The 144,179-nt window shown below is 39.1% G+C and overlaps 4 protein-coding genes and 1 long non-coding RNA gene across 12 annotated transcripts; 3 read left to right on the top strand and 2 right to left on the bottom strand.

The window, feature by feature from the left end:
* Positions 1-27,317: 27,317 nt before the first annotated feature.
* On the bottom strand, positions 27,318-38,267 carry LOC121884853 (SEC14-like protein 1). Its single transcript, XM_042393900.1, has 16 exons — positions 38,111-38,267; positions 37,673-37,761; positions 35,004-35,153; positions 34,583-34,714; positions 33,663-33,791; positions 33,259-33,478; positions 32,614-32,723; positions 32,147-32,336; positions 31,626-31,714; positions 31,458-31,528; positions 31,177-31,348; positions 30,438-30,572; positions 29,949-30,083; positions 28,670-28,921; positions 28,336-28,514; positions 27,318-28,065 (listed from the first exon to the last, which is right to left on the bottom strand). The coding sequence occupies exons 2-16, from the start codon at positions 37,733-37,735 to the stop codon at positions 27,960-27,962; spliced, it is 2,133 nt and encodes a 710-aa protein (XP_042249834.1). The 5' UTR covers positions 37,736-37,761; positions 38,111-38,267; the 3' UTR covers positions 27,318-27,959.
* Positions 38,268-38,292: 25 nt separating this feature from the next.
* Positions 38,293-41,697, top strand: LOC121884854. Its single transcript, XR_006092415.1, has 3 exons — positions 38,293-38,354; positions 39,554-39,649; positions 40,953-41,697. It is a non-coding gene; the product is annotated as an uncharacterized LOC121884854 (long non-coding RNA).
* A 23,538-nt stretch (positions 41,698-65,235) lies between these two features.
* LOC121884998 (alpha-1,6-mannosylglycoprotein 6-beta-N-acetylglucosaminyltransferase B) lies at positions 65,236-129,118 on the bottom strand. Of its 3 annotated transcripts, XM_042394155.1 has the most exons (19): positions 129,030-129,118; positions 128,133-128,440; positions 126,634-126,746; positions 111,839-111,983; positions 107,828-107,937; positions 106,277-106,350; positions 105,415-105,582; positions 102,269-102,433; positions 97,942-98,111; positions 86,746-86,877; positions 84,816-84,949; positions 83,566-83,696; positions 82,809-82,814; positions 75,787-75,942; positions 75,540-75,686; positions 74,517-74,633; positions 71,809-71,883; positions 66,580-66,851; positions 65,236-65,928 (listed from the first exon to the last, which is right to left on the bottom strand). In XM_042394155.1, exons 2-19 carry the CDS (start codon positions 128,198-128,200, stop codon positions 65,730-65,732), a joined length of 2,382 nt encoding a protein of 793 aa, XP_042250089.1. In that variant the 5' UTR covers positions 128,201-128,440; positions 129,030-129,118; the 3' UTR covers positions 65,236-65,729. The 3 variants fall into 3 exon arrangements, with proteins under 3 accessions (XP_042250089.1, XP_042250088.1, XP_042250090.1); XM_042394154.1 differs by having other exon boundaries at positions 128,133-129,091; XM_042394156.1 differs by lacking the exons at positions 126,634-126,746; positions 128,133-128,440; positions 129,030-129,118 and adding an exon at positions 117,971-118,056.
* Positions 79,173-81,133, top strand: LOC121885000 (protein CROWDED NUCLEI 4-like). Of its 2 annotated transcripts, none has more exons than XM_042394158.1 (2): positions 79,173-79,286; positions 79,783-81,133. In XM_042394158.1, the coding sequence occupies exons 1-2, from the start codon at positions 79,245-79,247 to the stop codon at positions 80,533-80,535; spliced, it is 795 nt and encodes a 264-aa protein (XP_042250092.1). In that variant the 5' UTR covers positions 79,173-79,244; the 3' UTR covers positions 80,536-81,133. The 2 variants fall into 2 exon arrangements, with proteins under 2 accessions (XP_042250092.1, XP_042250091.1); XM_042394157.1 differs by having other exon boundaries at positions 79,683-81,133.
* Positions 129,119-137,124: 8,006 nt separating the features above from the next.
* On the top strand, positions 137,125-143,249 carry LOC121884273. 5 transcript variants are annotated; one of them, XM_042392989.1, is made up of 5 exons: positions 137,125-138,014; positions 138,343-140,909; positions 140,991-141,081; positions 141,630-141,947; positions 142,026-143,249. In XM_042392989.1, exons 2-5 carry the CDS (start codon positions 140,889-140,891, stop codon positions 142,397-142,399), a joined length of 804 nt encoding a protein of 267 aa, XP_042248923.1. In that variant the 5' UTR covers positions 137,125-138,014; positions 138,343-140,888; the 3' UTR covers positions 142,400-143,249. The 5 variants fall into 5 exon arrangements, 4 of the variants coding, with proteins under 4 accessions (XP_042248923.1, XP_042248924.1, XP_042248921.1 ...); XM_042392990.1 differs by having other exon boundaries at positions 137,125-138,450; positions 140,810-140,909; XM_042392987.1 differs by having other exon boundaries at positions 137,125-138,450; positions 139,740-140,909.
* Positions 143,250-144,179: the final 930 nt, after the last annotated feature.

Raw genomic sequence — 144,179 nt, 5'->3', positions numbered from 1 at the left:
AACACAAACATAAAGAGAATCTTAAAGTACATTGTATGTGGATATAAATGCAGAGCTTGTAAAAAAAAAACAAAAAAAAAAAAAAACTAAAACCACATTTTATTCCTGCAGAAAAAGCTGAGGAGATGGAGGGAAAGCCACACGGAGAATTACGTTATAAACTGTAGCAGCAAAATTATACTTATTTCTACATTACATACTCCTTAATGACAATGTTTCACAGTTTTTGATATTAAGTCAAAGTTAGAAACAACCCACATTCCTATAATCTGCAACATGTTCAGAAAGTAAAACTAAGAATAATGTCTACTATATAGTATGTCAGCTATTAGTGTACTGTACCATGGCTTTTTCATACAAACAATAACAGCATTGAGTTTCATTGCATTGTCTGTTCTCAGAAAGAGATCCAAAGGAGGCTTCACATGTAAACCTTCATCATCCCTTTTTCCCCTCAAACAGCAACACATTTAAACCATGTTAATGAGAACACGCTGTTGCTTTTAGTTCAGCTTTGATATGTATGTAGTGCAAAATGCTAACAAGATTGGACCCCACTAACCACTGCTTCCTCTCGGCTTATTCGATACTAAATTGCTCTGTGGCTGATTAAATTTTTCAAAGTACCACATATTTATGAACAAACATGTCAGTGACAAACATACAATGTAAAGGGACAGTGCCTGGCAGTGTGATTAGAACTTACTAAAACAAGAGCCAAAGTAGTACAATACATCCATTATGGAATGTAAATTTATTTTCCTGCTAACCCATTGCTGGTATTAAACAGCTCCTTTTGCAAATTTTCCCCTCACTAGTCACAATTTTAGAGTTACTGTAGATGTTGTGTAGATGGTCTAAACAGTTGCTGACCTTGTGCTTGGCTAAAACTATGCATGAGTAAAATATGTGTGAGTGAACAAGTATGTGAAATTTTACTCAGAAAACCTAATGGATATAAACTGCACAACCTACTGCTACATACTACATACTATAATCCAGAAATAATGTAATCCTTGAAGCATTTTCACATGGATACAGTACATATTTTAGCTCATAGCGGTCTCATGTGATTTAACAGACTTTTGTTTTAGATTACACAACTGATGGACAAAAATCAGCAATAGTGTGTGCAAGTTAAGAAGGCCATAATGGCTAGGCTGAGTCTACTGCCTGCGGTAATCTCTGCTGACTCCCTCAATAACGTTGTTATAGTCCTGAGCAACCTCAAAAAACCAAGATTAATACATCAGCAAATGGATATGTATTTTTTTTAAATTATCTCTGCCTATATTCACAACTCACAGTACTTTACATCCTGTATTGAAGTTATGACATACTCTCTGCCTCCAGAGGGCAGCTCATAAAAAAGCTGGTTTGTATGGTGATGAGTATGAAGACAAAAGCAGAAAATGCAATGATTTCTAGCAATCCCAGATAATAGACCTTTACAAATGTGAATGGCATGAGCAAATTGCTGAGGTTAGATCCTATCTTCCAGAAAAAAAATTCTCAGGAATAATGGAAACCCTCTTCTGTAATATGAACCTCACAACTCTAAAAAACAAAAGAGGGCCATACACTTCACACGTGGACAAATGGTATCACAGTTCTAGGTTGCATGTGTATAAAACAGCTGTATTAATAAACACTTCATTGGGCCCTTCATCAATTCAGACCATCTGAAGTTGTGTTCCTTTATACTCTCTCTCCAAATGACAAATGGGTACTAGGCTTTAACAAATTAATCTAGTCTGCCTATGAGAGGGAGTTGGTACGTAATGAATCACATTGCCACCCACAAAGCAGACTCACACAAACGTGCGCACACAGACACACACGATTTTAGAAACACACACACATAAAAAGAGCAATGGGGTGTCCTTGGGGAGAGGGCTGACATGGTTTTTGTGGCTCTCATTCAATGGATGACTCAGTCCTCATGAAAACACAGCCAAATATATTTATTTGTTTCCCAACAACTAAATAGATTGTTATTTCCCCCTCTAATACAAAGTTCATCACTGTTGTACAAATGGCTGGGGTTTAGATGAGTTAGGTAGCATTGTCTCTGATGTCAGCCCGGGGTTTGGTTGAGAATGCGGATACATGAAATTGTATTAGATGAGTCTGTCTCTTGAGGATAATCTAGGTGTGGGCATATGAGTGAGTGTTCATTGACATTGGTGACAATGCATCTTCCTGATGATGCCAGCCTTTTAGCATTTTGAGTGATAGACCTGATGACAAAGGCTGTCAGGCTTAAACTTGTCAAGAGTTTGTAACCAGCATCACTGACTGCAAGAGTGTGGTGGAAATTCATCCAAAAGATGTGAATATTGTTAGTGAGTGAGTGAGTCTGGGAAACAAGACTGTCAATTGAAGAAATCAATCTGGTGTCCTTCTTTCTGAACTGAATATTGTCTGCCCCACGTAAACCCCATATTGTAGCAAAGAGGACACATAAAACACATGTGCATCATAAATGTGTATCCACTTGGGTTACAAAGCAAAGCTACTTGGTTTTGTCTGTATTCTGTAAGTGGTACTTCTATACCTTCTGCCTTTGTTTTGTGTTGTTACAACTGTAATCACTGGTTTCTCCAACAAATACACAGACTGATTTCATTTGCTCCAGTACTTCATTAGAAATACTGTAAATAAGTGTTGTAAATAATGTAATCTCTTAAAGACCTTTCCTACTCTTTTTAAATTTAACTTAATTGATTATAAATATATTCATATTAACATTTGTTAATTTGCACTAAAAACAAAATATAGTAAAGGCTGATGGGAATGTAATTAATCTAGCAAGTGTTTAGTCATAAAAATCACTGTAGGTAGTACAAGTTTGCTTGTACTACCTAGAGCAGTACATCATGGGGAAGCCAACACAATTGGTCAGAAGCTGCTATCATATGCCAGGTAATCAAGGCTACACAAGAGCAAAACATTTACTGAGGGAACACTGGCAATGAAATGAAGATTGGAGCAGCTTATATGGGAAAGACCTTAAGTTGGCAAACAATAAAGTCAGAGGATGTTGACTTTCTTACTGTTCTTGAGAGGGTGCTTTAATATGATGGGGAATCTACAGTACATGGAAGAGATGAATGTACTATCAAACTTTAAACATTTAAACATAAACATTAATTTAATTAATTAAACTTCCATACAAGTCCAGAGAAAGATGGAGAGCAGCTGTTTTTGACTTACAGGAGAGACATGGATGTAGGGTTTTGTTACCTGATTTGGAAAACTTTCTTGAGCAAAAGTCAAGATTCTCTCTGGCCCTATTTTTGGAAACACATAGGACATGCAGACTGCTACCTCTAAAGGAAAAGTTTTCTCAAAATCTTTGACCAAAACAAAAATATTGCGACTGTGGCAGCTGTCAATACCTCAGTGGATATAAAATCTACAGAATTGCACATGTGTCCTGCTTCTGCTTTATCAAAAGGCAAGACTGTATCATGTTGCATATGCAAAGGTCATCACTCAATAGAGAATTGTGTACAATTTAAGAACATTACTCATCATAAGAGACTTGATCTGTTAAGGCAGAGCTGTACAGCTTTGGCTGGTCATGTCAGTAAGAGTTGCAAAGGTCGTGTAACATGTAATGTATGCAAATCAAAACATCCAACAATACTTTATATTATGGCTAAGCTCAAAGCATCTGAAGAACAGCCAACAAGAGATGCTGTTGTCCCTCAGCAGACCTGTGCTTGTACTGGGGCCGGTAGATAAGAATGTGTTCTCTTAGCTGTGCGGTGCAAATAAAGGCTAAGACTGGGAATACAATTTTCACACTTTCTTGGATCCAGAAAGTTCAGCCACCTTTTGTACAGAACACCTGAGGAGACAGCTACAGCACTAAAGCACACATTTTTCTGTGAACTATGGGACAAGCAAATACTGTGAAGACTGATTGAATTGGAAGTGTCTGGTTATGATGAAAACAGGTTTCTGGACTTCTACCTGAGGTTTATATTCAGAAAACCATGCCAGTTACTAGAGACAACATTATCACCCAAAGGATCTCAGAAAGTGGCCCTATCTACAAAGGATTAGAGTTCCCAAGCTTGATGCAGAGGTGGATTTGTTGATTGGCACAAATGCCTCAAAGCTTTTAAAACCTTGGGGAATTATCAACAGCCATGTCAATGGACCCTACTCTGTCAGAACCCTATTGGGATGGGGTGTGAATGGTCCACAGAGTAGGTGGAAGTGACACAGGGAGGAGTGGCTGACCTACTGTTACTATCAATAGCATTTCCATTGATAAAGTGGAACAGCCGTTGATTGCACAGTACAACCAAGATTTAATGAAAAGTTATGTGAGGAAACTAAAGTCAAGGGAAGATATGAGGTTTCTACAGATCATGGAAGAAACAACTCATCTGAAAACAACCACTACTGTGTTGACTTACCTTTTAAGGTTGACAATGTCATCATAGCAAACAATCGGATTGCTGAACAACACATCATGAGCTTGAAAAAAAAAGTTTCACAAGAACAAAGGATATCATCAGGAGTACGTACACTTTATTACTGATGTCATTAAAAATGGCTATGCTGAACAGGTGCCTCAGCAACAACTGAATGGCACTGATGGCAAAGTCTGGTACATTCCACACCATGGGGTGTATCCCTAAAAATAAAACACAGAGTTGTGTTTGATTCTGGAGCAAGTTTCAAAGGCACCTCCCTGAACTGCCAGTTGTTACAGGGTCCTGATCTCACTAATTCCCTACTTGGTGTTCTTATGAGGTTTAGACAGGAACCAGATGCCTTAATGGCTGACATACAAGCCAAGTTCCATCAAGTGAAAGTTCCACAGAAACATGTTGACTTCCTTTGCTTCCTGTGGTGGCCAAAAGGAGATGTGGCGCAACCTCTGGTGGACTACAGAATGAGGGTTCATATCTTTGGAGCAAAAATGTCACCAAATTTTGCTAGTTATGCTTTAAAGAGAGTTGCTGATGGCAACAAGACAAGGTGTTACACACCATCCAGCAGAACTTCTACATGGACAACTGTTTAAAGTCTGTCCTAAGAATCAGAAGCTTTGATGATGGTAAAAGGCCTCACTGCAGCATGTGCATAAGGGGGCTTTTGGCTCTCAAAGTGGATGAGCAGAAGTCATGCACTCCTAGCAAGCATCACTGAAGAAGATCATTCTAAAGCATACAAAGAGCTCAATTTGGATTAAGCCAATTTACCTGTGGAGAGAGCTCTTGGTTTGGACTGGTGTGTAGAATCAGATATGTTCATGTTCAAAATTACACTTGAAAATCACATATGTAACTCCATCTGTGACCCTCTTAGATTTTTGTCACCATTCACACTGTCTCACAAGCTAATGCTACAAGAAATGTGCAAAAGAAAGGTTGGTTGGGATAACAAGATATCACAAATTTTTTTGACAGGAATGGTCACAGCGACTGACAAATTTGCATAAACTGTTACTGCTAAAAGTGGAACAATGTATTAAGCCAAAGGGCTTCTGACAATTAAACCAAGCACAGCTGCATAATTTTTCAGATGCTGGTGAACACAGGTATGTGTATCTTATCTGAGATTGTAACACAGCTCTAAAGAAGTAAACATTGCTTTCATGGTTGGACAGTCCAGAGTTACTCCAGTGAAGCAAACAACAACACCCAGACTTGAACTTACAGCTGTTGTATTTGCTGTTTGAGTGGACAAGATGATCAAGAAGGAGCTTCAACTAGAATTGGACCAGTCAGTTTTCTGGACAGACAGAGAGATTCCATACGTTTGTAGCAAACAGAGTGGCTATTGTACATGGGGCTATGTATATTGCCCAGTGGAGACTCTTAGGAACAAAACAGAAACCTGCAGATGAGGCCTCGAGAGGATTATAAACTGATGATTCTCTAAAATGTGAGTGATTGCTCTAAGGACTAAAGTTTCTGCTGAATGATGCAAATATTGGCCAAAACCTGATGTAGAAAGAAGCTTGTAATCTCTTTGGATGATCCTGAAGTCAAACAAGACATCATGGTCAATGCTTGTGTTGTTGAGGATGTGTCGAATGCTATAAACAAGCTTCTCAGCTATTTTTCAGATTGGGAAAAACTTAAAAAAAAAAATTTAAAAAAAATCAGTTGCTTGGTTTTTGAAGTTTAAAAGAGCTAAGAAGACAAACTAAATCAACTCAGGGGCATTCATGCAACAAGAACAAGATGCAACAGAACCACAAATCAAAAGTAAAGATTCAACCACTGACTCGAGATGATTTATACAAGGCAGAAATGGCTATTATTTGCTACTGTCAGCAATAAAGATTTCAAAAGGAGATTACCTATTGGATTACCAGTGCGAACTCAGCCTGCAGAAAAATCATTGCTGACTGTGTTATCTGCCACCATTTAAGGTGATAGGCTTTAGGGTTTGTGTTATCTGCCACAGGTTGGAGAACAAAAATGGCTGGCCTGCCAGTTGAAAGAATATTGCCAGACTTGCCACCATTTACTAATGTGGGAGTAGATTATTTTGGACCAATTGAAGTTAAGAGAGGTCACAATCTAGTCAACAGATATGGAGTGGTCTAGCATGCTTGGCTAGCCAAACAGTGCATCTTGAGGTAGTCTACTCACTAAATACTGATTCATGCATAAATGCTATTCAATGGTTTATGTGTCGATGTGGACAAGTCTCCAACCTCAGGTCAGACAATTGGACAGATTTCATTGGAGCTCTCAGAAACCTGGATCAGAACAAAATACAAAGTGCTTTGTCGCAGAAAGGAATAGGATGGACATTCAACCCCCTGCTGTATCTCATCATGGTGGAACATGGAAAAGGATGATTTGCCCCATAAGGAAAGTATTTTTCGCCATCCTCAGACAGCAGACTTTAGATGATGAGAGTTTTTGTTCCATTCTCTGTGAGGTTGAAGCTATCCTTAATAGCTGTCCCATCACAAAACTTTCTGATGACCGTTATGACCTGGAGGCACTCACTCCAAATCACATTCTACTGTTGAAATCCAAACCACTTCTTTCTCCAAGACTTTTTGAGGAAAATGATTTGTACATTAGATGGAGATGGGAACAGGTCCAGTATTTTTCAGATCTGTTCTGGAAGCTTTGGGTAAAGGAATACATTTCACTGCTCCAAGAGAGATGAAGATGGACAAACCCACATAGGAACTTCTCTGTTAATGATTTTGTCATCATGGACCCCTCTGCTCCACATAGTTCCTCACTGATGGGCAAAAGCGACCAAAACCTTTCCGGATAGGAAAGGTGCAGTCTGATCAGTTCAACTTAAAACCAAGACAGACTTTCTTGAAAGACCTGTCACAAAGCTCTGCATGTAGCATGTAGTTAAGGACTGGTGGTAAAGACCAGATTCCAACATTGGCTACACGCTAGCAACCTCTGGCCAAGAAAGAAGATTTACACACACACTTTTTTGGCTCCTTTTGATAAATTATAAATAAATTGTAAGTGCACACCAATACAATTGTGGGGCTGGTGTGTAGGAGCCATTTGAATATTAAAAGCGTCTGTATATAGCTCACTCTGACAACAAGGGAGTAGAATAGGTTCTGTTCACATGGTGATAGGCAGCACAGCAACTGGTGTTTTAAGGGAACATGAAATCAGTATGAGCTGTAGGTGGTGGGGAGCACATGGCTCTTGCTGTAATCTGTCTTTGTCTCAAACCCAGCATCAAACAAGACTTCATAGTGGTAAAGTACTGCTTTTGTAAATATTCAACTGTTGCAATAAATGGGGACATTACCCAAAGAAGAACAGTTTTTGACATTGTTTATTTTAAGTGGATACACTTGAAGAACACTCCTTAAACACCTACATTAAGTGACTAATTAAATTTGTTTTTTGGATAGTCACTGCATTCATCACTTGATGATGTATATCCATGCCTCACCTACACATCACCCACTATTATGGTAAATAAACACTAAGATGAGTCATTATCTTACATAAACTTGAATTTTTATGAATATTGTCAAGGTAGAGTTCAAATTCACCCTCTTTCCTTGTTTCCAGTTGTCACTTCATCTAAAGTCTATTCAGGCTCAACCATTGTTCTTTTGTCACAAAAGGCTCTGATGCAATATTATTCTCAAGGCTCCCTGAATGGAGAGGGTGGCGCTGACAGCTTTCATCTGTAAAATCACTCGGAGGCTCAGTTCTTCTTACGTACAAGAGCTGAACACATCAGTGCTTCGTGCTCTCGATTTTGGTGGGAAACATCAAATATACACAAATGGGAAAAAGAAAGAAAAAAAAAAACATTACTGACAACACCCCGTCTCATTTAGGCTTTGATCAGGAGCAAACAGCAACTTCGCTTCAGTCTCTTGCAAACGCTACAGCACAATATGTGGAAAATCACATCCAGGCACAAACATGTACAAATCCATCAGGAAATGAAGTATGCACAGAATAAATCCATCACTGCTAGACAAGGCACTCACTGTTTATCAAGTTATGAGCATAATGTTGATATCTTTTTCTCAACCTGATGTCAGGTGTATGAAAATACATCTTTATTTCCCTCTGGTCTACTGAATTTTTAATTACTAGTGTTGTCTGGTCACAGAAAATTCATGAGTCATTTTAGTCATGTAAATTAAAAAACTTGAAGGCATGATTACTATACAGGTAGCTAGAACTGCAACAATTATTTTCATTATCAATTAACCTAGTGATTATTTTGTTGCTTAATTAATAATTTTGTCTATAGCATGTCAGAAAACATTGAAAATTACCCTTATAATATCTCAAATCTTCAAATGTTTTTTTTGTCCAGCCAATAGTCCAAAACGCAAAGATCAGTTTGCTATCATGAATGACAAAGAAAAGCATTACATCATCACATCTGACAAGCTGAAACCAGGAATATTTGCATAAAAAATGACTGGAAGGATTATTCAATTATCATAATAGTTGCTGATTAATTTTCTGTTGACTGACTAATCAATGAATAGACTAATTGTAGCAGCTTTACAAGTAGCATACATATAGAAACTAAACTGAGATTGGTAATGAATCCCACAGCCTGTGTGGTCATCATATCCACATATATAGGTTCTCCAAGACACTATTGCAGCCACAGGAACACTTCAAGTATGGAAATCAAACTTCAGGTCGAGAATTTTACCTCTTACTCACACTATTTGGCTTTTTAGCTACCAAATTTAGAGCTAGCATTGAACAATGATAACCTTTATGCAGGTTCCCTGAAAAAACAAATTATTCTGTCTAATTGCTTGTGCTCAGTTTATTCCATGACATTTCATTCAACAGACCCTCACAAAAAAAGCTTAAAACAAGACTAGAAGTTATAAGAATGTGTTCTATAAATTAGACACTTTTTTCTTACTTGATCCTCTCTATGCTATCAACTGTCCCTGTTGTCCATGTATCTACACAAACATCAATATCACTAATTACACTGGCAATCAGAGCATCCTGCCTTAATACCATTAGCACATCTGAGATCAAGCAGACAAAGCAGATGCCACAGGAGAGCAGGATCAGTAGCACAGTCAGAATCTGGGATTCAACAGTAACTCTCTTCTCTCCTTCGCTTGGCTTTAAATCTTTATCCATTCCTCAAAACCTGTCATCCTCCACTGCATTCCTGCACCGCAGCCTCTTTTCATAACCATCCTCTTCATCTTTGTCTCATGTTTTTCCCTGCTGCCGCTATACTGCATACGTGACTCACCTCTAATGATACCTGCAATGTATGGATATAATACCTACAATACTTGTGTATTGTATCTGGAGCAATTATCTGAGTTAACTGGATGAGAATCTGTTTTCCCATTAAAAGGATGGCTGCAGCTATTTTCCCCACAAAGTTAGCGATACTATTGATTAGTGAAATAGCACACTGATAGATAGGCACAGGGATTCTCTACATGGGCCCACTGGTGGACAGTTTGACAGGCTTAAGGCTAAGTTAATTGAGCAAACAACAGCTTGAATTTTTATGAACAAGTTCATAGGAAATCGGTAGAGTGATGAAAATGGGGCGCTAAAACTACACTGAGCAATTAACTAACCAAACAAATAATAAACCAAACCAGACAGACCTTAAACACATGGGAACCAGATAATGACATGGAAATGAAAAACAGGATCAAGCATAATATATGACAGGCCTGACTGACAGTGTTAAGGCAATGCAATTCGCAGCACATTTAACAGGTGAAGGTTGAAGTCTAGGTGGTCAATCAATGTTACAGTGACTGCGTCATTTCCCCCCTCTATGGCAGCTCTCATGTTAATCAACACTGCAGTGCCAACCATTCAAAGAACTGTGCTTCCCTCTGCCTCCTGTCCCAGCCTTGCCCTTCTGACCCTCATTATAACAGTGCCCACGACCACCACTGTGCATAATTGAACCCTGGTCGGGCTAATTTGTGCCGCAGGAGTGAAAACCCATAAATAACCTTTGCTCTGTTCTTTGTCTCTCAAAGTTCAACCTACTGGCTCAGAGGCACAAGTCAGTCTTCAGGCCGCAGAGGACATTAGAGAGGGAAGAAAAAAAAACAGTGAATTTGTACAACAAGACTAGGTCAAAACCTAGTATATGGGTGGACTGTGTATGAATCTGTTTGTTTAAATCTAATATAAGATGGTAACATCTTCAAGAATTTCATTTTATGAATGTACAATTTGACTAAAATAATGAGCAAATTAATGACATATTGTTAATTGCTGGAGAAATTAAGATTTTTGAATATTAATAACAAATTATGTTCTTTAAGTAAAATTCCTTAATGAAATATATTTTAAGATCCAACTGAAAATCAGCCCAAAACATTGTCACATGTACACACTGAATAAACAAATGTTCTAGTGTTTCCACCATATAATTACAAAAAGAGCATTTGTATTCTATATTAGGATATACGTGATAAGCAAAGTGATGAGTATATAATACCAGTTGACAGTGCATTAATCACAGTACTATGCTCACTCTGGGAGACAGGAACACTGTATTTCTCTATAAAATTTTCATATGAACACAGAAGCCCTTCACAGTTAAATAGATGTTTTATAAGCAAAATGTTGTTGTTAAACCAATTTTAAAAAAATAATGGTTTGTCTCTGTATGTGATTTAGTTTACCAGTTTACCAACAGCATAAGAGCACATTAATAAAAAATTAAGACCATCTACTTTTTTTTTTTTTTAAACAGAAAGTTTGGGAAAATATTCCACATGTTTTCTGGATCTTTTAGAAATCTTTTAATCCAGTTAATTTTGACAATATGTTTGAATGAGGAAAAGTCCAAAACGTTAAGACCTCCCTTTGTTAGAGACATTATTTCCTCTTTTACCCAGTGGCCAGTCTGACTCTGCCCCAGGATGATGACAGACATTGACCAGTCATCTCAGACTTCTGGGAGCTGAGATGACCAGCTGGCACCCAGCCAGCAGCTCCTGACATCTCCAAAAATATCAGAGCAAATTTCCAAATAGGCGTTATTTGGATAAACTGGCCACGTATTAGGAATGGAAATGGTTACTTTCTCACCTGAAAAAATATTAAAACTTAATAAAGTGACATATTAACAGTCCTTCAGCGAAATTTACAACAGCTTTTGGCCTGGCTCACAATTTTTGCCATTGTTGCCATTTGGTGGGAAATGCATTCTGGGATACTTGGCTCTCCCAAGCTTTGGCCAACCAATGGTGTAACTTCATCACTCAGTCAGTCAGTCAGCGATGGACAAACCTATACGTTCGCAGGGCTGTTCCCACTGTTGCAGTCCAGCCAAATAAGTTCTTCAATTAGTTCAGTAGTTGTTAAGTTGTATTATTAAATGGTTTAGAGAAAAAAACATTGTGATCTTAAAGACTGTTACACTTCTACAGGCAATCACAGCATTAGTCATTTGCCTTACTTACTTGCAGCTATTCTGTTTTACAGGATACTTATGATGGGAAAAACTTCCTGGAAGGCACCAAAGCAGAGACTGCCTTATATTATAGAGTACAAAATTACCTTTCAGTTCAAATTAGAAATGAGCAGAGCTAGAGGCCAAATTATCCATGAAAAATCAAAAGCAACATTTTGTCGAGTCGACTTTGTTGTAGTAAATGGCAATCTGCTTGCGTAATCACTAGAAGAAGCCATATCTTGTTACAAATGCTTGCATTGCCGTTTTTCTGTAATGTGCAAACGTGTTTGAATCACACAGCCTGAGAATCTCTCGCTGATGTCTCCTTCACAACAGAACATGACAGTGGCACCGTGTACTGTAATTGATTCAGTGAGGAGTAGACACGTGTACTGCAGAAGTCCTGTGTTCCAGTTAACAACAAACAACAGTTATGAAAGTGATATTTTTATATCTGACTGCAGCGATCTGAACAGGCTCAGTGTCACAGCAATATGCGGCTTGTGATTATCAAACATGGCAGGTACACAAAATACTGCGGTGCAACCCAACAGAACAAAACCAAAAGATGATGAAGGAACACAGCCTGACTCACATGTAACACTACAGTCAAATCTTCCCAGCATAAGGCAAGACCTCACAGGCCTCTGAATACTATTCAAACTGAAATTACGTTTTAGTGGTGCAGCCCCCGGGAATGTGAGAATGAAATTCTGCACATATCGAGCTCTCACCTAAGGCGAAATACTGCAGTTAATTTTTATTGCTGCACAGGAAATGAGTGCTGAATTGAGAGAAGATCCCAGCAGTTAAAAACCTAATGGATAATTTTCAAATGTGTCATAGAAGTAGGAAAGGTGAAAGAGGGGTAGTCCAGCTTAAATGATCACAGGATGGTAGGATCATGAGAGGATCACAACCATCAAACTGCAGATGCAACAGGGCTGCCCCCGTCAAGTGATGCAACTTTGCAAACAATTAAATGATCGGTACAAGTCTATTATGTGGAATGACCTTCTGCAGGTATTCATTTAATGAGAAATTGCATTTTAACATTATAAGGTCTTCCTCTGGGTCTCTAATCAGTCTGGGAGAGAAAATCCCTGTCTTGGCTTAGGTTCAAGGCCTCCAATTCTTTAGTTACAGCTTCCCCTGCTGAATAACCCCATCTCAGCCTCAAACCTTTGATCCATAAGCAGACAGGTAATCTAAATTCAGATGTAAGAAAGTGTTTGATCGGGACATGGTGACTTCTTGACTGCAGCTGACACAACGATCTATCTGATCACATAGAGGCACGGGGTGGAACAAAGAACCATCATCTTATGACACTGTATGATAACAGTCACTTTACAAGATATTGTACAATTTATGGGCTACCCATGAATGTTACAAAGAGCCGAGAGCTCGATCTAAAATACAATTATCATTTTAACGGCATGTCATCAGAGTTTACAGGGGTCGTGTCCTAGTCAAGCAGTACTACAAAGTGAACAGACAGGACTGAAGTCATCCTCTCATGCTCTCGCTCCCTGTCTTTCTCTCTTTTGCATGTGCTTTAAATAAGACAGTATAGTATAATTTTGCAGTTCAAATTAAGGTATTCCACTTATATTGTTCTTATTCTAAGAAATGTTTGACCTGTAAGACACACTGCCAGTTTCCATTACTTCTAAAGCTTCAATATGTGATGTTTTGTGATTAGTGTAGCATTCTTATATCTAGTCTGTATGTTAGCATGTGGTAAAACCTTTAAAATGGCATTGCTGCATAACTCCAGTAAGGAATGTTGATTGGGTTTTTGGATCACACCTGTCTTAGTTGACAAAGCCAGTCACGTAAAGCTACTTTAACAGTTACCTGATTAGACATTGGCATTTTTTGCTATACTATATCTGGATTCCAACAATGGCAAGGTGAAACGACTTAACAAGCACACCAGATGCTCCTCAGTCTTTGCGGTAATTCAAGGGTGACAATTTGTAGGAAGTTGTAATCCAGATTTACATCACATTAAGAAGGAATACACAAAATAGTGTGAAAATCCACTACTCCAGCACCAAATCTCCTCAAAAAACGAAAAATGACAAGAAAAATAGATTGTACAATGTTTATAAAATTAACTTTTCAGATGCTGCTTGCATGTCAGTACAAATTGTAAGAACGATATTTAAAATCTTAGGAGGCTGATTTATAGCGCCTCACCTCTCCTCACAGCCTTACGGTCATCAGTAATATTTAAACATAAACACATTTGCAAGCCCAAACTCATAAAACGCTTCTTGGCTTTACATACAAATATGATGCATCCAAAGAATTTAGCCAACAGCTATTTCCATGTCATATTAACTTCCTAACATGATACTTTTACTGTTCAGATTGCACAAACACAAACAACAACAGATGCAAAACTCTGCAGGATTCCTTGTTCAATCACATGAAATGGGTCCAACTTTACAAACAACAGCACCTCCTCTACATATGGTGATTGCCACACACACACATACACAAACACACACTCGCACACTCACACAAAACAGTGGAGTCAAGGCAGATATAGATTGATAAAGTATATGTACCTCGACTCCTGTAAACATTTTCCGCACGTTATATACATATTTACTGCAGGGCCTTAACAATATAGGTTTTCAGAGAATATATTAATCAACCAGTTCATTTTCTTGTCTGTTTGTTCATGTCGGTGTTGTCATGGGAACAGGACAAGAGCAGCCTAAAGCATGCTTTTTTCACAACAACTTTCTAAGGCTCTGAGCCTCCAAAAGGAGATGTGGCCATGAGGTATCCTTGCTAACTCTCCAAACTAACTCAGCTGGTTGTACAGAAGCAATGTGGAGCATCTCTCCTTTTTGTCCAATCCAAGGACACCATTGTGACGCTAGAGAGATGTCATGGCACTCAACAGTATCCAGAGCTTTTAGGTTTTGTTGTGAAGAGAAAGAGCAGGTACACCAGGTATCACAAAATGTAGCCTATATCATTTCTGAAACTTGTATTTTTTTTACAAGGTCACTGCTCGCTGCTCTTTGAAACATGTAAATTTACAAGTCAGCTCACTGGGTTTTAATGCACTTGTAACCCCGTGGGTGCTCGCTAACATGACTTCATTGGGAGAAAAAGTTAAATTGATACACTGTCAGTTTCTTTACTAGATACTGGATATGGCCTGTATGTTCAACTGCGACTTCCCAACATGAACAGGCCATAAATCTTGCGGATATATGAGGTAATAACGGGTTCCTTTAATGAACATCAGGTTTAGGATTTTTCAGGATATTTTTAATGTTGTCAGGATCTCTTTACCTTGAGAGACACATTCATTAGTCATTGAATATCATCTAAACCGACAAGCATATCAGTCATCGGGGAAGCTGTCTAGGGTGGGTTTTCTGCCAAGTTTCTGCCAGCAGGCTACTGTCTGAAACTGTCCAAACATATATTTGTCATCGCATTTTTTCGCATGGATCAGTCATCAGGCCTGTGTTTCCTTCCAGCTCTGCTCCCTGAATCATATACTGGTCTGCCGCTATCCATTGGATTGAGTGTGGATGATGGAGATACTGTTTAAAAATAATGTCATATGAAAAAGTCCAAGAAATCCTAAGTTTTATGTACATATGAAATCAAAACGAAAGCTGGCACTGAAAGGAAAAATTCATCCTCTGAGACAACTAAATTTCCATCCATCTGGTCGCCTTATCCTGCCCAGTAAGACCGTTTACACAGCCAGCTGATTTTGACAATCAAAGACCTCTGAATTTATTCCATTGTCTACTCTTTTTTGAAGTGCTAATGATCCACAGAACAAAAGACTTGCACTATATTTCAGCACAGACGGGATGTGGTGATGCCAAAGCAAGTGGCACAAATTGGCTCTCACACTCAGGCTTTCATCCACACAGGATTGTGTGTCTTCACGCAACAAGTATGTAATAGGCTTAACAGATCACAGCTGAAAGATGCTTGGTCTAGAGCCTAAGCCAGTCTTGAAGGCAATTACAACCACAATGCTTTCACACCACACGGAGGGAGGATGGACAGAGAGAGGATGAGCCAGGGAGTGGGAGTGTGGGGGGCGAGGGGGGCCTTCATCGCTGTCACACATTCCCTGTGACTCTCTGCCACTGGGGGGGAGATTGTTCATTTCAATAGCCAAACAAAGAATTGAAAAGCAACAAACATGGTTAAAACACCAGCCTAAAGTTATTTTATCCCTGACAGGTGATGGGTTTCCCTCAGGCACATACAATAGGCAGACCTGTCAAGGTTCATATCTCATCTCTGCTGCCTGTCGTAGCCATTTTCCCCCAAGTATGGGCAGGACAGTCAAAACATTTTCTTCATCTGCATCTAGAACAAACCTGTCCCTATAGTTTATGAAATGACATACAGTATTTTAACTTGTAGCTGCGTAGTATATCAGGAGACAATAAAAAGTTGGAGCAATAAGGGTTTGAGTCATCATTTTACAGGATAGGTTTATAACTTTTCAAGTCTGTCTAAAAGCAACAGTTTTATCTGCCACATCTAAAGTCTTTTTAGCATCAAATTACCTCTTTGTGTTTCCTCGGACAGTGTTTCCCTGTTGAGCTGCGGTGGAAGTATAATAACAAAAAGAGGGACTTTAACAACAAAAAGAAAGACTTTGAAAGATATTGACTTGATTTGACTAACGTGGACGGCTGAAGCTTCATATAAGCTTCAGATAAACTTCTAAATACATTTTGGCACAGAAAGAGGACTGTGGATTGGCCCCCATCATTTACAATGTAAGTGTATTATGAAGGGATCGTTTAATGGTCAGTATGAACAGGAGGAATGATCATGGCAAGAAAATCTATTTCAGTGTTCATTTGGGTGCCTTACTGTTGTTTTAAGAAAGACTTGAAAAATTGTGAACCTGTTCTTTAACCTGCATTGTTTTTCTGGCCACTTGGGGGCAGAACTCAACACTGTCATATCATCCCCTTTTAAAAGGTGCATAGAGCCCGCTATGTCTCTACAATAGCCACTAAATGCCACTAAATCCTACACACTGGTCTTTTAAATTAATATGGTGATCTTGTTAGCAAACAGTTGTTTATTTCCACATCCAGCAGTAACGGAGCAACATTATCATTCACTTGGATTCATGTTTTTCTCCACCTGATGAATGTAAGTCCAGTATTCTCTCTCTTTTAGCTCTGTTTCTGGTCTCTATCAACTCCTGAGGGAAATATCTGGCTCTTTACCTGTTAAATCCTTCATTATGTTCACCAGCTAGTTGCTAACTGTCTGTTTGCTGTTTAGTACTGAGAATGAACCAAAAGAGTCGGGCCGGACAGCTAAACAATGAGCTGAAACTCATTTTAAATCTCTTAAAAGCCTAGGGGAACTGCAGAGTCGGGTAATGATTCTCTGTAGGTTCATCACTACAAGCAACATTACACACTGTCATTTGATACGTCGTTATTATTCTCATTATTTTTAAAAAACTAGCCACCAATAGCCACTTTAAAAAGGAGTAGTAGTTTGACATTTTGGGATATATGCTTATTCACTGAGCATTAAACAAGAAGAATAACACCACTCTAACATCTGTAGGGTAAATATGTAGCTGGAGCCAGCCGTCGGTTAGCTTAGCTTAGCATGAAGATTATTTCTTGGCTCTGGGTAGTTGCCTATCCACCATAGCCAGTCTGACTAATCAATAACAGAAATTTAGAGCCAACTAACCAAATAACTCTTATATTATTTTTGGCATGTTTAATTTATTAGTAGAACGTAATCACACATTACATCATATAAAAGTCCACTTTGCAGAACATTAACCAAGCATATGTATGGCGTATTATTTATTATTCACTATAAATACTTTGATGAGTAACCGATTGCTATCACCTTGGCATCCAATTTCTACTGACATAGATATGATTGGCAAAGACTTCGGAGTATTTTCTCACTATGATCCATTTTCGGATGGGGTGAAATGACAATGTATGTGTGCACTGATTATACTTGATATAGTTTTACTGTAAATTCAAACATTGGTGTGAATTTACAGAGGCAGGTTCTTATACCTGCCAGGGGGGCATTACGTAGACATTTGGTAATTTGTTCTCATTTACAGCGACAGCTACTAAACCCAGAGCTGTCAACACTGTTCACACAGTCTGGATTATTTCATTAAGGAACTGTTGGAAATTTGTTTCTCAATTTTATTCTTACAATTATGTTTCATTAAGGGCCCCGATTATGATATTTTACACCAGCATATAACGCTGAACCACTTGTGGCATACCATCAGCAACTTTTCGATCTCGGTGTCACTCTAGGTGTTCCGAAAGGCTACCTCTGTCGTCTTTTGCCCTTAATATCTTGGTTTATTTTGATGTGCTCGTTAAAAAATAATTATGTTTTGTGGTGTGATAATGCTGTGGTTAAGGTCTGGTAAGGTTAAGGCACAAAAACCACTTGGTTAGGGTTAGGGAAAGATCATGGTTTGGATTAAAATGATCACTTGCACATCCAGGAGGAGTGTGTATTTTCAAACTATGGGCTTTTGGCCCAATGGGAAGTTTTTCAAACTATTGGGGTTTTGGAATAATAGGCCGTCGGACTAATGGCATGACTTTCAGATTTCTTCATAACTCGGGCCAGAGGGAGTTATAGCCACAGAGTGTGCCAGTTTGGACCAATCAGCCTTTCCATTTCCTCCACCAGCTTTAATACTCTGCAATCAGACTCAAAATGATGATGAACTTACCGTCACCTGAGAGTAGAGGTGTCCCTTTATGTCAAGAATAGTTCATTTTAATTTACACAGCACGATGAAACACGTAGCTCAAACAAGGCAGGAAGACTCAGAAGCTATAAACAGACCGAGTCGTGCAGTGCCAGCACTTATCTAGGGATCGCTTATGGCCTGGTTTACAGTAACTACCTCATAATGTCTGAGAGAGACAGAAAGAGAGAGAGCAGTTGATACCGGTGCCAGAAAACATTTTCCACACACAACAGTTTGGCTGTGTGTCATCTCTTGTTCTCTGCTTCACTGCCTCTGTAAGGGATCGTCTAAAACAACAATAAGAGGCACAAATCAGACTTGTTCTGAGGAGTGTGTATCATTCTGTTTGTGTCATTTTTAAGTGGAGGATACTCTTGAATGTTAACAGTCAGAAGCATTTTTACTTTGCCTTTGTACAAGTCAAGTTAAACATGTTCAAAACACCCTGATGCTCTGTGCCTACAATAAAGTTTAGTCTAGAAATATCAGAAAATTGTGACAAATGCCATGATTTCTCCAAACTCATGGTGATGCCTTTAATTTAGCCTACCTGTTTTGTCTCACAACAAACGGAACTGTACAGATGTTCAATTTAGTGTCATATAAGACAATGATAAGCAACAAATCTTCTGCAGCTCTTGACAATTTTCTGGCAATTGAGTAGGCATAATAAAAAAGGGTACTTGTTTCAGCTCTCAAAAGCTGGCAATATCATTGTGCAGTGATCATGACATAATAGAAGAAAACAGGAGAAGCATAAAGGCAGAAGAAAATAAAAGCAAAAGCTGAATTGCTGAAAGAATAAAAAGTGGTTGAGTGTGTGTGTCAGTGGCAGCCGGTGACTCAAAAAATTGGGGAGGACAGGGGGAAAACCAACATGGAATCTTACAAAAAAAAAAAAACGCATCAAACTATATAATTGTCCACCACCTGATGAAATCAGAGGGGTGGGGGACAATTTTATATGCCAATAAATCAGTTTGCTTTCAAAAACAAAAACCCTTGAGTGGTGAAAGGCTGCTTATTTTAAGACATTCAGCATATACATATTGTTTCTAAACAAAGAAGTGCTATTTTAGCAGTGGAGTGGTTCAAATGTGTCATTTTACCAACAAAGTGAAATTCAAATCTATAGTATTGTTCTATTATGACAACAAATTTATGTTCTCATCAAAAACAGACAACATATCACACGATTTACACGTGTTTCCTATGTATTTTCTTAGTATACAGAAATATATAAAGTACCACGTATAATGTGATACAGGTTCAGATCAGTGATAAATACTAGAAAGATTGAACACTAAAAACATTCACAGATCTAAAAGTGTAGGTTCACATCAGAAAGTATTAATGCATGTATCAAATACGTGACTTATACACTCCTATCTATGTGCACCACATACAGAATATAGTCTACAAAGCTGACACGTTAACACTAGGGGTGCAACGAATCACAAAACTCACGGTTCGGATCGTATCACGGATTTGAGTCACGGATCGGATCATTTCTAGGATCAGCCAAAAAAAAAAAAAAAAAAAAAATCTGAAACACACTTACAGCAAGGAACTTTTGCCCATGGTCTTAAATGAAAACAACATTTAAGATGTCCAATGTTAAAAAAATCTTAAAATATATAAAACATTCAATGCTCAATTATTGTTAAATTAAAGTGCAATATGAAGCATGATACCTTCCTCTTTTAAACAGGTAGTGAATGAAACAGCCTGTGTCCACATCATCAAAACTTGATGATAACTTAGAAACATGAACACACATCTTGTCCTGCAGCTTGTTGAACGAGCCACAAAACAAACATTAACCGGGGAAAAGTGCACCGCTAACGTCAGTTAGCAGCTACGTTGCTAATTGGCTGCTCAGCTGCAGCACATTAAACAACAAGTAAACGTGTCTGCAGATGTCACTTCGGACCTGTTAGATGCTGGTTTGATCGTCGCTCTTCAAAATCCCTGTCAGCGACACGCTGTCTGTCCATTACTTGTACTTACAGCAGTTTGTTTACTTTGTCTTAAATGAGACATTAAATTTTGCAATTAATCCGCAGTTCACATGCATGCTGAACCGTGGGGGGCGATCCATACGAATCACGGATTAACTACGATGCGTTACACCACTAGTTAACACTTGTTATTCAAGTTACTTAAGCTTATTTAAGTTAAATTAAGCTTATTACTCAACATAGACTCAGCTTAAAAACGAACTGAGGAAATTGTCACACGCAAGCAGCCAGACCTCCTGCACACCCATACCTACATAATCACACAACATCAACAGGTGACTGAACAACCACTCAATTAAAAACTGGATCAATTCTAAATGAATGAGTGAGTCCAGACAACTCACTGTATCTTCAACAAGCAATCTCTGCTGCATTCTTGTTAAGGAGATAAATTCACACAACAGTCACACAGAGACAATTAACCATCAGAGATGAAATTAGCGACCAAAGAGACACAGAGAGAGAGAAGCTTTATCTGACTCACGTTATCTGACGTCTTCTTCTTTCTTTCATGGAGATGAAGTATTCATGTCATAACATCCATGTGTGGCTGTTGGTCGTCTTGTTTGTTAGTTAACAGAACTTTGTGGCTGCTGGTTAACCAGTCTGATATCATTAGCAACAATGACAAACAAGCTAACTCTCCTGGTTGTTTCTCCGGTTTCTTCTCTCTCCAGCCTCCCCGGCTGCGGCTGCACCGCACAATCCAGATAATTTCTCCCGTTAGCTTAACAACAGTCCTTAACAGTCCTTCCATGGATGTATTAAGAGTCCTTCAGGGTGCTATGACAAGCCAACTGTTGCGTTGGCTAATGCAAGGAGCTATCTACTGCTTGTTATCCACAGCTGCTACGCTGAAATCTGGAAACTATCATTGGACCAACGCGATGTCAATATTGCATTCTGGTTGTTGATTGGTTAGGGAGGACGTCCTTCCTTGGAGCGTCATTTTACGTGTCTTGGCCATAGACTGTGGTCTTGGCCAATCATAGATAAGCATGAAAAAAATGAAGTACATTAAATTGATGCAAGAGATCCCGCCCTACAGAGGACAGCAGGCACCCGTCCTCCTCTGCCCCCCATTCGCCCCCACTCTCCCCCATTGTCCCCCACCACTACTTCACACAGACTGCTCTTTCTTCTCCTGCCCTGCAGGTATCGCTGTTGAAGTGTTTTAAACAGAATTTAAATGATGGATTTTTTCCAAAGAGGAGAGAAAATTTTTTTTTTTATAAATAATACTGAGATTTGGTAATGTTTTATTTCAACCAAATATTCTTTTTTATATTTTGATCTCCCTCTTGCCTCTCAAAAAATAGAGGAGGATCAACCTCCTCTGCCTCTATGGACCAGCTGCCACTGGTGTGTATCCATGGAGAGGTGTTGGAGCTAGGCTAGGGTACTAGCTACCAGTGCAAGTCAGAGTCCAACCAAACAGCCCGATCACACTTATAGTCTCTCCTCTACAGAGTTTTGAATGGATGAAAAGGGACTAGAAGGAAAGATGGCGGCCAGTCCCGTGAGAAGCCCTGGAGCTCTTCAAAATCTACATTTGCCTTGATCGCCCTGCTCCCCTTATCCCTAATCCTACCTTCATGCCTTTATCTCACTCTCTCTCTCTTTTCTCTCTCACGCTTGCTCTGTTCTTTATTCAGTCAACACCCGCATCATTCAGGTGTATAGGGGATTCCTGCCAGCCCCTCTGCCTGCCAATAAGGCAAACCTATGTTCGTTGAGGGGTGATGAGGCTTGGCAGGTAAGAAGAGCAAAGATGGATGCCTTAAACGCTGCCACTCTTTACTCTCTGCTGGCAGAAACACAGTAATCACTACAGACTTCTTACTACCCATGATTACATCTAACCTGAACTAATGTGGCAGGACATGGACCAACAGTCAGGAGGGAGTTACCTGTCACTTTGGGAACAATGTTACCACCCAGTGTGTCACTTTTTGTGACACTGTCAGTAATTTCAGCTCCTTGTGCAGCAGTGTCAAGTATACTGTGATTGGCCTTTTTCACAGCAGGCATTTTGATGTGTCATAGCATGAAAAGCACATGTAATAAATATCATTAACGACGATGGCTCTGTTCCATTAAAGTGTGTCAGTAAGCCATGTCAGTGATGCACAATGACAGGGTCCTGAAACTGATAAATCTACATGGCTTATTAATGTTATTAATTAATTAATTACCTGTTGTCCTACTGTGACATGCCAAAATGTCTGCTGTGTAAAAGGTCAATTGGATTGTGAGAAAATCTCATACAAAAGCCATCAGAAGTACTTAAGCAAGAACAGAATATGATGGAAAACCAAGCAATGGCTGCTGTAGTTCACTTGTTACCTACAGTTGAACAGAAATCAACCCTTTAGCCTAATATTCTCATACTTGCATTAGCTATTTTTATTTTCATTTAATGGTTGCAGTGAACATAAATGCAATGCAGTCAAATTGGTGTAGCTAGTCTCTCAAAATGACACCTCCTACCTTGGTTAATGGCCTATTTTACACATCAATTAACTGTTGACAGGTTACTTCAAGCCCCGTCATACTTGACCAGAGCCCCTCCTTCCTGAAATTGTTTAAATTTAAAATCTCAGTGGCTGAAAATAAAAACTTAGTTTGAGTTTGGACCGCTCACTGTCACATAAACATCATTTTTACAGTCAAGTTTTCAACTGAATATTACATTCGAGTCACTGTTTTAAACACGATAATCCCCTGTGGTTCTTTTGACAGCACTTACTGCTGTTTTGAAGATTTATCCAGACTCTTCAAATACTTCTATCCAGTTGAAAAATAAAAAAAAATATTCTGTGGTGTGGGCTGTGCACTAAGAAAATTTAAACTATATGTCTTCTTCTTCTTCCTCTTCTCCTACTCCTCTTGTTTAGATTTCTGAATGGGGAATTAACCTGTTAACCAACAGTTTACCAATTACGCATGACTAAGACCCAGGCTCATTTATCTTGTACATTATTTTAAACCAGTTAGGGCTACTTCCAATACTGCTCTCCTGACTGTCAACATTTTGGGTGAACACTGAACACTCCAAACCATATTTTATTTTATAGAAGCCTGGTTACAGTATTATTTGTGCTACCTCTTTTCAGATACATGCTGCACCCTGACATGTCACTTTTTGAATCTGCTGGCTTTCATATCTGTACATGAAGATGCTGCACTAGGCAAATATCTATTTGCATGCCATCAATTTTGTGAGATTACTATAAATAGCCTAATATCAATAGTATAATAATAAACTTTATTTCCGTGGCACAATTCATGCATAAATGCAAATAGACAAAAGTAAATAATTGTGACATTTACAATAAGATAAGGATAAAAGTAGTAAAATAAGATAAGACTAATGGAATAAGACAATGAGGATGTATTAGGGGCAATATAGAGTACTTGGGTGTAAAAACATGAGATGTGTCTTGAGATTTCATTTATATATTTTGATTTAGAGTCCTGTAAACCCTCCAAAAATACACTAGTAATTGGCAAAGTTACTCTGTCTAAACAGGCAAATGGATAAATGTCTGTTCCCACTGTAACATTTAAGGAGGGCAGGTCGATGACCTGCCCAGGTCAGTGCCCATTTAGAGTGCGAGGAATGGAAATGTCAACTACAGAAATCAGTGAGCCAAGAAAACACCAGTGAAATAAAACCAGGTCTGATGTTCGGAAACCGATGAAACAACATTGGATTTAAGCAGAGCCTTGACAGTTCATTGCAAATGAGGGCAGTGCTCAGAAATTGGCCTAAATTGAAGCTAGATTGATGGTCTCTCTTGTTGCAGAGAAAAATCAATGTTGGAAGATATGAGAGATAGTATGAAGCATCAGAGATAAATAGACATGACTGTATCTATTTGTTTGTGGACATATTAATCAGGCCCAGTAGTACATCAAGTCAGAAAACGAATTCCAACCCAGCCGATATGAGATTAGTTAAATAGACAGGTCCACAACTCAAATGGAGGAGGCATTAAACATTTACTGGTTTTCAGGTTGCACACATCCCGGTAAAACGAGGCCTGAATTCAAGCTGCACATTTGTACACACAATCCCAGATGAACACAAATGGCTTAAAAAATTTCTATTCAAGTGTGTCAGGACTCCTAAAAATAATTTAGTGCACACTAATCCAGAGCGCTCCTTTTCAATTAGTGGGAAGGTCAGGATTGTCAGAAGGAAGTAAATGAAACATGAGCGCAGGTTTTAATGAGGATCCCAACTACAGTGAGACTCTACAACCTTAATATCTGTTAAGATTTTCCTCACCGTGATCAGATAGAATTAGAAAAAAAGCCATTTAGCCTGCAACATTTGATGGATGGAGAGAATTGGTGGGAAGATAAATAGCTTGCTAGTGATTTTTAGCACAAGTTTGGTTTTGACCCATTGTATTTTAGGTGTTACCATCATTTAACCTTGGCTCCTGAGAATACATCAGCCCCCCCTCATCTGTTCTTTCAAGTAGATTCAAAGGAGTATATTGATGTGGGGAAGTGGTGCATTAATCATTAGTTAGAATGGCATAATCTCTCTACCTTTTGCTATTAAAGAGATGTTGATTAAAAAAAGATCCACCCCAAATTAGCCCCATGTTACATACTCCCTTGGCCAACCTCAGCATCATTTGTTTGAGCACCGATGCTGGTATTGCTGAGAGAACATGATTCATTATCATGCACATATTCCCAGTGAAGGATGTGGTGTTTATATCTGTAACAAGAAGTCTGAGACTATTTCAGTAGCACATTATCTATGCAGTCCTCCTCTCTGCCGGCTGTGCTCACATAAGAATTAAGAGATCTAGTGTTCCTGGTTGCAGCATTATTCAAAATTTTAATTTGACTTCTCCTCCAGACTATCACCAGTGTGATGGGAAAGTTCGGTCAGCCAGCAGCTTATGAGGCAGGTTGAAGGAAGAGCGCAGTTTTCTTACAGGGATATAGAAGGGATTGACTCTTCAGCTCACAGGCCTGTTTTCTTTAGAGACAAACTCCAGATAATCTTGTTGTTATATATATATCTGTGGTGCTCATACCATTAAGGAATAACTGCGATGAGATGGCGAAGTGTTGCAAATGCAGAGGTTGAAAGTGTCTTCTGCTGAGAGATTTCTATATGAATCAGTGAGTCTGGAAGACGTTATTTGTCTGTTATTGTAGGAAGCTGACACCAAAAACAATTGTCTTTGCGGGCAGTTAGAAATATTAACCCACATGATTGAAAACAATATGAAATCCTGAAGGTATGTGAGACAAAATACATCTTAAGAGGAAAGAGATCCAAAGAGATCCATAGTCTGAACAGCATGTCACACAAACTGCAAAGATGATATCCTATTTTATGATAATGCACAGCCATTTAAAGTCATTGGTAACTAAATATAACTCTCTACATACCCACTGTGGATGTAAACTTTTGGTTTTCTCTATCTAGTTGAAGGAAATGGGATTACAGGTTCAGATTCAGGTCAATGATATGTTTTTCTGCTGTGTGTGTGTTCTGGTTTAATATAAGGATATGCATTTCTTTATTGGATCAAAGCAATGTACAAACTCTCTTGCTGCCATCAAGTTTTGCAAAACTCAACACAATGAGTTCTTGATGAGGCTGTTTGGGAGTGACTGGACTAATTCTGTGATCTATTTTGGGCTATAGCTTTAACTATTGCAGTTGTGCAACCAATAGTTGTCTTCTCTGACGCAGTTTGTCCATGTTTGGTATTGCTATCAGCTCTCCTTCACAAGGTTGTTTCAGATCAACTGAACAGGTTGAAACATTATTGTGTGATGTATTATTAATGACTTTTCAATCGACTAAGCAAACTGTTTCGACCAGTATAATGGACTTTGCTTTTTGAGCCTGTGAAAGAAAGTAAAAATAATTCAGCCTTAAATCACGTAACTGCTGAAGGAGGGCTTTTAATGGCAAATTAGGCTTATCAGGAGAAAGAGGTGCTGCTATTTATGTGGACAATGTGTGTCTTGGGAGGTCATTAGAACAGGCAGAGTACATTAGTAAATAAGCTGCTGGCAAAGTCAATGCACTTCCTTTTTCTAAGAGACACACCGGCAGGAAGTTAGGCTCCTGTTTAATCAGACCCTCAGAAAAACTCAATCCACCTCACTTCTTATTGTGTTCGGATAAGCAGCAACATGACACAAGTTTTCAAACCAAGAAAAAAAAAACACAGGGAAATTCAATTAAGCTTTCGCTGGAAGCATCTGATAAGTTTATGGAAATTAAAGTTTTATGTAAATCAGTTGTCTGCCTGGCCCTGTGCCAGATCACAAGGGGCTGCGCTATATTGCATTCAAATTAGCTGCCTCAGAAAACTCAGCAGCTATGCCTAACAAGCCCAAAAACAACATTACATGAAATCTAGAGGGTATATTGCATATTTCAAAAGAGATTTCACTCCTTACATCTCACCTATTGTAGTAAAAATGATGACTACCCGATCTCCGCAATCATTCAAAATTACTACTCCACTATAGCACTGCTACTGTAGTCACTTTTTTCTCAAAATTCAGCACAAAGGCACACTCTGGAGATTACGTCCATATTAATTTGTGTAATAAATTCTTTATTCAAGCAATTCTCCTTTGGATTTCTGAGGAAGACCAGTATGAGTGATACATGATGTACTAAATCCACTGCAGATTAGTTGTGAGCAGTTTCTATTACAGAGTACAGTGACATCTTGTGGACAATGGAAGCAACTTCAGGGATAGTATCTGTGCATTGTACACATGGTTTCTACTTTCACTCTCACTATTTAATTTAATGTAAAAACTGCTGTTTGTAAGGTTTCTCCTTTTTCATTTATTCATCCATAAGAATCATAGCAGATGTCCTCCTGAATGTCATCTAACTACAAATCAGATATTTCACATTTGCAATGCACATTTGCATTTGAAAAAAATTGTCCACTACTATTATACTAATACAAAATAACGTCAGTCATCACAGTCACAATAAATGCTACATCAGGTACATAATTCCCAAGACACATTGAAAAATCAATGAAACTTGACTGATCTACTAAAATGAAAAAAAAAAAAAATTCCACAATACTTCTCTCACCTTCAAACGTCAGATCAAATTCTAATTAAAAACCCTCTTTTTGAAGGCATAAGGCACAGTCAGAGGCAGATGTCAGCACATTTAAGGTCATTCTTGCCTTTGGACACCTGCTGAGCAGATGCTACCTTGATATGGTGGAGCTGGCGTGTGATTGGCTAGAGGAAGTAGTGGCAGCACTGAGCTGGGAGAAACCACTATGACTGGACTCCAGACTGGTCATGGATCCCCTGGAAATAACAAAGAAAGACAGAAAATAAATGTTAATTCTCAGTCATGATTCTGCCCAATAAATTATTGTACAAGCCTTTCATGCTCCATAAAAAGTACATATGTGTCAAACGCTATAAAAGTCAAGGGAACATCATTTCCAGAAATATTCCAGAAATGTTACAAACCCACACTAGAGCAGTGCAGCCTGTGTGAAAGACAGCTTCAGTGCAGTATAAAGAAAACATGACACGACCAGAGAAAAGGCTCAGTCAAATAAATAAACTGACCTGAAGTCATGGGAGGCCAGCACCTCTGTGTAGTACATGATTTTACACTTGTGGGAAGAGACCTGCAGAGAGGCCAGCACATCATCTACGCGAGGCAGGCTGGAGGCGGAGCAGGCTGGGGAGCTGTGGAAGCGCCACTGGAGAATGTAGAAGCCCGGCCAGCGTGTTATGTGGGAGCCCTGTTTGAACAGAGGAAATCTGCAGGATCAGTTTGAGGTCTGACTGCTTTGAGGACCAACAGTTTAGCTGAAAATGCTTTAAAAAATAAATAAATAAAAAAAAAGAGTGCAGATAGCTTGCGAATACACTCTTTACATCTCAGCCTGCTTCTCACCTGTACACTCTCCCCCTCCCTGCAGGTGAGGGCCTTCTCCACCAAGCTGTAGTCCTGGCCCAGCACCCAGCTCTTGTCTATCAGCTGGGCGTTGACGGTCCCTAAGGACGTGATGCCATGGGCTCCAAGAGTGTCTTTCTTCGGAGGTTGAGGGGGCCTCTTGGAATGGTAGATGTTGAAGATCACATCGCCTTTAGACACATCAAAGTCCCAGGTGATGACGGAGGAGGCCTCTGTGATCTGGATCAGCATCTGTAGCAGGATGTAAAGAGATTGGGAACACAAAACAGTAGACAGCAGGCCATTAATCACATGGTTTATCTCTTTTGCTGCAAGCGTGCAGTGTAGATTTGTTCCAGCTGGTGGCACCCTAATCCACAGAATATAATATAAACTAGAAATACCACTTCTCGGTTGTATGCTTCCACCAACCAGTCAAGTTGTAGTTTACATCCATGTCTGTCCAGACTCATAATATTTGTAGTGAAGACTTTGAAGGAATTTAATAAAAGGTATTAAGTGTATTTTCCTTGTATGTGTGCTCACATGCTTGGCCAGTAAAGCTGCTTCTGATAGAACACAAAATTGTAGCCATGACAGTAGACAAAGCTTCAGATATGGATGTTGCTGCAAAGAAGCAACAAATTCTAAAACATGGACACTTCACACACATCTTCAACCCAGCAGCACAGAAGATCTATGCAATCACCACAGTTTCAATCTAGTCGCCCAAAATTAGTGTCACCAATTCAGTATCCAACCAAATGTGAAATATGGTCACAATCTCCCCTTCTGTTCTTCCCAGTTATGGCATTCAATAATTACCAGAAAAGTGCTTTTACAGAACATTATGATGTTACAGTGAAGTTGACCTTTGACCTTTTTATATAAAATGTCATCACTTCACCATTTTTTCCTATTAGACATTTGTGTAAAACTTTGTCATAATTAACGTGTGAATTATTGAGTTATGGCCAAAAACAAGTTTTGTGAGGTCACAGTGACCTTGACCTTTGACCATCAAAATCTAATCAGTTCATCCTTGAGTTCAAGTGGATGTTTGTGCCAAATTTGAAAAAATTCCCTCAAGGTGTTACCGAGTTATATCACATTCAAGAGAATGGGACGGATGGGCAGACAACCTGCTAAAAACATACTGCCTCTGGCCAAGGCCACCGGTGTGGAGACATAAAAATGCCCACTTGCTCTGGTAGTCTCATTCTTTGTTGCCTCATTTGTTAATTTGATCCGGGTGCGGCTATAAAAGCCCAGGCTGTACCTCATATGGAGCTCCCTTGAAGATACTGGCACTCTTATAGATGGAGTCAGTCAACAGCCTGTTTTCCTCACTCTCCAGCTCCTCCGCTGTCCTGTATAGAGATTTGGGGACCATACCTCCCTCAGGGATGTCACACTGTGTGAGGAGGGCAGAGGGGAAAAAAACATAAAACTCAAACAATGACAAAAAGAGACAACTCACATTAATGTATGTTAATATGTATAAATGTGTCTGCTCTTATGTAGACAGGAGTTTTACATCATAACACAAAGCACTTAGAGTTATATAATTTGTCTATATTTTTGTTAATGTGTGTGTGAACTGTTCACGTACTTGTACTGTACCAAAATTAGTAGGAACAGCCAATAACACATTTTTATTCTCTAAATTAAATCAGGAGCAAATGGCATGGTGCACATTATTTCACTGTGTCTGCGTGGGCAATGAAATGCACATTTGCAGGTCATTATGCCAAAGAATAAACTTCACCATGGTTTCCCCTCCCAAGAAGTCGGGGATGATCTCTCTGTCTATGTAGTCCACCAAGCCTCCTGGACCCTGGTAGTCATTTCCAGCATAAACAAGGAACTTCTTACGGGTGTTTTCATCAATCAAGGGGCTGACCTGGAAACAAGAGTCCAAGCACTCATCAGAAAACATGAACACAGCAGCAGGTTCGCTGTCAAAATCAATCCATTATTCATATGAATATTATGAATAATAATATTAAATATGATATATTTTCTATTCCATGTGTGTATAAATAGTTCCCAACAAATATATTTCCTACTTTGAGTTTGACACATCTTCATATAGCAACTAAAACAGCTCTGGTTCAAATCCACAAATGTGATGTGTACTACTTTCATTACCGTTATTGTTTTGGTTTATTGTAATATATTGGTGTGCTTGATTTATCTTTATTTCTTTGATGAATACTATTACTACAATATTAACTATTGCATATTTCTATAGCAATGACAAAATGTCTCCCAAGGGACACTGAGTTTTTTTCATATTACAGGGCTATAATTATCTTCATTTGTCAATATTAGTTTGTTATGCTCTTCCTCTCTGTTTCATCTGTTTATCATTTGCTCATATTCGCAATTGATTCACCAACTAAGAGCAATATCAGCATGATGCACTTTACAACATCATGCATTCTACCATAATCAGATGATTAGTGAAAGTCACATCAAATGTAACTGCAGATATTTATTCTCACCAGGGTCCAGATCACTGGAAAAACTCTGGGTGCCCTCAGGATGAGCAGGCGACCCAGAGTCTCTGGGTAGTTGGCCTCTATCACCTCAATGATTCTCAGCAGAGCCTTAACTCCTGGTCTCCACAGGTGACGCATAGTAAGACCCTCCAGATCCACCAGGCAAGTCCAACAACTGACCGGCACAATAACACAGGCATTATATGACTATATACACAAACATGTGTACACCTGATCAGCCATTAATCAAGGAGGCACTGATGAAAGAAAGAATATTAAGGCACCTAATGGGTCGACCAAAGACTCTAGTGTTTTCCTCACAACGCCTCAGTCCCTCCTCGTTGATGGACAGAACCTGGATCACAGTCATCAAGCATTAATGCAATTTAAGATATCTTAAATATGTTTATGTGTATGTTAATGCATAAATCTCATGGATATATTCAAGTCACCTGTCTCAGTAGCACCTCCTCTCCCAAGGCTCGTACCAAACCCTTAATGTCCATTTGACCCAGACGCAAGATATACAGAGGACGGCCATCTAAACACATTTCACACAAAGACATAGACCAATTCACAGATTATATAACAACAGCTAAATCAGCATCATCTTTATGTCTAATTAAAACTGGTGTTTACCATTCATTTAGCATGTGAACATTCAAAGGGCACTTCCTGTGTTCAACCTGGTGCATCAGCTGAGCTGTTAAAACCAATGACTCATTTTCAAACATGGGAGCTACAACAGATGGTGCTCAGACTTCACAGTCAATAATTAACAGGCCATTTCAACCTGTGTGGACTATATAAATACAGAAGACTAAATATTTTTGCCTCTTTATCTTTCACAGGGACTGATAAGAGTACTTTCACTGTAGACAAATCTTAAAACAATAATAGTAACCAGGAAACTAAAATGACAGGCAGATGGAGTCAGGATAACGTACAGTTGGCTGTATTATTCAAGCAATACCTCTGTCATGGTGGTGCCAGCCTCCAGTGTAATAGTCCTGAAGTAGCTGGGGACGGTCCCAGGAGTCTAACAGGAAATCCACCTGATGTTGCTTCCTCCAGGTAAGTGACTGGCACAAGAGCTCCCTGGCTTTGTCGATGTTAAAGTCTCTGGCCCTCAGGAAGCGCAGCACGTGCTGATCCTTTGGAATCTGTACCACAACAGGCAGGAGGTCACGGCGAAAATGTTTTTAAGTTACCAATAAATTCATTTTTTAATTGGTGCAAACCAGCCAAACATTACAAGGCGGCCTATTAGCCAATGCATGCTTGTTAGTACAATTATTTAAATGTGGAAGCAAAAGCTAAACAGTATAGGTTGTGTGAGTGTGTAGAAAATAAATAAATGTGCATTTTACATAACTGCACAAACAGCTCCGTATTCAAACAATGTATATATGTATATAATTATAACAATGTATAAGTGACCTTGCCCTTGTGGGTTTCCTGGAGCCACTGGCGCAGTCGAATAAGACAGCTCTCCTGCAGAGGCGTTAAATCACCTAGGTAACGTCTGATGTAATCAGCATCCAATTTGTCTACAGGCCAAAACACAAAGTTAGCACATATTGCATGCATCACATGGAGACATTAGACACTGTGTGCACCTGAGTGAAAATAATGAAATTAGCTGTGACCTACCAGACAACATGTACATAATGCAGCTAGTTGGCACTGTTTTGTGAGCTAATTTGGCTTAAAATGTTTCTGCTTGCTTGGGCCTGTTTGCTGCCGTTCTTTTTGACACTATTGGTTTTAGCAACACATCAGAGCATGGTTTAGTAACACAGGAATAGAGGTGCTATTAATCCTGTTGTAAAAATTGCTGTGGTCTTTTTAATTTACAGGTACAAGCATACAGCATATTCAGCTTTTAAAATGCTTTCGAATCAAGAATAATTTTGCTGTTATCATAACTATCTCAGTCCTTTCACTAAACGTTTGTACTGTGAACCAGTTAATACAAAAGGATAGTTCACATTACACACATCTTTTGCATTCATACACTGCACTTTTGTGTTGTGTGTTGGCTGCTATTCTGTAGTTTATTGTGACTAGTGAGTAAACACTGACCATCAGGGGAACCAGCCACTAGCTCTGTGGGGCCGACAGTGTCTTTATTGGACAGCCCATCCTTGGCACTGTTGACAGGGATGACTCTGGTACTAGAGGCCGGTGGCAGCTGGAGCCTGGCAGCAGCAGTGTGAGAGACAACAGGGGGTGTCCAAGGAGGTATGTAAGTTATTCCCTCCTCCTCCAGCTCTCTGAGGTAGTACTCAACAATTTCTTTACCCTAAAACATAGGAAGAAGATGAGACTTTGGGTTAATGTGACTGTTTAGATCACAGTATTTGAGGCCAGCATGGATTAATTCAATTTATCAACAAAACAACACAACAGATTATAGAACACATATATTGTAGGCATGTGCGTCAACAAAGCTTCATATCGTTAACAGTAAGTTCAAAGATACAAACCTTTTTAATGCTACTAGCATACTGTTTCATCGCTATCTTCTCCGCTGAGCTCTCAAAGCCAAAAAAGGACTTAATGTCCAGACTAGCTGTCTGTTCGAAGCATGTCCAGTTCTCATTTTCTGGATGAACCTACGTAGGAGGACAAAAATGTGTGATAGATGCTGAAAATTCAAACTCAGCATGTTATTTTTTATGTCACAAAAAGCACAAAATCAGCAATAAAATACAATACAAAATTTGAAGCCTCCAGTGCACATACACTTGCAGTGTAGTTATAAGTGAATTACAGTAGGAGACATCTGGTGTCCAGGAGTTAAACTTTTCAAATGAACAATATTTGTAAATTCATAGATTCTGGATTTATGAATCAGGAAGAAGGTCCTTTTAAGAGTTTTTAAACAAGGTAATTTTTTTTTTGAAAAAACATATCGGACACAAATTATTAATCAAAGCAGATTATTTTTGAATGTCTTAAAGCATGTCTGGGGGTATCCTTAGGTTAATTTTTAAGTGACAGGTTTATCACATACAGCAGAAATGATATAACTGGTGGGGGATATGTTGTGGAAAATCAAGAGAATTTAGTGGGGTGGGTATTACAATGACTCCACCTGCTGACACAAGTGATTAGTGTATTTGGCACACTGTAAGAGGATGATGAAAATGAATGAAATTACATTCCTGCAGTGAATAGAAAAGCCGGATTTTTACACATGCAGCAGTAAGGACATGTATTCGACTATGACTTCTAACTTGCTGCTTGCTGTGTCAGCATATACTGTATTACCTTTATGTAGGGCTCTGTTCCACCTAAACAGCACTTGTAAAATCATTATCCAAAAACAATAAAACAAATAACAACAAAGAAATAAAACTCTCCTCCCAAGCACCCGATTATCTTGTTTGACTATGAAGCTCACCGTGTAGTTGCAGCACTCGTGTACAATGACTCTGCTGGAAAAGGTCTCGTTGCGGACCTCAATGTGAAGCGTCCTGTCTCTGCGATTCAGAGTGTTCTTCTGGATGAAGTACAGGTAGTCTACACCAGCCATCTACATGCAGAAAAACACAAAATTCAAATGGTTTACACCAGGAAATACAACACTTCTGATGTCATAATTTGTGCGGGTGTTTTGCATTCTGCTGTTTTGTCCATTTGTGTACATGCATTCTAATGGGACAATGCCACAAAATACCAACTTAAAAAGGACCATTCATTGAAATAGCCTTGACAAAAAAAATCATATTTTGGTTCTTCCAAAGGAAGCATTATATCTGATTATAGACACTGTTATGATTGTTTCATTGGCTTTGATCAGTAAAAGGTCAGAGGAAAGGTACCCGTTTAAGAAGTCGTGGGGCATCAACTTCGATCGTACAGCGCCTCTCAGTTACCAGTGTAGATTCATCTTCACTTTGGCTCTCACTGATGATCTCGCTGTCTACAAACACTGGGATCAAGGGGCTCTTCGGGAACCTCCTCACATAGGCCTGAGAGAGATAAATAAATCACATTTCAAAGAAAATTACCCATAGATGATTATAGATTCACTAGTGTTAATTACAGTATGTTGAGTTCTTTAAGACATTTGATTTCCTTTGCTGATTTGAATGACAGTTGCACTTGTATTTGCCCTAAAAGGAACATGATTTCCTTGTCAGGCTAGGATGCATTTAATTTTTAATGGCTTTAACAAATTATATTAAAAAATATTAAAATTATATTAAAATGTTATGGGTTCTGCACAGCAACAGCCTGCAGCTGCAGCAGCTTTTTTACAAGCGTGACGGCTTTGCATTTTACTGCCAACAGCTTACTGTATGACCATCTGTTCAAGCCAATTCACCAGGCCTCACCTGTCAATATTGATTGAATCGCTGTTAGGCAGCTCCCGGATATGCTAAATATCGGACCTTATGCTGTGTGCATCAAAGCACTGACCTTTAAGTCCTCAGTCTGGGTAACTAGCAGCAGTGCAGTTTTTGCTGAGAAACTATTGACAAATAACAGAAGGTAATATGGAGAGCTGCCTGTTTAATGGTTTAGAATAACAATTGATTAGTTCACAGTGGAGTAGAAAACCATTACTAACACTCTGGGATACCCTGATACCCAGATGTCCTGTTGCCTGTGGCTCAAAAGATTTTAAATGTTTGTAGAGCTAAACCGACTGTACTGGCAATAAAAAATAGACCACAAGCATTGACATGCAGTGAAATGGAACAAGTCAAAAACAGCAACAGTTGTTCCTCTTCAAATTCACACACATGCACACACACACACACACACACACATTCTGCTTGTACAGTACTAATACAGCACAGCATATGAGCAGTCTAATCAATAAGATGAAATTATTAATGAGAGAGGATTCCTTGGTAAATAAGCATCATTGACTGGTGTTGTGGAACAAAAACAAACAACATGTTTCACTGATTGCAGACAAACGGAAATCTCTGTCCTAATTATTCCCCTCAGAGCTATAAGAATAACTGTCAGTGGCATGATCAGTCAGGGGACTAATGAGAAAGCACGGAGACAAATGTGAGCAGTGGAGGTGGTAGACTATTCACTGGATTCTCTCCTTTATGAAATCGAGACCTAAATCTTTTCACAAAAGGCTTATTTTATTTAGACCATTTTCAATTACCTGCACTGACGCAAGAGGACTTTCATGGAAAAGTATCAAACGAAGCTTATGTAGGTGTTAACTTGGACTGAGTGGTGACTGAGTCACCACACAGTGCAGTTATAGCCTGCAGAGCAAAGTGTCACTGCAGCATCACGGTCTTTACCCCACTCTGAGGATATTGCATAAGCCTTTGGCTTAATATATAACTGCACAGAATGAGAATCAACAGCAAGATACTGTAAAACTGGGTGAAAACAGATTGTCATGGTAATGCACATCTACAGTATTTTACTCTTGCCATACTTACCTGTCATACTGCTTCACAATGACTTCCTGTTCCTACACAAATTTAAAGCATTCAGTTGCAGGTTGAAGGTGAAGAAAGCAATTACAAAGATATGTTCCACTCAAGGACAGCAAGGTTTGCACCTCATATGGTAAAAAATGTTTGGAATTTGGGATCTTTGTTGCTATTACAGTGGATTTCCTGTTATGGACTGTTGAACGCTGCTGCAATTTGGCTGGTATAAAAAGCAGGCCTTGGATTTGGTGGGACTAACATCAAAATCTATCAACAATTACAGTAATATAGCTGGAAAAAATGTTGCTGTCCAACTTCATTGTGATTTCTGCTTATCTCAGTGTTCCGTCATCTGTATTGTGTCAATTGTTCACAGGAATAAAATAGAACAGATGCTTCTATATGTCTGTCTTTAACAATACTTTATGCATATTAATCCAACATCTAGACCTGTTGTGGAGGTAAACAATATAAAAAGGTCAGTCTGCCATTGAATAAAAATGAAAAAAAAAAAAAAACCCTTTCATGTGCAAGGTGCTTTAGATGCAACGTTTAATAAGCAGCAGCCTGCTGTAGATTACTGAAGGCTGAACAATTACCACTGCATGAGAGATGGGGAGATAGGGTGTACAGTATATTCTGTCTGCTCAGTCATTACACAACATTTATTGCAGGTAAATGTATTTCAGGAATGATACAGGTGACCCTCAGAGGCAGACAGGCAACGCTGGAGACAATTAGCAGTTTTATGAAAGTGTCTGGTCTCCTGTAAAATGCCACAAATGAACCCTCAAGTGAAAACTCCGCATTTATATGAATTTTTATATTATTTTTATATTTTAGATTTAACATTGAGTTTTCAATTAAAGCAAAAGTAGAGTATGTTTAAGGAGTGCAGGGGTGAAAGCTCCACTGGCTAGAATAGATCAGACACACACAAATCCCCAATTTAGTTATGTAAGAGCCTGCAGACTAATGAGACTCATATCCACTTATGTCTTATGTCTTTTATGTCACATGAGTTGAGAGGTGACAGACACTTTACATGGATCATTCAATACAACCACACTACTCACCGCCATTATTAACTCAAATGGATGCTTGTAGACCCGGACAGGAGACTGGTATTCCTGCACCATGGTTGCAGCTCATTTACCAGCAACCTCTGTTAAATAACCACAGATACAACATCATGTCACAGCAAGATAAGAAGTTTAAAAAGTATGACAGCACTTTACACAGCTAATTGTAGTGTTCCCATGCCATAAAAAGTTCACTTTGTATCAGTTGACCAAAGGGTCAGATAGGGACAAAAAGAGCAAATATATGATTATGTTGAGTTAAACTGCCTGTTTGTAATAAACTGTAGTCTGCATAAGAAGTTAACCGGCATCCTTAAATTATGTAAAGTATCCAGAGTTTGTTATTGTTAAAACTGTGAAGGTACATACGGTACTTTGAAACACTGTACAGGGCCTGAACAGCGAAAAAAAAAAGAGACAAACTTGACTTACAGCGGTTTTGAATCCTGAATGGTGGATTTATGTTGCGTCAATGTAGCTCAACTATCTCAATGTTATCCACACCGTCAGCTGAGAGAAGAAAATATAGTTCCCCGCATTGTAAACTGTAAAACGAAAAACAGCTTACAACATTTGTCAGTGTGCAGCCGTGTGACTGTTAACTCCGCCTCTTTCAGACAAACAGGAAGCCTGTGTGTCAAACTTTGCAGCTCTGTAATAGAAAGCCGCGTTATCGGTAAGGGCTAAACACTGCTTTGTCACATTTCTAACCAATGTGTTAACCTCAGTTAGCCTCCAATATTAATTTAAAAAAAGTTATATTCACAGCAGACTGATAATTTGAGGTCAGGATTGACAGAGGGGGGCGCTGTGCCAGATGTGACAGAAGTGAGAAATGGTTGAAGAGAGTTCATCATAAAAATTCCATAAAGAAAATTGTTGGCCTTATTCACTCTCATTTTTCTCACTTTAAGGAAGCCCAAACCCAAAACGCTGTTAGACAAAAGATTATTTATACCCACACATATACAGTCCCTGTCCTGATCTAAACACCAGTATCCCAAATATGAGTCCAAGGACCACATAAGAAATAAATATTCTTTCCTTAAAAAACTTATATTGTGATTAATATGATCATAATTACATCAATTACACATAGTTACACGTGTTTTAATTTACAAACTGATTAGTGCAGCACAGCACTCTTGAAGTGTACCTGTGATTTCTAGGTTTAAATTTGACATAGGCTATTATCCAAATTAAAAACTATAATTTACAATCTTAAACTTATAATTCACTATTAATTGCATTCTTAAAGAGAATGATGGACAATCAAGATTTAAACCGATACTATCATTAACTAACTCCATTAATTAGTTGCTGACTTAAGACTCATGTAATTCATGTTTGTGATTTTAAACTTAGATTAATTAGTTTTTAGTAATTAGATAAACATTTCTTCAGCTTCGACCCTGCAAAATACACCACACCTGACTCCTACTCTTCACCTTGTTGATGGTAAGGCCACAATATAATGGCCTCATGTTGCTTTTTGATGTTCAGTTTTCACCTACATTAAATTCTGGGTCATCTACTGTGTAATCTACTGTGGGTGCATAGTATCATAGCTTTGTCACTGCTAAGTTTCTTAATCCTTAGATAGATCTTTGCAACCTACAGCCCCATTGTAATATTGATTTATAATTTTAAATATAAAGTATGTAGGAAAACCTGGAATATGACATGCTGAAATATGTTTGTCACAAAAACAACCCAGTCAATTGTGCATCTACAGGTTAAGAATTCATCCTGCAAACCTATCACAAATCACTATGTAGTTCTGTCCTTTTCATAGTTATCTCTTACAGTGACTGACAATAACATGCAACATTATTTAGTAGAGGTTTTTGCTGTCTTTTTACTGCCTCACATTAGCTGTTCCAGTAAGATGCAGCTGGCCCTGCATTGAGACTCCTGAAGCAGCATCTGGGGGGGAAATTCAAAGCTACTGATCTGGCAGCCTACAAAAAGGTACCGGAGTCCAGTGGGGGACATCCTGGGAGGGGGAAGTGGAGTTCAGATAAGCTCTTTTTCCTAATCAGCCTCAGCCTCATGTTACCATGAAGCAAGCTGTTCTCAGCAACTGTCCCCCACACAGTTTCGGGTAAATCTGTGCCACCTTTCTGCAAATGCACAATCGCTCTGGTCTGTCTCACAAAATACTAGAAAAGATGCAAGATTTGGGTTCTTTCTCTCAGCTAGGCTTTACTTTGTCAGTTATGGCAATAAACCATATTGCTTTTTTGTGTTATCTTGAACAGTTTACCTTTTTTTAAAAAAATATACAGTTACAAAAAACACCTGACGAACACATTGTCAATTCCAATGACATACACTGTATGTCAAGGCTGATCTTTTTCTACAGGCCATTCTCAAGATTTCTTCCTTTTTTTCCTGAGTGGGTGTTTTTGGTTGTTTTCTCTGAGGGCATTTAGGTTTGAGTGTCATCTCCAGTTATACTCTAATTATGATCAAGGGCCATACAAAGCATCCTTGGCTCTAATATGACAAAAGAGATTACTTTGAAATTCATATCCTGACATATCCTGCGCCGCCTAGTCGAAGGCTATAACAAACACAAGGACTCATCTATTCCCCCGATTTAATTAATCACCTACATTCTCCGTTGTTTGTGGTAATAGTAGTCCAGCTGATGCAAACTGCAAAAGAAAAAGGTGAATGCTGAAGTTTTCTCTTAGCTCAGCTCATCACCTCTCTCAGCTCCTTTTTTTTAGAATCCTCTTGGCTCTCCTGTCTAATTAACTCTAATAATGACTAAAGCATATTGGATATTTCTCTCCTGAACACTGCCCAGATTTCACATTGACTTCACACACCTCAGACACTGTTAAGAGCTGAAACCTCAATACCAATAAATCTCATGGAGATTATGCAGCTATATAGCTTTTATTCATGCATCGGTAATTCAGAGCATAAATAAACCTCTTTTCATCAGCTGTTCAGCTACAGTAATAAAAGAATAATGAGAACAGAGAGTAGGCGCTGTTAAATGAAATTCTTACATTACCAATATTACAAGCAGTGACTCATAAATATAAAGACTATGACCTCCAGTTAGTGATCATTACAAAGCAAATAGGCACAAATATTAACCAAAAATCTAGACACATTGTTGCTGTTTCCAGTGTTTCCAGTGTTTCCAGTGCTTCCAGTGTTTCCAGTGTAATGCAAACGAATGAGTAAAATGCAGATGAGCTTACTTGTGGCTATACAGCTCCTGAAACTTTGCTGTTTTCCTTCTCTGTTTCTCCAGGGGAAGGCACCTCGGGGAAGAAGTCCATTTAAATTAAAATGGAGGCCAATTCAGAAAAAAAGGAATAATCGACTGAGCTTTGAGGAATCTGAGATGATTCATGAATTTCAGACCAACACCGAATTTATCCAGAAGCCTCAGGGTTTAGCAGCATGAATTAGATCATTTTAAATTCAGTTAAGGTACCCCCCTGACCTATTCATGCAACTTTCAACACCCTGAAAAAAATCCTCATTGAAGTGTGTGTGTGTGTGTGTATTTATTTTGAAAAGAATAGGAGAAAGTAGTCTAGAGGATTGTGTGTTGATCTGCATCACAGCTCATGATGCAGATCAACACATTAGTACAAAGTTAACCAAGAGAGGCAGACCAAGACAAAGAACACATTGCTACTCGCTTATTCCAATATTCCTCGAAGGTATGAGGCAAGTGAATAGCAGTATTTCTAAGTTATACTTCATTAGTCTTCACTTCTTGTTGACAAGTGAACACATTTTTTATTGCTGGCATTGCACGGCAGATTGCACACATTTTGTTTGTCATGATAAGAGGGTATTTAAGTAATCTGTCAACCGGATGCACGATGTAAAAGTTTGTGATGTCTGAGATTAAATGTATTGAATAACAAGTGAAAGCTGCAGGCAATTAGACTTCAAAGTGGCGATTCCGCTCTGACTGCTTGAAAAGGTTTCACAAGAGGTTTAATGGGTGCAACCCTCCATCGGCTCACTTTTCTATTTTTGTTTTCTAGTTTGGATTATTTTTGTGCTATTATCAAATTGGAATATTTACTCAAATAAAAAAATGAACAAAAAATGAATTCATTAATCCTCCATGCAAATATCTACAAAGTCAGAAACACACATTCCCTAATGAAAACTCTTTTATCCACTGTAATGGACAGTTGATCTGAAGATTTGCCAGCTGGTCGGATGAAACATCACACACTTAGTGTGACGGCATAAAGGTCAAACTACAAGGAGTGAGTGTGGGCAGTTTATTAGTGATTCAACCGCTGCCAGGTCCTCAGAGGGATTTTCTTTTATTTGAGTTGGAAGGTTGTAGGTTAGATAGGATAGCAGTGGCAGTAATGTCATGCTGGGTAAACACCATTAACATGGTACATTATGAGAAATCTGTCAGTTCAACTGTTTTTTTTTCACACTTCTCTCAGATGGGGGTGTTGTTCATTTACTGTCCACTTGAGGTCCTCAGTCCATAACCAACCATTGGAAGATGAAAAAAAACAAACAAACAGGGAATTAAATGGATAAAATAACTCATATAATTACATACACATATACATATATATATACATAAGCATTTTATAAGTAAGTGGAAGGTTTAAGAAAAGATGCTGGTGAGAACACATGACCATCATACCAGGATATTCCTTAAACTTCATGTCTGTCAGTCCTCATGGTACATAAAGAACACCAGACTAAAGCATCTTCTCTTAGGCTTCACCCGTAAGCACAGCCTGCAGCTCCACCAGACTGGCCAATGTCAGATTAACATTTAAATTCAGAGCACCTCCAGAATGTCTCTGAAGTGCCATGTAGAGTAAGACACCGGGGCCCGTCATAGAATAAGGGTCAAAACAAAGCAAAACAAAAAAGAAAATCAAAGCATCTGGCCAGTACATACACATTAAGTGATGGCTCAGAAAAAAAGTGTAGCAGTATAAGAAGCTTTGTACACCACCAAATATAGCAATAATACAGTATAAAAGAGTGTGATGTGAACACGACAGCAGATAACACATGGACCTGCACATGCACAGAATCTGCTCTGATGGTTTTACATGCATTTTTTCCTGTAAGAGCCATCTGAACCTCAGGGATTTTTTGTTATTGGGTATTTTATTGAAGTGGGAAGAAATCGTGTAACTATTTAATTCAACTGGTGCAATATAAATGCAATGGCTGAGATATTCTGCTGGGTTTTTAAGAGCGAAATTATTCCCTTCCCTGGTCTCTTCCACCCCCACACACTAACCCTGTGTATTAGTGCTGTGCTTTTGGTTGAGCGCACTCATGGATCTAATCTTAAAGCATTCTGGTTGGTGAGGAAAGAAAAACAAACCAACATGATGTGAATTTTTGAGCTTGACTGGTAAAAATAGATCATTGTCATGTCCTAATTAGGACCAGACTTGGTGTAGAGTTGTATCAGCCCAAAATTAATATACTGACATGTTCATTTACACAGCGAAAAGAAGCCTCTGACAACTGCCCCTCATCTAGACTTCATTAAGATAGCATATACTTCTGAGTGTGCAGAGTATTAATTTTTTTTTTTACAGGTTAGGTTATATTTCTGTCTTGCAGAAAGCAGCATGAGTGCCACCTCTTGTTGTCACCTTGAAGCATTTTTTGAACAAAGCATAAAGAACAACACATCTAGCCCTTCAAACATCAGCACGGTCACACTTTCCTGTAACTGTGGCACAAGAGCTCACATGCAAAGGGTAATGAAATACATCGCATGCACCCCCCCTGTAAAAACCCTACATCAAACAGCGCCAGCTTCTAGTACACCCTAAGGATAAAAATCAAAACAGAGACGAGAAATGAGATGTGATTTATGAAATCCCATGCCTCTCATCTAAGAAGAAAAAGAGATTCTTGTAGTGCATATTCGTTCAAAGAAACATCAATCAGAACAGGAAAACTTAAAATTAGCTCTCTAAAAATCACCATAAGACAGAAAATCATGTTATGGCCTGGGAGCGAGCTAAAATAATTACATCTGAGGGCAATACATTCTAACATTGGATTAAAGATCTGCCTAATTTTAATTTTAACTCTGCAAATTCTATTCAAAATTAGTGACCCCCTTACCTATGTAAGTCTCTAGCTATCCTTGACAGTATGATTCTTTGTCCACTCCAGTCCATGTAAATCATAGACCTCCCCCATCATTAATGAAAGCAACTGTGAGGAGGTGTAACCATAGTTATTTAATATCCATTATTTACCTACTATGTCTGTTAAACATAAGATCCCTCTCTTTCATCTGTCATGAATGTATGCTGTCCAACTGCTTAGATATGTTTATGATCACTGAAACCTGGATATGTCAAGGAGATGCTTCATCACTAATTGAAGCAACTCCTCCTGGCTACTCACATCTTAATCATCTCAGGCTATCGGGGCATGGAGGTAACCTAGCAGTCATTTTCAAGAAGAAACATAAATGCTCTCCAACTTCCATATTCCTCAGCTGAATATCTCAGCTTTTAGGTCACAAGTAAAACCCCTAACCTTTTGTTTTAGTCTATAGACCACCTAAACCAAATCCAACTTTTTTGCTGGAGTTCTCAGAGCTTCTATCTCTTATCATAACACTGTATGACAGAATTCTGCTTTTATGTGATTTTAATATCCATGTATGTTGCCCCTCCAACTAGGGATGTGCAGAGGGTAAAATTATTTGTATTTGTATTTGAATAAAAGTGGAAAGAGGCTTAAAAATCCTGTATTTGTTTTTATTAGGCTTTTAATTTTAGAAAATTGAAGTGTTACAATAAGTGTTCATGAATAAATTATCTTACGATGGAGGTCCCCACACTGGGTCTCGAACTGGAGTCTCCCAGATCATAGACGACTACACTGACTACTGAGCTAAAACATCATTCATTGCTTCATTGCAGGCAGACCTCTACCTATTTATACACCCATAACACAGAGACAGCACACTGTGCAAATATTCACAAAAAAACCCATTATTTGTGCTTTGCCGAATAACGTATTTGTATCCTGGCACACCCCTACCTCCAACACCATAGCAAGAGAATTCCTGAACTTATTCAATCATTTGGTTTCTTTCAGTCCATCAGTGGTTATACCCACTAGGTCACACTTTAGACTTGGTACTGTCATCTGGCTTTGTTCTCATAGACCTGGCTGTAGAGGACACTGGTATGGCAGATCATAACACTGTTAGCTTTAAGGCTAGGGTGTCTGTCTCTGCTTCAGATTTATGCACCCCATTTAGATCTCTCACCAATGAAGAGCTAGTTGGTAATTTTAACAGTGCTTGTATAGCTATCTTAGACTCTATTGTACCTCTGAGAGACAAGAAATCTAAATCTAGAGCCCTGCCCTGTTCTAATGAACACACTCAGGCTCTGAGACATGTCTGTAGGAAGGCTGAAAGATCATGGAAGGCAAATAAACTACAAGTTAACTTTTAACTGAAAATTAACTGAAATTTTGAGAGAATACATGTGCATATATCAGACGGCAGTTAAGGAAGCAAGATCATCCTATTTCTCATATCTCATCTCTTAGAACTGCCATCCACAGTTTTATTCAATGTAATTCAACATGTCACCAACTCTCCTGCTAGCCATGAGATCGAATCCTCCCCTGAAAAATGTGATGAATTTCTAAAGTATTTCATCAATAAAATCTTTTATTAGGCTCCAGATTACACCGCAGGGTGGCGACCCTTTATCGGTCCCATCACTGGTTCACCAGTAATTTAGTCATCTCACCCACTTTGAACCCATATCTCTTCCATCCTTAGAAGAGATAATTATACACTTGAAACCCACATCATGTCCCCTAGATATCATACCCACTAAGTTTCTATTACAGATCTTTGACTTCCTTGGCACATACATCTTATATATCATAAATAGCTCGCTGGCTAGTGGTTGTGTTACTTCTTATTTCAAACAAGCCATTATCCAACCACTTTTAAAGAGAACTAATCTTGATCCCCTGGACTTCAATAGTTACAGACCAATCTCCAAATTAACATTACTTAGTCTTAGAAAAAATAGTAACATCTCAGTTAATATTGTTAATGAAAAGCAATAGTTGGGTTTCCAACCAAATGTATTGCAAATTTTGACCAAATTTTCAGAAAATTGGCAAAAGAAAATATAAATTTATGTGTGTTTCCATCCACTACTGTTATGCGAGGGTGCAATGAGATGATGTGATTAAAAGAGTGCCAGTCAAACAATACATAGTGGCGTTTCATTGCTGTTTCCCATGGCATTTATGTTTGTTTCTTGTATTAATTCAAAGAATGTTGCAGTCACCTCATCAGTCCACACATTTTTCATCTCTCCAGTGGAGTGGAAGCTTGAGTGACATTTAAAGAACCAGTGTATAGGATTTAGTGGCATCTAGTGGTGAGGTTGCAGTTTGTAACCAAATGAATACACCTCTCCTCACCCTCCCCTTCCAAGCATATAGGAGAAACTACAGTGGTCACAAAACAAAAAGAACACTCTAGAGCCAGTGTTTTGTTACTGTAGAAGCAGGGTGATGCAAAATGGCAGCCTGTGTAGAAGGGGACCCTTTCCTTATGTAGATATAAATAGCTTATAGTTTTATGTGCAAACTGAAAATGTGTATAAAAACAGGTGGATGGAAACCTAATGACATTTTTGAGAAATTTAAATCTGGTTTTAGATCTCATCATAGCACAGACTGCCCTTTTGAAAGGTGCTGCATTTGACCATAGCATCTTGCTCAGTCACCTCGAGAAGTGGGTCAGCATCTGACTCTGCCCTTCAAATCATATCTCAACCGCAGAATATTCTCACTATTTGTAATGCTTCATCTTTAACTGCCCATTTTACCTTTAGGGCGCCATAAGACTCAGTCTTAGGTCCATTAGTATTTTCAGTACACGCTTCCAGTCAGGGACATTATTCATAAATATAAAATAAATTTTCACTTTTATGTAGATGACACCCAGCTATATGTACCAATAACACTGATTGATACCAGTGGTCTAAATAATCTTATATCCTGCCTCAATGAGATTAAATGTTGGATGTCCAACAAATTCCCCCAGTTAAATGAGAGCAAATCAGAGACTGTTTTATTTGGCTCACCAAACTCAAAACAGGTGTGCTTTTTGACTCTGACCTTAGCTTTGATGCCTAAGTCAAGAAAACAGTACAGTCCTGCTTTCTTCATTTAAGAAATATCATCATTGTCATCCACGCTTTTCACAGTTGCACTACTGTAATTCCATGTACTCTTGCTTGAGCCAAAGTTCTCTTTCCTGTCTGCAGCTTGTCGAGAATGCAGCAGTGAGGACTTTAACTAATTCAGGGAAATGTGATCACATCACCCCTATCTTGGCCTCTCTTCATTCGCTACTTGTTCATTTTAGAATTATTTTTAAAATTTTAGTAATTATGTTGAAGGCTAAACGGGGTCTTGCTCCAAAATACATCTCTGAACTCCTCACCCCTTATGAACCAAATTGCAGTCTAAGGTCCTCTGCAACATTGTCCTGAAACGAAACAGGCATTTTAGCCCTGGACACGTACAACACCTGTGCCATTTCTGTAGAAGGCTGTAGACTACAGTGCATGCCACAATTACCATGATTAAAGATACTCATAAATTTAGTATGCTACAACAGGCACATGTAGAGGAAATGCTGATAGGTGAGGTGCAGGTGAAGGCGTAAAATCACAGACATGATGTGATGAAGATACAGATAGATACTGTTGCCAAAAACATTTGATATCTACGGAGCTTGCAGCTGCAACCAGTTCTAGTTCAGTGGTAATGATGTTCTCAGGATTTCTATAATCTATATTGTGTTGGTCTTTTGAAACAGAATCAGGTTTGTTGCCAAGTAGGTTTGCACATACAAGAAATCTGCCTTGGTGTTTTTGTGAGGCATAACAGTCAAGAATATACACAAAATTAAGTAATCTTAAATAATCCTAAAAGGAAAGAATTTACAATTTAAAAAAAAAAAGTAAAATATATTCTAAAAGAGAAGAGCTGCTGCACGTTTAAATATTACATAGAAAAGAATGAGAATGAAATGTACAAAATATTGACGATTAGTAAAACAGCAGTGTGCAATTAATAATAATAATAATAATAATAATAATAATAATAATAATAATACAAGTTGTATTAAAGCTGGAGTGCGGGACTTTTGTCTCCACCCTCTGGCAGTAAGAGTAATTACAAAAACACTGTCAACACATTCTTATGTCATAGGCTACACGGTAGCCTACTCTGTTGCTGCTGTTGTGGCTGTAAAACAGTGGATAAATTGCTACTACCATCACACAACCCCCACAAAATCACTCATTTCACTATCAGAATTTGATCCATATGGTCTGATAACATTTGGAAAGTCTAGAGGAGTTGCACGATTTAATTATTTTATCCCCATTCAAGTTAGCAGGGTCAGCCAGTGGAAGTCTCTGGGTGTGCATTCAAACAGCCAGTATGGGAATGTCCCTCCCGGCATGAGATTTAAAAACTCTGTATGCTGTGAAATACAGAATGATTAATCTGGTGGTGTTAGGTTTAATCAGCATTGTGTGAACTCGTTCAGACAGACATTCATGTATAAGCAAAAGTTCTGCACTGCAGGTTAATGTAATGTGCCATATTCAATCCAGAGATCACAGATGTGCAAAGATTTTGGGGTTTTTATGTTAAGATAACATGTAATGTCCATGGGAGGGATAGAGTCTGTGTCAGTGGGTTTTTGGGGCCTTGTTGATGAGGCCGGCTGTAGATGGGAAGAAACTGTTCTTGTGGCGTGAGGTTTTGGTATTGACAGACCTCAGCCTCTTGCCAGAGGGGAGCATTTCAAAAGTTTATGTCCAGGGTGGGAAGGGTTGGCCATGATCTCTCCTGCTCACCTCAATGTCCTGCACATCCTGGAGGGATGCCAGATTGCAGCTGATCACCTTTTTGGTACAGCAGATGATACATCGCAGTCTGTCCTTGTCCTTGGCAGTTGCAGCAGCATACCAGATGGTGATGGAGGAGGTGAGGATGGACTCTGGCAGGTTGAACCTCTTCAGCTTCTGCAGGAAGTACATCCTCTGTTGAGCCTTTTTGGTGAGGCTGCTGATGATCAGCTCCCACTTGAGGTCCTGGCTGATGATGGTTCCCAGGAAGATGAAGGACTCTCTTGTCGACTGGGGAGTCACACAGGTTGATAGGGGTGGGTGGGGCTGCGTTCCCTCTGAAATCCACAACCATCTTAACTGTCACCAGTCACCATGGTGGTGATGGTTAGTCTCCCACCTGTAGGTGGTCTCATCCTCACCAGAGATGAGACTGATGATTCACCCACAGACCTGTTGGCTCTGTAAGGCAAACTGCAGGGGGTCTAGGAGTGGGTCTGTGATGCTTCTAAGGTGGGACAACACAGATGCTCAAAAGACTTCATTACCACGGAGGTTAAAGCGACGGGTCTGTAGTCCTGTGGTCCTTGGTTTTTTGGGGATGGGGATGATGACAGAGGTCTTGAAGCAGACTGGTACATGGCATGTCTTCAGTGAGGTGTTAAAAATGTCTGTGAACATCAGAGACAGCTGATCGGCACAGTGCTTCAGGGTGGAGGGAGAGACAGAGTCTTGTCCAGCTGTGACAGCAGAACTCATTCAGGTTGTTGGCCAGCAGTGAGTTGTTAGTGGAGTGGGGAGCTTTTGGTATGTAGTTGGTGATCTGTCTGAGGCCCTTCCAGAAAGAAGCCAAGTTGTTTTCTGAGAACTGCTGTTGAAGTTTCTCAGAGTACAATCATTTAGCATTAGTCAGCGCCTTGTTAAAACTATATTTAGACTCCTTAAACCCGTCTGTTGATTGTAGTTTAACAGTGATCTACAGTGTTCTCCTCTCTGGTTGGGCGTTTAATTGGCTGACAGTATTTAGGAAGTTCATGGATGAGATTCCCTTTGTTAAAGCTGCCGAGGACACTAAAGAAAGAGTCTGGGTTTGTCCACTGCACACACAGTGTCTGGTCCGTGACCATGTGCTGTGCCTCCTGCACATGGGCCTGTGGTGGAATGTAAACATCGACCAGAATGAATGAAGCAAACTCACGAGGGGAGTAGAGAGGTTTACAGTTGATGAAAAATGTTTCTAGAACAGAAGAACATTGCTGCAGAATCACTGTCACATCTTTACATCAGCCACTGTTGGTGTAAAAACAAATACCTTCACCTTTCTTTTTGCCGGTGAGATCTGTGTCGTGATCCGCTCTGAACAGCTGGAAGCCTGCCAGCTGCAGCACAGAGTCTGGTATCGATCCACACATCCAAGTTTCTGTGAAGCACAACACGGAAGATGAAGTCTCTGTTCTTTCCCACCAGTAGCTGGAGTTCATCTAGTTTGTTGCACAGTGATTGCACATTAGAGAGAAATATTCCCTGTAACGGAGTCTGTGTCTGCTGAGATGCACGAGCACACCGGCACATTTCCCTCTCCTCTAGTGTTTCACTGTGTGAACAAAGGTGAGCACACTTTTGACCAAAATGTCCAGTAATTCCACAGGTGGGACGAGAAAGTTGGGAAATAAATACATAGAAGTTGTTTCCCTCATGTTCATGACCTCTTAGTGAAAGAACTCAGAGTACTGTAGCAAAACACTGAATTTACAAACAAAACAAGACAAAACAATGCGCACCCACACACTGAGGCAGCCATCCGCGGTACTATCTTGGTCCTGTACTACCTTGCTTCTGATATCAAGACGGATTGCAAAGCTCTGGACTCTGAGGCACAACATGACAAATGACTCTCCTCACAATCTGCTCAGAATCAATCATCATGATGCATGCTTCCAGTACCCTTTCATATTCAAATGAGAAAGATGTTGGAGCCTACAGAGTCGGGGCAGCTGTGGGAAGAAAAACTCACTCAGGAGATCATGAGCTCCTTTTGGCCCTATTGCCACACACAACTGTAGGAGTTGCCTTCTTCACTGTCCTTCAGTTTAAGAGAGATCTTCAACTTGTTCTGTTAGGAAATACCATGTGACCCTGTTTGGGTTTAGGTGGTTATCAGTTATCGGTAAATATCATTTTAACTAGGTGTAAGTACTTGAAGCTAGGCATAAACTCCACAGCAGTGGCTTAAGAAGTACTGAGATCTTTTACTTGAGTAACAATAGCAATAACACAATGAAAGAATACTGCAAGTAAAAGTCTTGCATTCAAAAGATACTTATTTAAGTAAATACTAAGAACTAAAGTAAAAGTACATACGTATTTGAAGCAAAATGTACTTAAAGTATCAAAGTACTCATTATGCAAAATGTCCCCATTTAGAGAGTTATATTTATCATATATATCATTAGAATATTAATATGATTAATTTACATGTATGCAGCATTTTAATGTTGTCAGGGTGGAGCCATTTTTCTTACAATCTATGTATATTGCTGGGTAATCTATAACAATGCTATTTTTACAGTTATTGTATAAACTGATGATGTTGTACATATCAAATGTTAATCTGAAAATTAGCAAGTAAGTATTGCTGTGAAACAAATGAGTAAAAAGTACAATATTTCCCCCTAAAATGTAATGGAGTAATAGTAAAAAGTAGCATAAAACTTAAGCATACTTGAATAAATGCACTTAGTTACATTCAACCACTGCTCCACAGTTTGTTCTTGTTAACAGCTTGGATGTTTTATTAATCACATGGTGTCACAGATAAATTCTAGTTAATATTCATATTAGCTTTCTTGCTAAGAGTTAGATGAAAAGGTAATTACCACGCTCATGTCCGTACAGTAAATTTGTAGCTACAGTAAGGAAACATTCCACTTTCAAATGCTGCAGCCCCTAAACTGGGACATTACAATAGACCTCCCATTAGTAGCTTTTGTCATACTGGTCAGTAACACAGAGCTAACTAGCCCACATACTGTAACTGAAGGTTAAGATACTGGTTTACCCGGGCCAATATCCAGCTGCACATATAGCAAAAAAGAGGAAGTTAGCCACTTTTGTTAAATGACTGCTCCCGGATCTGTAGAGAGAAAGAAATTAGTGACAGTCATGATTGTATCTGAATTGCAAAACTTTTGGGTTGTCATGCTCATATTAATTTTATTTCAAAAGCAGGTTTCTTATGTAACTAAACATAAATAATGAATTTCTAAAGCATGGTGTGGAATAGCTTTATATTAAATTGACTGAAGTTGAATTGATTTAACTTCACTTGAAGCTATAATTTAAATTTTAGGTTTCAGTGCACAGTTTTCTTGATTCCTGTTCAGCTTCCCTGCACCTCTGGGCAGAAGTGTGTTTTATTCACTGTGAGGCAACTGAAAGGCATTGCCTCCCCCACGGCAGCCAGTGGTGGGTTAACAACCTTCCTCTCTTTTCACACTGCTGTTTTCAGTAAAGATATCACCATGCAGAATATTGCATAAGACATCCACATATATACCGTATCAACATTTATTCTTCTGTATGGGCAGACAGCAAAGAAGAAGGCTTGATGCAGCGTTCTGCTTTCAGCTACTAACTTGCTCAGTGTGTATCAGGCTTCAGAAAACACAAATTCTCAGAGGTGCAGAGAGATGGAGGTTTTTATTTGTTGTGACACCAAGTTGCCAGAGCTAACTAGGTGTCATATGGTAGTGTTGACATGTCATTAGTAAGCTCTGACAAGCCAGGCAACAGCTGTGTGCATCAATGCAACCTTACTCCGATTATGTTATGCTCATAGTCGAAGTAAGTATAATCGCAGTGAAATATGTGGATTATCCGATCTTACTACGATCTTACTTTGGGGCCAGTCAGAGTATGTGTACACCTGAGTTGAATTACTGAAACTCTGATAAAGGTACACATATACAACTGCTGACGTACTGCTCCATGTGGTGCAGTGTTGACAGAGTTCATGTTGCATGTCTTGCGTAACATGGACATAATGTCAGTCAGGTTAACCAGAGCTCTCATGTGTTCATTATTGACTTTAAAGTAATAGAACATAACAGGAAATAAAGAAAGCTACTCAATGTCATAACTCTCTCTAGATAATCGAACTAACTATATGACACATGTAAACTAGATTATTAAAGGGAGTAGTCACTTTTACAATCATGTAAACGGCATACATACACTAATGTCTTAATCGCAGTATTGGTCATAATCACACTACTGTGCGCATGTAAGCATAGCCATTGACACACTCATACACACACACTACTTCATTTTAGTATCACTGTGTTCCAGCCATAGCTGCTCCGGAAACAATTCTCTGTAATTACACTGTCTACGTGTATGAAATGACTTGCTTGTGCATGTTGCTAAAGTGATTAGAATAAGTAACTCCTGGAGCTAATTTTATTGCATTTCTCAAAATAGCTGATATACCATGCAGATAATTTCAGATAACCAGCGAGACAATTATGTCTGTCTTACAGAAATAATTGGTACTGGCAAAAAAAATATAGTGAGTGTCTGGACAAACTATAAAGGAGACCCAAAGTTCCCTGCTATTGTCTGGTGCTGTTGTAATCTTATTTGGAGAATTCAAGGAACAGGGAGGGCAGCTCAAGTGTCCTACAATGACACCACACCAACAAATACTTTCCATTACACATCCCTTAACTGAGTCATCCACAGCAACAACCAGGAAGTCAGGGGAATTGATTAGCCAAGTGTTGAATCATTAATCAAACATCGTCTTTTGCCTACTAATAGTGAGCTGAGGTAATCAACTGAAGCATTTCAGGAAGAAAGAACATCTTTAATCATGGGTAAACATCTTAATGATTCACCACACAGGATGTGCGCTTTGGCACAAAGCCATTTGCCGCTTAAGGGACATCATCTGTGACAGAGCCGAATAAAGCCAGGCAAAGCTGACAGAGAGAAGTTTCCAACTACAGCATCGCTAATACTGCAGATGAACATGGAGAGGCTATGCTGGGAAAGCCTGAGGTAGAAGCTCATGTATAGAATAACATTATTGTCATAGAATGAGAGCCAAACATTTCCCTGTAATGTAGATACCTATTCAAGCTATAACATTTAATCTTCCTTATATCCTTTAATATTTTATTAGTGAACTTAAATCTTTAGCCATATAAGCGCCGTTGCTCTAGAGATAGCAAGGTAAGTCTGTCAGTTGGTCCGCCATTTTGGTCCAACTGAAATATCAAATAACCACTGGACTGTATAACCACCAACTGTAATAACTTTGGTGATCCCCTGGCTTTTCATCTAGCACCATCCACAGGTCAAAATTTTAATTTGTCCAATGCTTTGGTTTATGATAGATAGCAACCCAACTTCCTTTGCTATTTCTGGGTATGTAATACAACTGTCTGTGACATATCAGTCCAGTGTTTAAAGGAAAAATTAACCGCTGTGACTATGATGATTTCTTTAAACTAGGTCACCTATGTAATAGAAATGTGCATTTTTTTTTTTATTTTGTTTTTTATGTGGTGCAGATTTGAGGTCTCGCCTATTTTCTCCACGTGACGTGTGCGGTTCTCAGCAGAAATAGACAGGGAAAACGATAGTAGCAGCGCAGCCGCACAGACACGCTGCCTGTGTGGACGCTGCAAGCGTGCGAGATGCAGCAGTTCAGCAACGCACACACACATGCACTGCTCACGCATCCTGTGTGTCCAAAGTGTTAGTGAGCAGCAGCATAACATCTCTTTCCTGAGGCTTATTTTCATTTACAAAATGTTTTTCCTCATTGAGTCTGGATAAATCACACCTGTTTTCAAAGGATCATAAAACAAACCAGTGCGCTGGAGTCAGTTATGTTATGTGGATCAACTTACTGAGTGCTGCAGGGTGCTGCTGGATGTAGCTGTAGGTTACAGGTAACACAGTTGCTGTTTGCTGTTGTTCTGTATTCAGAGTTTTTTGGTTTGTGTTAGTGTTATCATGACGAAAGTCAGCTGACGTTTGTGTGTCAGCCCGCACTGTAGCTTAGCTCTGGTGGTCGTTTTCTCCTCCAGTTCACACTCCTGTCTGATTACACAGCACTATATTCGGCCTCAGAAGTTGTAATAGTGGCACCACATCTCTGCTCCGACATTACATTGTGAAGCTAGTTGTTGGTTTGTATTAGATTCAGCTCTTCTGGATGAATCACGGATAAACTTAGCAGCTTAGCTTTGCTGTTGCTCTGGTCCGGTGGTCGCGATATTTGACCTTGTATCATGAAACTAGTTTTCTTCAAAATTTTTCTTTTCTTTTCTAGTTTTCTTTTCCCTATCGCTAGCGTAGCATGGCATGGGAGTGTTTTGGGAGACCCACATTTTATCGTCCTTGAAGGCACCACTACTGAAAATGAGGAAACGTAGTTTGTAGTCGAAGGCCGATCTCCATTGTCTGCCAGATGACACGTTTTGCAGACATTTGCCAGCAAATGAGGGGGGAGCTCTGGGTGCAGGCAACATGGAGGAAAGTTAAACATTGTTAATTTGCATATATTACCCACATTGTAATGATACAATTCTGATTGAAAATCAGCAAACTTTCCTTTTAATGATACTGTAAGATCATTAACTTCCTCTCTGTCGTCTTAACAGCTAGTAAACTCAACTGCACTAAAAAGCGAAATAATTAAACTAATAATTACTGTTCTGCACATCAAACCATGCCATACTCTTCTGTCTAAATATTTTCAGTAGCTATCACAGCAGAGTTTATTTAATTGATCTTGGGAATTTTTTCATGTATTTTGCACCTAGGCAGTTTTGACCAATGTGACCCTTTAAGTATAGGCATTCATAGACAGTTTCTTCACTTTTCCATCTTCAGGGACATATAACCTTTAATGCTGGTCAGCAGTTTCTTAGCCCTCTCTGCAGCTGATTACTGAGAACTGCTGTACAGAACCTACACTGCCACATTCAGTCTCTATCTTCTTCCACAGCCCTCTTACCTCCTGCATCAATCCATAGTTCACTAAATAACTCATGAGAACAGAGCAGCATGCTGGCTGTAAAACTACACGATACCTTTGATCTCTAAAAAAACTTTCACATCAAGGTCCTAACAACACTGATCCAAGAAAACATGTTTTTCTGTGATTCCCATTTGAGAGCTCTGGCCTTTTACTGTATATTCTTGGTATGGCATTTGTAGAAGATCACTTTGAAGTTGCCATGCAAAGCCCTAATAAAAACTGTCACATACACATGCTGTTTTTCCTTTTCTGTCATCTCTCTCCCACTTCACTCTTTCCAAACTCGTCTAAACCAAGCCCCCTGCCTTGACTCTTATTCCTACTTTTCAATCATTTGTCTTCTCGTCTATATCTTCTCTCCCTTACATTCAATCCATTTTCTCTGCAGGATGGTCAGTCTTTCTCCACTTCTCTCCCAAATGCCCAATACCTCTCACACCTTCTCAATTACCCCTTTTGACAGTCCACTCAGACAACACGGTCACCAGGGCAGATGACCTGTACATAAGGGACGAGGATCTCTCATTCCCTTCTCATCACTCTCTTAGCCTACATTATTTGTCAGGACTGAGGGTATGCAGTCATCAAGCATCTCAGATCTACCCAAAAGCCAAGCCGAAGACAGCCCCCACCTCTTCAGTCAAAAGCTGTCAGTTCTTTTCCACAGAAGACCGTGGAGGATTGGTTCCTATATGTCCAGTGTGCTTTACACTCAGCTCTATAGATTCACACAGAAGCTTAGTGTGAGACAGCTGTGACAGATGTAGCCTGGATGTCTGTTGCTGGAGCTGCCAGTTGGCAGTGGGAACCATAGATGAGGATGACTCAGTAACCGAGAATGACTGCGGAGTAGCCTCTTGACTTCTCATTTGGCTCTACAATGCCACTCAGGACATGCATTACTGGAGAAATACACACAGATAGGTCTAATGTGAAATTTGACCATTTACTGTAAGAGGGGGGAAATATCCTGCAAAATGAGGCACTGCCTGGAGGCCATAATATTGTCAGCAAGCAACTGGAAATGTAGCAAATATGATCCTGAACAAATATGAAAAATGATTTCCTTTACTTTCATCTGACTTTTAGGAAAAATATGAATTTAAGTGGAACCTTTACAGAATATATTTACACAAAAAGGCACCCCCATCTGCTTTTCAGCCAAACCTCACTACTGGTGCAATTTAGCCGTTTGACATTTTGGGCAATAAGTTTATTCAGGTCCTTGCTGAAAGGCAGAAAAGAAGATTGATGCCTCTCTCATACATATGTATATGTTGATTACAGCTGCCAGTTAGCTGAGCTTGGTGAGCATAAAAACTGGAACTGGGAAAACAGCTAGCTTGACTCTGTCCAAAGTAACAAAATGAGCATACCTGCAAAGTCACTACCACCAGCATGACATAGTCTGGCACATAACCCGTTGTGAAACCTTAACTTGTTTTTTGGAGGGGTTTTCTCTTCTATTTTTTTTTTTTTTTTTTTGAATGGAATAAACAAATAAGATATAACATGTCAGTTTTAGAAGTACTTAGGTGGATTTTGTTAGCTTCGGACATAGTAAGGCTATAGCTACAGTGATCAGACATCCTGGTTTGTCCGGGATTGTCCCTGTTTCAAGCTGGGTGGCCCAAGTCCCAACAAATATCTGTAAAACACTAAAATGTCCCAGTTTTCAACATTCGCTACCAAATTGTCCTGGTTTTCACCACAATTCAAATAATAATAATATTATACTGGTTTTCAGCGCTACATAGACATTTATCATGTTCTGTCCCATTCATTATCTTAACTCAATAAAAAAACATAAACAGTGCAGAACCTGTCAGTATGCTAACAGTTAGCTATCATGCCGAAGAGAGAATTTGTCTTTTCTTAAGAGCTCCAGGAGGCTTATTGCTTCTTTCATAAAGTACACAGCCTTGGTGCATTTTGGGAGACAAAATATAATTTTTCATCTGCTGTTGAAAGGTGTGCTCAGTAGGTGCGCTAAGCACTGAAATAATTGTCCCTCACCCTGATGAAAACACCTATGGTGCATGCATAAGTGCATACATATGCGTGTGCATGAAGGTGCGGTATGCTTAAGGGTCCCGGTTTGGGAGTTTGAAAATATGGTCATCCTATCAGGCTAGCTGTTTCCAGTCTTTATGCTAAGCTAAGCTACCCTGCTGCTGGTTGTAGCTTTATATTTACAGTACATACATGAAAGTGGTATTCTTCTTCTCAACTAAGTACCAGCAAGAAAGCCAATAAGCATATTACTGTATTCTCAAAAATACACTTATTCGCTTAAGTTAAATGTATTCTCAGTGCGGCACCAACCTTCAGTTTGTGTCAGGCGGGTGAATAAGATAGTGTTTAAATAGTTATGCTAATCATAACAGAGTTTGCATTAATGATATGATTCCTGGCAACTTTACCATGAAACAGATTTTAACACCATCTGGGCTGACAGACCTGGCAGTGAAAGTGAAATTCTAACGAGTGTATAAAGAATAGTGTGTGTCTGTATCTATTGGTTCTTCTCTGAGGGTGTGTAGCTGAAAAATCAGCATGAACCTTTATGATTCGATATTTGCTCTGTTGCGCTGCCCCCTTAAACCTACCTGTAATGCCCCCGGTTCAGTTTAAATGAAACTGACTTCACTGCGGTAGACAGGAGAGCCTTATCATACACCAGCAGAGCTCTCTGTAAGTGGTGAGCAATCTGTTACCGCAGGTGCTACATACACATCCAATTCTGCAAAAACAGGCACGCAGACCCCAAGTTTCCATTACACTTATTCACTTTGTTAAGTGCAATCGAAATATTAGCTGCAGTGGCTGTTGTAGCTGAAGTGGTTTCTGCAGTCGCCTCGAGTGGCTTTTAATTGACAGCAGAGTTTGATCATAGTCCAACATGGGGAATGCAAAAAACACAAACTGAAGAGTGAAACAAACAAAATGTTCAAACAAGCCAATTCATTTGCATAATGAGCAAGAATGCAATTACAATAAAGTGTTTTCACAGAATAAATGATATGAAAACAAAAGTTATCAGTTATCTTTAATGACTGTTGAACTATACCTTTTTGTCTGTGATAAGAAAGCTGAAAACAGGCAGAGATAGAGGAGAGAAAATAGAGAAATTAGGTAGCAGACAGAGACAAATGATCACTTTCTCCACATAATTTCTGAGCTATGTACAGTATATGTGACTACATAGCTTTATGGTGGGACTGCCACAATTCTATCATTATAACTAATAAAGCTGCAACATTTATTTGTAAAATCTGTCCAGGACACACATCACTAACCTGGTGCACCACAGTTTATATCAAATTGACTAATATTTCTTCCACTCTGCAGTTCTTTAGTCATAACAGACGCACTCCATTAAGTTAAGTCTATGAGTGTCAATTTTTCAGACAGCTATTTTTATGAAGAAAGGCATTCACATACAGTATGCACACACACACAGAGCGGGGCACAGAGTCATTATAAGTGATGCATTTATCTTTGTGGGAGGTGGTGGTGGGTCAGTGTGAGCCGAAGGCATTGAGTCTTCACTCTGTCATCCATACTAAATAGCCAAAGAGACATGAGCGAGTGTCACAAACCAGGTCGCACGGCCATTACAAAAGAGGGAGACGCACACAGCCAAGCCAATTGACAAACTATTGAGAAGGGAATAACATAATAAACTTAATATAAGAAACTTAACTAACAGTGGTGTGTGTAATCAGTAAGATCAGCAGTGTAGGTGAGTACGTGAGTGAAGAAGTGTCTAGGTGCAATGTTGTGTAGTGCAGTAACACAACCAAAAACCAAAGGGGTGTCTCAGGGAGGACAGCACACAGCAATTGAGCTCCGAGAGGGTTTTTGAAGGAGCATTGGCACACAGGGCCCCAGGTGTTGCCAGTGTTGCTGATGAAACTCTGCCATACCAGCCTGGTCTCTTCAATCGCGTACAAATAACACAACTTTACTTACCACTTACTTACCCTACCACTTTCAAATTGTGTGCAGTGCATACACCAAAGTCCAATTTTGTGTCCAGATGACATGCCAATCCTTCCCAGGGAAGTGACATCAATATAATGTGACTTTATTTTATTTTATAAGATGATTTTTGGCTTAACAGGAGGAGGTGGGTTGGGTGGATGGCTAGATAATAAGTTGGCAAAAGCAGCAGGAGATCACTGTTCAAGACCACCAACCGGACATCCTCAATTATGACATTTACATGCACAAAAGATTTTTGCCCTTATTCTGAAAAAGGCAGCATTCCTACTAAGCTGCTTACATGGCTAATGAAAATGAATATTCCACTAATATTCCAGTTTACATGCAGAGGGTTTTCTGGGTTTCCCTCTGCTCCAGTGGGAGCTGCTGCCTGATATTTATGAGTGATATTGATATGACTGATACTATAAATTTATAGTTACAGGCACATCCAGTACCTAGGTTGTCCCATGATGTTTACTACACTGCTGAGTGTTTTTGGTGTATCACATCGAGTCGTTGCCGTCAGTCAGGATAATAACCAATCCCCTCCGCCCCCATTGTGGAGGAGGCACGCTCTGCTTTTCCAGCCTGCACTGAACAGCTCTCTGTTCTCCTCTCATTCCTCTCCTCTGACTGCCTTCCTGCTCCAGTATATGTAATTTCGCTTGTGCAGGGATAAACAGGCAAGAGAGTGTGTTGCAAACTAGGGTAAAAACCCCAAGTGAGACGCATATTCCAAATGCGCTGCATACAAGTCCAAAGAATGCTCCTGAAACCAGAATAATACTGGCATATCCCACGTCTTAATTGGAAAATTATTAATGATTAATATGGAATAAGACCTAATTCAGAATATCCATACAGAATATGCTGCTTACATGACCCATATCAAATTCAAAATATGTAATATTCAGACTAGTAGTGGAATATTAGTGTGCATGTAAACGTACCCATTGTCACGTTGGGCATTTTAACCCTAACCCTAACCCAATAACAGACAGGGCAGAGAGGGTCGTCACACAAGCAAGAGAAAGAACTGATTAAAAGGAAGTATCAAATATATATCTGTAATCAGAGGGTAATCAGTCATGGAGAGGTTTTCAATATCTACAAATAATAATAATAAAATTACAAATATGATATGAGCAGACAGTTAACCTCCATTGAGGAGATTAGTTTTAGAAAGAGACAGAAGCGCCCATGCTTCCAGAAGAAGCAGAGACAAGGAAAGAAAAGGAGTTGAGCAGACTAAAGGGAGCAGAGAGGGCATCGGTGAGGAGGTGAGGTAGGAGGAATGAAGATGTCTGCTGTTTGTGGAGAAGAGTGATTAAACTTGGTCTGTGTGACCTCTCTCTTTAGAAAAGGTGGACTGTCACACTATGAATCATACTGTGTCATTGCCACTGTCTAATTGACTAGAAAACACATTCACAGTGTTGCAGCAGTTACAGCTCAGAGAAGCAAAACATGAATGCTTACATACTGAGTTTTCTCCATCGCTAACAAGTCATGGTCAAAACATCATAAATATATCATTCATTTGTGTAAATATGACATGCTTTCAGTTATTATTCTGCTAAAATCAGACTTTGTTAAAGTATCATCATGAGGCTTCTTTTCATAGTTTGGGCCATCATTTCTATTAGTTATGATAACATCATGTTCACCAAAGTAATCACTAAGATCTGTGAACATGACAACATCACTACAATGGAGTCTGACTGAGCAGGCAGACAATCAGACAGATATTAAACAAGCCAATAACCAGTTTTAAAAAACATACAAACAATCTAAACCATTTTTTGGAGGTAAACTCAAAAATGAGCACATCTGAAATGTGTTTCCACATGAGTACTGTAGGTCAAAGATGAAGCAGAACATTGGTAGATGTTTACAGTTCTCCTCCAAATACTTAAAGTTTGGCTAAACTCGGGGTGTTTCTTGTCCTGTTTGACTTCAGCATCATTTATACCCTGGTGAGTTCAAAGTTATTATTATAGATGATTGGAGTGATGGTCAAAAACTGTGAAAATAAGAACCAGGTTGTAATAAACCAGAATTATTCTTTGAGATGTAATAAAAACATTTTGTTAGATGTGACATTTTGTTAGATTTTGTGAGATGTGTCACATCCCTCATCAAAAAGAAAACTGTCAGTGCAAACTTCGTTTTCAGTTTTGATTCTTAAAAAGGAATTTCTTACTCACTTCTGTTCTTTACACTTGTACACAGGTTATATCAGGCACAAAGGAAGTGTATGACAACATTTAGTGGAGTATGTTTAGGTTAAGGGGATATAGATGCTACTCCGCAGGCACCTGTGAGTTTGACAGTTAGTGAAAGACATCAACTACCAACTGGCAGAGACCAGGCACAGTAGGTCTAGCCTGATGCTGTTGCTGTGACTTTCAAAACAAAAAAAACTTTCATTAGCTTTATACCTCCAGGCTAGGTAATGGCCAGCACATATCCCAATAAACCAACAGGATCAAGTTGCTTAAGGCAAGCATGTGACATGTGTGCGCACACAGAGCCTGTCCTGTGAGCATTCATTTGTGTAATACTGTTATCTCTTGGCCAGCTAGTGGGATAAAAGAGGTCCGTAATAAAGTTCTCTTCTGCTTCAGTTCACTTTGTTACCTGAAATAGTCACTGCTGAGCTCTGAGCTTGCAGGCAGTATTACTGGCACACAAAGTCCAAGACTGATGCACAGCAGGGTGTTGAGTATCTGTCTGAGGTTGAAGTCAACAGGTTGTGAAGACAAAACACCTGCCAAAGGAGCACACTTTATCTGCAGGATGTAAAAAGCATCATTATGTGGTTCTGCTATATCTAAAACTGGCAGCACCACTATGACAATTCATTCTTGCCAGGAAATTAATGAAACTTTTTCAGCAGTGAAAAGCTCAAAGAGAAGCGAGCTTTTTGCTCTGCGGAGCTGAATAGAAAAGTACTTAACTGTGGGCGCAGCGCTGTAGGTTTAGCTCAAAAGAAAAATATAATTTAAGAAATGGTATGTTTATATTCCATTTTTTTTCTTTTATAAGTTTAAGTCTCAGAGGTTTTCGTTTCAACACCTGAATTCTCACCATAAAAGGAAGCAAAGCAGCAGCAATGAGATTCAAAGCCTTCCCGACTACACATACAGTATATTCTTTTTCCTTTGGTTTCTGAGGATCAAGAAAAAGTTCAATGTTAGTTCAGAGATTATAAATTGAAGAGGAGAAATGGGCACATTGTGAAATGGTCCCTTCTATCAGTCAAAGAGACACTACAGCACTGTCATTAAATGAAAACTGGGAAATTCTAACTGTCTTTTGAGGAAGTCTCATTAAAATCCTCTTATCTTAGTGAAGGGTTTCGGCTTCATTGGAGCAGCAGCTCAGATGATGATGACTTTAGTGACATTGCAGCCAATCTGCACATGCTATAATGTCTATTCGTAAAGGTGATTTAAAATAGCTTCGAATATTCAACCTCACTTTTATTCGTAAAGCTCACACAAACAAAACGAATATACCATATACCTGAAAAGATTAAGTCATAAAATGTATCTGTATACAGTATTTTTCTGTGCTCTTTGTGAAGAGCTCTGCGTGATGGTATACTTCATCTGCAATGATAAAAATATACAGTGAAAATATATGAATCTGTAAATTGAGTTTAAAGTTGAGTCGAGATGCCACACAAGTGCCACTAAAATCTTACTGTAATTAGGAAAACAAGAACATACCCAATTAGGAAAGAGCACAATTCATGATCAGGTATATAAATTTAAAATAACATGAATGAATATTGTGAATGAACTAAATTGAAGAAAGCTGTTTAGCGCCACACACTGTACATTTCATTCATTTACTCCCTACTGATGTTACTGGCAGACATGAACATGATTGGCGTTTATTTATGAATATATTAGTCATATACAATATGGTACAAGATGGTCTTCTATTTTGTTTGTTTTTTTGGGAATTCATTATTGAACAAAATATCTTTCATCATTGTACTGTCTGTTACTGTCTACCATAAGTCCTGCTGCCTGAAGAACACACAACAACAAGAAGAACACATAGCAAAATTGAAATTCAGAAAGCAAAGACTGTACAAGCAGAGTGGACAACAGGAGCAACATTGAATCTTTACCTTCTTAGGTATGTTAGCAAAATATTTAAAGATAATACGGTAGAAAATCAAAATTTGCTTTTTTCAGTTTGCCTTTCATTATGTGACACTTGATAATGGGTGGGCACCACACTGCAGAACATTTACTCAAGAATTGTACAATTCTGAGGTACTTTACTTTAATGCTGCTTTATACTTCATCTTGATTCATACAATCAATGGGAAATACTGAGATTTGTTTTACTCCACTAGATAGATATTAGACAGCTAAACAGTAGTTCTTAGATACTTTTCAGATTAAGATTTCACATTAAAATTATAAATTGTATTATTAAAGATTTATACAGTTATTTCCAACCTTTTTGGCTGTGGCCCCCTTTAAAAACACACAAAAGCACTCGTGGCTTCGTGACACATATCAGATGTCTATGAGTTGTTAGCAGATGCAATAAAGAAAGATTTCCCCTCAGAACTTCTCAGATGGTTTCTTCCAAATAACAGTTTCAAAAAGCAATATTTCATAAAAAAAAACAGCAAAGATTTAAGTTAAAAAAAAACATATAACTTTGTGTGTCTGAACTTTTGTTTTTTCCTCTTGCCAACCCCAGTACTCATCTCACAACTCCTCAGATCTATCTTGCGACCCCGAGGGGGGGTCCAATCCCTTGCTCGGGAACTTAATTATAAAGGAGTTAAAAGTAGCTTTACCTTGAGCAGCTACAACAGTAAAATGCTGCTTATATGCTGATATATCAGTATTAAAAACCCACAACAGTCACGGGGGTCATTTTTCTGCATACTTTCAATACCTCAATTATATTTTGCTGATGATATTTTGTAATTACAAGTACAACAATATTATGGCACCTTATTCATGAGTGATACACCAAAATAATATTGTGATTTGGCAAGTTGAGGAAGCTGTGATTCTATGTGCTGCTGCCACACATACATACACCCATCAGTTGCTGTAATACTGCAGCTCATCTCTTATTGTCTCTTTATAGGAGGTTCATGTCTGCCTCTGTAATTTTCGCCAATAGTTCTGCTGTTAAAAGGATGTATATTTTTATCTAGAAAAGATGACACAATGTGGGTTTCTGTAAGGCCTGGACTCTGGAGTATAAATGCTGCTGAAGAATATTGTATTATATACAAACAAATATCTTCTTCAGTTAGAGCTAAGGGGGAGTCAAAAAATACCTCTGGCAACCCAAACACTATTGTGATCTTGTATCCAAAGACTGCTTTATAAACTAATGAGTCTGAGCCAGAAGTATTTGCATATAAATCACAGACTGAAAGAAGTAATTAGAATATTTCCCCACACTTGCCTGTGTGAAATTGACCATGAAAGATTGATGATATCTCCTAATTTAATTGAGTCCTACTTTATAAAAGGCAATGAATTATAATAATTTCCACCCATGTCCTGTTATAAATGATGGCAACATCCTTCTTTTTTTTCCCTGTATTTTATTAAACAACACTTATATACAAATATATTCATTACAGGACATGTAAAATAGTACATCTCAACATGGTGTAAATGGCTTTGGGTGCATCTAGTACAAATGTCCAAACTCCACTATGATACTGTAGGAATTCACACAACACTGGGTAAACACTTGTGAAACTGAGGCATGAGGCTTGATTACTCATGACTTCTTTACTAATCTAACTGATCCAATAAATGATACATTTCATTTACACTTGTGTAACGACTGTGGTCCTAATGCAGCCATGTAAACCTTTAAAATGAGGCTTCAAACACACCAGATTCAAAGTACAATCATGCAGTTCCCTGAGAGGTATTACCACCTTACCTACTTTGGCATGATGTGAAGGATTTTGCACAATGGCACTGAGTCCCAGGTCAGAGAGGTTTTACTATAGACTCTCCTCATCAAAGAGAGTCTCCTGGGATAGCCTGGATTTTGCTCCGTTGTCCATCCAGGGGCTGTCCTACGGTCATAGGCAGTCTTTGCACAGTGCCACCTGGCCGTTACGATAGTCTCTACAGGGGCAAAGGCGCTGGTATTTGGCGCTGGAGCCGGCACAGCTGAACAGCAGCGGGTCCTGCTGCAGGGCACATTCAGCATGTTCAGCTGAGAAGGCAGGGAAGAGGTGGTTCATCTCTGACTCCACTCCCTCACACTGGAATTCCAGCCTTGGAAGCAAAGACAGAAGAGGAGGACTAAGTTTATAATATATCAATAAATATCTTGGAATAATTATACCAATCCAGTATTCCTATTAATTTATTTTTCAAGTTTAAAGGGTATTAATTATATTTAATATTAATGTTAGCAGGAACGCCAGAGGGCATGAGTGATTATTCCACTAATATATTTAATATTAATGTTACAGTGTTGCCTCTAGGACCTCAGGAGTGAAGGGGAATAAAAGAGGGAAAGGGTGAGCTAGTGTCTTCTTCTGTGCTTTGTGCTGCTGCATAATTTTGAAACCTACAAGTGCGAATGAGGCGTGACACTGTGTGGAGAGAAAGTTAGTCAAGTTTATTGTTTGTAGGATTAATATTCTTGAGATGCATCATCTCCTCTAGACAATGCTGTGTGGCTGGAAAATAGAGGAGTACTAATTTCTTTATTATGTTTACTGTAATCACTCAAGTGCTCGTGTTTAGTTAAAGGAGACTCTTCTCATAAAAAAACTCATACCTTACAATTCTGTTACATTATGTAACAGAGTGACAATGTTGCTATAATGCAGTGTTATTCTGCCATATGAAAAGCTAAAAATGTGCAGGGCCAAACTTTGTGCACAGTCATTTTATAAATGATCCAAACAGACATCTTACGCGCTGAAGGCCTCCTTAATGTTGATGAAACGATACAGGGCTGGTTCGCAGATTAGTCCGGCATTCTGGCATGCCTTCACACATGACTGGCCCTCCAGCGAAGCCAAAAGCCGCAGTGCACTAAGGGGAGGCCAGGATGTGTAGGAGGTGGCATTGGGGGCCCAGCTTAGGATGCTGGAGTTGGGCAGGAGGATGAAAGGGCTGGGAGGGCTGCTCAGCCAAATCCTAGAGGAGTTCACCGGAGGAAACGGAGCTTCAGGAGAACAAAAGTCCTGCAGGTGCAAAGATGAAATGACCCTGAACAGCAATACTTTCTGTGTTATATTGCAAACACTTTGACCTGTCAGTTAAAATAAACAGTACCTGTATGCTCCACAACAGAGCAGTGACAAATGACACATTTAGCCGAGCAACACATATAACTTCTGGATAGCTGACACAGGAAATAATAAAAAACTATTACAATATAAAGGTGCTTATCAGAGCTGACAAGTACTCATCAATCTTCCAGGAAATGATATGAATGCAGTTATGCCACCCAATAACAAATGAGGCTTCGATGCAGAATTATGCTCTGGTGAGAGCTCTGATTAGATTCCCCCTCCAGCTGGGGCTATTCATAAGACCTAGGTAATAACATTTCTCTGACATGTCCCTCTGGCCTCCAGACCCGTTTATTAAACAGGCTCATAGTGCCCACAGGCAATAACTAGGCTTCCGATCTCGCCATCTCTCTCGTCCTTCCACTCCTAAACAGAAACATCCGTGATCCAAACACACACACACACACACACACACACACACACACACACACGCACGCGCATAACACACACCGCTCATCAAAAATATAAGGGGGTATGGAAAGAGGTGAGGTGTGTGGAGACGCTACCATTTGTAATTATATTATTTTTACTCAACCAAACAGCTTATGTATAAATGTGCATGTATTTGGATTTAAATCTACAGCTTGAATTCCCTGACTTCTTAGGTTTTATTCTTCCTTGCAGTCACTGTGATTGTTGAGATGGTACATGTATTCAAACACAGACCCTCTTGAGACAGATTAAAATCGTGTGTATGTGTTAAATCTTTATGTGATTATAGCAATTTTCAAATGATTCTGATTGCATAAGTGTGTGTTTATGGAAAAACGAGACAGTCAGCCCCAGACTCAAGTCAGAAATTTTACAATCCTACTCATAGAGGACATAAAAGAAAATTTGAAACAAACCGGGGTCTTATTTCTATTTTTGTTGATTTGATAATATTTTACTCAACAACTTAGTTGCTGAGATATGGGGATTGCCCATCTGTACTCCACTCTACTGTATTGATGTTGTTGCATCCCCAGATCTCAGCAATTAAATTTTGTGTCAAAATTAATAACACTAACAGCTAAAACTATAAAAAAAAGACACAGGGTTTGAAAATCTGCAATTTTCCTTTCATGTAAACATAACCTGGTTTCCAGCGCCAGTGAATCATATTTCTGGCTTTATTTACTGAGTCCTGGCATTACCCCACTTGGACTAAGTTATTTAATATCACTGCTTGTTCCAACAGACTCAGAAATGTTAAATCAATCATAGAAACACACACACACTTGTCTTACCAAAATCTCATGCTGCAAGGGAATGCAGTCTTCATTTACATCTAAGAACCCCATGAACCCTTAGAAGAAACTGTCCTCACTCACTAATGTCTTTTAATAATAAAAAATAATTACTCTCCCCCTTATAGTTAGCCTCTTTCCTCTTTATATGTAGGAATAAATTCCACCTGGTTCTTTCCTTAAATAAGAAATGTCAAGTAGTTTTTCAGATGAATGTTTTCTCCATAATTATAGGGATACAATTAAACAAAACAGATATCTAAAGGTGTGAAATGCATATTTGTGCACTGCTGCATGTGTGATCACACAATCATACAGTCTAAGCTTTCAGGAGAAGAGACTGAGCTGCCATAAGAGGATATTGTAACCTATATGTAATATGAGGGGTCACCGTGGACGGAGACGAGAAGAAGCCACGGTGGGAGATAACGAGGATGAGAGATATAGTCAGAGCGAGTAGAAAAAAGAGCGTCTGACTTGAGAAGTTAGAAATAAAATTGGAAAAGTCTGAAATGGGGAAAGAGGAGGTTAGAAAAGTGGAGAGAAAGAAAAGAAAAGGAGAGGAGTCTGATTGGGAGTCTGACCTTGTACACGCCAGATGGGCAGTCACAGTCAGTCAAGGCACACTGAGTGTGTAGTGCGTGGTGTGTGTGTGTGTGTGTGTGTGTGTGCATTTCTGACAGTGAGGGAAAGATAGTGTCAGAGCAGAGCAGAGGCTAACACATTTCCTAAACCTGCCGCCGCCAGACACTATACCGACTGTCACAACATGATAGATGCGCCAGAGGACGACAACATCTGTAAATACGGTACAGTATATAAATGGGTGTTTTATTCTGTTTGGAAGTAGGAAATCTGCTTATACCGGACATAATGACAACATATTTTGATTACTGTTTAATTCCCATTTTGATGTGTGTAAAGTGTTGGATAACAAGCCCATTTTTATGTATGAACTTTCATCACTGTCCTCGAGGAGCATCACTGAGAAAAATTAATCACCGTGTTAGTCTATTAAGCTTGCAGCTGGCATCTGCGAGGGATTTAATAGCTGACCCAGGCAGTGTAGCTGAGGAATAAATGTTGTGGCTGTGCAAATAAGAAACCCCAGAAAGGGAACTCCTTAAATGGAATTTCAGCATATCAATTGAATTGAACATGTGAAAAACTTTGTTTAAATTGCTCCAAACACACATGGAAATGAACACAGTCACCACCACTGTATCAGTCGACACATTCAATTCATAGTATGACACATACTGTTTGTAGAAGAAATGTATCTGTTCTAAGAGATGGACAACTGACAAATAACTAAAAAGGCTTCAGAAACACTTAAGAAAATGGTTTTGGTGTTGTTGCTCTCACAAACAAGGATAGAAAAAGCAACAGCAAGCTCCTCCAAATCAGTTCAGGCTTCAGAGAGCAGCCAATTAATTCCCCTCTCCTGTCAACAAAGAAGCTGAGACAACTCAGGATGGACTAACCTGATGAGCAGAGGTGAATATCCTAGTCCTTAAATATTATGCTTCCTTCCCCCATTCATATTCCGTCCTTGTATTGTAGGAGAGCCAGGAGCGACCCGGGTGTCCAACCAGTTGCACCACAAAAACCACATTCAAATTATATTGAATGCAAATTAGTTGCATTTATCAGCTATAAACTATGATATGTGCCAGAAATCTGAGAGAACTAATAGTTTTAAAAAGCTCAAATAATCTCTGGCGAAACTGCAGTTTCATCAGTCACAAATTATATAAGTGAATACTTGTTGCTCAACACCTGAAGGCTTCAAAGATGGCTCTGAAAAATGTGCAGCTTCCTCTACTACAGCGACCCAAAAAAACACTCAAACCAAAGAAACTCTTCAAACCACTGCTGTTGTGTAATCCACTCTGCTGCCCTTCTGTATACTCAGTATATTCCAGACACTTGTGTTTTCCCCAAAATAGGCCAGAACCAAGCGGGTATTTCTGGATCTAAAAAGTGACACCAATGCAGAAGTGCCTTAAACCTGCATTCTCTCTAATGGCCATCAGGGGGTGCCTCCACTGGCTCCAAAAAGAAGTCTGTTAGTATTGAAATCTATGAGAAAATTACCCTACTTTTCACTTGATTTATTACCTCAGTAAACACTTTCCTAATGAGTTTATAGTCCCAATGGCGAGTTTCAAGTCTTCTTCAATACAGCATGATGTTCATTTTGTAAATTATGTTCCCATTTAATCTAAATTTGATGATAAAGCAGGGTATGCTTTAGGGCGTGGCTTAGTTGTGATTGACAAGTTGCTACCACGGTGACGACATTGGTTAGGTAACGTAAACATGGCGTAACCCCAGATTCACAAAGTATAGGTGTAGCCATAGCCGTCGCTTTTTCAGTGCGTTTTCAGTTCATGAAAGTTAATTGTAACATTTTGGTCGCCTAAAAAAGTCTTATTCAGGATTGGGTTGTACTAAAAGACCCTTTAAGGAGTCAAATGTTAAGTTTTTGCGGTAAGTACATTTCCTTTTAATGGTTCCTTTTTAATGTTTTTCGATAGCAAAAATTAGCATTGGCATTTGCATTATTACAGTTGACCATAGATTGTAAATGCACTGTGCTAACCAAGCTAGCAGCTAGTGTCAGGGTCAGCTCCACCCTCTCGTCCAAATATGGTCACTTCTCATCACTTCTGGCTCCAAAAATCCAACATGGCGATGGTTAAAATGGCAAACTTGAGGCTTCAAAACGGGAGTCAACAAACCAATGGGTGACGTCATGGTGGCTACGTCCATTATTTTTTACAATCAATGGCCATAACGTAGCTAAAATACACAGTTCCCATTTACTGCTTGTAATTTAGTTGTTTACATTTGTAGCATGCAACTATGTTAGCTTGTATTGGTTGCAAACTACAAGTGCAAGGAATACTTCAAAAGGGAATTAAGGAATAATCAGACGAATCAGAAGGTTGGTGGTGCGATCCCCGGCTTGTCCAGTCCAAATGTCAAAGGGTCCTTGGGCAAGACACTAAACCCCAAATTGTGTGTGTGTGAATGGGTGAGTGAGTATTAGAAACATTGTAAAGCATTATATTGCTCCCAATGAGCAGGTTGGCACCTTGCATGGCAGCCTCTGCTATCAGTGTATGACTGTGTGTGTGAATGGGTGAATGTTGACATGTGTTGTAAAGTGCTTTGAGTGGTCAGTAGACTAAAAAAGCTCTATATAAATGCAGTCCATTTACCATATATCTAACTGTATATTCTTCATATATATGATCTTGTTTTTCCTTTTTAATTTCTTCTTTAGTGCTACTTTCCTAACTTTGTTCTACTTTATTGCCAAATGCATTCTTTAATTCTACTCTAATTTAAATTATTTTAATATTTGTAAATACTTTGTCTATGCGTGTAGTGTGCAGGGAGCTACAACTGCATTTTATTGTGCAGTCTCGCATTGTATGACAATTAAAATGAACCTTGAACATTCAACCCTAAAATTATTATTAACACAAGTTGACAGGCAACATATGCTTCAACAGATACTGCATCCAATTATTATTGGACTGTCTATTATAGTATTACAACCCCAAAAGCATCTTTGCCTGATGATTTGGTTGAGTTTTGAGACTCACCTGGTTCTGGATGTAAGCATGAACTCTTTCAAGCATCCCCTCACAGGTGTACTCATAGGGCAAGAATGGCTCCACCTGCACACACAGATGTGCAAACAGATGAAGAAACAGTGGGGGAGTGTGTGTGTGTGTGTGTGTGTGTGTGTGTCTACAGAACCAAGCCATTGTAATTACAGCATCTGAGCATCTGATAGTTAATCAAAGCTGACACATTCATTAGCGTAATTGTGAGAAGCTTATATCATGCCACAAGCTCCACATTAAAATCAATGACCTAATACATCACAGGTGACAGCTTTGAAAATTGATTTCATTATTTTTAGTGACGACTACATCAATATGTCAAACAATGGATTAAACTGACAGTGGACCACAGGTCAACCCACTCTTAGGAGACTGGTGTTTTTGTGCATTCTGGGTCCTTTGGGTCCAGTTATAAGTGTCTCTGTCACTCAATGTCTGACTTTTGATGGCAGATAATGGATTAAAATTCACTGAGATAATCAATCAATAGCTTTTCCCCTTCTTTCTAGCACTTTATGCAGACAGTGACAGAAAGATACACTTGTGCAGGTTGATGTCTTTAGAGATTTATATTAATTACTGCATTTTAAAGCCTATTGTAGTTTGACAACATCAATAATTATGAAGGCTAGCATGTCTTCAGTTGGTTTGTATGGTGGATCCCTGGTGGAGAATATCTTCTGAGTGTCTCCCATGGTATTAAAGTGAGATCTCATTGTTTACTATCAGGCTACTAAAGCATTCAGGCTTTTAAATTGATAAATGGTTCCTTTTAGTGTTGTGTTCCTTTTAGCACTCTCTTATTACTTTATTTCATCCGAGTTTAATGAAATGTATCTGGCACTTCATCAGCTATTCCACAATGCAATTTGCCTTTTGGGCATCTTTGGATAATAGAATGCAAGAGAGAGAGAGAAAGAGAGAGAGAGAGAAAATGCTTCATAGAGGGTGATTTGAATTCAGCAGTGGAAAACATTTTTTTAAATGACAATGCAATTTATATACATAAACTAATGGCATTGCTTGGCCACAAAAAGATGTGAGCGACATTTATTATTTCATGCCATCATTGATGACATAAAATGAAATGCAATCTCATCCACATTCCTGGGGCGAGTTGGGAGCAGCCACGTCCACCAAAAAAAAGGCTCACAAGCTCAGGTAGTGAGTAAGATCGGGCAGGTGTGCTTCTTTATCAGCTGCCTGTTTCTTTATTTCCATCATGCACTGTTGCCATGGCGCCAATAAAATCGGAGGCAACAGTGTTTCAGGCTGGCAGGCAGCTATTGAGCTCAAAATCAACAATATTAACAGCAGCAGTACGAACAAACCTTATCCAAAGACATGTTGAGTAAAGAAAATTATGTGCTGAGCTGGCTGTGAATACATATAAATAGTGTCACTGTGTGCTAGTAGCCAGCCTATCAATTGTGCTGCACACTGTAAAAAAAAAAAAAAAAAAAAAAAAAAAGTACATTTACATACGGTACCAGTCAAAACAAAAATTTTGACTGGTACTGTACAATGTACTGTATTTTTACAAGACTGTGTTAATACACTGAAATTTCATTTTACTGTTAAAGTCTATGATTACAAAAGGAGCGTGTCTGTCTTTTAAAAATGATGTGAAATGATTTGTGAAGTGATTTCACAACAACGCTGTATTTTTACAAGGTTACAAGGTTTTGTTATACGTAGCTGCAGTCTACATATAACGAAACATACTTTTTGTTTTATAGTAGGATCTATCTCATTAAACTTGAACATTGCACTACATAAGCTTAAATACTATGATCAAAACACAGGATCTTCTTAAAACACACATTCTATACTTGTTTAACATTTCAGACCATGGTCTGTCTTTTTGAATTCTCATTAGGCACTAGCTCTATGTCTCGGTAAGTACCAGTTTCACACAACTAGCCAGGTCAGCTAGTGCCCCACCCTCTTAGCACAACTACAAATGACAAATGACATGCACTATTTTCCATTTTGTCTGTTTAGGCACTCATGCTTGTCAAAATGATGGAAAATAAAGCTGCTCTTAGTTCCAATTCATCTTTTACATGTAAGTCATTCTGTCTGTGTGATTAGTGTTGTTTTTCCTTCCCTCAGGATCCACTTTTTAAGCATTTACAGTGCCATAACGGGTACTTCATTTTTCCTCTATCAGCAGGAAACACAAGGTCTATTTAACACACCTGGCAGGTAGAGGTACACATGCATCTTGGCACTGCGAGAGGCTTGGCTTAGCTGTAGCGCGGTGCTGTTCTGGTGGCAGATTGAGCACAGCATGATTGATTAATATGATCTGCTGCGGACAATGCTTAATGCCTGTGGGGCAGACCTCTGGAAAGCTGCCATGTAAACCCAGGTGTGGGCACAGTTTACATACTGAGCCACTCAATATCTCTAGCAATTAGCGGTGCGTAGAGCGGAGAGCGGAGAGGGAGCCAGCTAAGCATTTTGCTGTAATGTCGGATGCCGTGATCAAGAGCTCTATTAAAGGCTGAGGGCTTCAAAAGTGGGTCAAACCAGAATATGAAGTGTGCTAGAGCCAATTATGCTCTCACCTGCACTATTGTGCAGTATTGTAATATATACTGTGGTAGAACAATATTGGAGGACCATTATTTTGTTGAATGAGCAGTAGTGGGTATGGATGGAAAACACCCCCAACATACATTGATTGCCATGATCTCACGGATGGTTGCATCAAACTCTTCGGAGTTATTGAAGTCGATAGTGATGACATGCGGCCTGCCAATGTACTGCTCTGCATAGGGATGTTGAGAGGACACCTGACAAGGAATGAAAGGGATATTTTCACAATCACAATAATAACCGTTCAACCAAACAGTTGGAGATCACAAAGTTGTATAAGTGTGGCATACTCAATGCATTTTTATTTATACTATGTATAGTATGAATTGTAGATAAACATTTGAAAGTGTGTGCATATGTGAACAGATGGTCAGCTATTGAATGACTGTATTACGTAACAATATCGCTAAAGGATTTGGCTGGTGATTTTCTATATTTTTCTTGTCAACAAATCTCAAACCAACAATGAATTGATCAACTTACAAGTATTGTGTGTAGTAAGTACGATATATTCCTCTGTGCTGTAGACAACTGTTGTTATGCAAAAATTATTACAAACACGTCAATGAGTCACACCATTGCACTGGGTGACATGTTCCTTCATCCCAGAGACTATGATTATGGTTATGTAAGTAAGTAAGTAAGTGAGTAAGTAAGTAAGTAAAACACCACTGTAAAAGTCAAGAGGTTGTGATATGTAGCACAACAAGCTAGCAATGATCTGTAAATGGAACCGCGTTTGTCTATTGAATAAGGAACTACTTTCAGGAGCCTTTGGAGATGTTTCTAAACAAACTACAATAACCATACTCTTTGGGGTGAAGGAACATGTCACCCAGTGCAATGTTTTGGATCACTGACTTGTTTTTAACAGTTTTTGGACAATGGAGGTCTATGGCAAAGAGGAATACCATATATCAGGCTTTGGATACACACACAATACTTGTAAGTAGGATGAGTTCATTTTTGTTTTGGCTCTGCACATGAGATTTGTTGACTATAAGAAAAATATAGAAAATTGTCAACTTTATCCTTTAACCACCACATATACTACTGAGAGTGCTCATCATGCTCACTGATAAGATAGTGACAAGTGCATCTACCTTCCTGGAGGTGGGCTTCCCTCTGAAGAACTCGTGATTAAGGGAACTGTGAGGGGGATTGAACTTGGGTTGCAAGAAGATGCAGCCATTGGCTATGGCCTCCAGAGGGGCGGGACCTTCGTATGGGAAGCCAAATCCAATGAACAGCTTGACAGGAAAATGAAAGGCAGGAGGAGGAGGAGGAGATAGTAAGTCTATATCACATCAGTATACATCTTAAATAAAAAGCCTCAGTAAAATTTGTCACCTTGGCCTTTCTGAGGAGCTGCTGCAGTTCCTGCTGAGGCAGCAGACCGTGGTTCTTGACAAAGGCAGGCACCTCTGGGGGACGCTGTGTCTCATAATACACCGTCCCGTGGATCTCCATGTAGCGATGCAAGATGGCCAGGAACTTTTCCTTACCCTTTTGAGACATACAGGAGGAAGGCAAAATGACTTGAGCACTCTGTAAAGGGGAATTTTAACATAATAACCAGTGGAAACACTGCTACAAAAAGTGGAACATCCTCATTTCCATTCTTCTTAGTATAATTCTTTAAATCCCCATTCAGTATGACAACTATATTCATATTGATCAGTTTTAGCCTCTGGTTGCTGCACTTTATGTATAGCATGCGTTGTTTTTTGAGGCTGTTCCTCTTGACTTGTTTTGGGCACATTCTGTCATCTCCGTCGCTCTGTTCGATGTCTTATGTTGCTTTGAAAATTCACAGATCAAAGTACAGATTGCCAGACCTGTATTTAATCTGACGAATGCTGCTAATTGTGCATGCAGCAGCAAATGCAGCATTTCTATGATGATTTAGTTTTGAAGTGACTGCATTAATGTCAGACAGTAAATCTGAGGCAATCTGAGCCAGCTATGCTTTTGCTTTTTCTTGTTTTAAGTTGCACTGTATTTACTTTATACATTATAAAGCACTTCTCACTGCAGTGGCCAGTTAATGAATTGAACAGATACATCAGTATTACATACTGTATGACCACTCTAGAAAGGGCAGAGCAGGAATACTTGAAGGTGTTGGGAAGGACAACAGCAAGGGCATAACTATGGTTTGACAGGGAGGAGTGGGGGATATAACAGGGAGTCCTGCATTTCAACATATATTTAGGGGTTAGGCGGGAAGTAATTAAGTTGGTCATTATGCTGAGTTCTGCCAGGATAGTACTGAATATGAAAAAGCTGTTTTACTGTATTGTCTTGTCTTTCTGTATTTTTTAACCCATAACTTTACTGAACTTCACATTTTGAGTTATTCAATTATGGATATATATATATGGATGTATATATATATATATATATATATATATATATATATATATATATATATAGAAGAACAGGACTGACAAATCTATGTTAAATTATTGTGGCACTATCAATAGATGAGTATTGATAATACTTGAGATTAGATAGGCTTTGGTTCTACCTTCTCATAGTGTAACTCAAAATACATGCCTTTTGTAATCCCCTTTTTAATGATCCTTCAAGAACTTCATACCTTTAGGTATCCATACTTAACAATTACCTTTTAAGATTAAAGACAGTCAATTAATCAAGCTTTTAATATGAAGTGCATTTCTTTATTCTCCTCCTTTATCTCTCCCTTCAACCCCATCTCTCTATTTATCCGAATTCCTTTGATCCATCCTTCTATACTGTCCTTTCTTTTCTCCTCACTTGAAAGAACCTGTACTCAATCGCAAGGATAAAGTCCTGCTACACTGTTTAGAATTTGAACCATTGTGCTTCTTAGCCAGGTCTTCAGCCTCCTCAAATATGTGAAATATTTGAAGGGCTGGTGACTATTTTGCTCGTCAGCCAACATTAGTAATAGTAACTATGTTACCTAGCAAGAGTGTATTGATGTTGGCTCAGTCAATGTTAGCCTTACATCAACAGGTCTAAAGAAAATATGATTATTCAGGGCTAAATTACTTAATAGCCTTCTAATCAACCAAATCATATTTCCTTTCTTTCTTTTCATCCCCTCTCCAAAGAAAGACGTTAAATTTGACTGCTGCTGTTGTCGTTTCATTTTCATGAACAGCTGCTTGCTCATTCAGTGAGCAATTTTTCAAGTGCGCATGTGTGGAACACATCCACGTCCACAGACGCCAAAATGTACTATAGAACCGCCTAGATAGGCGGTCCATGTCCGCTACTCGTCTGTGGCAATTGTTTGGAATATATCAGGGCCTTACAATCAAAAGCTTAATTCACATTCTCAGCCAGAATCTGAGGGCTGGCCAAACAGTAGCATATTAAACATGATTTTTGCAGTTTAAAAAAATGATAATAAAAGGATTTTGAAAATGGGGTAGATACAAACAGGATTTTGAAAAGGGGGGTACATGTCCTCCCCAGTCCCCAGTGGAATGTACGCCCCAGGGCAAGAGTACCTCTCCTCCGAGCAAAAGTATTGGTTGATGGTAATGAGGCAAACTTAAGTTGATCTAATGAGCTGACTCTGCTGTTGTTACCACTAATATCATCAGTAATTATCCAGTACTCTACTGTAGGCTTTCTGTTCATTTCAGGTTCAGGTTTTTTATGTTTTAGCTCTTTACTACTTCAAGTCAAGCACACTTCATCTTACAATTCTTACAATTAAATATTGCAGCTACACACAAGAAAATAATCAAAAATCTCGTGATAAAAACATACAAATATGAATATTTAAAATACAAATACTAATATAAAAACTTGATCATTCTGCTTTATACTTAAACTTTAACTACCAACCAAATATCTCCAAAATCAAATACCATCCTAAGGGAAAGGGATTTCTTCGGCTGTGAAAATAAACACCAAGTTCTTTATTTTCACATTAGCCAAGGAAAGCCAAAGAAATGGACACAAATGGACATGAAAGAAATGTCAGTAATCAGAAGTGTCAGCTTTAATTTGGGGGTGTGTGGGTGTGGGTTTACATGAATATAGAAAGAGCTGTGTAGGAGATATAGCCCTTTAAACACATAGTGCCCAAATTGCAATGTTTCAAAAGTAATTGGGCACTTGGCTACTAAATGTTTCTCGGGCAGCTGTGTGTCATTTCAAATTTTAGTTCATGCACAAAAGAGCTCACACATGGCTCAGAGCTGATTGAGAGTTGAGAGATACCATTAAGATTTGATGAAAAACCACAGATGAAACACACAAACTACAGCTGAAGCTGATGAAATTCAGCTGGATCTAATGGATAGTGAGCTAAGCCTTTTAAAGAACAACTGAGACATGTGAAAGCAGAGTTAAAGCTTACAGTCTGAGATGGACAAAAATGCTCCAAACAGCCACTTGAATATATTTTTAGTAGTTTTACTAGTGAAGAATGTGAAGAGGGGATGAAACTGTAAACGGCCATGTTATGTTAATTTAGAAAAGGGACTTAATGTTTGCTGGTCTGAATGTATTTTATTATTGTATGAATGTAAACAAGAAAGTATTATGTTGCTTAAATGCGTAGTTTTAAAGTTTATTTGATTTAAGTTGACTTTGTATGGAGCTCTGTCTTGTATTAACTAGAGCTCATTAGACCTGCACTGTGATGCGTACGTAGAATTTAGAACTCTACACATCATAACGGAACTGGCTGAAGAGAACTGTGGTGATCTTAGAAGTCATTTCATTACACAGAGCCCTGACTACTGGACATGTTGGCATGTTGACAAGAAAAGCATCCATTGCATCTGCAACAAGCATTTGAAATGTACTTGATGGAACTTTTACCAGACCCACCTCTCTTGGTGGTAAGTACCTTATTAGTCTAATTGTAAGATAATGTTTATTGACAGACACTCTCCATGTCTTTAAGAGATGAGAAACATCTGAGAAACAGTAGTCACATCAATGTCACATGCTTCCAGGAAGTTTTAAGTTGGTTTGTTAAAACACTAATCTCATGATTAAAGCTCATTCTCTCTGACATGGTTAAATGAAATGGAATCACTCCACTGCACTGTATATTCTGTTGTGTTTTCAGCATTTAAAGGTCACTCCAAGATATACAACCATCTTTCTTGTCTGAAAATAAATTGTACAATAATTTCTGCCTCCCAAAGACTGAATGCTCCTTTGAAAAAATGTGTCCTATATCACATTTAGAAAAAGTTAAACTTTTCCATCCCAAATGAACTCTTCATCAGGTACAGAGTTATCAAGATCCACTTTCAGTTGGAAAAGCTACACTTTCTCTACATGTTTATCACTACATATCAAGTGCATGCTGGATCTTTGGGCTTCCAGATGAATCTCCATGCACGCTCTGTGCTCCAGCAACAAATGGAGGCAGAAGCCAAAAAACCCTCTGTAGATGAGGCATGGGAGAAACTTGCGTGTAAAGAGGCACTTATCAACAGGATGAGAGAGGAGCTGGAGAAGGAAAGAGAAAGAACGAGAGGAGAGAGAGAGGCCTTTCAAAGAGAGTGTGCTGAAATGAGGAAGGATTTTCAGTCGGAGAAGGAAAACATGAATGAAGAAAGAAAATCCATCCAGAAAGAGTTCACAGCACAATTAAATAAGAGGAAGGCTTGTAATGCTGAAAAACGTTCAATGTGTGAAGCAAGGAAGGTCTTCCAGATTGAAAAGATAGAGATGGCTACGATGAGGAAAGCCTACAATAAAGAAAAAACAGACATCCAGAGGATGAGGGAGGCTTTCTGGGTAGAGAAGGAGGCTATGGCAAAAGAAAGAAGAGCCTTCAATAAAGTTAAGGCAAAATATGATGCTGAAAAAGATGCCATGTCTGAGGACAGAAAGGCCTTCAAAGTAGAAAAGGAAGATATGAAAAGGACGAGGAACACCTACATTCAAGAGAAGTCAAATATCCAGAGGATAAGAGAGGCTTTCCTGTTGGAGAAGGAGAACATGAAAAAAGAAAGAGAAACCTTCAACAGAGAAGTTAGGGTGCAGGTTATGAAGCGGAGTGCCTTCAATGCTGAAAATGACAAAGTGATGACAAAGAGGCGTTCAAGGTGGAAAAGGAGGAGATGGCGATGATGAAGAAGGCCTACATTAAGGAAAAGATAGGCATTCAGAAAATGAGAGATGCTTTCCAACTAGAGAAAGAGAACATTGAAAAAGAAAGAAAAGCATTCAATAAAGAACTCAAGGCAAAACATAAGAGGAGGAAGGCCTTTGAAGCAGAGAAACACATCATGTGTGAGGACAGAAGCGTTTGAGATGGAAAAGGAAGACATGGAAAAGCTGAGGAAAGCCTACAACCAAGAAAGGACAAAAATCCAGAGGATGAGGGAGGCGTTCCGCAAAGAGGCAGATATGAAGGGGCAGAAGAAAAATGCATCAGTGACGGAAGATGTGACAACACTGGCCACTAAGAGACCAGTCAAAACAAGAAATACAACACTTCTGTCAACACATCAGCCTCTGCGTCCTCCAACTTCCTTTCTGTCTGGGCGTGCAGAGATGAACACGGCTGTTGCAGCAGCGCCAAGAAATGTAAACATCAAAAACGCTCCGAGAAACAGAATTAGAAGTCTTTACAATGAGCCTTCATGAGAATTTAATTTAATATGTATGCATTTAAAAGAATGCTTTAAATGCACATTGACATTTATACTGTATGTTGAAAAATGAAGGTCTGCTGTTCTGTATAGATGTATATATATATATATATATATATATATATATATATATATATATATATAGGTTTCCTCACAGCGAGGAAAGGGAGGGCATAAATTGTAACCAGACTGTGCTGATTTGGATATGATTCCCATACAATTCATGATGTTTGGATAATTAATTTGGTATTTTAGACATTAAGCCTTGAACACTGATTCAAATTTGTGAATTATAGTTTCCATAAAAGGAACATGTAACTAAAAAGGACGTTTGACATGATTTTAGTGGTGATTTTGCTGGTAAATTTATAAATTTCCATTTATATATTTAAATGTGTGGGGATAACAAATAAGCAGGGAAGCTATTGCATATTTTACAATAAGCCACTAGTGACTTACAGTATGCAGTACTCCTTCCTTTCCCTTGGGATAAGGAACTATATAGCCCTCAGGGACTTCTGGAAAACAGGAAGTGTCTATATAGTCTATATAGTGTGGTTAATAGAATGAAACACCTATTGGTTAACAGTGTAAGATAATTCTTCTTCCATAGAAAGTGGAAAACATAATGTCACGTCCTGCCTTCTGTAACTCAGTGCAATCCCTCATTCAGAAATAAGATACAATGTGCTCCTGCAGTTCACTTCTCGCATTCTACAACCCAGTAGCATCCATGATAGTTGAAACTTTCACGATCTTACTTTGGTTTCTTCCCTATCTGTCTATGTCTGAACTAACAGCGGTCCCTCGTCGCTCCAGTGGGCTTGTCTCTTTTGTCAAGCTGTGAAGTTTAATCCACAAACGTTTGCTGGCAAACTGTTGCTAAAAACAATGAAATTAAATATTTATTAATTACTGTCCTTATTGAAACATGTGGAGTAAACTACACAACAGAGAAAGGCTATGCTCCAAGGCAGGATTTTTAGTAATTTACAAATGTCAGTGGGATTTTAGACGAATCCTGATTCAGGAACAAACCCAGACTTCTGGTTTCCCGTATAGTAAACGTGGAGTTTTAATGGAACATGAAAGACTGAAATGAATGTATAGCTTCTGAGGTAAAACTGAATTAGTTTCTCTCAAAAAGTGTCTCTTGGGGAATGTTATGAATTATTTACCGAAGTTCTGTCTTCAAGGCATAAATCATTTATAAACGTCATCTGAGCGTTACTCCTCTTTTTTCATCTTGTGCCATTATACTGTTTCTGAGCGACACTGAGATGAAATCACACTTTCTTTTACTTAAAGCGATATTCAAAATCTATCTTTTAAGAATCAAACACACAGGCACTGCAGACTTAAAAGACGGCTGTAGAAGTTTTGTAAGCTTCATTCTTCATGGAGAAAAGGGGCTATAACCAGTGAAAAATAAACTCCATTCATTCAGTCATTTGAAATTTGTTGTAAACATTTATATTATGTTCCTCTATATTACTTTACATAAGAGGTTTGTGTTTTTTATTAACAGATCTAGATCTTGTGACATATTATTACAGACAAGTCTGTAAGTCCCATTATATTTTGAAATATTTCTTTCCAGAACTGATATTTAAAAGTTAGGCTGTTAGGTATAAATTCATGCCCACATAACTGAAATGGAAAATATTTTTTTGGAAACAGAAAGTCAGGAACAATCTTGGTGTGAGTTTTGATCAGTCGATAATGTCAGTGAGAAGCAGGTGCACTTACTTGAAGCTGAGTGGATCCATCAATGATGCATCATAGGAGAATGAAGACAAAATAGTACAGGGTGAGAGCAGAAGTATGAGGAGGAGGGATGGGAGAAGAGAGACAGTGGAGAGAAAATGATACGAAATATTAGTAATTTACGAGTGTTGAGCTGTCAAAAATCTCACATGTTTATCTCAAAACTGCGGGTGGAAGAAGAGCCCGCTCTCAACGAAGGGGTATTCACTGTCTGGAGAGACCCCAACACTATTGACGTTTACACAGCAATCTTCAGACTCACAAATGTTACACTGCGACTCAAGTTGTTCTGAGAAATGGGCAATACTACGGAAATGCAGGAACAAAGCTGCAGTCGGATTCATGTGAACCAAAGCTTGGGGGAGGCTGCAGCACACTTCAAAGTTACAGTAGGAGCGAGAAACCTTGCCAGTGGCTCGGAGGGAAAATTTGCTCTAAACAAAAACAATTGTTCCTCAATCATCACACTTAAGGCCAGATTCTTCTAGAAGTCACTTGTTTGCAGGAAATGTAACATCTAGTGGGTGTTTCACAGTGAAATGTTGTGAAGGGTTGCTGAGCTGCATCTCTGCAGCATCAATATATATAATGTATATAGCTATAGCTATAGAAAAAAATCTTCCACTTCCACAAAAAACATAATACCAAAATGTTATGTATTCACACAGAGTGAAATCATTTCCTCTTCTCACAGATTAGAAAGGAAAATGTGCTAATTATGTTACTGTGTGATACTGACCTTCCACATGCTGGCTTCTTTGCCGTACACAACAGCCATATTGTTAACCTTGTTCCTCTGAATGTTCAGTCTCTCCGTCTCATTCAGCTCCTCTGCCACAAAACCCATAAAAGAGTTGTCTGGGGTGTGGGCTGCCAAGGACAAACAAAGCGATTGGCAATACAACATTTCAAGTCAAATTTCATGTCTCAAAAAAAAAAAAAAAAAAAAAAAGTGATTAAACTGAAAGAGCTGTTGCGGAGATCCAGAGTGCTGAACAGAGTAGAGTATACAGAACCAAGGGAGCATTGTGGGTATTCTGATAAGCTGAAATTCATCGTTTTTTAAATAATATATTATTCTATTCATGTGTACGAAACAGTAGAAATGGTGCACTTACTGAAGTTGAGCTCAATAAGCAGTTCAATAAACAATACAGTGTATTTGCACTCACTTTACCTGGTCGGCTGACTTTCATTGCAAACTAGCAATGAGGTGAAACAATTCAGCAAAAGCAATGCTTTCTGCTCAGTCATCTTTGTTGTAGTTTTAACACGCAGAGAGTTTGGATTTTACCTAAAATATGCCACAGCTTACAGCTTTCAGCACACAATACAGCACTATGAATGGTAGCGCACACGATGAAAATCCACAACAGCAGGGAGATGTCAAGTGGGAAGCAGAGAGAAGCAGTATTTTCAGTCAATTTTCTAACCTGAAATGAAAGCTGACATCTTTCAGTGTCAGGCTTATGATAACAGTATTTCAGAAACAGTGGGGCAATCCATTGTTGAGGAATTAATTGGAGGCATACGCAAACAGCTGAAGTTTCTTCTGCTTACAATTTCACCAAAGGTGCTGTGAATTTGTGTGTTTTTGTACATTTCTGTGTGTGTGTGTGTGTGCATGAGCTAAAGTGTGTATGGCTACTGGTGCTTGGCCACAGTAGGCGGTTTTAGGCATCTGTGCAGCCACAGCTGTTCTGAATGAGTTCCCCGGTCTGTTTGTTGCCCAAAGCCTCGCCTGTGACAGTCTGAGGACGGCATATAACCTCACGCAATCTGCTTGCACTTTCAGTCACATAAACACATATGTACACATGTCCATGCACACGTATCAAAACACTTCATGTTCTAGATATATAATCATCTGTCAGAATTCATGCAGACATTTAATTCAATCTTCTCCTGTGAGCAGATGTACATCCTCAACCTCAGTAAGAGCAAAAAGGAAATCTCCGTTGGAGGGATGAAATGAAAAAGTCCACATACGGAACATGGTCATGTACTGCTGGCCGTGAAGGTTCCAGTAGCCCCAGTTAGTTCTGTAGCCGTGTAGAGTGGCGTACTCCTCGTGGTTGTACGCAGGCTCAGTGCCGAAAGTGTCAATCACTCGGATGTGGCACCTGGGACAAAATAGAAAATAGGCTGAGCTAAAATTAGAACAAAGTTGTCTCTTGCTTTTACATAATACACTGATGAGTGAGACAAACAGCAAAAACAAGAAAGAATGATCCCATTATCTTTCACAGCGCAATTAGACCAGACCAGCAACATAAATGACAGAGGTACATCCAAATCAAACAGTAAGGGACATTCTATAAGCAGCAACGTTAAAACTAAGAACGTATTCTCATTTTGAGTTATAAGAGCTCATTTAAGTACAACAGTGTCAAGAGGTTTGGTTTGTAAAGCTGTCGGTGGTGATGGATATCCATGTCCCCTGCCAGTACTCCCCTCACTGAGCACACAGTACACGGGCCTCAAGGTGAGACGACTGAGGCTTAAATCACAGCCTTGTTTCACAGCCACCACGGGGCTCTCAGCTGGAACGAATCATAGTTCAACCTGGACGGATCTAAACTGAATTTGATTCGACCACATCTTGGAATGCTGAACACATTTTTAGGAGATACTGTAACTATCTTGCCATGAGCAAATTTCTCTGGATTGACTGAAAAATGCTTAAAATTCTCTCTGATAATGTTAAGCCGATACCTCAAAAGGGGAAATTAAAGTTAAATATGTTAACAGAGAGAAAATATGTGGGAGCACCCCAATAGCCAAATGGTTGCTGTGCATGCCACATAACTGCAACATCCCTTGTTCAATTCCAGCCAGGGACCTTTGTTGCATGTTATTCCATCTCTCTGCTTTGTTTCCTGTTTGTCTCTTTACTAATCACTGTCAAATAAAGGCAAAAATGCCAAAAAAAATCTAAAAAAAAGAAGAGAGAGAAAATATGTGTTTAATTCACAATAAACAGCCTGAGAGAAGACAAAGAAAATGACATCAGCACTTTATCAGCAGTGAATGTTCACAATGGGAAGTCAAAAATCAATTGATGTAATCCAATCTGAGAAGATTTACCAGTGCCCTGCATCTCTAATCAGTGTCAGGGCTGAGGAGGGAATTAAAGTATTGGTCTGTCACTCAGTGACAGTTGAGGAGTGTTGGTCGATCAGCTGACGTTGGACTGATGCTGATTGGAATCAGTGGAGGCTTTTACTGCTGCCGTGCCTCACTTTAGAGAGTTCAAAATGCAGGAGAACCAAGATGAATTATTGTGAAATGTGTGTGTCAATTTTTTAATGGGTGTAGCACCCTTCTCCTCTTCAACACTGACAGTAAAATATGGAATGAAAACAAACTGTATTGCAGCTACACATTATCAGCTAACTGAATTGCACCCTAGAAAGCCATCCTTTGCATGATCATTATTTTCACACTGCTATAACTAAAACCTTTGTTTTCTTCCACTCTTTTCCTTTTTCATAAATATCTTTTCCACCCAGAGTTGTAGTTTGCATTAAAATTGGTTTGCTTTGTTTTTTCTGTTTGGATATGACAAAAAAGGATTTGCTTGTACACTGTGACTGCTACAGTGCTGCCAACCAACTAGCCCTGTCTGCTTAAAATGTGAAGCATATAAAAAAGCAGAGTTTGTAACCCTGAGAAAAAGGAAGTGACATAAACCTCAAAGCCTGAAAGTCCCCCCTCCCAAACGGAAACTTTTGCTGACGCACAGTGAAAAGTTGCCCAGTGTCCACCAGCCGGTAACCCTAGCCTGTCAATAAGCCAATAGTCAAGTATTTCAGCAGAAAAGCAATTAGTGATAAAAATGTATGCAACAAACAAGCACATCACTTACTGTTGAGTGACAGTTTATTGACAAGACCGAGAGAGAGAGCAAAGTACTGACTTGTGCTTCCTCAGCGACAGACCCATGTGCTGCTTCATCTGCTGCAGGCCGTGGTAGTCAGTGTAGATGAGGTCAAAAGGCAGAGGTCCTGTCAGTGGGCAGCTTCCTCTTCCTGGAGGGACCCCCAGAAACCTACACACACAGGTCAGATGTGCTTTTAGCATCATAAACAGCCCAGCAATGTGCACAGTGGCATACAAACAATCACTGTAATCCCCACAGAAGAAGAGAGAAGAGATAAAAGACAGAAATATAAAAGCAAAAGCAAATGTCACTCCCTAGGAGAGTTTGAATAACCATCTCACAACTGTAAAAGGGAAAATATTTCTGCAAAAGTGAAACACAGCAGGTAAAGCTTATGTGTTGTGTGCTTGAACAATATCTCAAATAAGGTAGTGTACATCTAAAAGCTTGCTGAGCTTACCCTCAGTCCAATGAAACACAGACTGCAGTTTGTAAAGTGTTACAGTATGACTGGAACTGTTTCTTTATTGTATAAAGATAATAATGTTTCTGTTAAATGATCAGGCAAATATATAGTGCAGGTCCAGCAGAAGTTGTAGGTGAAGCAATTTAACCAGGGCTGCAGTGTTTGTGCAGTTGAAAAAATTGTCAGTATTTTTCCTCCAGTGTTATAATGGCTGCACAGATGAATGTAGTCTTGCAGAAGATTGAAGACACTAAAAAAATATTTGTGAAAATTGTTGTGATGACAGAGATTTTATCATTTTAAAGTAATGATAGATCGTTACCCAGAAAAGGACCAACAAAAATTACTAATGAACTGAAATACTTTTAATGCATCAAGATGCTAACAACCGATCAGGTGAGTAATTAATTTTGATGGGACCGCCTTACTTTTCATAGCTGCTGTATGCAATTTCTCCCGTTACTCTGAAGATATGAGCGAGTATGAAACGGGTATAGTTGAGAGGGAGACACGACGAGAGTGATAGTTGAAAGCAGGAAGAGTGAAAGGGCCCAATTGCATTGTGAAGCATGTCAGTGCTCTCAGCGAGACGCCGGCAGGGCTATTCAACCTTACAACACAGAATTCAACGCTACCAAGCAGCGATGCCTCGCAACGGGGAGCCACCCAATTTATTTGCACGGTTCGTTCTGATTCTCACACGAAAACACACATATTATGCGAGAGACACAGCACGTTTATTTAACCACATGTCTTTGACAGATACAGAGGGATGGTTGCTTTCAAGCATTATTTGAGCTGAATCTGTCTCCATCATGGTGCCATCCAAGCACTTACCACATAAATGTTAAATTCAAGAGTGCTACAATAGCGCCTTTTGCATTCGGTGTTCTTCTCTCTTGCATTGTAAGCTGTCTTACCAGACATTTTTTTGGAATAATAATGATTATATTACAGTTACCATAAGTGATGGACATGTTTTTTTACAATGAGGCTTCATTATACATTTCCAGTTAAACACAGGGCACTTATGTGAATGAATGAACATGTCAGTGCTGTAGAGATACTGTGCCCTTATTCTGTGCAATGAACCAGCTTGGCTCGATCAGTCTCGATATCAAGAGTCTGCTGCCAGAAAAAAATAACTAAAACCAGACTAGAGCAGTTACAAAAGAGCCTCCTGTTACAAAAAAGAAACAGGAAAGACAGGTGATTTCAGTTTGTTGTCTGCTATGACAAAGTACAGCATGGCTTCAGAGTGCTGTGTTTAGTTGGGATCAAGGTAACACTTTGCTTGAGGAAAACGCAATCAAGCGTGTCTATTTTCATTAGAGTATTGCTTTGTCAAACTTCAGCAGTTCTTTAGAGCTACACCACAGTAAAAAAAAAAAAAAAACAGCCCAGGAGAAGAGGTGTGGATGTGCAGATCTGTAAAATATGAGGCAGTTTGTGAAAAGGACCAGCTCTGGTATACTGTAAAATATCTTCATTAATACATGAATACAGTTCTGTAGACTAAATTTGTAATACTATACTTGTGAGGATAATGTATTGACTTGACATTCCCTGAAGGTTTATCCTTATCTGCTACATATCTGACCCTAACATCAACCTTAGCCTGGTTATAATGAAAAACTTAACCCTAAAATCATGTCCTAAAAATAAATGGTTAACCTTGTGAGGACCAAATCTTGTCCTCATATGGGAAGTGAGTCCCCTAGCTGATTTTTGTCCCCACAATAAGATGAAGTGGTGGATACATATTGTGAAAAGATCTGATTTAGGGATGTAATAAGATCTGATTTTTCTCTCTTTTCTTCTCTCATTTTGACTGTGTATAGTTTATAGTTGTACAGCCAAAACATGTGATATACATCTTTGTGCCAAGAAAGCAACAACACACATTTGGAAACCTTCCAGCTCTGCAGCGTACACTTGATTAGATTTTTTAAATATATATATATATATATATAGCATTAAAGGTTATCTGTGAATTTATCAAAAACTGTAATGATTAATTGACAAATTTAGGCAGAGCTACAGGCTACATATTCAGTTACATCTGAAATGTCTAACTGTGTTATTGAGACATATATATGGCCACAAAATGGATATTGCAACCAAAACCAAATTATTTGCAAATAAATAAAATCATAAATATCTAACATGTACAAAATGTAAATGTTTTGTGATCAAAGGAGATCATATAAAAAAGAGAGCACTGTCAAGTCATTTGTTTAAATATGACAGACAGCCTTCTCTTTCAGCGAAGAAAAGTAGCCAATATTAATGAAAGCCTCTCTAAAAAATAGAGAGCAGACATGTAAAATATAAATATGATCACAGTTGTACTGCAAGTAGTGGAGAAAAATGCTGTGTTCAGTGACTGTTGGCTCAAACACGTTTTTTTTTTGTTAAACTGCATACACTTCATGAATCTTTTTGCAGCTGTAGTCATAGACCCATGACCTTGCACTCCCTCTTTCTCTCGCTACCTTGTTCAGAAACACATCATGTGCAACCCAGAATCCACACACACACACACACACACAAATACAAATACCTGCAAAACAAGAGCATATTGATCTTTCTTTGGACACTGATCATAATTAGTGAGCACTGCAGCCTTGTGGAAACAAGCATGGCGTCTTGTTCCCCTACAGTAGATGGGATAATGAGCAAGAGAGTGTCAGCAATGGTGCTTCAAGTTTCATCAGTCAAAGGTAGACACCCAGGCAATTCAGTGCTTACACAAACAAAAGCTCTTCACTTAAGCAGTGTTTCTGTTTTCTACATTGTGTGTAGTGCCGTATGCAGGCAGGAGGATACAAGACAGTCCAGATGACAGGATCTTACTGCAGTTAGGCCCTGATGCAGGCAAGTAAGTTTATATGATAACAAGTTAACGTAATTTATATAGATGATAAAGTGCTTCATAAAAGGCGGAAGGGAAAGAGATAGGCAAGGTTAAGTGTAAAAAAGATTAAGAAAGAGAAAAGTGATGATACAAATCTTTTATAGAAAATTCCATATTTTACATCTTATTATTATAAGTCCAACTGAAATCACATTTACTCATCCCTCTTTGCAGTCAAAAATAATGCCACCATGCTTTATAAAAGTATTATTAATAGTGTATTTTCAGAATGAATATCTGGGGAAAATATCAGAAATGCTCCCTTTAGTCTCAGCTGTCATTAGTGGGCAGTCTATTGGTGTTACACAGTACGGAATGGAGACAAAGTAAACAAACTGCTACAAGTTGGACAGATAGTGTGTCGTTAACATGGATTTTGAAGTGGAAAGACCAAACCAGCCTCTAACTAACTAACCGACGTTAGCGGTGCACGTTTGCTTGGTGGCTTGTTCAACAAGTTAAGGTGCAGGACAAGATCTGTGTTCATGTATGTAAGTTAGATAAGTAGGAGACTTTAGCAGGAAAGCTAATGTGGGTTGTTGTTCAGAGTCTCTTGTGTTGTGTAGCAGGATGCTATCAGGCTTAGTGTGACTGTCTGATTTCCTGTATTGCCATTGTAATAATGTAAAACTCGGCACAAACATAAAATCAAATAATTTAAAATATAAAATTCTCCCTTTTGGTTTCAGATTTTTTCTTAAAATAGACCAAAAGATGTGATTTACAGAGCATATATGTAGGTTGTAGTGGTGGGCATTTTTGCTTTTAATATTTTTGAGATATTGGTAGCGGGTTGCCTCTTAAAAAGCAACAACCACACACATTCCAGGTGTGGAAAGTATAGAAGTGTGTGTGTAAGTGGAGAAAAAGTCAAAGTTCAAGGCAAACTTAAAAGAAAAACACTGAATCAAAATCTTCCACATTATACCGAAACAGCTCTCATTCATGCATTTTTTGTGATAAATTAAAATGTATCTGTATGACGTCTCCATTGGAACGTGTTCTTTCTTTTCTATGTGTGTTTGGTTTCACTTGCGAGTAGTGTATGTATGTCGAATGTTTCAGCAGTATGCATGTATGTGAGGTTTCATTCTATGACTATAAGTATAAATTATGGCCTTACATGGGCTCTCATAGTTTAATGCTGACGCGCATTAATGTGAGAGCAGATGTATTACAGTGACTGAGTGTAGAACTGTACGTGACTCCGCTCGTCACAGATCCATTGAAGCTGCTGGTGTTCAGAGGTTTAATTGGATATATGCAAATCCATGGAAACTTTAAGGGAAGAGTAAAAGGATTAAAGTGCATTAAGGAGCCAGGAGTGTGGAAATGGGAGTACACACACATACAGTAACACACAAGCATACATACCGTACCAGACACAAACAACTCTATCTCTCTTTATCTCCCTCACACATATACACACATGGGATTAAAGGATAAGGCTGGCATTATTTTATCTTTTTATCATTATCAACAAATCCTATGAAAACACAAAAATCAACAATGAATTTATCCTACTAACAAGTGTTGTCTGTGCAGTTACAGTCTGATATGCCTCCGTGATAGACTGTACAGCTCTATTTTCTTCCAAGACTTATTAAAAACACATAATAGAGTCATACCATTGCATATGAGTGACATTTTGGTTTATTACAATGAACATAGCAGGTGTAGTTTATTCTTCTCAACTGTATAAACAGGCAACCATGAGCATGTGATGTATGCACAACAACTTTATTGTTCTGAATGTGTTTTTGGACAACGCTTAGTGGTACAGGAAACATGAGCTCTATATGGTTTTGGCTGCATAGACAATAATTATAAGTCAGATAAATCCATTGTTGGCTTTGGGGTCTTCAGGGGATTTTTAATAGAAAGATAGAATAATGTCAGCATTATTCTTTAAGATATACATGTGCAAACGCAGTATTTCTGTGAGCTTTACAGAAAAAAAAAGATCATACTTCAGAGAGGAAGAAATAAGTTGTGAGAGAATGACGCCTGCAAAGAGAAGAACAAAGGTGCAAGACTTGCATAAATTTCCTGACACCGCTTGACAACCACCATTGGGCACAATTTCTCTGTTTCACAGCTGGCTACTGGCACCATAGTCGCTCACCAGTTCGGGGGAAAGGAAGAGAGGTAGAGAAACAAACGAGTGTACGACGCCACACAGCTGCACTGCATTACTTCTTAAAGGAAGGGCACGTATGTCCAACAGAGAGGGGAATTGGCTGAGGCAGATTTCCAGGCACATATGAGGTGCTGTGGCTAGGGGCAAGGAGTTTACTGAAGGCTGGAGAGAAGGGCTCACAGTGTGGGAGGAATGACATGAGCAGAGAGTAGAGTTGACGTGCCACTGTGTGTAAAGCTGGCCTGGCAGTGCAAGCGGGGTCTGGCATGCTAAACGACCACTTGAGACAGTAGGATAGCTGGAAAAGACAAAAACTCAGATGTTGTCTCTCTTATGATCCGATACAGCTGATGTGCCACTTGCAGATTTCATGATAAAGCAGCTCATTAATCTGGTCACTGTCACAGCACGTGAGAAACACTCTATTTTTTTGTGCTGAACAGCTGTGTAAATGTATAAAGAGTAGCTATGGCTCATTATTTTCAGTTATTATTTAAAAAATATATATACATCAATAATAAAAACATCAGGGGGAAAAAAAATCTGATTTTAAACTTTGTTTTTGTGGGTTTTGTAACTTACTAAGGGGGACTACGGTGCTAAATCAGCAGCTCATTTGTATTTCTCCCTGTTTTTCACTTCACTTTCTATTCTGGAAGCACTTTTCTGAGCTGTCAACATCACAAGAGGACCTCATTTTCTTAAACTGCTGTAAACAGCATCCTTATGCAACAGAAAACACACCAATTCTGGGTATATGCGGGGATGTAAAATCTGTGAGAGAACAGGCTTAAACCACTCAGCTCCTTATAAAAAATCTAATATTTTTCTGTGACAGTCTGGAAAAATGAAATACACCAAGCCCTACGTGTAACACATGTCACATATCACACAAAAGGTGATTGCACCAAAGAAAACCACCATACTGTTAACATCAATTAGCCAGTGTATTACACTGTTGTATTAAAGATGAATCCTTATGATGTTATTTGACTGACTACACTGGCTATTTTTAACAACGCTGCTGTTTTTGCTTTTCACCACAAAGCAGAGAAACAAAGGCACATCAATCAGAAGCCTGCAGGGTGAGAGTGCATCAGCACTTATGGAAAGGCACGACCTGAAACTGGCAGTATAATAAAGCTCGTTGCTAGAGCTTCGAGGAAAAAGCAGCTTTGATTTCACGTTTCTAATTTTACACCTCTGCATATGCCTGTCATGACATTCACCGTTTGGGCTATGCTGGTGGATTACAGACGCATTTGACCCCCCAATATGACATTTTCTTTAGGTTACTGTTCACACAATTCAGGCACGTCTGTCTGTTTGCAGAGAGAAACAAGGTGGAATTACCTGGGGACTGCGTTAATGTGCTCTGTCAAGTGCTCCACAGAAGCCCACTAGACATAATTGATATAGAAACGACATTGGCAAAATGCAAAGCAGTGCTCACATCCTGTATGTCAAACCAGAGAACAGAAAAGTGGGAGAGCCTGAGATACAATATGTACCAACAGTGACATTGAATCAGTGTGAGAAAGCAAGGGAAAGGGGAAGATTGTGCATGGAGGACAGGGAGTGTTGTTGAAAAAGCACAGAAATATCGGTGTCATCAAATTCTCTCTGGATAACAACACTATTGGGTGGTGGTGTGTGCATACGTTACTTTCTCAGTCTGCTGACAGAATTTGCTAAACCTGACAGGCTGCAGCTACCTCTCCCCTCTTTTTTTTTTTCTCTCTCTCTCAGGTGTTGAGACCCTCTGCTCTGTCGCTGGCTAATTACCCGCGTCTCTCTGGGAGGAGATGAGGGGAGATCCCCAAGCGGAAGTGACAGCTGTCTGTGCCGCCCTGCAAACTGCTGTAGGGCCCTTCCCACAGTGTGCCGATGTTACTGACAGAAATGATGTCACAGCCACTCCAGTCTCTGCTTGAATTACAGTAAATCCAGTAAAAGAATGAAGAGAGACTTCTTCCTCTCTTTTTCTTCTCTTTCTGCCGCTCCTGTCTTTAACTCTTCTCTTCATGACTCAGCTTCTTGTCAACAAGGTTCTCAAATTCATATCTCAACGTTCTCATTACTACCTTTTCTCATTTCACACATACATAGGGAGAAATGGTTCGTGGGGGATGCTTTCAGTTTAAGACAGTACGAATAATAGTGCAATATTATTAAAGGATAAGGCTGGTGATACGCTGTATTTTTATTACTGTCAGCAAATCTCATGAAAAGACAAAAACCAGCCATGAACTAAAAAAGTATTTCCTTGGTTGCCAAAGCCTGATATAGCTCATTCATCTGTGCCTCTGTGCCAAAGCTCCACTGTTGTCCAACAACCATTAAAAACACATAAATGAGACACACGTTCCTTTATTATGACAAACATGGGCATTGTAGTTTATTTTGAATCAACCCCACACATGCCGTCCTGGTGCTATTAATACTCATTAAAGCACCAAATTGTGCATCAATCCACAGCTGAAAATAGTCCCCAACGAATGCTGTATTTTCTGTTTGCATAATGTTTGCTGAAAACTACAGTGCCCAGCTGTTTTAGGAGATTACTGAGCCTTTCTATAAACATTTTAAATGGGCTGAGAGCCACAGAAAGAAGATAAAAAAGTTGAAAGGTGTTGAGCGATGGGTTAATCTATCATTAATTTTGGTATTTTTATGGGATCGTTGACAATAAGACAAATATAAAATAACACCAGCCATATCTTTTAAGGTTATACCACAGAAAGCTATTTGATCTCATTACCATCATTGGCACTGTGTTTTAGAAGAAATACGATTTTAAAACAGTCTCAAATATTAAATACTGTTTAGTTTTCACTGTTGAAGTCAGAATTTGCCATGAAACATATGCCTTAAAAGATGTGAGCCAATTTGCAGCCGTTGTCAGAGCAGTGGTCGCTCCACCGTGACATCCATCTGACACTCAAGAGTGGTGTTCTGAATTTCACGGCGCAAGATCATAGATTAACAAGACTAAGAGTCGACAGCAACACTAACGGCTCCGTCAGGTTGGAGGTGTCATGAGTTTTGTGGATATTTGGTTATAAACCGGAGTATTAGACAAAGTCAAAGTTGGACCTGATGGTGGTGCTGCATGATAAATTGGGGGAAAACCAAAACACGAATATCTGTACCAAATTTCAATCCTTCCAATAGCTGTCGAGACATTTGATTCAAAATCAGAAGTGTCAACTTCATGGTGGCGCAAGAGGAAAAGTCAGGGGATCACTAAAGTCAGCAGGATACATCATCTGGGGACCATGAATGTATGTACTCAATTTCATCACAATCCATCCAATAATTGTTGAGACACTTCAATCTGAACCAAAAAGGTGAAACGACCAACAGACTGACAATGTCATTCCACTGAGCAGCCACAAGCATAGCTAAAAAACAGTGTACATCAACAGGTAAGAGGAGGTGTATCACACATATCACGCCTCTCTGGGTGATTTGCATAGACAGTTATGCCATGCAGCCCTAACACAGACACACTCGGTAAACCAGCTATTTAATAATTCTTAGAAATGTCTAATTATTATCATAGCTGCCATTTCAACTCCATCACTGATTGGTGCATGAGATAGAAACAGATTAATATTAAAAACTGAATAATACAATTGCATAATAATAATTACAATTGGTGAAAAATTACAATCACATACTCCCAAGACAGAGTAAGCAGAGCATTTTGAGAACATTTTGCATCGTGTGGGGCAACAAAAGACTAGATTGTGCAGTGAGTTTATTCCTCCTTGTTCTTATTGACATTTTAGTGGAGCATCTGCAGGGAAAGTAAACCAGCGTATGTCTGTTGAGAAAAAGACTGTGGCTGAATGAGAGATATGTGAGCTTTACTGATTTGTCTAAGCAGGACAGCAAAGGGAAGACGCCAGTCAAAGTGACGACTCAGTGAAGCCACCAGAGAGCATGAATGTTGCCAATTAGAGGCATTTATGTGATGCAAACCAACAGTTTGACTCCCACTGTAACTAAGCTCCGGTTGTGGCTAATCTGTCTATCAGAGAAAACTCTAAACACATCAACAATCACATAAGAGCCACAGCAGGCTATCCAGCAATACTAAGCTCCTTTCTGAAAAGCCTGGGTGGGAAAGTGAAGAGTAGGAAATGTAAATAGATACAAGCCTGAGGGAATATGTGGGAGCACAACCCACATAATGATCTGTCAATTTAAAATAGCGAGTGGGAGAGTAAGAGTAATGGATGGAGAGATAGGTTCCCTTTTTGTAATCATTAATAGTCACAGAAAAGGGATTTATAGATCTGCAGCATCTGCCATTTAATGACCAGTTTAAGAAGCTTGTAAAAAAAAGAGTAGGATATATACACTGAGTTATGTTTTGTGAGGCTGCAAGCAAAGAGGGAATGGTCAGCGCCCGATAAATCCACTTGGCTTCAATTTTAGCCCTCCATTATATTTTCTCTAAGGCTGAACATTTCATTTTCTGATGAATAGAGTCTAATATCAACTCTAATGGATGGCCACTGCACGCTTAAATAGATGTACATACAGTACACCAATAAAATATCAACTATCTCTCTCTGCTGTAGCATAAACACTCAAAAACACACATATATAGCCCTAACCTTGGCCGATGTTTCTTTGCAGCGTTTGGGAGTCTCTGACAGAACTTCTGCAGTTTTCTAAACATTTCTGATGGTGCTCCCAATGGAGGCAGACTGCAGTGATTCAATACACCATGACACCAATTAGTGAGGTAAATAATAGCACGGTCGGCAGAAGCATTCCCACCGCGGCATCTTTCCCACCTCACTGATCTCCCTAGTCTGTTCTTATCAAAGCAGCTTTTCTGCACGGCCTGATATTTAAGATCAAAGGGCAGCTTTAACTCATCAATGCTCTGACCTCTTCCCCACAGCAACGGATACAGTGTTCGATAACAAGCACGCATTATCATCGGCCTGTCTGCTCCAGCTTCACTCCACCCACTGGCATTAAAGAATCGACAGCAAATCAAGTCTTGTACACAGTCATTTTCCTGACCAGCCAGCGTGAAGCTGGAGCAGTTTTGAAAGATCACAGCGCCGCAAAAACGTCTGAGGCAGAACCGGTCGGCTTTCTGAACTCCTCCGATTGCACCTCGCCGGTGTGACAATCAGTAGCCTTATATTTTTAAACCATCCCGTCTGTCTGACTGGAGGAAATGCTGTGTGTGTGTGCATGTGTGTGTGTGTGTGTGTCCACTGGCACAAGCACTTATGTTTGTGATGACATGCGACAAGCCCGTTATCACTCCGGAGTCAGTGAGCTGCAGCACGAAAGAGGTGCACAAACTGTAGAGATGCTGTCAAGCCCCCAGGCTGAAACTATGCTCTGCAGGAAGGAGAGATAGCTTATCTGTGTGTGGCCAAAGGTGATCGAAAACAGTGGGTGGGCAACGGCGCTGAGATTGGGCTGCTGATCAGTTTGCAGAGCATCCAGAATGGACAACGAATCATTTTTATTCAACAAATAAGCTAAAAGAGAATGTTTTGAACTCCCATAAAATAAGACAGGAATCCTGCACAGATTCATCAAAGAATTTCTCATAAAATTTGGAATGGATAAACATCAGGACTGCGAATCGTACAGTGACTGCAGCAGTTCTGCCTACAGCTTGAAAATACAGTAAAAAAAAAAAAATCACAAAATCAAATCTTCACTTACCCATGCAGCTCCTTGAGAGAAACAGAGATCTTGAGGTTGTGTCCCAACACATGGAGGGCTGTAAGGATGTCGGCCCATTGCACCATCTCACCCAGAGGACCCCCCTTCAGCACCTTGGGGCTGAAGACATCCCCAGACTCCTCTGTCAGAAAGCCCACATGGACTAGAATCTGAACGCAGAGGAAAAGGAGAAAAGTCAAGGCAGGAGAAGCGAAGAGCACAGTGTGTTTTGTTAATGCAATTAATGCGCTTTTGTTAAACTATTTCTGCACTGTTATTGTAGAGAGCGAGCCATTATTTCCATCAATTTTTGATTTTTCTATTCAGACGATCTCCTCCGTGGTGAATAATTGAGATTATATGAGAGCAGTTTTTCACTAACGCTTCAGAAAGTTCACATACACTTCTATGAATAAATTTAGATATTTGGCATGGATCAGTGATGTCAGATTTTAAATATAATTGAGTATCTAATGAAAGCAAGAAACCACCAATGCAACTCCCAGGAAGTACAATCAACTGTGCATAAAGTTGATTGAAAATTGACCTGCTGTGAGCTAATTGATATGCAGAATAGCACACAAGCAGTTTAATTGCTGATGGGGAAGGATGGAATTTCCAGGCTGTTAAATATGTAATGAAATTAGATTTTTCAAAAGATGACAGCATTGAATTTTTTTCACAGTTACTTTTGTGTTGAAAAAACTTTCAATGACAACTTTATTCATCTACTAGACCACATATTTACTCACCAACATTATTTGTTTAGGGGTGTGAAAGTGACTGATAACTGACACAACAGACATCAACGTGAACCCTTTCTGTTTAGACAAACACACACATCGTCAAGCTTGATTCTTGGTTTTTCCTTCAAATTGTCTTACTGGAAAACATTTTTTCTAGCTGTCATGTTTTCAAATGTCTCCTACACCATCCTCCAAAGATTTTCTGAATAACTCTGAGGAGACTAATAGACCATGCAGCTGAAGATTCATGTTTCATTTTACATCAACAAGGCCGAGATTAAAGAGATGTTAATGAGACTTTGAGAGGCATAAAGTCATATTAGCATCTAAACTCTCCTGTGTTACACTCTGGTCTGGTTCATATCTCACTGAGCCAGACTTTCAGATTTAAATTTTATAACTAATGCCAGTGCTAATGCCAGAACCACCCAATACAGCCTCAATAATTCATCCTGGACGCAAGTAAGTCATCATGTTCAAGTCACTGTGCCTCCAGTTAAAATACAACCTGATGTAATGTGACCGTGACATAACTAATGGTTCATAACTAACTCCATTGGACATGGATACTGAATAAAGACTATAAGAGGGTAGAGTAGAAACTTGTTTCTGCACTCAAACGCTGAAAGCACAGTGCACACCAAGAACAGAAAGACAGAAGAGAAAGTAGGAAAAAAACAAGACAGGTGGGACAGAGACCTTCCATAAAACATCTCTCTTTTCAACAAATCAGTCTATTTCTGTTTTCTCAACAGCACTCAGTGTTCCAGCGATGAAAGCCAAGCCAGCAGGGCCTGGTTAATGGACAGTAACCATTACTGTCAAACACACCATTACAATAAACAAAGCTCGCTCCCTGGTGAGGAAGAAGCAGGCATTTGGGACAAGTGTGATGTTACAGAACAGGCTTTGATTTATCCAACTGAAAAAGCTTTCTGGCCGATGAAAGAAACAGATTTTAAAAAAGCAGAAGGGTACTGTCAGCTCGTTTGCAAAAAGCAAAACACTACAAATGAATTTCTATCATTCCTCATGTTTCATTCCAGCTTTTTAAGTTTCACGCCACTTTTCAACTACATAGGGATTTGTGTAGAACTCTCCACATGTTCATAAATGATCTGGTGAAAGTGAGATCTACATATTTCTTCACTTTAGTCCACTTTACTATGAAACAAGCCTACAAATAGTGACACTGTGCTATATTAATTAAGGATGCTGCAGAGGGAAATGTGTTGAAAAAGGGTCAGAGATGAGCGGAGCTTCAGGCAAAAACAAACTTGAAATGCCCCAGATAAGGTTGTGTTTTTGCTTTTGTAATGAATCATTTTATGGATGCAAATGATTTAGTTACTGTGTATGTTTTCCTTGCAGTGCTGATCTTTAACAGTGTTGAGTACATACAGAACATGTTCCCACTATGGTGCTGACATCAGATTTAACGCTTAAAAGAGCAATGTAAACATGTAAAGAGGGGAGAAAATAAACATAATCAGTTAACATATCATAACATAATAAGTTCAAATATCTTGGTCATGATTTTACAAATAACTTAAAGTGGTATTCCAGTGATTTTAGTATTACACTTCCATAATGATGGGAGACTATAAAGCACCAGTTTAAAAGAGAGAACCATAAAAATTGATGTAGCAGTAAACTAAATTTTATAATTTTACAGCCCGCAATGTACAGAAAATTTTTTCCCAATATACAGTGTACCAGTACAGAGCATACTGAAACATACATGTACAAGGGAACACAATGTGAAGTTAGGCAATAAGGAGGTAACAAACTGGGAACTTACAAAGAATTTACACTGTAGTTTGTTTGTTTTTTTTTAAATAAGTTACATATTGCACAGTAACAACTTAAATCAGATCATCTTCCACCACTACCTTAGCCATAAATGGACACTCCTTGTTTTTAGTTCAGCTGTATTTACGGTAGAAATCTTGTCACACAAATGCTTTTCTGCCTACTGTATTGAGATTCACAAAGTGCTACAGAACTCATTACCCCACCTTCCCCCAAACTTCCAGCTTTATTGCTCAGTAATGATCATACTGTACCCTGTGATAATAGAATAAATACTTGTTGTTTTAAAAAAAAATTACAGTATAAGTTCTCTAAGTTCCTCCCAAATTTGTTGCTTGTTGCTCAGTAGGTCATACACTTCCTGTAACATTAAAATAGGTACCCATTACATTAAACAGTACCTACAGTATAAATATTTTTTTAATTTCCAGATTTTTACCTCCTTATTCCCTAACTTCACATCTTGTTCTCTTGTACCTACATGTATATACCAGTAAGTACAGTACTGTTACACTGTTAGTACAACATAAATAATAAATCCTACCAAAAGCTGCAAACATTAAATGTTAGAGTTTTGATGAAGCTGGTGGAGTTTATTTATTCATTTTGAGATTGTTAAAGTGAAGATTAGATAGTGATACTGACAGTGTCATGTTTTTTAACCTCTTTGGGTCTGAAACAAAGTGAATCGATGATTAGTTGGCTCAGATGAATTACTATTTTTACAACTGTGTTCTGGAGCAAAAAATAAATAAATTGAGCAGCACACGGCAAAAGAACACTGTTGGCACCCTGCAGGCAGCAACAGAAGAATATTTCAACACCATACAAATCATAGTGTCATCAACATATGAAACAGCCAAAAAAAAAAGCAAAAATAACAGCAATCGAAGGATGAAGGTGGTTTGGAAAACTGAGTTGATAGTGTGGGATGTGCTGTATCGTATATTGTCATATAAAATGGTGTAAATCTTAATGAAAGACATTTAACAATTATTGTGTGTCTTTTTTTATGTGCAATTTATCCACCTCAAGAATAAAAACATGCATTTAATACAAAAAACTACAATAAGTCCTCCAAATTACAACCACAAAAGAAAAAAAAACAAACAAACAACAAAAAAGCACTCTTCCAGGTCATTTTCTTAAAAGTGATCTTGTAAAGGTTTTAACATATACACCAGGAGAAATTTAATGTCATTGCCTTTTCATCAGGCAGGAGGCGGTGCTCTTTGGCACCTTGTGGAAATGTCCCTGTAAATGTCAGCGGTGAAAGTGCACTAAAGCCAATCAATCCCTGTGAGGAGTTAGCCTCCTTCATTATCTACTCATGTCTTTAACTCAACATACCCCACCTCACACTGAGTAGCCCAAATTAAGAGAGGAAAATGTTAGTCCAACAAAATGTCACAGCTGTTCTGGTAACTTGGGAGAGTAGCATGTGAGCATTAAAGGACTGTCTGGCTTTCTCAAAATTGTTTGATCCAAAACATCTTGTGCCTTGAAGTGTTTTGACTTTTTTTTTTCTTTTTATACCTAAACAGAACATATCCTTACATCAAATTAGGAGCGAAGGAATACGTTTCTAGAATTACGGTAAAATAAAAATCTTTTGTAGCTGAGAAAAGGACTTTAACTGGCTCATCACCTGCAGTCTTTTGCAACCACAACACTTTAAAAAGATGAAACCGCAACACAGACTTGTTCTCCTGTCCTACACTTTTATCCTCTAGTGTGTGCAGATGCATATTTGTGTGCCTCATATTCACCCTTTTCTGCTCTCTCCAGTGGTTGCGGAGCTTGTCATCTAGCCGTCGAGCAGCAGAGGCCCACTGTGCTGCCAGCCTGCGTATGCGTCTCTTCATGAAGCTCAGAGATTCCTTCCCGGTGCCCACCTGCTCCAGCAGAGTCCCAATGTCAGACTGGAAGGCAGCCTGGATGACAGGAGCAGTAAAAAACGTGTAGAGAACTCTTGATTTGATCTTTTCCTTAGTTCTACACTGCAAAATACTAAAGGCTGGCATTAAGATTTATAAGTTGGCCTGAGGCAGAAGGGGAGGGATGCTCAAAGACTACTACAAAATAGGCTGTTTATACAAGTGGAACTATTTTCATTGGAGTGAGTGGTGGCTTTTACGACTGTATAGGGCACAGAAACATGAAAAATATAAAAATAAGCTAACATAATGAGGTTATGTTAGAAGGAGGGGATAGACATTACTTTACTAATTACAGGCCTGTGTCTTTACTTTCGCAGTTCTTTAAGGTGTTGGAAAAATTCTCCCTCTCACTGAGAGGTTAGACGTTTCAGTTGACAAGCATGAATTGTTTACTGACAGTCAGTATAAAGTAGATTTAGAACAAATACATCACATCTACGGCACTAATTGAGTTAAGAAACTAACTTATTGTACTGACAAAAAGAAGTACGCAGTGGGAGTATTTATAGATCTAAAAAAAAAAATTTGATACCATTGATCACAATATATTACTCAATAAAATGGAAAGGTGTGGTATTAGAGGGGTTGTGCTGAATTGGTTGAAAAGCTATGTAGGAAACAGGCAACGATTTGTAAAGATAGGGGAGTACAAATCAACATGTATAGATATTACTTGTGGAGTCCCACAGGGGTCAGTATTAGGCCCGAAATTGTTCACTTTGTACATAAATTACATATGTAGGGTATCAAAGACACTGAAATTTGTTTTATTTGCGGACAACACCAATGTTTTTTCACTCTGGGGAAAATTAGCAGCAGCTTTTGGAAGTGTTTATGACTGAAATTAGTAAATTAAAATGGTGGTTTGACATAAACAAATCATTAAATTTGAACAAAACTAACCTTATGCTGTTTGGAAATTGTAAAATAAACACTGTAGTGATGATAGACAATGTTAATATAGAAAGAGTATATTAAAATAAATTTCTAGGTAAAATATTAGAACACAAAATCTGCTGGAAACCTCATACAAGATATGTGCGAGGAAATGTGGCAAGGAGCATTGCAGTTCTGTGAAAAACAAGGCATATATTGAATTATGAAGCGTTATACACTGTGTATTGTTCACTTGTATTACCATATCTGAATTACCGTGTGGAGGTGTGGGGTAACACGTACAAAAGCACCACACACTCATTATACATATGACAAAAAAGAGCCATGAGGATAGTAAATAATGTAGGGTTTCGTGAACACACTAACAAGCTGTTTTTAAAGACACATGCTTTGAAGTTCATGGTTCTGGTAGAATTTAAGACTGCACAAATAATGTACAAAGCAAGAAGTAATTTTCTTTCTGGCAACAGAGAGAGACAGAGAGGGGGGGTTACAACTTAAGAGGAAAATTTAATTTGAAAAAACATTGTGTTCGTACCACTCTAAAGTGTATGTGTATTTCAGTTTGTGGGTTGAGTTTGTGGAATGGTTTAGATGTAGAACTAAAGCAAAATACAAATATACATCAGTTCAAGAAGGTGCACAAAGAATATTTTTTGAGTGGTACAGAGATGAGGAAGAGGCCTTGTTTCTCTCAGGACTGTTGTTGTTGTTGTTGTTATCGTTTTTTGGGGGTTCTCTGTAAGTGTTGGGACATGCTGTATGGGCATCTGCATGATGACTATGTATGTGTAAATAGGATAAACATTTCGGAAATTTTTGTCAGTGTATATATGATAAACATTTCAGTTATAGAAAAGGGGTAGGACCATGTAAGTGTATACTGCTTCCTTCTCCTTTTCGGACATGTAATATCTATTTATGTTTATTGAGAATTTGCTGTATATGTTTACTGTTCATTTTATTGGTTATTCTTGCTTTGTTTTCTTACTTATTATTTTCTACATATTCTAACTCAAATTTGAAAAAAAGAAAGCCTGTCATATGTTGTTATCTGCTAGTGCCCTGCGGCCAGGCCTCTCAGACAGGTTGCCTGAGGGATTCCTGGATCATCCTCATAAATAGTCTGCTCTCATTTTACATCTCCTCCTCTGCCTGCTATAATCACTGCATCACAGCGCAAGGCCAGCATCGGAGTATTAATCAATGAAGTAACAGCATGCAGAAGCACAGAGTACTTATAAATATAAAGAAGAGTAATCTGATACACATAAACACAAAACTGTCTGTCTCTCTCAAATACACATACAATATAAAAGAATTCTCTCAAAGACTAAATCAATATGCAGAGCTGTACTATACTCTCACAATGCAGGTGAATTATTGCTCTCAAGAGCAACTTGTGTATGCCACAGCAAAATGCAGAGTACCCAGGGGAAGCCTTGGGATTAGTCTCAGTGAATACAGGCTGTCAATTAGAGCAGAAGGTAGAGTTGCAGAATGAATTCACATCAGGGCCTGTTGTGCCAGGTGTACATTACTCTGGGGACAAAAAGGGGAGGAGGCGAGGAGTGGGGTAGACCTTGAGGAGTGATTGTAAAGTACGTCATGTGTTGACGCTGAAACAAAAAATCTAAAGGTGACAGGAAAGACAGATGCAGCAGCAATGAAAACTGGGAATGACAGTTAGCACAGCAGGATACTGTGGGATGTTCTGATTGTCCCAGGAGGTTATCAATCAAAAAGTGTGGCTTGTGATTGATTTGGAAGGATGAAGTGATAAATTCTATGCATTAGAGAACAAGTTAAAAGCTCTCTGTAGCATCAGTGTCAAGCTGCCAAATCTACAGAAGGGGTAGAGCACCTTGATGTTTTGCATTGTTCATTTTGACCCATTTCCATCCAATTTGGTCCAAGACAATGGATCATGGAAGTGTCTGTTTGCATGAGGAGAGTTTAGACCACCATGTGCCCCCTCAGCTGAGTCGGTTCTTTTCACCTGACAGAAAATAAAAAATGTATTGAGAGAGATCTGTGTTGTGTGCTGTGTTGTGAAATTAAACTGAAAGACATCATACCTGTCTCTTGGGTGGAGGCTTGAAGGTGGGTGTAGCAGTCTGGTTCCTCCAGGCCAACGGGGGGCAGAACCACTCCACCTCGCTCAGGTAGATGAGAAAGGAACAGTCAGAGCCGTCCACGCCATAAAACGCATAGCAAGGGTCCGAGGTCCAACGAGCGCGCATCCACTGGAAAGCAAAGACTCAATCTGTTGTCTCAAGTACATACTAACAAAACTATAAAGGTATTAGCATTATGTACACTCATCATTTCAGCTGACAAAATGTGAAGCCAGAGGGGACTTTTTAACATTTTAACTTCAACTTCAATTTGATGCCCATGTTGAATCCTTCATTACTGGATACATGCGCAGAAAGAATTATCCGTTGTCTTTATTAATTGCTTAATTAACTGATGCTCTGAGGGCAAGTATCCCTAATAATTGACAGCTTATAATTGGCTCTTGTCAGAATGATTTTGTTTCAGAGGTTCAGGTCAACAAATCTTTTGCCATGCACTGTTCTGATGAAAAGCTGTAGTGTACATGCTTGTATTGTACATGCTGTATTTTCTGCTGCTAGTTTGAACAACCTGTTAAGGCTGTAATAAATACAATGCATGCATATACAATGTTTTTCCATAACCTTATATTGTTTCATTCTCATTCTTTTCTATATTCTGTGTTTCTTTGCTGTCACTGGGTATAATGTGTTGCAACGAGGACCCGGTGCTCCACAAGGAGCTCTTAAACATCCTCTTATCTTATTACACAAAATTTATGTTGCACCAAGGTGAGTCACCAAGAGAGAGAAAAAGAGAGGACAAAGGGATATTTGCTCTGTGTGAAATTGTTTGGATTTAAAGTGAGATATGAAGACTTACATCCATCTTACTGGGGCAGTCTGGATAACGGGGATCTTTAGGAATCTCGCATTGTCCTAATGTACCATCCCTTACTAGAGAAAGAAAAATGCAGGGTGTTTATCAAAGCCTTTGCACTCCAACAAAAGACCACAGATCAGACATCGGCACAAATCAGCAGAAAAAGCTGAGAGAGAAACATAAAGAGGAAGCTGAGAAGAACATGTATTTTGTGCATTTCTGTCAACCTTATTAGTATAAAAACTCTAACAATATGTCTTGTTTTATGTAAGGTTTAACTTTGCAACACAAAACAGAATTATCACTTCTTTTGGTGGTCCCTATTGATCATAAGACTTAACAGTTAATATTGACTGATTGGGTCTTAACCTTATTGTTTCCTCTGGGCATTAAGTCCGCTTGTCTTATGCATTACAGTATACAGTACAGCCTTTGGGATGAACAAAGATAAATTAGAGAGTATGGCTGGCTAACAAGCTCCTGTAAGAGCTCGGCCTCCCCTGTTGAATGGCCACGTCTCTGTTCCAACCCACTCACTGGATTTACTATAGATAGATTGCATTAGTGTGATTCATAAAAATCATCATCTCTCCCCCCTCTTCTTTCTCGCTCCCCCTTCCATCTTTCCTGCCTCTTTCTATCGCTCAGTTGACTCTCTTTTCTTTCTACCTCTCCCCTCCTTCCTCTCCCTTCCTTTCTTCTCCTCGAAGCCCAGTGCTACGGAGCCTAATTAAAGGAGCGGTTGCAGCTCCTCTGCCAGCATCCTGCCAAGCGTCGAAGAGCACAATCACAGACAAATAATTGCCAGCCATTCTGTCTGATTAGCATGATAACGACAGACCTCTCACGATGAAAAGTGTGGCTGCCTGCTGCTGTCTACACGTAGCCAGGTTCAGATCAGCTTTATTTAAATGATACCAGACATTATGTCACCAGAAAAAGTATCTGACACATTAATGAGACAGTGTATTGAATTGTTTTCTGTCACAAAGAGCAATGTAGTGGATACAGGGGAGGAGCTGAATCCTGGATTAAACATGATGTCCAATTTCTATTCTGCACCCAATAAAGAAATTGAGGATGAAGGCTAATAAAGGGAGCTGACAGACATGGACCCCATTAACAAGAAGGTAATTCATCATCATGATTTAAACATCCATGCTTTCATGTGGTTATGATATGGCAGCAACAGTGGAGCACTGTATGTGCCATGGTTCGCTGGAGCTTCTGCACCCTGACACAAATTGTGGCTTGCTATTTGAGCGGGCAATGTGCCATGAATAATGTCTGTCATGTTCTATATGATCAATCAGGGGGTGCAAGTTAGACATAAATTGTGCATTCAAGTGTTAGACTGGATCCAGGCTTGACAGTCAGGCTTATGTGGGCAGAGAGGAAAGTGTTTTCAGATTGGATGGATTTGAAATGGACAGGGGGGGATTCATCTGAAGGGCTACAGCTATATTTGGTATTCTCCAGGTATATGAGTGGGCAGTGGGCAGGCTTTGTGTGTGTGTGTGTGTGTGTGCGTGCATGCATTTTAAATCCTACCTCTGTTGCTGGCCATGCTGCGCTGTAGGATCTGCTCCACCCTCACCGCCATGTCAGACATGTTCTGAGCTATGGCCTGGATCCGCTCCACTAGCCCTATAGGCTGAATCCTGGCACACAAAGAGGAAGAGAATATCTAAAAATGTTCCGGCAACAAGCATATTTAATGTCCCGAATTCTTTTCAAACTGCAATCAGGCACCTTAAAAAGAAAGAGGACACTACATTTCTTTTATAGCTTCCTTTTGTCCAGCATTTGCTGTTTTTCCAGCCCTCACAGTGAGCGTGAAGTAGCAGCAGAAATGTTAATTGTCTAGAACTTTAGGCGTGAAATCGAAAAAGCTTTTAAACACTGACAGATAATTTATTTGTTGAGACAAAAACATGGCTGAGCATATTAAAGTGGGTCCTTGAGGGAAATAAAAAAGAAGGTTGTTCAGTGTTTTACTGCACTTGACCTCTGTGGCCTAAAAGCTGTTGGGAAAACAATCAAGAACCAATATTTACAATGGGGAAGGAGATATGGGGGATGAAACACGGAGAGAATAAAGAGAAGAGGAGGGGTTAGAGTATAGTATTATAGTTTCAACAGATTTCAGAAATCTATAACATGTCAAATCATCCAAAACTTTGGAGAGAAAGGAAAAATGTCTAACCAAAATGTTATCGTTCTGTGCAAAAATGAACCTTTAAAGAAAAAGATACCAGATATATTTTCCCTTTTTTTGTCTAATAGTCCAAAACCTTCAATTTACAATCGTATACACAGAGGAAATAAGCAAATGTTCACATTTTAAAAACAGACACCAGCAAATGCTTGACTTTGTTTTTGATAAATGATTATTATTTAATTTTTTATTATTATTTAATTAACTAATCAATTTAGCACTAGAAGCTAGTGTTGTAAGTTTTTGTAAAATCCTGTAGTGACTAGTTGAAGACTTATTTTGTGGTATTTTTTCTACATACACTTTTGTGTATGTTTAAGTTTTTAGAGAGAAACTATAGTAATAGTCATATTTTCAGACTATATGTGTTGCACTTAGTTGTACTTTGCAAGAGGAGAGCCTGTGAATACATAATGTTCACAGTTGCCGGTGGATCCCATTAAATTTGTGGAAGTCCTTTAAAGTGAGATCCTTGTTTTTACACAGCTCAACACATATGCAGAGCAAAACCAATACATCTAACATGTAACAACTTCAGAGAAAAGTAAAACTTAACCCCAAACTTTGCACATCACCACATGACTTGATGATGATGTGTGCTGCCCATTATATTCGACCAGTGTTAACCAGTGTAACTATTCTATCATTGCCATGCTTTACATGAAAACAAATACTAAAATGAATTATTTTAATGACCTCTCTTGTTATGTAGTAGTATTTCTGGAATTTACATTGCTCAGAACTCAGAATATGTATATTCAGGAAATTTATAAAAAAACGAATGAAATGGTGGCTCTGCATTGGATGCAGATCAAGCGGTAAAACTCAGATTTCATTGAGGCAGCATGTATTTCATTGTGCGTGTGTGTGTGTGTGTGTGTGTGTGTGTGTGTGTGTGTGTGTGTGTGCCAGAGGAAAGCAATATAACTGTGTTTATATGCAAAACTTAAAATAATCCTAAACCCCAATTTCATTTTTCCATGTAGTGCCCAAGAGGCAAGTGGTAGCCAAACCTTCTCTTCTACAGTATCCTTTAGAGCATCAGGTCAGCACAAATGAATTGCCAATTACACACACACACTGGCCTACAGTATAGTGTGCATACACACACACACACACACACACACACACATACATGCGCATGCACAGAGAGAGCGAGCAGTGATATTATGCAGTGGAACAAAACCCTTTACTTGTGCAGACAGACATTCGTGGTGTCACACACAACCAGCCCATATTTACATTGCAGGGACTTTGACCCAAGAGAGTCTATCAGCTGTTAAAGAGCAAGAGGACAACATAATTACTTTTTGAACAGCATACCATGTGGGCAAAGTGTTTCCTGCCTGAAGATCTCACACTAATCTCTAGGGTTGGCCCTGACAGAGATTTTTAATCACCTGAACGAGCCAAAATCGAGCCAAGAAAGATTATCATTAGAAATATTTCCACCACCAAGTTGAATTTAAAAACTTGTTGGCCTTTGTCACTGTAACATTTCCAGTTTATTCCCTAAGAGGCCAATTAAATGATTGTTTGAACTATATAACTATATAACTTTGAGTATATCCAAAGGGCATTTTGTGGAGTAAATTAAATTCTGTAAGTGTAATATCAAACTGCAGATAAAAAAATGATAAAATGCAGAATACAATCAATATTTTTCCCCTAGGATTCAGAAAAGCAGGAGTCAGGTCTGATGAGGTGGTGCACCTCTTCTATCATTGTTCATTACTTCCAGTCAGCAGTGGCCAGCAATATTAACATTAACATTAAATGACAAACTTTATTACAATACCTTTTGCTACATTAAGAGAGGTGATTACATTATTGTGTGTGTGAGAGTGCAGGCTTTACTGAGGTGGATTTCAGAAGAGATATTTCACAGCTATGTGGAAGACGGAGGCGATGTCCAGGAGGGAAATGGACAGCAAAGGCAAAAACAGAAGGGAGCTTCCTCTCCTCAAATCCTGAGCAGGTGTGTGCATGAGAAAAGGTCTGTTGCTGTGGCAACCGCAGAGCACACACATGACTCTGGGTTGGCAGCTTCAACATGTCCAGCAAGACCTCTGCTCTTTCTTTTTTTATATATGACAGTCTCTTTTATTTCTTCCCAAAGAGAGGGATGGGGTTGTTCTAACACATATCATCTTCTTCAACACCAATGTATGCAACACAAGGCTCTTGTCATTGCATGCACCTGCTCTACTGGGATGCCCCAAGGCTCCTTACTTGGCCCTCTTCCTTTCTCCACACTATATCTCACAGGTCCTCTTCAGCTTCCATGTATTTTTATCTTATCATTACTATGCCAATGAAATTCACCTTTAGCACACAGGTCGAGCTGGAGAAATAGATAGAATATTCTTTAGACCACCTCAAGTTCAACTTTGACAGTTGTACAAACTGTACAATAAATAATTTAGACTTTCATGACGTTAATTTCCATTTTGTTTCTTTTATCACGCCATTGACACAGCAAACAGATGAACATACACATCTAATAAAAGTAACCACTCAAAATAAGCATACATTTTAAATTTGCTTCATAAATAAATCATCATAGTGATTAAGTAGCCTAAAGACTCACTGCTATTTGTTACCACAGTAATGTCAAACTCTTAACTGTGACGTGATTTGAAAATTATTTAAAATCTGCATTTGGATTGCAGTTGACAAAATGACAAGGTCCATTTAGTAGCTGTTCTTGAGCTTTTTATCATATCACACAAGATGGAGTTTGCCCAGTTGTCATGGTGTTCAAATTCTTTCTGAGCTCTTTGAGCACAATACAACCAGGCAAACTCTGCTGATGAAGATTATGTGATATGATCCGGAAAAGCTACTAAATGGACCTTCAGGTAAGATTATTTTGCCAAATCTTGTTTATAAGGTCAAGAATGAACTTTAAAGCTCAACATTTCTATTTCATGATTTATTTTTACAATATAGCACTAATTTTGCGAATAATTCTGGTGAAGGGGAATTTTCACTCCATGATCCCCCTTGTCTGAGGTACTCCTTGACATTAAAGGCATAGAATGTTATCCAAATACACACCACCCCAACCCCATACCTCTAGTGTACCTCTTTTACTTACTCTGCCCAAGGAGCTTTTTTTTTTTCAAAAACTGTATATCAGGCTGTGATGAGCTGAAATACTGAGTGCTATTACTCTTCAAGAGTGAGAAGAACAAAGTAATATATTCACCACTCAGCAGCAATTTCCTAATTTCTGTGCAGTTGCCTTTTGTCTAGGCTGTGTCTAATGCTAAACCAAAACTACAAAGGCAACACTTTCCGTAAAATTAGGATTCACAGTCTGAGAGATGTGCTTGCTTTACCTGTCCAGGGCCGAGCTGAGCTCATCCAGCCTGTGGGTGTCAGTGGTGTTACCCAGTTTAGACAGAGCGTCCATCCTCTTCATGATGACCTCCAGCATGTCACTGATTTTCCTCAGCACCCCGCGAGATTCTTGGCCACCAAGTACTAAAAAGACATAGATTGAGAAAAATATTACTGATGTAAATCAGAGGTAAGAAAAGGAGTGAGGATAAATAATAAAAGAGGGAGAAAATCATTCCAGATAAAAAAGTAGAATGACCAGGAGTAAGTTATGAATTAATAATAATAATAAAATTATAATAATATAATAAAAATAGTAATAATAATGTACATTTTTATAGAATGTAGAGTGTGTCTCTGTGCAAAGTCACATTTTATATAACCATATTTGGCTTTATATAATGTCAAATACAAGGTCACAGGAACAAAACAAACTGATTGTTCAGATTTCTTTTCACTGAAATGATTCTCTGTATGAGTAGTTTCCACCAATGTAGCACAGCCTCACCAAGGTCACATTTTAAATCCATCTATTTTATGCCCCATTTCATTGTAGGTTTACTTTAAAACATCACCTCATTTGAATTTCTATTTTTTTGTCCTTCAATTTCAAACCAATGGCTCACTGGGAGCCAGAGCTCTGGCAAAATACAGGAATCAGCAAATTAGTCTGACAGTATTGGTTTTCCCTTCTTGCTTGGCTCAAATAATTAATGACCTGACAGGCGGTAAACCTGGAATGATGCTGTTAGCGAACACCTAGTCAATTAACGAGCCTGCAGCTACAGACAATAAGGTCAAAGCAGGTCTCAGACTGGATCACTACACACCAAGGTCCCGACCCAGCTCTGCTTTCTTTGATCACACTAAGCTCTACAGTCAGTACTGAACGTGATTATTAGCACATAACAGCATCAGAGTTCAAAATCACTAAAGGGTTCAAATGCACCTTTGCCTCTAAGAAAACACAATTAGCTTGTTGCCTCAGGCTGTAGGTCTGAAGCCATTTTTAATGAGGAAAAATCAAAGAATCAAGATGAAATAATGCCACTCTCGGGACTTGGGAGTGAATTTTTGGTCTGAATCACTGAGAAAAAAATATGAGAAACCCACAACAGACTCATATTGTTCTTGGGGAGTCACCCTTCAGTGTTCCTTCATCAATTGCATTAGGCTTTAGAAACTGCAGCGTGGGCAGACTCATTTCCCCTGTTAGAGTTCATTTATCACTGCTCAGGAGAAAGTCACCTTTTTCTCAAAATTTTTTTTATTACATCACCAGTAAATAGAATAAGGACCATGTGAAAAATCTCTCTGTGTGCATGTGTGTGTGTTATTGTTGAGATTTAAAAGAGGGAAGAGATGCACTGTAACAAAAGCTCATATACTGTCCCGGCAATGAGTAATCTTTATTCAAAGCTAGGCAGTTAGCTAATAGTATGAAGTCCTCCAATAAACCAAAGGTGTATCTTTTCTTGGACACATAATGAAGATCCACAGTTTTCAGTGTAAGACTGCAACAAAGAACAAAATGCAAACACTAATTAGAATGTGAACAATACTCATTACAATGACATTACTGTAAGAAATAAAAAATGCTGAGTCACAGGGCAAAACATTTCTTATTACCAGCTTACAGCTATGGTAACTATCAATTAAGTCACTTTTAGAGCTAATTTGCAGCAAAACAAATATACAGCAAATATATTATGCATGTAGTATCAAAAGATTGACAAAAAATACTCAGAGACAAATAGTGTCCAAGGCAACAATATTGAAGACAAATTACAGCAGCAGAAGCAGTCACATTGTGCTCTCTTCCCTGCCTCATTAACTCTGAGGGAAATTCCTTGCTCTCTGACTACTGCTGTTGAATGACCAGATGGGGGCAGTACACAAAAATCTACTCAGCTATTATACACACACTCTAACAGAGGGAAAAGCGCTGTCCCACAGGTCATTTAATCACGTGAGCTTGGTTATCCTTGAGCAAAATAACATCTCCAACTTTGATGCTGGACTTGTCCTCTCTCCATTTTCTTCGACTCTGAAGAGTGGCAAGGTATTCCACACTGCATCTCTTCCTAAAAGTGTCTGCGAGACACTGAACCAGTTTCCACGGTTTTGTGTGGAGAGCTGCTGGATCAAAGTTGCCAGAAGGTGATTATAAAGCACTTGTATTCTGAGTCAAGATCATTGCTGGTGTGAAAACAGCTGGCAAGTCCAGGTCTGTAGACAATGGCATTAGTGGTCTTGCGTTCATTATTGCCATCACCTCAGCCATCAAGGTAGTCAATACTTCATGTGTGAGTCAAGTCTGTGCAGACTGAAGAAGAATTACATCCAGGACTGTTGAGAGCCTGCCGGCTGGCAAGTCTACCCTCTTTTGGATCTGTAGCATTCCTCTGAGCCTACAATAGATGAAACATTTGTAGATAACAGATGAGACGAGGCGTTTGCTACCAATAATCCACAGTCCTGCCGCTCTGATTTCTTCTTCCTTGATATGGCAGCACAGGTGTGTTACTTTCTCACGGTAGTATCTCACCAAGAGAGAAGCAATGTGGTGAGTATGGGGGAAGATAAGTGGTTGCTTTTCTTCCTCCGGAGAGTTGCCAGTGTCAGACAGCCTTTAACCCTGAGTAATCCATCTTCATCAATGATGGGGTTGACCTTTGTGAGTGGACTTTGTTTTGGCAATGCTTGCCTCACAATGAAACATTTGTATTCTTCCTTGAAGATCTCATGCTGCACAGTGAGAACAATCACAACTTTTGCTCGGAAGCTACAGCTCCAACTGCCATTGTGGGTGCATCTGAAAAGATGCTGAGGTCTCTGTGGGAGGAGGGCTGTGGAAATGGGACATGACACCTTGCTATCTGAAGATGTTGAAGATCTTTTAAAGATTCTTTCCACCTGTTTCATTCTTCCTCATCCAAGTCATTTTTCAGCTGAGAGTTCAGAGAGCAGGGCTTCTCCTTGCGTCACTATAGGTGCCACAGATCCTAAAGGGTCATACAAACTGTTGAGAGTGGCTAAAACACATCTCCAAGTGTGTAGCTTTTCCTCTTTGGAAACTTGGAATGTGAACCACTGTTTCAAGGCTCCACAGGACTCCTAAGCTGCAATGTAGGGGTATATCATCCAATCTGAGGTACAAATCTTTAAAATCCTTGGCCTGTTCATCAGCTGGAAAACTTCCATAACCTTGTGGCTGTTGGATGCTATCTTATGTAATTGCAGGTTGGACTCTGCTAAGGATTTTCGTCAAGATGTCAGTATCCTCTTCATGGGTGGGTGCAGATGCAAGTCCGTCATAAACATAAAACTAACTGTCTAACTACAAACTGCTTGGCATCAAAGCCATGTCCTCTCTCTCTCTTTCTTCTTTATGCTTCTCCAGTGGAGCAATAGGCTCTGCATGGTCATTTCAAGCATATTCAACATGAAGTCAATGTTCTGCCTCTTCATGTCAGGTTTTTTATCAAATGTTTTCCTGACAGAAAAAACACACTTCATTGCTTGGTCTCTGTTACTTGGAAGGTGCTGTCTGGATTATGAGATGTCCCCAAGTAGGCTTCACCCACAATGACCCACCCAAGGTCTAGCCATTGCGCATAAGGAGCACTGTAAGGTCCACTGATTTGCCCTGTCATCTTGCGTAAGATCTTGACCCAAGAGCAGGAGGATGGGAGCGTCTGGATCCACAAGTGGAATCCTGTTTGCAACTCACTTTTGGTGTGGGTGATAACATGCCACATCAGGAGATGGAATCTCTCTCTGGTCATCAGGAATCATTCAATTAAATTTGGGAGGGGAAGTTGTATTTGGCCATCCAGAGATTCAATCGTGAAATTTGTAGCTCTTCTGCCCATAGTTGTGGTTACCCCAGAGTAGGTTTTCAGTGTGTATGGGTCTGATGAGGTTGTGATGTTGAACAGATGAAAAGAAAACTCTGCTCATCAAGCAGTGCATACATTTTCCTTGCTAACTTTTTCCAGTAGGATACACTGGGCTGATTTTGGAGCATGAGCATTAACTGTCTGCATTACCACAAATGTACTGCATTTTCACTCCCCATCACCACCCCATCATCATATTTCTCGGCTTCTCTCATTTCTTTTGTAGTGGGAGGAGGACCAGGATATAGCTCTGAGATGTGTTTTTCACTACCATGCTCTATACACTTAATTGCCTCTCTGCAGCCTTTGCCACATGCTGAGCTGACCCACAACACTTGAAACAAATGTGCCTCTCTTTCAGGAATAATATCCACTCTTCAACAGGTTTAGCTCTCTCATTTTTTGAGTGTACGGGGCTTTTTATGTATGGGGCATTGCTTATCAGGACTTTCCATTTTCTTCTCAGCAGAGTTACTCTGGATAGTCAAGGACTCTTGTGGAACCTCAGTTTTGTGTACATTTACAGAAGCTCTTTCATGTATTTCTCAGTTTTTTTAGGCTATGTTTGCTGGGGGATGCAAAGGCAAAACTGGGGTCAATTCTTACTTTTGCCTGTTGTCTTATAAAGCTGGAGAAAAAACTGAGAGAGGGAAATGCAACTCTATATACCTCCTTATATTTGGATCCCATGGCAATCCATTTCTCCTGCAAACTCTAAAGTAACTTGACCACAATGGGATTTACTCCACAAACTGTGTTCAAATAAGACAAGCCTGGCAGTTATTCACCTTCTTTTGCAAACTTTATCTCCTGAGAAATGTTGCCCAACTATTTTAACTTGGCATTATCTTTGTTAGTAAGTTTAGGAAAATCTTCATCCATTTTTAGCAGCGCATGTTCAACTACTTCTGGTGACCCATAACATTCTTCCAGTTGTTGCTAGACTAAGTGCTGTAGGGTTGAACACATGCACAGAGCGAATTCTCTTCACCTGCTCTGAAGACTAAACCAATCCATTTTATTAAATTGATAATGTTATTAAAAATGTGTTATTATCTCTTATCTCCCCGCTAATAATTTTTGGTTCTAAAAACATTATGAGAATGTCACATTTAATGTTCTAATAATGTTTTCAGCATAAAGTTTTCCTTTGGTTCCCAAAACGTTCTAGGATAACGTTCTCTAAAAAAACCTTCAAAATGTTTATTGATAACATTGCTAGAACATTACGCCCAAACTTTCTTTAAAATGTTTTCAGTAGGAAGTTTTTTTTGGTTCTCAGAACGTTCTAGGATATCGCTCTCTAAAAACATCCTCAAAATGTTTATTGATAATATTGTTAGAACATTATGCCTAAGCGTTCCTTAAAATGTTTTCAGCAGGAAGTTTTTTTTTTTGGTTCTCAGAATGTTCTAGGAAAGTTAAAATAACTGTCCTGTTGGCTCTGAGGAGAACATTTTATCTTCTAATTCCTCCCTTTGTCATTATTGTTTGACACTTCTTCTTTATTAGCATATCTGTTTTTCTCATCATGTTAAGCAGCTGCTTCATTTATGGCCATCTTGTGGCAGCCTAAGGGACCAACCTTGAATAGGATTTCACTGGAGTATGCCTCTGAATACTGCTGGACATATTCGGAGGTGCACTAGGCTGAACTGAGAGGTAAGTCTAGTAAGTCTTGACTAAGTTCACTCTTATTAGCTTCTTCATAGGCAGCAGCTTCAGCTGTAGCAGCAGCAAAAGCTCCTTCATCATGTTGCTGAGGAGCTGGCTGATACTATTTGCCTGACCATAGACTCATTGTTGCTGCATACTGTAACATCTTTTTTAATTGTGCACGCTGTGCTCTTGTCCTTTTACTATTTTACTATACTGTCCTTGCAATGAATAGTCCTTATTCAAAGCTTGACAGTTAGCTAACAATGTGAAGTCAAACATGAGGTGTAACTTTCTTGGATATTTAATGAAGATCCACAATTTTACTGTAAAACTGCAACAAAGCACAAAATGCAGACACAAATCAGAATCTAAACAATACTCATATACACTGACATGGCTATGTAAGAAATAAAAAATACTGAGTCACAGGGCAAAGCAGTTCTTAATAAGAGCTTACAGCTATGGTAGCTATAAATTAAGTCACTTTTAGAGCTATTTTGCAGCAAAACAAATATACAGCAAACATATTATGCAAGTAGTATCAAAAAATTGATAAAACAAAATACTCACAGACAAACAGCGTCCAAAGTAACAATGCTGAAGGCAAATTACAACAGCAGAAGCAGTCACATTGTTCTCTACCCTGCCTCCTTAACTCTGAGGGAAATTCCCTGCTCTGACTACTGCTGTTGAATGACCAGAAGGGGGCACTGCAGTGCAAAAAAATCTACTTCACTATTATACATGCTCTCAAACAGAGGTGCAGAACAGCTCACAAAAAAGTTGAAGTGGTATTACAGCTTAAAAGTGAATTGTATTATGGAGAGCCCAGATATTCCCCTAAATCTCTCCCCTTTATCGCCTGTACGTATTTCCTCCTTTGGCTTTGCACTCCAGCCGTTTCAAGAATATCTTCCTTCAAACTGGCCTTAGGATGTCTCCCTTTGAATAATTCAGAAGTTAGACAACATTTTTTCCTTCCACAGCCAGAAAGAAAGAAACTAAATGAATTCCTATTCAGATTTGCAGCTTTATAGCAGCAGTTTAACAAGTAATTTAAAAAGAAGAATGAAACAGGATGGGAAATGAGGTGAGACTTGTGTAGGAGTAAAGCACTGCAGGGTAACATATTACTATGCTACGCTATATTATACCAAGTAAACACTCTGCTCATTGTTGCATGTACCCAAAATCCGTTGCATGTGTACCACCCAAATGTATATTTACTGTTAGGATTTTTGTGGGCTTTCCATAAAAGAAAAGACTGTGGCTTCATGAAGAGATTTCAGAATATTTCCCAAGTCTACTCGCTGCAGTAAATCTAAACAAAGCCTCTGGGCTGAAGTGTGGGAAGAAGAACTCACATTTCTCCACAGTAATGCTCCTCACACACATTGTGCTCGTAAATCACCATTACTGAGACCAAACACCCTTCCTACACAGTGCATTTTTAGAACTGAGCCTTATATATGTTTGCAATCAACTGTTCATCAGGCCACCTTTTACCCTTGCTTCCTGCTGCCTCTCGGGAAACACTGGCTAATGTGTTTTTTCTTCATTCCAATGCAGAGTCCAGCATGCTGACAGTGGTGTAGCAAGAGTTGATGGTATCTATGTGCTAATGTAGAGCCTCCTCTGTGTCATCCCTCATCTGCTGGTTAATAAAAGGGCCTATTTAGCAGCAGCTAATCTCCTTTAACGACTCCATTTCAGAAGTGCCACAGCACAATCGATATTATGAACAAATTCCAATTAGATCACCATTTGTACTGTAGCCTGCTGTTTGCACACAGAAGCTATAAGCAACTGCCCCTAGAGACTCACTGGTTACATGCATTGTCATGCAGAAAAAGTTTGACTCAGACTGCTAAGATTTCAGTACTGGGAGGATTGCTGACAAGAATGAACTATGAAAGCTACAGTGTATATGCAGGATGCAATGTCCCTCACACACTATTTTGACTGCAACAAGGTCAGCAACACCTCTAAACGGCTGTTGTTATTGACTACTTAAGCAGTTTCCCTCAGTGTGTTCTCGCTTTGCCATATAACCTGATCCCCACCGTCACACCTGCTCCTAATTGCTCATGTATGTTCTGATCAATGACCTGATACACTTTGCTTTTACCTTACCTGTTCTGTTTGCAAGTCATGATTTTGAATTCCTAAGCCTTTTCCAGAGCCATCACAGCCTATTCATGACTGAATGGTTGGTATTTTGTTAAGATGCTGACTCTTTTTAAAAGTTCTGCAGAGAACGGCTGTTTGCATGTCACACTCATCCTTCAAGTATTTCTAAAAGCCTTCATCTGAGCCAGTTATGTGTTTATGTTCAGGAAGTGGATGGCTACCAGTGTCAAACAGTGATGCTGGTGCTGGAGTTTTTATTGATCGGTCTGTCTATGGTTCATTTGAATATGGCTGCTCAAAGCTGAATTTACAAATCAATACCAAACAAAACAACAGACTGAATATCTTTCTCAGTCATCACAGAATCAATTACTAGACAGAATCGGTCACTTGGAGGCTATTACTGTATCTATAACAAAGTGCTGCGACTAACGATTATTTCCATTATTGATTAATCGATTAGTTGTTTGGTCCATTAAATGTCAGAAAATGGTGAAAAATGGTGATCACTGTTTCCCAAAAATTAAGATGATGTTGTAAAAATGTCCACAACCCAAAGTTATTCACTTTCCAAATATTCACATTTGAGAGGCTGGAATCAAAGAATTTGGAAAAAATGACTCAAAATGATTAATCAATTATAGAAACAGTTGATGATTAACTTAATAGTTGGCAACTAATTGATTAATCGACTAATAATTACAGCTCTACTATAAAGTAATAATTGATTCATAGAGAGCCATGGTCAAGTCACTTAACAAGTTCTTATTTACAAGGACAGCCTTTTGCAAATAAAATAGTGGGCTTCCCTCTAATTGAGAAAAAACCTAAGTCACTATTTTGAAATATAATGGTTGAACAGAAAACATCTTTCTTTCATTCAATAATTCATTAATCCTCAAGTATTAATAGCAGAGCTTGATGTCTCTTTTCAAATCTACTGTTCAACTACTTCACTATAAAAAATATCCTAAAAAAACTGAATGAATGAATTTCCGTCCACTGTTATAACACATTTTGGGGATATGTAGCTTGCACACGTTCATTAAAGAAGCAAATTTCATTTCTTGGCTCAGGTGTGATGCAGGTGTTGAGCAGATCATGTCATCTCCACAGTATGTGGAAAGCATCATTACGTGGTAATTAGAACTGTACACTGGTGAATAGAATAAACTGTAAACACAAGTGAAATTATTTTATTTAAACACAGATGATTTTTGTTTGCTTTTCCTCTTAGCTACCAAAGTTTGAATATGCAGAAGTAGAGAATGACAGAATCTTTACTGCATTGTAGACAATTTTTGTCAACAATGTCAACATGAACCGAATCAAGTACGAATATGGCTCTACAACATCTAATATGAAATTGTATTTTACACTGAGCTCAATAAAATGGCAAAATGTCTCTACCTTTAGCAATTAATGCATCAACAAAAACACTGATTGTAGCAGCGTGTCACATTTGATTCACATTCAGCAATTCTTTCATCTCCCCATTGGCACCATCAGGAGCCGTATAAATAAATCCTGTCATCCTTGATATGCATGCTGCCTAGTTTTCTTTGCAAGGGAGCTCGGGGTCAGACCTCTCCATCTCACCTGTCACCAGGAAAAATTCATACATTCCCTCCTGCTTTGCACTCTAACATGCACAGCTAAACCTCCTCCTCTGCTCTCACTCCTCCAATTCAAATATTCATTACAGAAAAGGCTGATTGAGATTGAGTTTCTCTCTTCTGTTTGGCACCTATGGGGGAGCTGCCAGATCCAGAAGCTATTAGAGCAGAAAACCTCTGTCACTTATCCTCTGTGCAGCTCCAACCTCTTATTGTGCCTGACAGCCTGGAAAAGGGGGAAACTACATGCACCGGTTTTTCTTTAATGCTCTACTCTGTAGCTTCAATTAAAACCTGAATCTGTCTCTTTCCTTAGTTATAGCCCCTCACTCTGCACACAGTATATGGATATACACGTTTGTTAGAAACATGGTTGTGTTTTGCTTTTCTGCACACCCTGAAACACTCCAGCCTTACTTTTATTGATTCACCACAGGTTTAAACCATATTGTTGTGAAAAAAACAAGGCACACCTGGCAGTTAAGGTGAGGAAAGGCTGACTCAGACACAGAGCACAGGGTCGGCTGATATATCCTTATAAAAAACACACACTATTCTCTGGTACTGCAGAGTGTCACAGCAAACAATCATTTTCCAGGACAGGAGTTTAGGAGTTTTATTCTCTTTTATGCTTTCACTGCTCAGATTGCACCGAACCATAAAAATATGATGAGCGTTGGCATAAACATTGTTTCCTGTTTTCACACAGAAAAAGTCTTGCATGCATGCAAAAGAAACAACAAGAATAGAAAATGCTACCTAAACCAAGCCTGAAAGTGAACTTCATGACCCACTTTGCAACTCATCCTACATAGATGACAGTGTCTGATCAACAATATGTAGCAAATGAAGAACTCCACACTGTGTCCCTGTTATATTCATTTTCAGATAGAATTATACCATGATAGAGCAGCTGATCTTTAGTCGCTGTTACATTTTTAATTAGCAGCTGTGTAAATAGTGTGTTAATGACTTTGAAATGGATTGTATTTGTGTGTAGTGCGTGTGTGCGCACTGACCTCAAGGCCACATTCACATAGAGGAAACAACATTAGTGCAGATAATTTACAGAAGCAGTTGCAGTTAAAAACTGTAGTACTTCATTTCTCACTGTTATCCCCAGGAGACAATTTAATCAACTGATAGGTCTACACCGACACTCCTACACACAAAATTAAACCAACACCAACCGGTTTTATCAACAGTCAAGTGCAGTGATAACTATAGTCTAGGTTGGAAAAAAAATACAGTATAATCTCTGTCTAAAATGTGTCCATTGTAATGCCAAATAATGTTGTATGTTGTAGACAAGCCTCAACATTAAATGACTCTTTTAAAAAAACAAAGCTGGATGCCCCAATAAGGCAATCTGAGTCACCGAAAACAAGTTTGCAGTTGAATCTAGTGAAGTGTCACTGCCCATCGCGACTGAAACAACAATCAGCCCCTGTTGTTGTACCTGCCTCACCGTCCAAGAGAAAATCACTGGTGACATGGGAGCTTGTGAAAGAGTGAACAATGATCAGTCATCTTTTATTCACACCTCCACAGAGCCGGGCAGTCAGCTGCAGTTATTCTTTACTACTGGTGAAATTCCATCGGTAGCAAAGGTCATTTTTTTTATTCATAACATCTACACACGCTGGAGGAGATCGCTTCTAAGGAGATTACTTATCCAATTTTTCATTCAAACAAAGTGCTAAAGTTCACAGCTTTTATAGACCTGCAAATGCCACTCCCGCCCCCCCCTGCTATGAGCAGTGTCAGAAAATACCCATTTTCATGCATCACGTAGTGGAGATTGCTGAGCCATGAAATAAAAAAGTTCTGTCGCTGTCTGTGAAAAGGATCGCAGTGAACATGATGCTCCTTGCACACCTGATGCTCTGTTACTCCACTCAGTGATTGATTAAAACTATATGGAAAAAGGCAGGTTTTCATTCACGTTAAATCCTGCAGTCTTCCAGTGGTCCAGCCACCAAATTGTAGGCGGTTGCTCTATTATTCTGTCCAACCCATTATTGTGGCAACAGCAATTTAGCAGAATAAATATATACAGTAGAAGTTCAAATCGAGGAGGTAAATATTCTAGAAATGATATGCTTTCGCTTTGGCAAGGGGGTTGAGGGATGCGACTGTCTGTTTCCCTGCAGCAAAACAGATTTTTCCATCACTTAAAGGATGGTGGTTTAAAAAAAACTCAGGTAATGGAGCCTGCAGGTAGGAAGAGCGAACACATTAACATCTGAACCATTTAGTCATGCTTTGACCAGGGATAAAACCTCCCAGGCCTATTTCGCTCTTTGTGGCAAAGCTGCATTAAGACCCCTGTGGTAAAAGGACACACTGTGAAGGTGGTCTTCAAAGAGCTTATTAGAAAGCTACAGTACACCACTGGAGCCTTTAAGATATCTAGGATCAAATGCCTCCACCTTTCATGCTTCCCACTCCGGTAGAAATAGTCTTCCTCTGTCCCCACTCTTACTTCTTTTCCACATCATTAGTTTCCTGTAGCTTCAAAGGGAAGTAATGAAGGAAACGCATGCATTTTAAATCTGGATATAGCTCGATATCCAAATGCGACTCAGTGTTATTCTGGCTCTCTGGTGTTGAATAGTGTCAAGTTGTATCATGGACACAGTAGAAATCGATTGCTCTGCAGAAAAAATAGAGCTTGTTTCTGGATGCGGAAACCTGAAAAGCAGGTTTTGGAGTACCTCTTAGATAACATTTTTTACAAAAATAATATAAAATCAAGAACAAGAGACTGAGCTGGAAAGAGAAATATAAGGCAGAGAGAGGAGAGAGAAAGAGAAGCTGGAAAGACAATTACATATTTCTCTTTACACCTTTTGCTCTTCAGACGGTTGTTGCATGTCACAAGATGAGTAATAAACAGGGTGGTGGTTCTTCTCAGCACTGGCTGGCTATTTTATTTACCCTTTCGGATTCAAAATATCGCGTGTGTCCAGCAGCAGAGGCTGGATGGGTGTGTACACTACAGTAAATACTACCGAGGTGCTGCTCCGCTGAACAATTCACCCCAGCTCGTTCATTGCGCAAACTACCCACGCTGCTAATCCACATTCCCAAACATGCCCATGTTCACGTATGCAAACACACACACAGAGGATAATAATTTACATAGCCTGGCTCTCCTTGGTTTGCGACAAGGCAGTCTTTAATGAGCTAGAGGCCGGATGCCTTCCCTTGACTATAGCCTGAGAGTGGTTAATTAATCAGACAGCTCTCCTGTCTTCTACAACCCCACCACACACCCTTCTCTCTCTCTCTCTCTCCCTCCCTCACCGTGAACCAGCTCTGCATATACTGTTTCATAAATGGGTGAGATCCTTGAAACTGTCTCCCATGATGACACCTGATGCACCTCACTGCACCAGTCCCTGTGTTACTACACTTTCAGAATTACACTGACGAGCCCAAGGAGCCTACTGTGAGCCAATATTACAGCCTTTATTATCTAATCCACAATCATTCAACTCTGTCAGTCAAAAATATTTCAAAACTATCTTTACACAACAAACAACGTGCAATTTACTGATAGAAACAAACTGCATTATTCAAGAAGGTTGAACTGATTACTGTTGCCTAATTTGAATATAAATAAATTCAGATCTGTGTAATATTTCACAAATACAAACTACAAACAACTGGTGTCCTTGGATGAGTTGTGATAGATAGAAGCATTGCATTCTCTTGTGCCAGCTGATATCCGTTGCAGAGGATGACATGCAGTGTCAACATTGTGCCAGGCAGCAATAAAACAGTGAGAGACAATAGTCCAAAAGCCAACACAGACTCTCCCAAATGGCTTGTTCTATAGTGGTTTATATGCAGAGGCACATAGTGCAAACACAGAGGACGTGCAGAGAAAGATAACATGTTTCTCTCAGGGACGATGTCTCTGAAATAGTTTGATTTTTTTTCAGGCATCGCTTTGTTTTTGTTGATCTCTGCAAGGTCAATGATGCCAGCTACAACTAGAGTTGCCTTTTTTCTGATGGACTTTTTAAGGATATTAAAGAGATTTCATTAACCAAAACTTGATACCTTGTGCTTTGTGATAGCCATAACTGTCAGGCTGAAACAAATATTAATTTCACTTTTAAATCTTTACTGCCAGATTAGTTCATGTTTGAAATAATTTGTTTCTGCTTAAGCTTCCAAGAAGAATTCCACTGGTAAAAACCTTCTATACATGATAAGTTTAGAGTGTCTGCATTATCTGCCCACATGAATACATACAGCAACAGTAACCCAAATGTAACCAGCATCTCAACACAGCAACATAAGAATCATACCTCAGCCATCACAAATCTACAGCTACTACTTCTACTGAAAATGTTCATGTGGGTCAGAACAAGGTCATTTGGGTAATAAGCAGCGATGAAAGTAGGTGTAAATAAGATGGAGGTGTAGATGAGAGAAGCCTCTCGGCGACTCTGCTGATGAGCAGAGTGAGCAGTGGCCAGATGCATAAACGACGCACAAAAACCATGTACACGCCATTTCCCGCGAATAAACTGGTATTTATAAAAACAGAACATGCGCACCTCATGCATTCTTCAGACTAGCGTACACATGTCAGAGATCTGAGGGTGATGTGATGAAGTGGAGATGAAATATAAGGTGAGAGACGAGATATTTGAATAAAACATTGTTTAGGTTGATAACCGTTTACACAGGGATTTGTAAAATGCCAATCAAAGACACATTTATAAAAAATAACAATAATTAATTATTTCTGTGTGATTAATTTCTATCATTATTTTAATTTACACGGGAGTTCAACACTTTATTAAGCTGTTAATACTCTTTTTTATTTTATCCTTAGTTGTGTCACACCTTGTAAAGTCACTTTAGACATGAGCGCTACAAACTAATCATTGATTACATTTCTGAGATATCACTGCTGACGATGGTTTACAGGTCCATGTGAAGAATTAATGATATGGACGCCATAAGCACAGCCGTGCGTAATGATCGCGCGTAATGACAGCTGTTCTGGCTGTTGGAGAACCCCGCCGGTCCAACACAATCGGTCAAACGGCGCTTCTTCTTTCCCGTTTGTTTCATTGACAGGTGCACAGACGAATTGATATGAAAGTGCGGTTAACTGCGTGTCTTCATCCATGTATGGCTCATTGTGGGAGTGGAGATGAGGCTCGTGCACGTGCACCCATTTCTGACAGAGATTTATAAAAAAAAAAAACACAACCATGCGTAACACAGCTTTATAAATCTGACGAAAAGAATACATATGCATATGTCTGGCTTTGTGCGTGCACACAGTGAATCTGCACTGAGTTTTATGCATGTGGGCCCAGGTCTGTCAGCCCGCTGGCAGCAATCAAGGAAGCCCCGCGAAGCACTCAGCAAGCTTCCTGCCCGTTCATTACCAGCGCAGGGCACAGCCACTGGAGTCAGAGGCTATCAAGCAGCCCTGAGGAGTAACTGCTGGCTTACCCTCGGCTCGCACGGTGAAGGGGGAATCTCCGGGTCGCTTGGCCGAGAACTGGCCCCCAAGAGAGGTCATTAGAAAGCACAGGCTGAAGAAACCAATCCCCACCACAAAGATCCTGCAGGAAGGAGAGGCAGAGAGAAGGGGGCGGTTTAGTGACAAAAGAGCAAGACACAAGGTTAGAGCGCATAAGACAGAAAAGAAAAAGAGTATAAATGATAGATGAGGACAAGGAAGTTGAAGAAGGGAAATTATGAGACAAGGCGTGTTCTTCAATTTCACAGTAGAGGAGGTGCAAGAGAGTTCACTTAAAGTCAATAAAGTTACTCTGAGTTGAGTTAAGTCCACCGTGAGGCTTTATGGAGCGTGGACATATTTCTCAAAGTTCATATTGTACCAATCAACCCACAGAAAAGCATTGTGTACTCGCTTGACTGTGTCATTTCAAACGAACCATTACAATGGATCACACTGTGCTCAGTGAGCAAACATCCAAAATGAAAGCATCAAATTACAGGCGAATAGCTGCATTTTGGAGGCAGCAGTGAACACACAGCAAACACATGCTGGAGTTCTCCAGCTTTGAAACAAACGCTCTGGACCGATTAGCTAAAAAAAAAGAAAAAAAAAGGCTCGTCTGCACGCTCCGGGAGTCGTGCTGAGAAAATGTTTGTAAATGTTTGTAAACTGCAGGACAGATTGTCACATTTCCATTCTGTAGAGTGCAGATTGCTTTCTTGAATTTTTATAAGGCATCATACTGACAACACAGAGGCACAGCTAGAGTCTGAGTGAGCGATAGTGCCTTAATACTACCCAGTATGTGAGGTAATGGTGAATAATTGGGATTTGATGTTCAGGGAAGCATGCAGCGCTGTGTGACTTTTGCACCTATTATACAGTTAGACCTCTTCTCTCTGTAACAGCCACTGCTGTGTAGGCTATGAGCATAATAATGCGCATAATAATATGTGTCATGCCACTGTTTTCACTCAGAAAGCTATAAAACATCTGAGGACTTTATACCTGACAGATACACTGGCATCATCACTGCCATGGTGATTACTCATCTCACAACGGGTCATTGAGCTTTTATACAACCTATCTTGTCAAACCTGGAAGTTTTAATGAGTTTGTGGCTGCTTGATGTGCTTTCTCTCCTCCCCATTTGCTGGTGGTGAAACTTTTAGCTGCGCAAGCAAACGTTAATTGTGGCACAACGGGCGTCCCGTCGCTCCAATTAATGCCAACGGTCTCCAACAACCACTAGTGTATTTATATACAGTGACGTCATATCAGATGCCTAAATGTTTTGCCGTTTTTGTTGTATTATTTTTTAATTTCACCCCATATACATATATATTTATTTTCATGGTGTTGCGGAAACAATAAAGAAAAACCCGTCACATTGTGTGAAAAAGAGAACTTAGTCTGCTGTTGTTATTTTTAAATGTCAGCAAATGGTGTAACAAGCTGTAATAAATCGAGGAGAACATGTTCTTACCTGAACGGTTTGAAAGTGAGAAGACATCTCCTCACCATAATGGAAAGGTCGCTGTTGGTTGCAATCATTTTCCACACACATAGAAAGCTCCGGGTCTCCTTAACATGGTGCAAGTCCGTGTGACAACCAGCGTCAAAACCATAACTTTCAACCCGAGTCCAGAGGATGGACGGAGAGCGTGGTGGTGAAACAGGCAACTTCTCAGCCTGACTGCTGTCAGTGTGGTGCTGCGAGCAACTTCAGCCGGAATCCCTCCGGCGAGTCCTGCAGCAGCGGGTCGATAGTCCTCCTCCCGCTTGCGGACTGATCTGCAGAGGAAAAATTAGGGGCAAATGTTGGGTGGCTGTCCTGTTAGCAGTTATGATTTTATCCCTAACACTGTTAAATGTCCTGGAAACATAGCGGAGTGGAGGTGCAATACGACAGGACTGCAGAGTTCTTTGAATTCTTCTGAGTGGATGAAGCACAGACTCGCTCTTCTGGTTTAATACTTCTTTAGCTGGGACTCGTTTAGCCTACTGATAGCGCCATCTAATGATTCATACTGGAAAACCAAAGTTGATTCTGTGGATACATAACGAGAACAGACCCTGGATGAAGGGATGAACAATAAGTGTCTCAATCCGTATAAGTAAGTAAATTTAACATGTTAATATTATTGGAAACAAGTAAAATAATTAAAGCAGTCGTGGAGTGAGATAATAAGCTTGCTAATATGCATTAAATCCTCAAGAGGCCACTAGATTGATGGCAGTGAATAATTCATCATGACATGAACTCTCTGGGTTTCTGGAGACATGAGCGTAAATCTCATCCAACTGAAGATCAATTTATCAATTTATCAAAGCAGATCACTATATAATCCCAACACTGACGTGGAAAAGTCTTCAAAAATACATTTAAAGGGAGCATTGTAATTGTTGCCTCTGAGGTGTTTGGACTCATTTCAGCACCGTGGACAGCGCCGGCTGGGAACCTGCAGACAGACAGCAGCTCGGCAGCGACACCCACCGGACTGAACACAGAATACACTGAATTTAGTGTGAAACATACAGTACTCTATGCTCTATTTAAAAGATAATAGTAGCTTGTTTTCTTTATTTGCGGTTTTCAGAGGACAGTAAAATCCAGCGACAAAATACAGATGAAATTTAAAAATAATGATAAAAAAAAAAGTCAGATTTGTCAAAATGTTCGTGCCAGTCTTCATGATCAATTTGAGAATTCAACCATGGAACAAATTATAATTTGACATATAAGTGATAATGTAAAGATGTTGGTTTATAAGATGCATTGATCAATTTTGACTTAAAAAGGGACATTTCATCACATTATGAACAGTTCATACATTAACAGAAATATTATATATAATCAATTGCTTTTGTGATGAGCTTCTACAACAATTTAATGAAATCTGGCACAAGCCTTTTGACATCTATTCTGTTTTTATTGCTATTGTTATCTTTTAAGTTTTGCTATGGCTATACAAGAAACATGGGTGAAGAAAAAGAAAATAAACAATAAAGTAAATATAGTGACTTGACCTTTGCTTACCTAGTGTGCCATCTTGGAGGGAAAAAAGGGACTCACATAAAAAAAGTTCACATCTAGTGTCAGCCTAATGGACAACGAGAGGCAGCATCCTCTGTTGCCATGACAACTCGCTTTACACTGACTATGTTGGGCCTTGGCTCTTCCTGTTGCTGCTCTTGCTTCTTGGCCCACAGCCCAACAAGACTGGCTCTGCTGACATTACAAGCCCCGGCTGAGATTTAAAATGAACCACCGGACAGATCACATTACTACAACATGACTGGTCTTCATTTGTCTGACTAACTGTGGTGCTGCAGGACATAAAATAAAACCTCCGCATGAGTAATCAGTGACAAAAAGGTGTGTCTGTGAAGGTGATTTGGCCCTTCATTTGAAAGCAATGTCTAGCTGTGGTTGTACAAATAAGCAAATCACTCTCAAGGATAAGTAAGTGTTCATTGAAGCTGAGATAAAGTTTCACTTCCCTTCAGTGAGGAGACGATGAGTGATAATGTCACCTTTAGTTTAACCACGGACACACCAGCAGCAGCACTCTCTCAGAAATCTCTCTTTCATTCCCTTTAGCCTATGTCATTTCCCCTCCTTCATTTTTATCTATCTTCTTTATCTGCTTACTCATAGTCATCTTCCCCTTCTCCTGCATCATGTTGACATCTCCACCACTGCATTATCCACAATATTTGCTATTTCGCTGACATATACTGCCTCCTTCTCCTTCACTGTGTTTATCTTTCTATCTTTCTCTCTGACTGTCTCTTGAGTACCTACTTCCACTGCAGTTTTTCTCTCCCTCCCACTGTTTGGTTTGGACTCCCTCTGCTTTACTGAAGATTCACAGAAGCAAATCCCCAAGGACAAAAAACTCTTAAAAGTAATTCATTTAAACTAAACACTGTATTTTACAGGGAGACATACACCTGGGAAAAGCAGAGGCAGAAATGCAGTAATGAAACTATTTAATTTTACTGGAGCTTCATTGCAAAATGGGTAGAAAATCCAATGTACTATGCAAATAGTCTTTTTACAATTATTTGTCTGCCTGGAATGTGGCAGAAAATACTCACAGAATTTCAGCCCGCATAACATTGCTGAGCTTCACTCAAAGCAGAAATGTCTTCCTGTCTCTAGTGTATTTCTGTGGACTCGACTGCCATGATGTCTGTAAAAGGGAAAAGGCCAAGTAATCATAACAACAGAAGAGCCTTGCATACATTTGCATGACACAAACAGGAAAGCAAAAACTAATTTAACCTGCGGTGGGTGGCAAATTTGGAGTTAGTGCAAAGTAGTTGATGGTTAATATCAGCCAAATTCAAAGATACAACTCAATGAATGAAGAAATCTTTAAGTTTACTTCAAATCCCCAAACACTAAAAGACAGAGCAGGTGAAAATATCAATATTGTGCTGGTGGATAGGAGACCAGAAGAGAAAACACTATACATGTAAAATATCCTCTTAGTACTGTACAACTGTGGTTTAAAATGGCCAAACAATCATTTCTTGAGCAACATGATAACTGTCACATGCTCCACAAGGTCTAACACATACATTATGTACTGGGCATGCCCAAAGTGTGTTAAATTCTGGAGTAATTATTTCAAATATCTGAAGTACTCATAACTCTGTCCCCTGAAACTAAAATCATTGTGATGGCACCTGAGAAGATTTTTTTTTATTGGTCAGGGTTGATATTCTGTATTTAAGTGGTTCCCAACCTTTTTTTGTCTGATTTACCCCCATGGCCCCTTACAGATAAAACCTGTGTCTTCATTGGCACCTCCTGTCAGGTTCCATGCTACTTTTTTTTCATACAGTTGAACTCTCCATGTTTAGGTCAGTTTCATCATTTTGCATTTGGAATAGTAAAGGGGCCGCATTTATATATGCCAACCTTGCAACCCCACTCTACCCACCTGCACAGCCCCACCACTTGGAATAGCAGTAGCTGGACATTCATCAATGTCTCCATCTCTTTTAGCTTGCAATTTTAACCATTTATTCATTAATTAGCTAACTATTTGTACAGTTTATCCATTACTAGTGAGTTGAGCTAACGTTACTCCACAATCTTTCCACTTACCCCCTGGCAGAATTACCAATGGGATAACTATCTCTGCTTGGGAATCACTAGTGTAGTTGTTATACCATGTTATGTGCCCGGTTGTATGGTAATCTCAGCAAAATAAGAGAAATCAATCTAATCACAGAGGATAGCTTTCAGTATTTTTCTTTTTTTTAATGGATACTACTGTATTGATTGAATATCTATCTAGCATCCTGCTGCCCTTGGCTGTGCAAACAGCATGCTTCCATTTAGTCTAAGAGGACAGAAAGTTGTCTGTGTGCAGGAGGTTGAATGAATGAAATGCATTTTATTTTTCACTTTTTATTTTCTCAATTTCATTTCATTTTTCATCTTATCATGATTTTCATGTTAAAGTCTGCCAGGCATACATTACAAGAGATAGCTCAGTTTTTGTTATTGTAAATACATTACACTAACATATGAGAACACTGTATGTTAACTTAAGTTTATATCTGATATAATATGTTTAACACATTATGTAAACAGCCCCCTATTTGCTTGCTTTCCTTTTCTCTTGCCTCTGTAAGTGGTGTCTTGGAAGCCATGTGGACTGGGAACCTTTGGGCGTATGACACTTGATGATAAAAATATCGGCTACAATAATTCATTCTAGTCTATATTGGAGACCACAAGATGATTAAATTACATATCAGAAGTTGTTCCATTGAACAGAGATCACCTTTTCAAATGTTCAGCACGCAGCCACAGTCTTTAGTACACAATCAAAGACAAACTGAAAAGACGTGAACAAACTCAGACTCTCTAATCTGCTCATACGAGCCCATGCAGCCCTGCTTTGACTCTGGGTTTCATTCCTTTCAGCAGCTGTCAAATCACAGTCATTCAAAATGTTTCAGGTAGAGAAACCAGCCTGTGCCATTCTTTTATAACTTGCAATTAACTGCAAGCACCAAGCTGATTTTTGACATCAAATGACACCAATCAGACACCTTAAAAACAAGATTTTATTTAAATTCACGTCCCTTTCTCCAGCCTTCTATGCTCACCAGCTACATTTGATCAGTTATTTCTCACAGAGGAGTTCTTTACATCACCATACGTTCATGACACATTTTAATGTAAATGAGAGTAATGACACAGCCTTAGTGCTGCTCTAATATTGGTGCTGAAAACGCAGTAATAGTCTTGATGTTCGTTCATAGATTTCCATCAAGATTCAGATGATCCATTAAAGTCCTAATGGCTGTGCATGTCATAGAAACTAAAAGATGTCTGTAACTGAGAGTCTGCACACCACAGGGTCCAGCAGAGATGAGCTATAAAGATGACAGGCTGAGTTCTCTTCTCTGCAGAGGTTCAGTGGTGAACCACATGTATTCATGGCAGCTACATTTCACAGAAATATATTTACATAATGATTTAATGAAATGTATACTTGCAGACTCGCAGACTCAGCTTGATTAATATTTATAATGTGTTCTACAACACAGTTATACAGCAAGGGTACAGCGTACACCATGTGTGTACATCCTGTTCGAGTGACTGCATCTGCAGAATAGCACCTTACGAGTTATTTTAGGAGTTTCAAAGAATTCAAGTCTCTGGCACACCCCTCACCGTCACACTGCATGAAAAGAAGTGAATCTGTCAAAATATGCAGCTTGTAAATACAGGTATAAGCTCACTCTTTGTGTTGTATATGAATATAAACAGATCAAACTTATGTGAAAGGCAAACTTCCCAGAAAAGCCAGCTACATTTACTTTTTTGGAAGAATGGAGAGATTTTTTGAAAGTCCCAGTTCAAGTTTCACTAGTTGAGCTGACTGTTGGCCAGGTGTGACAGTATTATGTTCATGGTCCGTTCATTGTCTTGGATGGTATGCGGGGGATTCCAGTGTTACCACTCCCCACTTGCACTTTGCAGAGTATTTGTGAAACATTATAATTTCACTCATTATATGCAGAGGAAAATATACTCTATACACCATATTTATCGTCCATTAATCACAGGGTTTGTGGGTTGATTCAGGCTCCTCTCGTCCTTGAGTGAGACACCAAACCCCAATTTGCTCTGGCTTGTTAGGCCAGTGCCTTGCATGCTGGCTTGGTGTAAATGAGAGGCAAATTGTAAAGCGCTATGTAAATGCGGTCCATTTACCATTAAGTTACTTTCTAGTTTAGCGTAAAACATATAAGCTCATTAAATATAATGTATTGGTAGATTAAGATATCAGTGGACATAACTCGCACAATAAACAATAAACAGTGTAAACACAAGCGGTCTGCACAGGGTTGTTACTTGATAATCATTGTTTCACAATTCTAAATCTTTAAGATTAATTTAATGTGGAAAGGAGACTTTTAAAGGCTTTTTGGGTGAAGCTGAGAAATTTCCAGTTGAGTATATACATTTCGAGCACTGCAGTGCATCTCTGCACTGTTTGTAGGTAATTGTCACCAGAAGCAAAATGGCAAGTGATGACAGAAGCTGGAGCCTTATATCCAATTAGAATGAAAGGTTTGCCCTCAGGGTACAAAGCAGCTTTTCTGAAGTACATGTGAGAAAGGTGCCCTGAGAAAAAGTCAAACTCACTGCACACTACATAGGCCTGAAATCTTTGAACTGTGTTTACCTGCCATCATTTTTTGTTTGATTTCAAAAATAAGATGAGGAAATATTAAAACATTAAATGCCTCTGTGCTGCAAATAGATCTATACTATATACTGTATCATACTCATAACTCAAAACTGTAGAAAACTCTATGAATGTGAACTAATATTCTCAGGTTTCACTTGTGAAGTAAAAACTATACAAAAAAAACCCAAAAAATGAAAAGGAGAAAGATATAAGGTTTGTAAGATAGCACCTGTGTTTGTTAAGCTTCCAAGTTGTGCCGTACAGTAGAAATACCAATCAGTTTCAGATTCTTCTTTGTTCTATTCTTCTTTCTCATTCTTTTGTACAGATATGATCCTGACAGATCAAAGAAAACTTTACATTTCACTATTTTCCTCAGTTACTGTCATCTGTCTTTCACCTGAAAGGAAGATTGTAGGCAATAACCCATTGAACACTGTAGGAGTATTAATACTTTATTAATGAATTACCTAATTATTGGGGGCACCACCTCCTTTTTGGTTAGGATTTGTTAGTGCCAGGAGGGAGCACTTACCCTGGTTCAATTTAATCAATGAATCGGTCTCATGATTGTAAGTTCTTGTCCCAAACAGTGACCTCTGTTTACTGCAGCTCAAAGAAACAACCAAACAATTTTAGGATAAATGAAGACATTTATTAATAGCTAAACGTATTTTCTTTGTATTCTTTTTCTTCGTATTCTTCTTCTTTGTATTCTTCTTCGTATTCTTCTTCTTCTTCTTCGTATTCCTTTTTCTTCGTATTCGTACTCGTATTCTTCTTCGTATTCTTCTTCGTATTCTGCTTCTTCGTATTCTTCTTGCTAAAAATGGCACCCATTCAGTCCTATAGGAATTGCTGCATGGATGTATAAAGAGAACTGGATACAGTGTCGGAGTCGGGGCCCCGTTCATTCTTATGAAAGTTGCTCAGTGGCGCATGAAGCCAAAAAAAATCGACTTCCCAGTATGAAAGTACCCGGATCTTCGGCTACTTCTGGTTTAGCCCTCCGGCTAACTTGAATGGGGATAAAACAATTCAATCATGCAGCTCTTCTAGGCTTTTGAAATGTGATCGGACCAAATGGATTTAATTCTGATAGTGAGACAAGTCATTTCATGGGGGTTGTGACGGTCAGAAAAATGTATCCGCTGAATTACAGACGTTTCTTTCACAATGTAAGTCTATGGGAAAAAGTCTTTTTGGGCCAGTGTGCATCATGTGACGTTGTAATTACACAGTTTGGCCGCTATGTCAAATTGGCTTCAAAGCCTGGCGCTCTTTCTGTACTGTATCCAGTTCTCTTTATACATCCATATATTGCTGTTGCTGCCCGATTTGCATCGCTACCTGATTTGCATCACGCATATGCGAGCAGGTCGACCATCTTGGACAGCTAAGCACGGCAACACCACTTGGACAAACAACATTAGAGTTGAGTTTGTCACTGTCCGATCTGCGTGGTGCATACGCGAGTGTAAACATAATTAAACATATATATGTAAACATATATTTTGCAAATTATTTATTTTTAGTACAAAGTAATTTCTTGATTATTTGAGAGGTCTTAATAGCTTTTTTTGTTCGTTGTTATCTTGGAAATACAGACAAAGAGTTGTAGTTCAATACAGAACAGATGGATGTTAGGTGTGATCTGAAGCACTCGGCCATTTACACACAAAAAAGAGCTTAGCAACCAATAACCTTACTACTAACGTAGGGTGACATATTTTAGAAAAGTCCGACTCTCTCTTCAGCATGACGGCTAGCCGTTAGCATACTGACGGTTTCATTCATAAAGAGCTGCAAGCGTCGTAGCAATAGCCATGACAATGACAAATTAAATGACTGACACGCCTAGAGACAAATCAGTGTTGAATTCAGACGCGTGATGCATTGTTTATGTTTTCATATTGGGTTAACTTATATTAGGTGAGATAACGTTAATGAGTCGGACAGATCATGACACACGTAAAGTTGGAAGCAGCATGGTGCATTTCACTTCGCTCCATCCTGGAAAGACTGGGGTGAAATACACCATTAGAGATGTAATCTCTCAAAAGTTGATAATACTCGAAAGTTTTCATTTTTGTGGATGTAGTAGTACTGTTGTAACGTCAGGTACCGAGCAGTGACAGAAACTGTTAAACTCAACTCTAATGTTGTTTGTCCAAATGGAGATGCCGTACGTAGCTGTCAAAGTTTACGCGCATGAGCGGTGTAGATCGAGCAGTGATGCGCATGCGTGATACAAATCGGGTAGCGATGCAAATCGGGCAGCGACAATTGCTCGCCTGGAGCATACGTCAAAAAAAGTTTCTAGCTTCCGGGTTAGCTTCCGCATTGTGTGGCCCACTGAATATGCACAGTATTGTTTGTCGCTGCCCGATTTGCATCGCTACCCGATAATCGGGCAGCGACAGTGTTTCCCCCGCTGGCCCCACCCACGACCCCCTGCTCGGCACATAGAATTGACATTGTGATGACGTCACAGATTTTTAAATTGCTTTTCTCGGCTCGAGGAAGGTTTTACAAACATAAAACCTCCATGGACCAAAAGTTCATAACAGAAAGAGTCATAATGAACGTTGTTTGCAGTTCGAGGGGTCCTGTCAACAGTTTTACAGGCGTCTCTTCTACAATGGTGGTCTATGGGGAAAATCCTTTTTGGTCCGCAGGAGGATTTTTCACTGCAATACCGCGAGTGGCCACTGGGAAAAATTGGCTGCAAGGCTGAGCGGCGGCGCCCTATCCAGCTCTTATTATACATCCCTACCTCGGGGGGCCCCCCCACCTTGCGGGGGCTGCAGGGGTATACTTTACGGCCCAGTATAAGTTGCATAATGATCAGACATTTAATTTACATGAATTTCAGGTTTGACTTAGATTTGAAAGGGGGCTTCACAAAGTCCTCAGGAATGTGGGTTAGTTTATGGCTTTGGTGATAAGAGTCTGTCTTCCCTCTAAGTTGGGAGTTGTTTTACCCTGGTCCAAGTGACCTTTAGGAAGAATTCATGCTTTTGGTTCGTGTCATAATTCAACTTATCAAAATGGTTTATTGGGAGGTCTTTGAGTCTGTTGAGCATCACTGATCAAACCCCCACTTAGGGTTACAAAGGTCAGTTCTGCAGGCCGAGGGTTTGCTCTTACAATCCCTTAGGAATCCAGGGAGTCTGTCTCTTATTTTCCTTAAGAATCAAAGATTAGTTAACAGAATTAAAGAACAAGCGGTTGTCCTCCTACAACACTAACAAAACTGAGCAGGACCACTTTCAACTCTGAAAAATAGTCTGATAACTTTGATATTTGATTTGGTGTCTTGAGGATGTCTGTGAAAATTCTCAGTCATCCAGGTCATGGTTATCCAAGGAGTGTTGAATCGAGGGCAACTGGACTTGGCTGAAGATACCTGAAGATGTTTCTCATCGAAGGGGCTTCTTCCATTCTTACTAGTATTTAACCTCTGTGGAGTCGTTATCAAGGTCATTGATACCACTAAACTCGTTAGTGCTCCTGGCTGTTGTAATGACAGTCATTAAGTGTCATTGGAGTCACATGAGGTAGTCATTGGAGTTGTCACATGAGCCAAAATGTGAATGGTTGTTAAGTCTCCTGGGAAGGAAAGGACAGCATTGAAGGTGGGTGATAAGTGGTGTCGTAGACTTCCTCCCATGTTGAGAGATGGCTTCTCTACTTTAAGGTAGATGGTCTACTTCTCTCCTCTTTCAAACCATCTGTTCTCCCTATCCAAAATATGCACATTGTTGTCCTTGAAAGAGTGTCCCTTGTCTTTCAGGTGTAGGTAAACTGTCTTGAACTGTCTTGTCTTGTGTCTTGAGGAAAGAAAACTTGGTTTCAAATCATACTCCTTTCCATCTCTGTTAGGGTTAGCTGTTGTGCCTTCACTCATCATGCTGTTGCAGGTTTTCTTGCTGTTGTGTTTTCCTCCTCTCATCTGTCAACCAGGTGCCCTCAGTGTACTCCCCTGTCTTGCATACTTGAGGCTCATCACTAATCACCCATGACCTGCTACCTGGTTTCCCAGTGGCTCTGTCTGTGGGAATAGAATCAAGGGTAATTTATTCGTATTGTTTGCCAGATCTTTTACAGTATGATTCAGCCTATAATACCTGCCTCAACCTGTTGCCAGTTAATCTACCTATTCTTGCCAATTCTTCTTTGCCTGTGCATGGGCTAGTGACAAAAAGTATTTCCCCTTTGGGTAGTAATAAAGCAGACTGTCACCAAATACCTGCAAAACTAATCACATTCCCATCAGCTTCATCTGAAAACTGTGCTCAGTGCTAATTAGTGAATGTTAGCATGCTAACACACTAAACATTATATCTGCTTGGTAAAAACAACATTATATATGTGAGCATGTTATCTTGTTGATGTTAGCATTTAGCTCAAAGTACCACTGTGCCAAATTCGAGCCCATAGACTGTATATAAAGATATAGATATAGATGGATAAACATAATAACACATCACAGAGCTGATAGCATGGCTGTAGACTCTTCAGTGTTGTTAAGTTGTCGAGTCGTATTGAATTTGCGTAAAATTAAAAGATTAGCTGTTATTTTGTCCTGCTATAAAAAATGCCTTACTAATGAACGCTGATAATGCATCTTGTCTGCATGGCGAGGAAGAGTAATTTATAATTTCACGCTCCCCTATCTTGTCATTCTTTATCAGTGGTATTTGGAGATGTCAGAAGTAGAATCAGATTTATGTTTTAAGTTTGCACATACAAGGAATTTGTCTTGGTTTTGTGGTGCATGACAATCAAAAAAGTAGAAGGTAAGAGAAAAAACAAGTATCTATACAAAGTAAGAAAAGTAGAACTAGCACAAAAGACAGGTGGTATGTCTGGATAGATATCTTTTCTAGCGGATACAAGCTGGGTTTTTTTTAATCTCTATCATGAGGGCCTGCTTCCACACCTATGGCACAGCTCTTTTTCACTGTTTATGGTGAAATTGGAGAATGTGGGCGGAATCTCCCTGTGATTTTAAAAGGTAGATGGTGAAAGTATTGTGAAATCCAATACATCCGGTGTGTAAATGTTGCTGTGATTTACAAAGAGACAGATAAAAGGTTATATAAATTATTTGCTGTCTGCAGGACCTGAGGCATTTCTAATGTACCAGGCACACAGAAAAACTTGTACCCCCTGTAGCAGTGCAATGTTGGAAATCAGCCTAGTACTTTTGTCTTTTATAAGTTTAATTACAGCCTACACTGTTTGTTATTTTGGTGTTACAGCCACATTCCAGATCAAGCTGTGTCAGCTTAACAAATTTCAGCCAAATTAAAAGAAAATCTGTTAAGTAAAACAAATTTATTGTGTGTTCCCTGAAGAAAAACTCCCCAGCAAAACTCCTTGAACAAACAATAGCTGATCCTGAGATAATGGAGAGGGTTTATTGCTGGAAAGTATTAATCTAACAAATTCAAATGCCATGATGCTTCATGCTCAACACTACCCTGAGGTAAGGTCACATTTTTTGGCATTTCATTGCAGAGAGTAGTGGTTTAAATGAGTCAGACTGAGATAATAGATTGTGCAAGAGAATCTTCTCCAAACCGTAAACAGTACCTCAAACGTCTGTTATAATGTGACTCAGATAAATGTACCAGATAGTAATAATAAACAATATATTTTACAGTCTAAATCTATCTTAATTGACTTTTTGTGAGTGTAAGTAAACATATAAATAATCAAAGTAATCTTACATGGAAAAAATATAGGTAACCAGCTAGAAATGCATAGAAAGGAGATGTAACAAGAATTTCAGGGAGAAATCTAATTATAGAAAGAACAAAAAAAAAAAAAGAAATACAGAAATCTGTCATCATTGAATTTTGTCTGAAGCCTGTTGACAAATAAAAATGATTATCCCAGCCTTCAGGATTAGTTGAAATATAGTGTTTCAAGTTACTGCTAATCTGGTTCGACACTTCAATCACCCATCCTGAAGAAAATACAACGTCCTTATTTCCACCAGCCCTTAAACAGCAAATTGAACTCCTATTTTAAGCTTTTCCTGATGTAATCACCAAAGGATGGCATAAACTCACTCTAACTTTATGTGTAGCTGTAGTACTGCTTATTGTCAGTGGCAAGGGTCAACAGAAAATGTAGAAGGAAACACCAAAAATGACTGATAAAACTCAGTCATTTTCACAAATCAGGGAAGAAAAGCCCATCCTCACAAGGACAGTTTCCTTATATGGTACTGCGGGTATCAAAATAATAATCCTCAGGTTATTTTCTTGTTCTGAGGGTTGAAGAAGACAGAAAACTTTCACTCTGACTGTGTCTCAGGAGTCAGTTCATTCCAGGGCAAGTCTACTCATGTCCAAGTGTAAACTTGACACTGCCTGAAGTTTCTGCTAAAATGCTGAGTCGCTGAATGTTCTTTCATAAGTCCTTTTGAGCTCGAGCACATTAAATGACAGTGGACCTAAATCTTTATCATCCTACACTTGAAAAACATTATTGGCCGTATGTTCAGAAGAACACAAATGGTGAGTACGGACAAATTTGTTTTACCTCATGCAGCTCCGTGTTGGTTTCATCTAATGTGATAAATATTGATTTTAATACAGATCAAAGCAAGCAGTCTCTCCTCTGCTGCGAGGACACAGCATGTGTTTGGCTTGGTTTCCATCATCTGGCTCACTTCAGCAGTCAGTGCCGGTGAGGCTTTGTTTTGTACATGAAAAGTGCATGAAAAGATGTGTTCATCAGAACATTTTTGTAAACAGATTTAAAAGCTTACAGGTTATGCTAGGGCTTTACAAAGTGTGTGCTTATCAGTGTGTAATAGTGGTAAACTTTTTATGATTTAAGGAAAAAGAAGTTGTGGTTTATCTTTAAGAGAAAAATACAAACAGCAGATCTACAGATGACACAATAGCACTGTTTAACATAGATTTTTTTGTCTTTTTCACTTTTTTTCTGGTAAATCTCCCATCATGAACCCCATTTTGGGACTTGAAGGAGTAGTTTGATGTTTGGAAAATTAGCATATTTGCTTTTTTGCTGAGAGTTAGATACTTTTACAGAATAATTATTATCAATTCAAACTCAGTGTTCTTTTTAGTCAATCCCATATTGAGTTTTGACATTGCAATATTAAAGTGAAATGTGATCAAAAATCAATTAATGGTGTATTTAATTTGCAGGAATTATTAATCAGACTTTGTAAGATTTTTTAACCTAGTTCCATCTCTTTGATAATTCAGTTGGTGAAGCTGTGGGGGTACAGACCATCCCTAGAGTGGTGGCACAGTGTGGAGACAATGTGACGCTGACATGTGACACCAGCTCATTACGTCTGTCGGATATCACATTATTTTCCTGGGTGGGAACAAATAAAACATTGTGTGAATATAACGGCAAACATGACCCTGAAGTTATGTGTGAAAGCACCGCAGAGACGACCCACCAAAAGCTCACTCTGACTCTCATCAACGTGATGCCGATCCACCATGGAAAATATCTTTGCAAAGTACGCTCCAAAATGGGAGTAAACAACAATTCAAGTTTTGTTACGATACAAGGTGAGTTAGCTTGTTCATTTTCTTTTTTGATTTTGTCTGTGTTGTTTTATCTTTCTAAAAGTTCTTTGATCTTTGCAGACTGCCCTGGAAGTTCTGGCTTCTTTATCAATGAGACTTATGCTGAGTGTTGGTTCAATGGAGTTTACCCCAGTGGCACAGTCCACTGGTTCCAAGGGGATGTGGACTTAACTGAATCTGCCAGCATGCAGGAAGTTAAGGACAAACATGGACGGTACGATATCACAAGTACAATAAATGTACAGAAAGGACACCTGACCCAGCCTTATAACTGCTCACTGTGGCTACCTCATGCCAAGAAGTATTTCTCCAGTAAACAGCTACCTATGGTGGGGGAATCAGGGAGGTCATCAGGCAGGTCGTCAGGGAGTGTAGCCAAACTGCAGTGGATCTGTATGATAATGGAAATGGTGATGGTGAAATTTATGATGTAAATGAGATGCTACAAACAGGCAGATTTCAGGTGTCGATAGTTTGTTTCTCAAGAACCTGGAATATGGAAAAATGAAAAGAGAAATAAAAATGAGCCAGTGAGTTATGCAATGATTCAGGATTTGGCGTATTGGACATTTTTCTGTTTTATCCATCCTAATACATCATGTTTGTAATTGTACAATGCTGCCATTGAGTGGATATGTTGTGTTTTTTAACATGCTATATAATTTCTTGTATTTGATAGCTTACAGACAACTGTCTATTGTGGAGAGGGGGTTTATAACTTTCATAATCACTCTTGTTTTTAATGTTAGTTTTATGCTCACTGTAACCAGGAACTTCTTTATGTAGTTAACCTTCATTTCCTCCTGATGGCCAGAGGGAGGCAGTCTTCCCATGCAAGAACAATCAGTAGCATTCACTGCTTCTATATATTGTAAATGCTGTAAAGGAGAACTCTGCTCAGTATGTTTGTCCACATAGATTCAAATTTGTTGCAAATACATGAACACTGAAGGAGATGAAATTTGCCACTAGTACTATGACATAACACGGTGGTTAAATTGAATACATTGGAGACACATGAGTCAAAACATGCTATGAAATTATTCCATTTTTTTCAGTTAACCATTTTATTTGCTTTTATGTTCTCAACAAAAAGTCACAGATGCCATTTTATCACATGTTCTAAGATGTTTATCATTCACATTTAACCCAAAATACAGCCGTTGATGTTGCTAATCTTGTCTGGACAAAATGCAGTGGATTGCACATTGAGGACTTTAAAGTCAGTTTTGTAACATGCTTCATACTCAGAGTGTAAAATTTAATAAATGCAGTCTATGTAAACTTCCTGTTGGTTTCTACCTCGTTCAAACCTTCCATCCTCTCCGTACAGGATTTGTACATTGTATTCTTCTATGATAGATGCATCTGTGAAAAGGTTGTTTTGGTTTTACACTCCTCACTGCACTTCACTGCAAACATAGTTGCTTTAGAGATGTTCAGGCATGCAACCTCAGGTGTTGCCTCAGTAATGTCGCCATGTTTGACAAATACAGGAATGCTGCATTTTGTGCAAATCTTCTGGTACTTTTCAGAGACAACAGGAATGAGAATTTGGTTGTTTTAGTGTGGTGGTCTTTGTTGACCTAGTTAGGGTTTTAAGGTGACCGCAGGCTTCAAAGACTGTCGGATGTGCTTCTCTTCCCTGGTTTTAGCTTCAATGTTTGTTGATCATGTCTCTGCTTGATGAGGCAAGTTTCAAATCACACCTGTGTTTTTCTCAGGTGGATGGGAGGGGCAAGCAGTAAGGACTGATCTGTTGTGTTTTCTATTTCAGTCAGTTTATTGTTATGCATTTCCTCTTTTGTGGAACTGATATTAAAATCCAAATTCAGAATCACCTGGTGCATGTAAAAGTGATGAAATCTCTACCATGACTAGCAAAACATCTTCAATTCTGCAGTCAGTCAAGTGGACAGTTTACCTTCAACTGGGAGAATGAGATGAGTCAACAATCGAGCCAGCAAGCAAGAACATGAACGAGTCTTGTGTTGCACAATCATGATTTCATGTGGTTTTCATCATATCAGAGAAGGTTACACAAACAGCAGAAAAGGTGAAAAGAGAAACATCTTACTGAAATCATGGCTCCAAGTGAAGGGCATAAAAATCAATAATGATCATGTTTGTATGAGGACAAACTGTGCCTTTTCAACTTGCTGCTGCTCCAGAGTCAGAGAGACAAAAGACGTCCATCCCCAGGGCCTTGGTGCT

Source organism: Thunnus maccoyii, chromosome 18, assembly GCF_910596095.1.
Source record: "Thunnus maccoyii chromosome 18, fThuMac1.1, whole genome shotgun sequence".
Lineage (NCBI taxonomy): Eukaryota > Metazoa > Chordata > Actinopteri > Scombriformes > Scombridae > Thunnus > Thunnus maccoyii.
Note: the sequence above shows the minus strand (reverse complement) of the source record. Positions and strands in the feature narration are given on the sequence as shown.

Bases quoted from the DNA above. Each gene is read 5' to 3' on its own strand.
- LOC121884998 (XM_042394155.1), bottom strand. From the start codon at position 128,200: ATGATTGCAACCAACAGCGACCTTTCCATTATGGTGAGGAGATGTCTT. The intron at 106,351-107,827 runs GTAGGATTTAAA...TTCTTTCTCTAG, and splicing joins CAGCATGGCCAGCAACAGAG to TAAGGGATGGTACATTAGGA. The intron at 105,583-106,276 runs GTAAGTCTTCAT...TTTGCTTTCCAG, and splicing joins ACTGCCCCAGTAAGATGGAT to TGGATGCGCGCTCGTTGGAC.
- LOC121884273 (XM_042392989.1), top strand. From the start codon at position 140,889: ATGTTCAGAAGAACACAAATG. The intron at 140,910-140,990 runs GTGAGTACGGAC...ATTTTAATACAG, and splicing joins TGTTCAGAAGAACACAAATG to ATCAAAGCAAGCAGTCTCTC. The intron at 141,948-142,025 runs GTGAGTTAGCTT...TGATCTTTGCAG, and splicing joins AAGTTTTGTTACGATACAAG to ACTGCCCTGGAAGTTCTGGC.
- LOC121885000 (XM_042394157.1), top strand. From the start codon at position 79,735: ATGTTTATCACTACATATCAAGTGCATGCTGGATCTTTGGGCTTCCAG.
- LOC121884853 (XM_042393900.1), bottom strand. From the start codon at position 37,735: ATGGTGCAGGAATACCAGTCTCCTGTCCGGGTCTACAAGCATCCATTT. The intron at 35,154-37,672 runs GTGAGTAGTGTG...TATCTCTCTCAG, and splicing joins CATTTGAGTTAATAATGGCG to GCCTATGTGAGGAGGTTCCC. The intron at 33,479-33,662 runs GTTTGTATCTTT...CCTATGTTTTAG, and splicing joins ATGCTAGTAGCATTAAAAAG to GGTAAAGAAATTGTTGAGTA.